Below are 144,125 nucleotides of genomic sequence, written 5' to 3'. Positions count from 1 at the left end.
CTTACAATGAGTGCAACCGCAGAATAACCTTAAATTCCACATTGACATTACAAGCAAAGCCAATAGTGCAAGGGTCAGAGGCACAGCGCCATGATGACAATAGGTGCAACAAACACTCCTGTCTCTAAAATGATGATGTATGATAGGGAGGTGTGAGGTTAAGAAGTAGAACCGGGGAGAAAAAGTACAAAAGGTTTTTTATATTTGCCATTACATCACATTGCAGGATTATCATTACCATTATCATTATCCCTTATTAAATCTCTACCAATCACAAAGGAGGAGATGTAGATAAGATTTTTAAGAGACAATTGAGATGTGGCTCCAACTCAATATCAGGAAGATGTCCCTAAAATTTTGTACATTCAGTTCAAATGTAAAAGACTGGCAGAAAATCCTTGCAATGTCATAAAACTACTACAAACAGGGAAGAAACAGGCAAATATATGATTTATAATACTACTAATGGCATTTCCTTTCCATAAATATTCTACCGGTTGTGAAGCACTTGTGACTGTGTGTAGGAGTGAGTGAAGTAGGATGAGTGTGTGTGTGTGTATGTGAGTGTGTTGTGGGGGGTCCAGGCAGGGAACAGTAAGAGTGAATGTGTCTTTTTCCTGCATGCTAATCCGTCCCTACAGGGGAGACATGCCTGTGGTGTGTGTGTGTGTGTGTGTGTGTGTGAAATGCCCTCTACATTTCTATGGCATTCAGGACTATCCTGCTGCATTCCCTTCCAACGTTCGACACACACCCCCACACTGACACACACACACACTGACACACACCCCCACAAACCGGCATTCCAGGGAAATTCCTCTGTCATGTTGTTTCACGAGGTGGACAAGCGTTTTTGTTGTAGAATTCCCACCCAGGCACAGCTGTCTGTCACACACAGTATTCTCTCTCTCTCTCTCTCTCTCTCTCTCTCTCTCACACACACACACACACCCATCCATCCATCCATCCACCTCTCCATCCATCCATCAGTCAGTCAGTGTCAGTGCAACACAAACAGAACAAAGAAAGGAGGAATTCCCTTTTTGTTGTGATGACTTTATTTACACGGTGCATGTCGGGATACAAGAATGAAAAATGTCATCCTATTAAGCTCGGCGCCTTGTCAACATGCTGTTCACATCAAACATTTATGATACAAGTACTTAAATATTATTTCTTTATGTCTCTACATTCCTCTTAATGTCAAATGGATTTGCCTGCAAAGACACAGACTGTGCAGCACCAGAACAGTGTCAAGACAGAGGCGAGTCTTTAACATTTAACGTGCATCAACAGAAACGATTCACAAGGCAGTGATATTACCCATAATTCAAATGGACTGCTATACATTTTTGCTTGTGTGATTTCTCCACTAACACATTTTTTTAACAAAATGAAATGAATAAGCAGGCTGTGTTAATGTGTATTTATAATTTATCAATGTGAGCTCTGCTGGTGAGGTTTTCTCCACAAGACAAACGTGCATTATGGGGAACACATTGATCTCTAATGGCCGTAACACACAGGCAACAATCTGAGGCAATGTAAGACAATATTTGGCCATTAAAGCTTTCTTTCCTCGACAGCAAATGGACAAATTCAAAGTGGGTAAGTGGCTATTATTTATCCACTCTGGCAAAAAATCTTCATCTCTGTATTGAATCACTTGGTGTTTCAGAGATAAAAGAAGTATTACTACTACTAGTTACAATCCTCTCATCAATATCCACATTAAATTTGCTCCATTGGCTATTCCGCATCTCTGCCAAATGTTAACGACTCTATTGCCTCAAGAAATTGCCATGCATCATCGCATCAACTTTGGCTTAACTAATGAATTTCCTATACGCAAACAAAGACACTGCTGAGTCTAAATATACATGTAACATCTTTTGTTATATACATGGTATCTCTCTCTAAATACATTGGCCCTGTTTTCACTGAGTGCAAATTAAATCTATTAGACCACCAGAAGAAACACATTAGATTACTTGACTTGCCTCAACAAAGGCAAAACTGTTACAAGCAATCCGTATAGATATTTTCTGGATCCTTAAATCAATAACAGTAACACTGAGACTGGACAGTGAGAACAAAGCAACTAAGTCGATCTACAAGCCTAGAAAGACTATCAATGCAGAAAAGCGCTCCTGCTTTTCATTTCAACTCACACCATGGCTTCTATCTACTGATGAAGATGATGATGAGATGAGAGGCTCCATGTTACAGTCTAAAGTCCTGAGTGATAAGCTACTATGAGAACCATACCTGCAAACACATTCACTTATATCTATTTAGACTAATGTGTGTGCATGAGATCAGTTTAAATTTATATCAAATATGACAACTAATTTTGACAGGACTTATGGTAGGTAGGGTTTTTTCTTTTTTTTTTACAGCATCATGTTGGCAGGTACGGTGTGCGTTTGCATACAGCATATCAGCATGTATGTACTGCATGTGTATACTGAAAGAGAGAGGCAGTGATGTGTTTATAAGAGAGGTACTTTTATTGGTGAGCTCCATCAACACAGCCTTTACACGCCTTCCTCTGGATATGGTATATGATGATGATGATGATGATGATGATGATGATGATGATGTGAGCGTGGCCAGTGTAGTGTGTATACTCTGTGTGCATGTATGTATGTATATCTGTTGGCACCTATGTGTGTGTATGTGCATCTGTGTTTATATGCATGTATTTTGTGGTCGTGTCCCTGTGTGTCCTTGTGTGTGTGTGTGTGTGTGTGTTAGTGCTCAGGGCTGAGCGGTGGACGGATGTCCAGTGTTCTCGATGAGCTGTCCTCTCCTACCACCTCTAGGCGCAGACTGGGCATGCTCCGCTCCTCCTGGCCCTCTGATTGGACGGACAGACGCAGGGTGCAGCCTTTCGGCAGAAGCTCCTGCTCGTACGCTGCAGCTAACTGGTTGACGACCCGCCGCTCAACCTGAGGGATCAGAGATAGGGGTACAGGGCACAGTCAAATGTTTTGTCTAATGTGTGTGTGTGTGTGTGTGTGTGTGTGTGTGTGTGTGTGTGTATGTGAAAACAACTCTAGACCTGTGGGACTGAGCTGATTTTTCACATCAAGAAAGCACAGAACACTTTGCCTTTACCTTTTAAGGCCTTGGGAATAGATAATATAATTTAAAACATTTTAAGACTTTTTCAGGAACCGCACACATCGACACCCTGGTCTGTCAGTCTGTGTATCTGTGTGTGTGTGTGTGTGTGCGTACCTCGTGTTTTATGGAGCGTGCTCCGTAATGCATGTTATACCCCCCGGCCAGCAGATCAAGAACTGGCCGATCCCATTGTAGAGTGATGTCATGGCGCTGCTTAGCCTAATGACAGAGAGAGAAAGAAAGAGAGAGAGAGAGGTTAGTTAGGTATGCGGAGGTTGAAATAAGGGGTGAGAGAGAAAGAGCAAGGGAGAGACCTGCAGTAGTGACACTGAGGAGACAGAGAAGTATGACAATGTCAAATATAAAACTGAGGATGGTGGAGGAAAAAGACAGGAGCAATGAGAAGAGGGAGTGAAAGAGAGAAATGCAGGAGCAGACAGAAGCTTGTCAAGCAGCATGTCTGCCAGTGCTAATCAACACGCCCTTAATGCGTTTTAATCAAACACCAGTCAATAGTAGTGATCAGAGCAGCTCATTTAGCTGCTGCTGTTAACACTGCATTCAATAAATAAGATGCCATGTTTTACTCATATAATCACTAATACTACAACGGTATAAATAACACAATAAGGCACGATGGTAGCACTAGACATTTAATTCATTTAATGTAAGTGAATGACATATAAATGGCTTGTGAACATTCTGTAATAATGAGATTTCAACAATAATATAAATAACGACGTAAGATCTGCTGTTATTGTGACTTATCGTTTAATCTAAGGAGATACAGACATAGAGACAAGTTATTACGAGGCATGCACAAATGCATGCGTGCACGCCAAACATGCACGTGCACTTAAATAGAAGAATGCATGGACACACTCAGAAACGTACACACAAGAATGCACAACCACACACACACATACACACACACACACAGAATCCTGCAAAAGACAGACAGATACAGACAGACACACACACACACACACACACACACACACAGAGCCATGAGTCAGGTCCCTATCAGTCGCCTGGGGGCCTGGTGTGTTGGCTGTCAGGACGCCAGCTGTAATATTAATAATTAAATATTGATGAAGGCTCCACATGTTAAACACTGTAATCACATTATAGTGAGTAGCAGTGGCACATAATATTGATCTGAGTGTGGTCCTGCATAGCTCAGCGGCTCAGAGTATTGTGCTAACAGGGTGAGGCCTTCCATTCCCTCTGGGGCCACCCATGCTACAAAGGTAGGGTGCTTTGGAGAAAGGTGTCAACTATGGCTCCAAATGCCGTAGTTCCCTCTTTTTTGTCAGAAACACAGAGAGGCTTGGCTAAGTAGAAAAAGCACTCTTCGTACAGTCTCATCTGATCATCTTTGTATTTTTGTATGTCTGCTTTGATGGTGCTTTGGCTGTGGATGGCCTGTGTGACTCTACACATTTACTGAAACAATAGGTAAGGCCTTGGCACTCCTATAGCCCGGGTCAGGGATTTGTTTCAGGATCAAATGGTACACACTTATGGTGGTACTGTGAAAAACTGCAGATTTTGTCTGGGACTTTTGGCAGTCCCGTGATGCACACACACACACACTCACACACACACACACACACACACAAACACATGCACACAGTGTTACCTTCTTGGCCCAGAAGTTGAGCTCTTTGCTGACCAGCTGTAGCAGCTCTGAATGACAGAAGGGGAGGAAGTACACAATCTCATTGATCCGACCCAGAAACTCATCCCTCCGGAAATGGGCCTAGGTGGGAACCAAAAAACAATTAGAGCCTTTCAGGCCAACAACAACAATCAGTTGCAGAAGACCAAAAAACAGTTAAACAGTTAAACAAAAACAAGAGCTACAACAATGACAACATCTGCCTGTAATGAATGTGTTTGTATGCGTTACCTTTAGGATTGGTCGAATCACAGAGTCCTTAAACTGTCGGGAGATTTTGATGTCATCACTCTTTTGTACGTCATCTGCAAACAGTGGCAACACTTAGATTCACCTGTGATTTTATTCACCTGTCCTTTGGTTACCAAGACGGCTGTATGATGAGTTAGTGTGTGTGTGTTTGCAATGGATAAAATGATAATTTTACTAGATACTGAGATCACAATTTTTTGTTACAACTACTAATTCTGGTGATTTCAGGAACATGATGTGTATCGTGTGTGTGTACGTATGTGTTTAGTATGTTTCACTCACTGAGGTTGTCGGCCAGCTTTCTGCGGCTGACTTCCTCAGCCTCCTGGCGGAGCTGCAGTGCATGCTGGGCAATGTCGTCACTTGCAACGTTAGACGTCATGATGAAGATGGCGTCCTTACACTCGATGGTCTTCCCCTTACCGTCTGTCAGGCGACCCTGAGAAGAGAGCAAGCGCGATAATAGAGAGAGAGAGAGAGATGTGTCCATCTTGTCATATAGAAACAGGATGACTGATACCTGCAAGGTGCAGTATCCATGCCTGTAGGTGTGTGTGTGTGTGTGTGTGTGAATCCAGTGTTCGTCATTACACAGCAGCTGCCACACGACAAAGGTCGACCTTGTCTACCTCTTCAAATAGAATGATGCCTGTATCTATCTGTGTGTGTGTGTGTGTGTGCGTATTCACACCTCATCAAAGAGCTGCAGCATGATAGTGAGGACATCGGGGTGGGCCTTATCCACTTCGTCAAATAGGACAACGGCGTTGGGATACGCCCTCAACTGCTTGGTCAGCTGACCCCCTTCCTCGTGTCCCACGTATCCCGGCGGGGAGCCAATGAACTTAGCCACCTGAGAGACAGAGAGAGAAAGAGGGAGAGTGAGGTCAAAATAGGTTCAACTACATCATGTACGGAGCTGAATGATACACCAGGATCACGCTTAATCTGTAATGCCTTTGTGTTGCTGCAAACTGTGAGCAGAGTTCTACACAAGGATCTCGTGGTTCAAACATACCGAGGTGAAACCGATTAGACGCGGTTCTCAATTGTCGTATTATAACATACATTTTCGTTGCGACTCTGATTCGCTAATGAAATGTTTTCATCACCAAAATGTCATGGAGAGCTAACAAAAAACACGGGGCAAAAGCAATATTCATTTTAGTTTATGCATGCATTATCAGTGCATGAGTAGAATAAATCCAATGCATCTGCAACAGAATGATACAGCGGTAACAGATTCTCTCATTTGAAAAGAATGAACTTCTATCAGAGAGTAACGCATTCAACGCATTAAGTGTGATCCTGGCATAAGAGACACAATCAAATACGTTGGCTACTGTCTACTTCCTGAATCCAGAAGAAGGTGAAGAGGGAAATAGTTTCTTACCTCGTGTTTCTCCTGGAACTCTGACATGTCCATACGGATGAAACCCTGCAATCACAGGATGGATTAACACCTCGAGATGCACAGCATGCTACACCACTGTGTGTGTGTGTGTGTGTGTGTGTGTCAATGTTGTTGACCATGTGACACCAATAGTCACCAAGGAAACCAATACAAATGGAATTCTTTAAAGGTAAAAGTTTAGCTCTTCAAGGTGGAAAGACCTATCCCACCTATTAACTGAAAGGTAAAAACTGGTGTGTGTGTGTGTGTGTGTGTGAGTGAGTGAGTGAGTGAGTGAGTGAGTGATGCTACGTCACATACCTTTTTGATGTCCTTGTGCATATAGCGAGCCACCTGTTTGGCCAGCTCTGTCTTCCCTGTGACAACGAGAATCAACCAATTAGAGTCCAGAATGGAGAAAGGAAGGACAGCATTCCCCCAATCAGACAACAGCAAGGCCAGTTAATTGATCGATATCCAAGAGGAACACCACCAACCACCGAATATTTTTATTTCCAGAAGCACAACCCACGTCTTTTTGGACTGTATCAATATGCGCAGATTTCAGAAGCTTAGGAAAACAAGCTTTTTCATTTGAACCAGACGGACAGACGATCCCTCTCCTCTCTCTAAGTGCCGGCCTTAATCCCACCGCTTCCCTCTGCAAAGCTTTCAATCATCCATGGCTCTCCAGCAGCACACATTATGTTTGTCAGTAAAATATTCTGCATATAAATGCTCATATATGATATTGATGTCTTGTGTTTGGTATGCATATGGGTATGGTGAGTGTGTTTGTGTGTGTGTGTGTGTGTGAGAAAGAGACTGTGTGTGTGTGTGTCTTGTTGCTGTGTTTAATATTGATGTCTCATGGCCACTGTTTGTCGCTGAAGGCAACAGAGAATATGAACACTGTCTCTCCTTCATCTATCTCTCTGGCCTGTCATTTCACTATCTTCCTCTTTCTTATCCATCTGTCTGGCCCATAATATCTCTCTCTCTCTCTCTCTCTCTCTCTCTCTCACACTCTCTCACACACACACACACACCTCATCTTTCAGCTGTCTGAGTGCATACAAGCCTTTCTCTAAACCATTCTCCATGAGGACGGTTTATAAAGCAATACAGAGACCTTTGATTTCTGGACATGTGGAATGGGTGAAGCCACATGGTGAAATCTTTGCTAATTTTTTTATTTCTTTTTTTACAATAAAGTCGCAATGAAATAGCATTTTGAGAGCATCTTGCTTCCTTCGTGTGATGTATTTCCTGTTGAAACAGGATGTTGGGGTGGACATAATGTGGGGAGGGATCATTCAAAAGTGTAAACCAATGGGAAAGAAAGGCAGTTTATTTAATGGAAAGGGCAGAGGGTCGGGACTGTTCAAAAATCTGTGTCACCACAGTCACCACTAAAGATTTTCAGGATTTTTCAGGAGGTAAAAGAAATGAGATTTTGACATAAAAATACAAGAAAATATATTTTTTTGGTCATTTTTTGGGCAGAAATTGTCAAATATGTGTATGGTATGATAGTTTAAATTAGCTAAAAAGGCCATTTTTCATTTCAGCAAATATTTTAATTCTGTATTCAGGCAGTGAGAAAGTCGAGAGGGAGACACAGGAGACAAAACTCTGGTAAGGATTCAGTTCTACACCAGTGGGGGCAAACGTGTGGCTCCAGAGGCTCCAGAGGCAGGTAACTGAACCACATGACTATCTCTGGGCACAACAAAGCTATTTTTTAACACTTCCTGAAACCATGTTTCTGGCGCAAAAAAGAGGGACCATATGAGTGATATGGTCCCTCTTTTTTGCGCCAGAAACATGGTCTTCTTGTCTCTCTTCACTGGCTCTCTGTCAGCTTTAGAATTGATTTTATAATCTTGCTGATTGTTCACAAAGCTCTGCATGTCGTTGCACCTCAGTATCTCCCAGGTCTTCTGTGCCCTTACAAAACCCCTAGTCCACTAAGTCTTCCACTATAGGGGCTCAGCCTCAAATCAAATGGTGATTTGATTTGATTTTCTACTGTGGCCCCTAGACTGTGGGACACGCTTCCCAAAACTGTTAGGTCAGCAGACTCCACAGCCATTTCTAAAGATCATTTAAAGCTCCACTTTTACTATATGTCCTTTCAGTTTGACTGATGTGACCTGCTTTTTGAAATGTGTTTGGTCTTTTTTTGACTTTTTACATTATTTACTGTTAAGTTGTCTTTGTCTTTTGACCATGTGAAGCACTTTGTAATGAAGTTCAAGGTGCTATATAATAAAGTTGAGTTGACTTGGCATGTTCAGTGTAACACCTCTGCTGCTCTGTGAAGACCCTTGTACAGATTGTTTTGGTGTTGTTCTATCCTTTTGATATTTAGTCAGGAATTAGATCCCTGCAAGTTTGTTTTTTCTTTTAAAGATTATTTTAATGGCATTTCTGCTTCATCAGATAGTAGAGATCAACTGGAAATATTAGAAAAAGGGAAGGGTGACGAGACAAAGGTTGTGAACTGGACCCAGTATTTTGTGGATGCATGTTATGTAACTTAGCCTACGAAGCTACCAGTATACTCCTACACAAGCTGCTCACATTGTGTCCATCTGGCCAGTCTAGTACCGCAGTGGTCCAGGGTCCATACCATGTACTTGAGATAGCGATGGTCTGGATCCAGCCAATGACCTCCTGTATGTCACGTCATACACTCCTTCTCGCCCAAAATACTATCTAATAACGCAGAAATGCCTTCAAATTATATTTAATAAATCAAGCTTCTTGGGAGTAAACAATTCAATAGGTTGACATGGGAGCAACACTCATGCAAGTTTAAATTACCTGTATTCTTTCAATTCAAGCCAAAACATTACATATGTATTAAAACATTGTGGAGACATCCCATCATCAGCAGAAACAAATATGGCATTCCATTATGCTAAATGTTAAATTGTTAAAATCCCATTTCCCACAGAAACATTATGTCTGTTGTGATCCCCTTGGAGAGGAAGCTGCTGACTGGATACTGAGGACATCTACAGCTGTGGAGAGTTTCTCCAATCTGTGTCTACATTTCACAAAGAGACGCTTGTGCTTTTGTTGCGTATTGTTTCTCTGCCATTTGAATTCAACAGCTCGGCTGGAGGAAAATACACTCCACATGCATTGAAAATACTTCAGAAACTTCACTTATTCAAGCGTTCTGTGTATTTTGGCAGCTACCTTTAGGGAGCTGAAGAGGCTACTGCGATCACTTCATGAGATCAAACCGGAGAGGGAAGTGCTGGGTGTGAAGGATGAAGTGAGAGACAAAGAGTGAGAGTTACCGATTCCCGATGAGCCGAGGAAGAGGAATACGAGGGGGTGCTCTTCATCGTACCAACCATTCTCCTTCCTCCTGATGGCTAGAGAGAGGGAGAGAGGGAGGGAGAGAGAGAGAAAGAGACTATTATCTCAATTATTTGCATTTGTTGACTTTGCTTTGGCAATAAGTATTAAAGTTTTACACACAAATAAAACCCAGCTGAACTGACTTGACCCTAGCGGGGGCGGGTATCCCAGAAACTATGATAAAAGAGGGAGAGGAGGGATGAGGAAAGGGTCAGAGACATTTGGTGGAAAAAGGAGAGAGAGAGAGAACAAGAGAGAGAGAGAGAGACCTCTAGAAAGCTGCCCACCGATGCCTCTCCTCCCTTCTCTCCTCCCCCCTCAGTCAGTGGGGCCATTAGCCAGCAGTAATTGTGTTAGCCTCCCTGGCGCGGCCATGGCTAAATCAGTTTAGCATGGATCGCAGCCTCACACACACACGCTTGCTTAAAGAGGAGTGCCTACCCAACCCTGCCATCACCCCAGCAACCACACACACACACACACACACACACACATACAAAGACAGGGAGATGAGGTGGATTGGAGGGAAGTAAAGAGAGTGTATTTGGCCGAGGTTTCAGCCGTTAGACGGAGAAGAAGCAGACACAACTCATCTGTACCTGAACCTGTTGAGACACCGGGGCCAAGACCAGAGCCACAGATGAACAGTTTGGCCCATAGAATTAAAGCAAAGGCTAGTCCTGGTGTATCATGATAGTCTCCATCAGTACATTTAAGGTGGCTTTTGAATCTTGATAATGTTGACATAGAAATGACAGCAGTTTCATGTGTGATGCCGGTAAAAATACCGTTGTAGTGCCAGGACAGGGTTAATCTACAGACGTTTTTTATCCACCTTTTACTTATGATCATCTTTACCATGTGGAGGGGAATCCACTGGAATCAACATATCTTGTATACAAATAAATGTTGCTTTTCTCGTAGATGACTGTTGTTAGATAATAAATGATAGATGTTCTCCATCACCTTGAGTAGATGTTTCCCACTGTCCAACTTCCATGTGTACCTTGTGCACAGGTGATGAAATGCTTTTAGGGGCATGAGATGGTTACCATGGTTACCATGGCATTTGCACAGGCATTTCTCTGGCTTTACTTTACACACATACCGGGTCAGGTCTGGCTGTTCTACTGCTTTTCTCCCAGGTCATGAGGCGGATCAGAGCCGGTATATTTAACCCTCCTTTTCCTCGACATCTTTACTCAGAAATCAAACCCACATCAGCTCCACCATTAACACAGTGTAAATGCTCTGCGTAACGAGTGAGTTGGTGAGTTGGTGCTTGATGCATGAGTCTCATGCATCAAGCCAATGCTCATTTTCATGACTGTTAGAAATTCAGTGGGGGCATCTATAATGTAGCCAAATGATCAGTAAAAATTGTTGAATATAATGAGAATGCTCACTTTATCAATTTAAGTTTTGTGGATTGGCTGGTGCGATTTTCAGTGGCGGCCATTTTAATGCCACCGATTCATGCCAACTTTTGTCAGTTCGACAGAAGGAGCTGCAATATGGCACCTATAGTGCAACCTGGCCAGCCTCTGGCTTAGGTTTCCCCAGCCTGAGTGGGAGAGGTTATGTGACAGCTTCACAGCCTCTGGGATGGAAATTTAAGCATTTGGAACATCGGTCCCACAAGTCTGGCTGACATCTTGATACCATTTCCATTAGCATCTGGCTAATGACAACAACTTTTCAATAGCCTGGACTGAAAAACACTTGCAATGGTTTAGCAGGCTAGAAAAATGTCAATTTCTGCCACATCCGGTCTCTATTTTCTGACTAAGAGTTTTCATTTCCCCACTGTGCATCCTTCTCAACTTGTCATTACATTTACACACCTCGGCAACATGTAAACATGTCGACAGAACATACTCAATCCTCTCTCTAGTCCCGCGTCTTAGACAGGATAAGACGCTGGTTAAAGAGACCATCCTGGAACCAAAACTCACAGGTTCAGTCACAGGAAAGAGAGGCAGTTATGAAGATAAGCGGAGAGAGAATGAGGAGAGATGGATGCAGAGAGAGAGAGATGGAGAGATGACATGGACAGAGAAAGAGAGGGGGGGGAACAGAGATAAGGAGAGGAATAACGAGCAAGGATGTAGAAAGAGATAAAGAGGGGAAAGAGAGATTAGGAGAGAGAGAATGAGTGAGGATGGAGAGATGGGAATAAAAGACGGAGGGACGGAGATAAGGAGAGGGAGAACGAGGTAGAGAGACAACGAGTGTGTCAGAGATGGCCATTGAGATGAATAGTGACAAGAGGGGCTCCAAAGCTCCGTCTGCTTTATCAATGGCTGTGTGAATGACAGCGTAACCTTCTGTGTGTTTGTGTGTGTTTTAGCTGATTGAGACCGACTTTGACAGAAGGGCACATTGACATTTCTCAGAGGACCCTGACAACAACAGGGAAAGGAGACACAAAAAACAAATGAAAGCTCTCTCTCTCTCTCTCTCTCGCATGCATGCACACACACACACACACACACACACACACACACACACGCACACACACGCAGAGCAGTGTGTATTGGGCAGGTCTGGTTGGCTCTAACATGATTACAGAGGGATGATTCTCTTCAATAACTCTTAGCCCTGAGAGCTAAACCTGGATCAATCTAGCCTCCTTCCTGTGTGTGTGTAGTTGGTGTGTGTATGACTGTACTTATGTGTGTGTGTGTGTGTGTGTGTGTGTGTGTGTATCTTGCTGCAGGCCAGTCGTTCGTCATGAGGAGTCCGGGTGGAAACAGCCCTTTTGGAGATGTGATGACACACTAAACGCAAAATATAAAACCACCCAACAAACTTTCTCTACTTTCTTTTCTCACATCCTCTCTAAATTTAGCCTTTTTTCCCACCTCTCTAATCATTTCTCTCTTTCTTTTTTTAGTAAAATAGTACAGTCTATTATACTATATACTTGTAGTCCATCGGCATGGACTGCTGCTATACACTGATATATAGTGATACATATAGTCAAATCTTGATTTTGAGCTAAATCTATAATTGTAAGAAATCAGATAAATTCACATTTTATGATAAAGCATATTGTATAAGTATTGCTTCTATGTATTTATGTAATATGGTCCTGTGTAGCTCTGTTTCCTCCCTTTATCTCTACATCCCTTGCTAAATTGTTCTCTCCTTATCTGTATCCCTCCCTCTCTTTCTTTGTCCATCTCTTTGTCTCTCCAATTCTCTACATCCTTCACTCTGACACTGCCAGGGTCTGGGTTTCAGCTCCCATGATTCACAAAATAAACACAAAATGTATAGTAGACAATGTGTGTTTGTTTAAATATCTTTGCATATGGATCCTTTGCCTGCCTCTTGGCCTCTTTTAGTCCTATCGTCCCATATCTTCTGTGTGTGTGTGTGTGTGTGTGTGTGTGTGTGTGTGTGTGATATATTCACTGTATTACTTCTCAGGGATCAATAAGCTGTTCTTTTATCACTGTGGTGATGTCTTCTATGGCTTTCAGGACAATTTGCCATGATTACAACAACCATTCATCACCTTGCCAAAGACTACAAGTCCCATGATCCTCCGCTCTTCCCTGGACTCCCAGCAAAGTCTGACCTGATGCTTGAAACTACAGCTCAAATTAGCATTATTGTCTTTTGGTTTATGGACTGTACCTTTATAGATTATATACTTGCAGTTTAATTGTTTTTTTGTATATTTTGGCATTGGACTTGTGAGGTTTCAAAGGCCCAGATCTTGAGGCAAAAACCCAAGTTACCCTCCTGTTGATTATAAAAACAGCTTTATTTGCTCTCACAATGACATTACAGATTAGAATATTGGTTCTCTTGTTTCGAGCCTTGGGAGTCAGCTGATTATTTTCACAAATCTAAACGAAAACTGTCCAAGATCATAAAAATAACAGACGCTCGCTCTCTGGTGCAGAAGCCTTGCAAAACACACACACACACACTCTCTCTCTCTCGTCCACGGATCGATACATGGCCTCCATGGATGCTTGGTGTAATATCAGCTCTTTACTGTCTGCTGTGTTATTGTGCTCTAACTCATCCTCCCTCCATTTCTCTATGCATTACACTTGCTCTCTTTGTCTCTCTGTCAATGCTACAAGCTTTCAGTTTCTCAGCTTCTCCTCTACTATCTTCTCCCATCAGCGTTTCTGTCTCTTTTTCTGTCTCCCGTTGCCTCCATCTCTCTTTTTCTCCCTGTCTCATCTCTCTTTCTGTCTCTCTCTTCATCTCACTTTCCCTTCCTTTCTCCATCTCTCTCTTCCCGTCTCCATCTCTTTGTCTTTCTCCTCTCCATCCCTCAGCCTCTTTCTTTCTTTCTTTTCCACAACAAACATCAGAGCAGGAAAAGAAGATGGCTGTATGGTGCATCACTTCCAGCAGTGGGAGGAAAGAGAAAAAAGAAAGACAGAGCAAGGAGAGGAGATGGAGCACACGAGATGGAGGAATGATGATGGAGAGATGCAGAAGATGTGCGGGGAGCGACGGGAAAATAGGAAAGGACAGAAGGGCGAAGGAGAGAGAGGATAGAGAGTGGGTGTGTGATGGAGATGCAAGGGGGGGGCAGATGGAGAGAGGAAGCCTGGGGAGGTAGAGAGATAGAGACGGGGGAGAAACAGAGGAGAGGAGAGAAAGAGAGAGAGAGAGAGAGAGAAAGCCAAAGGGGGAGAGAGACAGAGAGGGGAGGGGGGGGTCTGTAGTATGTCTCTTCTCTCTGTAATCGCGTTAACTGGCGGCTCCAAGCCTGGCCTCTTCAGCTGTCACACACACACACACACACACACACACACACACACACACGCTCACACAGCACCTGTGTATGCCTGACAGACAGCTCATTCATCACAATTAACCAATTACAGCCTCCGCCAGCCTGTCTGAACCCGCCTACTGCTGGAGGGAAGGGAGGGAGAGAGAAGGAGAGAGAGGAAGAGAGAGAGGAAGAGAGAGAGGCAGCATGGAAACAGAAAAAGTGGAGGAGGGAGAGGCTAAGGTTGATCCCAAGTGGAGGGTTGTATATTTACGTGCACGCTTTATAATATATTTTTAGTGTGCAGTGTTGTAAGTGTCAGTGACTGTATGTGTTTATGTGTGTGTGTGTCTGCAAAGACATTGTGAATGTGCGTGCACAAGCTTATGATTGTATCCGTTTACCTGCATATGTATATTGCATGTGGGTGAAAGTGTGTGTGAACCTGCTCTATGTGCATGGGTGTGTATGTACCCGTTTACCTGTGTGTGTGTGTGTGTGTGTGTGTGTGTGTGTGTGTGTGTGTGTGTGTGTACCTGAGGCCACAGTATTGATGGCCCCCTCCTGTCCGATGATGTGCTCCTTCAGCCTCCTCTCCAGGGGGAACCTCCTCCGCTCCTCCGCCTCCCTCCGAGCCTGCGCCTCCTGGAACTAGAGAAGGAGAGACAAAGAGAGAGAGAGAGAGAGAGAGAGAGAAAGAGAGAGAGAGAGGGTAAAAGAGAAGAAAATACAGAAATATGGATAAGCCAATGAAAAAGGAACAGGAGACTGAAGAGAGAAGGAAGAGGGAGAAAATTAAAATACAGTCAAGGGGGGAGATGGGAGAGAGAGAATAGAAAAATGTATGAAATCAACTCCTCCAAAAAACACTCTCAAGTAAAAAATTATCAGCCAACAGTGTGTTTGAGAGAGAGAAGAACAAGAAAGAGAGAGAGAGTCTCCAGGCCTGCTGTCCTTACTTCTCTATCTCTTTTTCATCACCTTTATTCCCAAATGTTGGATATCCATTTGGGGATGTAAAATACCTAATGTTCACTGCTCAATGTTTTTAAAAAATGATAACTGATTATATCATCTAATTTGTTACTAATTTGTACATAAAGGTCTTTAGCTATGTGATAAATTCAGCAGCAATCCATAGTGAGTTTTTCTTTCATGCCAGCAAGCATGTTGCTAGAGTAGGTGTCACATTTTTAAAATGGTGTGAAGAGTGAAACTTTTAATATACATATAACCTTCTCTCTCTCTCTTTCTCTCTCTACCACTCCCTTCACTTCCCATTTCTATCTTCATCTGCCACTTTTTCTTTAGGATGTTTCCTCTCCATCTCACAGCAGCCATCTGCTTTCCGTCTTCCTCCTCTGCATCTCTTCCTCTTTAACACACTCTACCTTTCTATCTGTCTGTCTTTGTCTCTCTCTATGTCTCTCTTTCTCTGATACCCTTCCCTTTCTCTCTACCGCTGATTTGATCTCTCTCCCTTCCTCCTCCTGTGTTTCTTTCCCTCTTCCTCCTGTCTCTTTCTCACCTCTCCTTCCTTGTCACCCTCACTTTCCCCCCCACCTTCTTTCCTCTCTCCCTTCCATCCTTCCTTCAGTCCGTCTCTTCTGCCCCCCAGCTCTCTCTAATCCATGACTCATTCATCCTGTCCTCTTTGTCTCCCAGTCTCCAGGTTTTCACCCTGCAGTGGAGGCAGGCTGTTTATTCTCTCTCTCCATCTTGCTTAGCTCTGGCCTGCTGTCAAGCAGGTGGATAACTATGGATAACTCAAGTTTTATTTAAGAAAACAGCAGCCTCCACTACCTACTGCTATAAAGCTCTGAAATACCAAGAGCTGAGCAGTGAGGCTCCCTTCAATTAGCTGGTACTCAGGCTTCGTTCAGTCGACCCCACCAAGCCTCAGGGCCGCCTCAATCAATCTCGGCCAATTAAATCACATCTTAACAATAACAAAAAATATGAAATATACTGGAGAGAATTCTTTTACAGTTCAGTTTCAGCTTTCTTGCCGAGTAAGGGCTGTATTTAGTGTTTATGGTGGCGTTGCGTGCGTACAACGTGCCGATTCTGATCTCCTAACCTGTGAACACCAGCATTTTGTGTGTGGAAATGGGGTAGAAACTTGGCAGGAGACGTCTAGCATGTTTGACCCATTTAATATGCATTTTGAGGAGTGTGCTCTGTTATTTGCTGAAAGATACATTTCCCACGTGAGCAAATAAAGTTGAACTAAACTAGTAACAGAGAGGTCTCACATGTCAGAATGGTCAGCCATATCTGTTTATACATTTTGTCACTATAGGAGCTGTAAAGGAGCTCAGACAATAATTCTTAAGCATGTGTTTTTAACCCCAGTTAACCTCGACCAGCCTGCACCAGCTTTCACATCTCCAATACTCAATAGCACCTGTCACTCAGTCACCCAACTAACACAGACCTCCTGAGGGGCATGTGTCTGTGTGTGTGTGTGTGTGTGTGTGTGTGTGTGCATGACAGAGGAAGTAAATGGGTTCAGCATACAGATGTCTGCTGAGTGAATTTTTTGCTGAGTTATACAGTTACCAGGCTACAACAGGAGGAAACAACTATCGAAAAATGTATGTTTATGGGAAACAATGTAAGTCTTTAAATTTCTTACATATTCTGCAAACCAAATAGTTTAAGACCTTGTATCTAAACAAAACAATGTGTTTGTATCTGTATGAGTGTGATGAGTGTGTCATACCTTGCCCTCCCACTCCTGCAGCAGTGTGTTCAGCTCTCCCTCCTTAGCATAGGCCCGTGGTGTGTGTCCCAAGCCGTTGGTCTGTAGGGGGTTGGCACCTGCACACACACACACACACACACACACACAGACACACACAGACACACACAGACAGATATTATATACTTGTGAGAACATTCCATTCACTTATAGACACTTAGAAAATGTCCCCTTTTGAAATTGAGGCCAGGATGACAAAATGTCCTCAGTTTTGAGGATTTTCCACATCTTTCCTCAATGTGAGCGGTGCAACAACATGCACACAGCACCTCAGTAGGAGGGGTCCAAAACGTCGATAGAGAACGTGAGGTTAGGGGTGAGAGGTCACAGGGGGCACTTGGGCTAACTGCAGCTAAGCAGGAGGGCCATGCAATGACCCAGCAGGGGGCTTCATATCTGCAACGCGTGCCAATAATACACACTCTGACCCCTACACCCGCACACCAACACCCGACTCTTAAATAATCTATACACACTGCAGGTTGGGGGGCATCAAGGCACACAAACACACACACTTCCACACAGTAGGAGGGGTCAAATCGAGAAAGCTTGTTAAATTGACTGTCTTTCAGGGGTTTGAGTATAAATGAGAATAAAAGCATAATAGCACAGCACGTGTGGAGTGTGTTGTGCGCCATGTGCCAGGACAGGATGCTGGTAGGCTTGTCAGTGAGGATGGTTAGCAATGCCTGCTGCCCTGACCTGGGCAGGCACTGTCAACCCAGAGTCTCCAAGACACACACGTGCCTCCACACACACACAAGTGAATGGAAACTTGTATCACCCAAGTACAGGGAAGAGATCAAGACAAAACAAAAAACTCAAGAAATAATGAGAGGAAAAGTAGGAAAAAGGAATCTTTGACAGAAATGAATGGGAATATGTCTCTAAACTGAAATCCTGAAATACAGTGAAAAACATTTGGACAAGATTAAATTCTCAATGACCAACCTGTGCGTTCCACCTGTCTTTGCCAATATATGAAAAACACTTAAGATTCATACTCTGCCTTCATAAAAGCTGTTTTTTGATCAGCAGGTAAACCAATACACTGCAACATGCCAATGATAAACACAATGCAACTTTCTTTTTTGCACATGGATAACTTGGTGGCACCATTGGGTGGGTGGACTGGGTTTTGCACAGGAATGGGTTTGAAGACTCTGAGATTACACAACAATCTTTGAGAACCCATTCTGAAGCCTGAATGCAATCTAAGCCACTGCTGAAACTCAGAGGCCATATGGGAAAAAGGCTGTGAACTCTTTTGCATGACATTAGATGGGCCACCTTAAAACTTAAAGGGCATGAAAACATTATAACTTCCCTGTTACAAGGACTCAGACTGGTCAAAATACCATTACTAAATTTTAGCATTTACTGAATACTTCTTACACATATATGCATATATAGATATATATCCATATAGTGTGTAATTTGCACAAAATGGCCTCCATCATACGTTTTCTGCTGATGAGGGCACATAAGGACCAATAATGTATGTTACAAGGTGCATTATAACCAGAATACACCTCAAAAAGTACAAGTTCTTCTGAGTGAGCTGGACAGTGTTTGTGTGTGTCTGTGTATGTAATCAATAGGAGTGCAGGCTCTTCCTATTGCTCTGAGCAGTGACCGCAGAGACTAATAATCACTGTGGTGATTATCGATAAACCCCTAAATTTTGTGACCTGCTCACAAAGCTATCGATCCCAACAACAATACCCCCCCTCCCCCAAAACATGAAGGAGAAAAGCAATAAACTACCCACACACACACACACACACACTCACACACACCTCGGACATAATAAATAGCATCATTTAGGGCTTTAATATCAGGCCAACCCTCTGGGCCATAGCACTTTATAACGGGATCAACACTAACGACACTGAGGCTCTCTCTCTCTCTCACACACACACACCAGCCGAACATTCACACACACACTCACACAAGCAGACTCACACATACAGAGGATCCCTTCATTAGGAGTGCTTTAGTTATGCCTATTAGGAGTCGCCTCCTCTTTCCTCTTTCCTCCTCCCTCTCTTTCACTGCAGCTGGTGGGAGAGAGCCCCTGCTGGTCTTTGTGTGTGTGGTGTGTGTGTGTGTGTGTGTGTGTGTGTGTCCTTGTATCTGTAGTGTGTGTGTGTGTCTGTGTGTGTGTGCGTGTCTTCCAGCCTCCTACCACATACGGCTGTGTCCATTACCAAGCGCCTCTGGCCAAGGGCCTGATGTGGAGCCTGGGGAGAGGGTAGAGAGCCTCCCCAGGCAGGGTGAGCGACTGTGGGGCACGGAGGGGCCCGAGGGTGGGCCTGGAGACGGTGATGGATGGAGATGTGAGTCCAGGGCCGGCTAAGGCCAAAAGAGCAAACCCACGGCTACTGGTGTTACACAGGCACACACAAACACAGGGGAAATAACCAGGTATAGGATACACACAACCATACACACACTGGCACACGCAGGCACAGATGTACACTTAGCATGAACGAAAGCTCACACACAATCTTGTGAATACACACACACACACACACACACAGGCAGACATGCAGACCAGACTAGATGTGCACACAAACACACACACACACACACACAGAGTCCTGAAGCTGTGGCAGTTTATTGTGCCTTTTGTGATGGAGGGATGTGAAGGAAAGATGGATAGGAGATGCAAGGAGAGAAGAGCAAATGATGGAGGGATGGAGGAAGCGGGTAAAAAATACATGAGCCTTTTCAAGAAAAATGGAACACGCAACAAAAACAAAAAAAAAAACTTAAAAATGTTTGCCATTATTTCTGAAATGAGTCCTTTCACACACACACATACACACACACACGGCATTGTGTTTGTGTTTGAGAGTGTGTGATGTCACGATTGTTATTGGTTGTGATAGTGGCGCCTACCCGGTAACAGTCCAGTCGGCCAAGCAACAACCCACCCCGTCTTTAATATGATTGCCTTAAAACAAATGTCTCTGCTTTGTGAAATTTCTTACCTTTTTAATTCAAAAATGCGTCTGCGGAACATTTGATTCGGTTAGGCGGGGTGATTTGTTTAAAGCGTGCAGAGTGCTGGGAGAGACGGAGGGGTGAGATGAGAGAGACAGACAGACAGCGGTATGGCAGATGGATGCACCATCCATCATAAACATAAACAAGACATTATTACCAGCTTGTGTGTGTGTGTGTGTGAGGGGAGGCGGGGATATGATCTAAGAAATGTGGAATGTTTTGGATAAAGAAAGTAATCATCAAACAGCAGCAACAATAACTGCAAGTATCGAGTCATGACTCAAAGGGGCACATGTACACTATTACACATGTCAAAAGGGTCCATATAAAAGCATATATGAATATTTAAATGAGTGGAAATGGAAGCTTGAGTTCACACACGCATGCACACATGCACATATGCACACACACACACACACACACCCACACACGCACCCACACACACACACACATACACACCCTGTGGTTGTGGTGTTACCCCAAGGGCATGTTCTGTGCAGGGGTCACAGTTCAACTAGGCCTAGCTTGTTTAAGAGCTGCTCGCCTGGAAACAGAGGGGGATATTCTGCCCCCAGGGTGTGTGTATGAGTGTGTGTGTGTGCTGGTGGAGCTGAGTCAACGACAGGTGCGAGTGTAATGGGGGCGAATGGAGAGGGGGTATGAACCAGTGATCAATTTCGAATGAAGCTTTGTAATACAGTTTAGATTACTAGGGGGTGGAAGCATTAAGGCGATGATACATGGAAAGCTTTTTAAAGGCAATGGAGACGGGCAGTACTGCCTTCAGCTGGATAGGCAAAATTAGACTAATGTAGTTTGGATAACAAAGTGAGCTATAAGGAATAAATGTATCATGAAAAAATTTATTCTGGTCGTATTTTTTCCTAAAAATGTTGCCTGTACATTGTCACCTTTAGACACATTATTCCATGTCATGATATTGTCTATACAATAAATGTATTGCTCTATTTTGTTGATAATTACATTGTACCCACATCAAATTAATAGAGTTTGAGTTTTTGAAATAGATTATTGTGTGTTAGCGTGTTATCCAATAAGCATGTTAATCAAGATTTAAAAGCATCTAAGTGGTGAGTTTACATTCCCACCAATACAATTATTCAGACGCTCAAATATTCTGTCTTTGTGTTGTTGCATCAAATATGTTGTTATATAATCCAAATTCTTGTTAATAACCACAATAATAATCAATAATACAATAATCCCAATATGACAAACTTAATAACCTTAGCTTAATAACCTGTTATACTTAGGACAGTGAGCCTTGTATCACATCTTGTCAGATTTAATGTAGTTTTGGGCAGTATGCCCAAAACCAATGACTCAACATTTACTTTGCTGAGATTTCTGGATTTCAAAATTCACTTTCCAGCCCGTACTCTTTTTCAGCCCGTACCCCCCCCCCCCCAGCGAACAACTGGCTTAGCAAGACATTTCGTTCTTAAGCCAAAAAAGGCAAATGAAAAAGCAGTATTATTACTACAGTATTTTGCATCATGGTATGCTACCTCCTCACTCAACGTTGAATGGCGTTAGCTGATTAGATAACTTACTTGTCTCTTGTGAAAATGTGACAGATAGAGGTCAATAAAAGTCATAGATTACTTAATGTCCCTTTAAATTTACTACTATCATGAAGGGGGCATGATGATGTAGGGGAGGAGGCAGGTACTTCAGATATTTCAAGACATGGATTGATCAATATTAGAAGGGAGTACCTGATGTTTTGTGAGGGACACACATCACATCAATCTTAAACCAAAATCATCATTCCAATTAGCCCCATGACAGTCTTTTCTGTAAATGGGAAAATGATGGAGAGCATAAAACTATCAAAATACACATTCTCATGCATTCCCTCATTGTGCCAACTTCTACCAAATGAAATCTGTATTCTACTCTCCATTCTGTTGCGAACCTCACCCACTAATTACAGTATAAGACCAGTGCACTATCGCCACAGCATTGTGTACGTCAAGAGGCAACTTCAGGTTAGCCAGTCAGTGGTGAGACACTTCACTTTAACTGTGCACAAACTTTTATTTCATACGTTAACTTAGTAGTGAATCCATAATTTAAACCTTCAATGTCTCTCTAACCTTGGCACAGCAGTTCAAACTCAGCACTGTCTACTGGAGGGAAACCAGCCAGCAACAGAGAGAGAGGAGGACTGAATGTGAGGAGGGAAGGGGGAGGGAGTTACTGAAGTCAGGAACACTGATTGGCTGAGAAATTGACACGATTTCATGGCTCAGCTAAAGTAGTTATGGGTTAAAAAAACAGGGCACTTTTGGAGTATTTTAGAGTGACAACACGAACCGGCGTGTTTTCATGTGAAAATGCAGAGCTGCTACGCAAAATCTGTACAGGTCTGCAAAGAGACAACTTTCCCTCTTTAAGCTCTATCCTTCAAGAGTCTATGTGTAGATATCTAGACCTCACAGACTCGGGGACGGGGTGGGATGGGACGGGGGTGGGGAGTGCAACGTACCGGCCTCCAGCAGCATGCGGACGGTGCGTGGGTCGTCAGCCAGTGTGGCGTAGTGAAGCGCCGTGCAACCACGGAAACCAGCCCTGCTGCTGAGCCTGGCACTGAACTCATCCTCTCTGGACACCAGGACTGCAGGGAGGGAGGGAAGGGAATAGGTAGAGCGGAGACAAGGAGAGACAGGCAGAGACAGAGAAAGACAGAAAGAAACGGGGAGGAAGAGAGAGATGGAGAGAGGTGGAAAAGAGAGGAAGATAACGTGTCAGAGACAGTAAGAGAGGACCAAGAGAAGGTGAGAAGACAAAGAGGGGGGAGGAGGAGAGAAATGGTGGGATGGGAAAAAAGAATGAGAAAGAGATGGGAGAGAGGGGGAGACAGAAGTGGAGAAAGACAGAGATATGAGCAAATGAACTAATTTTATTCCCATTCTCAGAAGATGCAGGGTTATAACAATAAAACACATGAGCAAGATAAACACACATCGTTAGAAGTACCACTATTTGTTACTTTCATTTGTTTTCACCTGGTAAACACAGAAATTGCAGACAAAATGGGAGCACAGTTCATATGTGATGATATCATATGCGATTGTAATGGTCTGAATTGCCCGTAAAGATGGCTGTCTGATAAAAAATGATCATCTGACAGCAAAAATAAAAAATTCCCCTGAAAACAAAATTGCACGCTCTTCCAATGAGTTTAGACAGTTCAAAACAGATTTGTGAACATACACAAATTTCTCAAGGCTGGAAACAAGATAGCCAAGACTCAAGCGACGCTCTCCGGAGCCGAGGAATGATCGTGACGAATTGAAGACTGCCTGAGCCTTTGCATCCAAAAGAGCTTTGTTTCATTAACAGTTCAGTTCAATAAATCTATTCACAGTCACTGGAAGACGCTCCAGAAAGTGTGACAATGACAACATCACAGACTACAAAATTGGCTTCCCTGTTTCCAGCTTTGAAAGAGTTGTTCATATTCACAGATCCAGACTCAACCGTCCAAGATCGTAGGAATAATGCGAGTTCTGTGTTAGCGTTTCCTTCCCTGTGTTCCTTACTAATAATAGAGCTAGTCTATCATTCTCTCTTTACTTCCCTTTTTCATAAGTGCACTCATCTCGTGCCACTCCTCCATCATCCATTTTTATTTTTTCCCCCTGCTTCCTCTCCTCCTCAATATCCATCAATTCCTTTCGTCACTTACCCCCCTCTCCCTCCCTCCCCGCTCCCTCCATCCCAATAACTTTGTCTCATCTATTTCCTGACTTCCTCTCCTCTCCTCCTTGCCTCATCATCCCGCCCTATTTCCTTCAATCCATCCCTGCCTCCCTCCCGCACCCCTCCATACATCCCCTACCTCCTTCCTTCTCCTCCATCTGTAACCTCTCCCTCACTCCATCCCTACCTTCTCCCTCTTTCTTTCTCTTTCTTTCTTTCTTTCTCTGCCTCCCTCCTTGCCTGATTCTCTCCCTCGCCCTTCCTCCATCAGTCTTTCCCTTCCTCCATCCATCCCGCTCTCTCTCTATCTCTCTCTGACAGTCTCTCTCTGCAGTGAGTGTGTTTGTGTGTATGTGTGTGTGTGTGTGTGAGTCGGGGCGGGATAATCATAGCTAACCCAATAAAGCGTCACACAGGCCCCCCTAGCCCATCCATCAGCGTGCGTCTGGGAAACGCTTCCCCACGCTACGCCGGCCCCACGCGGACCCAAACCTGACAGCCATATAAATGTCTGCAATATACATATCCCATATAAATATGTCTGCAGAAACCCAACACAGACTGGGGGGGTAAAGTGTGTGTGTGTGTGTCTGTGTGTGTATTTGTAAATGTGTCTCTGTGTGACTGTGTGTATTCGCTTCAGTGTGTGCGGCCACAAAGAAAAACAAATAAAACATACACTAAGCGTCAGAGAATAAATAAAACAAATAATATGGAAGAAATGAAACGTGTACATATATGCAAATCTTTATGCAAATGATAATGCCTCATAATATCTGTTTCTACAGTTAGGATTCATATGTGTAATATAACAACCACACACACACACACACACACACACACACACACACAAATGCAGGCATGTGATAAACGCGCACACAGACACACAGTGTTTCATTACCTTCCAGTGAGTGGATGCCTTTCTCCCGCGAAGTGTCGTAAACGTTGTTGAAGTAGTCTCCAGCGTTTGGGTCGGCACCGGCTTCGAGCAGAACCTTCACCACACTGGAAAACACAGACACACACACACACAAACATTTACCTTAGAATCCAACCTAGATCTCTCTGATATGTACACATACAGACAGATATGTACACCCACACACACAAACACGCACACCATAATTAAGCATTTGCAGTCCCCCACTGCTAGAAAAACGTGTCAATTATTCTTAAAGAAATAATCAAATCTTACTGCTTCCTAAAACACATGCAAACATGTAGACAATGATGAGAATTTGTCCCAGCATCTAAATATGAAGGCATTTGGAGCCACAATTAGGTCTGGAACTGGAAATGGGACACTGACTGGGTTTGGAACCGGGACGAGGCTCGCTCCCCTCAACATCAAGAAACCTAACCGAGACTCTTAACCGATATTTCCCCCACCCTCACGTCTAGAAGATAAACACACTGCACACATCAGTTTCCGAATACAGGCTGATGCAAATTTCTAATTTCTTAGTTGACCATGATGCTTAGACCTGACTCACTACCATGGTTAGTCTGCCCCGTTTCCGTGGATACACGCCAATGGGCACCTCCCTCCTTCTCTCCCTCTCTATACACTTCCTCATGCTCCACAGCTCGGTCATGGCCCTCCTTGTGTGTCTGTGTGTGTGTGTGTGTGTCTGCCTCATAACATGTACATATGTGTACATTGAAGGGGCAAGGGTCGGGTTTATTTCCGGCGCCGTTGGGGGGTCTGTGTGTAGCAGTGGGTGTTTGTGTGTGTAGTCCTTCATTGGAGCGCACCGCACCGCCTTATAGAACAAACACCAAGTACCTCGGCAACACCACTCACTGTGACCCAACGGACATTCCAGGTACCGTCTCTCCGTCTACAGAACACACACACACACACACACACACACACTTTCCCTTTGCCACTCTGAACATGAGCAATGGCTTTGACATTGAGACTTGGACACACACACACACACACACGCACACACACAAAAGCTAGTCAGCTAGTCTATGTCGGCTGGGAGAGAAGACGTGGGCGATGGCCGAAACATGAACCCTGCCAGTAAGCTGCTTGCTGTCATTAAACCTGCGACTACGTAATATAACCTCTGTGTGGTAGCAATGGATCATTTCCAGCTAAATGATTATGGCAGGAAAAAGAGGCCTGAAATTGCTTACATGGAGCAAAATGATTATTCATAGCAGGATATCTCCAGTTTGGGAATCACTACTCCCGACCTCCTAGCACGTTGTCATTCATGATGCAGCTTCCATTCAGTCTTCAAATTTGATTATTGATAACGGATATGGTCACATGAATGACCAAGCTATTTCAACAGTTAACTCTGATATTAGACTAAGGAGCCAATTTAAGGGTGAAGAGTGAATTTAAACATCCTCTTCAACTTTTAAAGCTACAGGAAATGAAGGTTTTTAAAAAAAACTGAAATGTCCAATTGACCGAAATACATTTAAACACCAGGACAAAAAATATTCAAAATACAAAGCATGGGTGTGTATTTTATAACACAGTGTATAGTCCACATTGCAGCAGAGATACATCTAATGCAGGTATCAATGAAGGGAATCTTGTTCCCTATGCCTTCTTGGTAGACCAGTGAGTCTGGAAGCTCAGGGATGGAGAAAAAATTAACATGGCATAATATCAAAACACAAATTTTCTCCATTATATGAGTAAAACAGTGGAAGAAAAACAGCTTGCTCTCCCCTCCATCCATGTGGTTAGATAAATGCCTATATGCTCTTAGGTATTTTGTGTGTTGGCCTCCAGAGAACCTGTGAGTTTCTGTGGGAGAGCGAAGGCTGAGAACAGCCTGGCCAGGTCTTTGTGTCTGACCTTGCTGAGGGGGGTATAAAGGACTATCGGGGGGTCCCCTTTTGTTACTGTATCACTATGGCTGGGGGCGAGGGGGGGGCAGTGACCCACAGAGGGTTCTTCTCTCACCCTTGCAAGCACTTCTACAAACACACGGTCTCCGCATCCTCTGAGACACACACACACACACACACACACACAAACGATGGTTGGTCACACGAGGCTGGGCAGGGGTGTGTGAAGAAACGAGATGGTCTGAAAAGGGTTAATGGCATCGGAAAGGTAAACACGCAGGGATAAAGAGAGGAAAACTGCGGAGGAGGAGGAGGAAAGGATGAAAGGAGGGAAGGGTAGATAAAAAGATGAAAGAGAAGGGGATTTAATTATAAAAGAGGGTCCTAAGACTAATGAGCTCTTATAAACAGTTTATAGTTTTACTAATCAACTGGTGATCAAGTGTCTAACTTTATTTAGGACGTGTAGGAAGAGAGCTGCAGCACTAATTTGAAGCCAAACTGAAGGCATGCAGGGGGTAACGAGGTTAAACTGACACTTCAAAGGATTGGGCCAAAAATTCAAATAGCAGACTTACAAGTGCTAAAACAATATTATCTGAAAACTACAAGCTTATTTTACTGTCATAAAAAGCTAAACTGAACTGGGAGTTAACTGGGAGTTAGTTCAACTGGGAGTGAGTTATCCAACTGCTGAGTGAACACCCTCGTCTCCAACTTCTTTCTCTGCCTTTATTCCATTGTCTCGATCTTCTCACCCTCTGCGCCTCAGTAATGCTCTCTCTTTGGCACAGCATGTGTGAAAAAGAAGAGGCACTTTTTTTTTGGACTGGGACTGGACATCTTCCTCGGTTAATCCTCTGCTTTGTTTGGTTTTTCACTGGTCCAGCGATGCAAACCATTAACCTTGGGGCTACAACTGCAGTCACAGTTCTGATATTATAATGTTAATGTAACGATGTGATACTTTATTGATCTCCATTGTGAAATTCTCTTTTCACTTGCCCTCCTCAGCAGGGAGGTCAGAGGTCAGGCTCAGCTAGAGAACAGCGCCATTGGAGCTGGTAGGGATTCAGTGTGTTGCTCAAAGACACTTCAGCAGAACAGATGCTTACCAACAAGGGGACTTGAACCCTGGTCCTGCAGTTGAAGGACTGTCTCCCTGCTCACTACACCACCCTGCTGCTCCTATACCACTCCAATACCACTAAAAGCTTAACGTAATGATTGCAGATCACTTGCCAAAGCAGATGCTGAGGCTGGTAGATTAAGCCAAATTTTGCCAACATGTGACTGGTGGCAACGCTGGGGTCTGGTGTTAGTTTCCCATCCTGCCCTGGGGCGAAGACAGGAAGCAGACACTTCCGTCTCCCCCGGGCCAGACAAGACACCTGAGCTGAGCTGACCATCCATGTGTCTGACCACCTGGCCCAGACGCTGGACCTCACTTGACCCCACCTCACCTGCCGCACACCTGGGGTCAGCTAGCTGCCAGGAAGGAGGGTTCACCGGACTCATTTACTTTCTTTTCTTTTCTTTCTGCCAAACAACCGGAGTGGTCAAAGACACATTCCAAGCAGCTGGGAAGTATTTTTTTTGTGCAAATTATGATGTATCCAATTAGAAAAGCTGAATGAAAATTGAATACAATTTTCTCAATATTGCAAAAAGTTTGCATTTATTTTGTTGATAAAGAAAGTATGTGATAAACAGCAAGGGAAACATAGTTGTCAAATCAATAATGACGTAGGCGTGGTTTGATCGACCAAACAAACGGTTCAGCGTCATTGCTAACAGTGTAAATGTGGCTCTGGATGTTCTGAAATGTTTTGTAAAGTATCTGTCCACCTCGGCCGCCCAGACATGTCAAACCTGCTGTCGCTCACATGTATAAAAGGTGCCCATCATGTAGGGCTGCAGCTATCGATTATTTTAGTAATCGAGTATTCTACCGATTATTCCATCGATTAATCGAGTAATCGGATAAGAAATACTTTTGCTTTATTAAAGAGCAATAGTAAATATACAAAAGAGAAAAGCTGTCCGCACGAAGCTGTCCATACGACACTGTGATTTACTGAAAACGAGGTGAAATAATTATTATTATTGATATTTATTACTAGGCCTAAATATCATACAAGTTCATAAGACTGGCTAATGTACATTTATTTACTATGTTGAAGGGTTGCCCTACACCTGCTGACCCTACTCACTGCAATCAAACTAAACTGAATATACCTGCTGTATTGGACTGGTGCATTTTAGGCTCCAATTGCTACTTACACCACCTGATATTTTGCTTTCTGGGGTATTTTATGCATCACTGTGAGGGGAGTAGGTGTGTGTGTGTGTGTGTGTGTGTGTGTGTGTGTGTGTGTGTGTATGTGTGTGTGACTATCATAATAATAACATGAATGAAGCTCAGGCTTTCACAAATTGACTGCAGCATTTTATTTTCTGTGGTTATTTTCTTGAGCAAAACTTAGCTAACTTAGGGACATCATAACTAGCCACCATATTGATTTACGTTCTTAACTAGCCATTACATATAGCCATAATTAACGTGCATTCTTTACTAGCCTTCATCTCATCCCGTTTTAATATTAAGTGCTGACTCCGCCCACCCGGGCCAGTTTCGGCGTACGCCGGTAGCAATTACAAGTGGACCCTATCCTACAGTCCCTGCTCTCAGCGGAGGGAAGGAGCTACACTGTGTGGGAAGCGCTGTGACCGTCAGACCTCTCTGGATTAGACAAGCAAGTAGAGAAAACCGGCATCAGCCGAAACAATTTATTGCCAAATGCTTTGGGATTCAACACATTAACATTGCTTCCCATGGTCAGAAAAAGTCAGCAGATTTGTCGCTAGTCGCTTTTGAGAAATAAAGTCGCCAGGGGGGTCTGAAAAGTCACTAAGTCTAGCGACAAAGTCGCCAAGTTGGCAACACTGGATCCGAAACTTTGGACACTTTCTGTCGTTTTCTCTGGCCTGTCTCTTCTCTTCGCCCCTCGCTATTTTCTCTTTCTCCAGCGCATTGTGCAACAGTAATAATCATCCGTGCGAAACACTGAGTGTGTATATAGTTATATGGATTAAACGAAGCTTCGATGCAAAGAATTTGCATCGAAGATTTTTAGTAATCGAGTTACTCGAGTTTCTCGAGGAATCGTTTCAGCCCTACCATCATGGTTGTGTGGCCATTCGTTGGTGCATTAGAATATCGTCAAGTGCATTTCTTTGTTTTAGTCTTTGGACAAAAGCGTAAAATATGGCCAACATTAGCTGACACAAAAGAACAATAACAACTTGCCCAAGACTACTACAATTCTTTAAAGACTTTCTGTTTTTCTAGTGGATGTTTTTTTGACATTCAGTAAGACTGTTTATTCACGTAAAATTCACTTGACAGTTAGATGGAATCATAGCTACTGTGCTGATAATAGCGTAGTTGCTATGCCAACTCTTGTGGTAACCATGGAGATAGATAGTGATCTCTTGTTTTCTCCTGTTTTGTATTCTTATGTATATATACTACTTTGAAAAACCTTCAGAGAGTAAACATGTGTTGGTAATCACTGTATATAAACTAAAATACTCTTTAGGACGTTCTGTATTGTGATCATGGCTGCCCCTCTCAGGTATTATTGCTATAGTTTACTATGGAGAAAACATGGTAAGGAATTTAGCCTGCAGAACCATCAGGACATCCCATAAATGTTAATATATTGTGTCATTAAACCAGAATACTTTACAAAATTGCATTACAAAACACTAACCATCACAATAGTATTGTATCGTGACCAAAATACTGTGTTAATATTCTACTGGGAGCTCTCTGGCGATTCTCACCCGTCCCCCAGCTATTCAACCTAGCTAATCCCAGTCCCAAACCCATAATCCCACTCCACAACTCTCTCTCTCCACAGCTAAACTATTCTCTCCCTCTCTCTTTCCCAACGAGCCACTCATCCTCTCGTTCCATCATCCCTACGCCTTCTCCCCCTTCTAGTTTTTTTTTTTTATCCCCCGCAAACGAGTCACTCGGCTGACAGGTCGGAACGGTCAACAGGCGTCACACTCGGCTGAGCGCTCTTTGTACACGTGAATGCAGGAAGGGAGGGACGGAGGGAGAGAAAGAGAGATGGAGATGGGCATTGTGTGTTAAAGAGTGCAAACAGTGGGCCAGGCCCTGCGCCTCCCTGATTTAGCTCCACATCAAAGTTAAGCAAACACACGCCCCCCTGGTGTCCCACCCTTAATTCTGACACACACCCCTCTACTCCACCCCTAATTCTCTCACACACAGCCGCACCCCGACCCCTGAACACAAGCTAGGCTGTCCGGTGGACTCTACACCTAGAAACGATCAGAAGACAACCGCCGTTTCCCCAGAAATGGTGCTGCGGTTAAACCCCCTTTCTCCTAAAACACATTTATCGCTCCTGGCCCAGGAAAGTATAAATATAATGCGAGACAAGAGGCAGAATCATTCAGCAATGAGATCCTTGTTGACATATTGGCTATGGGCTAGACCTTGTTTATGAGTAATGCTCCCTGTGTTTTCACTTAGCGGCTGCAAATAAAGTTGTGTGTGACTGAGTAATAGGCAGATGCCCTGGAAGATATTTGGTATAAACTCCCCGTGTCTGTGTGTGCGCGTGCATGTGTATGAGTGTGTGTGCAGTGCATATACAATATGTTTGTGAGTGGATGTACGTGCGCGTGTGTGTGTGTGAGAGAGAGAGGTGTGTGAGTGATGTGTGTGAACCGGTGTTCTGTCTTCCCTGCAGCAGTGACGGCTCACTGGGGGGTTGGAAGACGGGATTAAACACAGAGGAGTGTCACCGCCTCCTTGAGTTATAGCACTCATAACACACACACACACACACACACACACACACACACACACAAAAGACAGTGTAACGCCACACACATACAAACACACACAGTGCTACACACAGTGTGTGAACACAGACAAGCAAAATTTGTAACAAAAAAACACTTAACACAGAGAGAAGTGCATCACATCACTTTACATGACACACGGCACACATGAACTTATGTCACACAGCCACAATCAGTCACACACACGTTGTGTACATACATCAAACATCACCACACAGCACAACAATCAAACAATCACATTTGTCTCTGAGGCTGGGTTAGAGGCAGGACAGTGTGTAAAGGAAGATGCTTAACTGTAGAGATCCAGTATGTGGAATTACTTTGATCGTATGAGTGGCTGGGCAGTGAGAGGTGGGTCGGGTCAGGAGAGAGCATCGTGCTTTAATCAGCGATGGATTCAGAAGCACTCAGGGAAAAAGGCACAAAAACATCAAGCTACAGTTAGAAATTAATGGGAATTGTATGCCCAAAAACCTGAAATCCTAAAAAAACAAAAAAATAAGGAAAGAAAAATCACATCCCTGCATCCCCGTGTAGGCTATCTGTGTGACAGTGTGTGTCCTTCTGTGTGTTTGTTTGCTATCTTTATATTCAAGGCGGGCCCTGTGGTTCTGCTCACAGCACTTGACCTAAACGGTCAGGATGTGTCCATTTTAGTAGCATAAATTCATACCATCTACAAAACTGAAAAAGGAGCAAATGTTAAAGTTGAAATTGAAAGTAAGGAAGGTCATTTTTCAATTATTTTCACATAACGCTTCTCAGTTGCTCTCCTGTGCTCACAAATTTGGAAGCGCATGAGCTCCTTGAACAAAAATGTGACCGCAGAGTCCTGATGGAGTGTCCAAAAAAAAAAAAAAAAAATCCCTCCCTGTAAATTGGATTTGGCCCAGCCTTAACCTCGGCCCCTTTCTGTGTTGTGTGTGTTCTGGGGGCCAGGGGGCTAATTTAATTTGTTGGACAGAGGGATGGGGGAACGGGTAAAGACCGTCTGTCAGCCTGAAAGTCGCACTTTGCACTTCAGAAGACCTACTGTAACAACTAGAGGATGGGCAGGGTTCAGCACCCGACTCACACACACACACTCACACACACACTAACACACACGGACAGCTGCAGAATATTAAAATGCTACATTAGTATTACATTCACTCATCAGCGAGGACACCACCGTGCTCTCGCAAACACGATTTGTTCGGTGGGTCCAAATTTAACAAGGGGGGCATTACACACACACACACTCTCTCTCTCTCACAGACCTGTGTTGTCGGTTCATGGCAGCCACCATGACAGCGGTCCAGCCGAGACGGTGGCGGTGATTGGGGTCCACGCCCTCCTGCAACAGCCTGATGGGAAACAGAATCAGAGAGTGGTTACAATTTACTCTACTGCATCATCAAATCTACACAGATTCAACACAGAAAGGTACTGAAACAAGGACCGAATTCAGTACTGCTATCGAATTTTTAATATTTCAACAGGTACTGGTATGGAATCAGGATTCATTTATACTTGAAAAGGGAAACCATGCACACAAACAATGCATAAAACAAGTTGTTGGTCTGACTGGTCAGCTGGTCAGGCCTGCTTGCCTTGTTCTCACACACCCCAGACCTCGACAGGCACACCAGCATAAAACTAACCCGTGTCCCCTTTGTCATTCTCTGGAGCTCCATATTGGGTACCAGACCCTGTGCCTGTCTGTGTGTTTAAGCCAGGTGTGTGTTGAGTTCCGTGCCTGAGGGTATGACATCAGGTACTGGGGTGGCATGGTCCCTACAAGTGTGTGTGTGTGTGTGTGTAAGCGATCCGTCTGTCCCCTCTCGTGCTGAGCAGGCAGACAGTGTGCGTGTTTACAGTCAACATAGTGGCCTCTGTCTGGTCTGCTCTCGGCTCCGCTGCTCTCTGGCCCTGTTTTCACTGTTCTCACTGCCTTGTCTGCTTGTGACATTCGAGTTTTGGTAAATGCTTCACGGCTGAGTGCAGCGCTTGTTTTGATTCTTTCACCTCCCAGCTGCTTTTGCTGCTTTAAACTCATCAGTCTAACAGAGGGGTTGGGGTTTGGTATGAGCTTCAATGGAGAGTTTTAGGGTCGCATGATGGTCTAAATGCTGTTTCAGAGGCTTTTCAACCCTGGCAAGAATAAAATTATGGAGGAAACACTGAATCCTTGTCATTTTCTTGTCATGAAAATGTTCAAGTGTAAAGATTTTGAATATCAGCACAAAATACATGCTTCAATACAAAAACATCGGTATAGTTATTGGCCTTCAAAAACCCATATCAGTCAAACCCTACTTTTTTTTTTTGGGCCAAATAAAGGCAACCTGCATGAGAGTACATCAGTTTAATATGTGTGTTAAAATGCTATATGAAGATTACAAATTGATTCACCACAGTTATAATATAATGTGTTTTTAAACCCCGGTGAGAATGAGGCCTCTATCCTCTCCACCGCCTCTGAGCAGACACACCCCGACACTCTACCGCCGCTACGCACTAAACCAAAGCACTTAACACATCTGTGACCTGCCGACTGCTGTCTGTCTGTCTGTCTGTCTGTCTGTCCGTCTGTCTTACTGCACTCTCACCTACACCATCTGCCGCATGGGGACAGGTAACCCAAACCTGCAGATGGAGACACACATGGATAAACACATATAGGTACACATGCATGTACATGGAGACACGTACCCAGTAACACACAGATACAAAGACACATAACCCGCACACATAAGCATACATACAAAACACATGTTGAGGTGCACACGGATGCACACACACATTTTTCTACCCGGAATAAGTGTGCAGTGTGACTGAGCGGAACACCAGGCGACTATCAAACAAGAAGTGCGGTGATGTGCGCGTGTTTCAGTGTAACCGTATGTAAAAATAGAAGTAGCTTTTTGCAAATAGTGTTTTGCAGTCACAGGGTAAATTTACACACCAAGTTTCAGGTTGATACGAGTCTCTGCATGTGTGTGTGTGACTACACAGTGCTTCTTGTTCAAAATAATGCAACAGCCGCTCTGTCCAGTTATTAATGATGGTCCTTCCTACCAGGAAGACAGATGGTATCAAGAAGTACTAAAGGCCTGGAAGCACACACGCACGAACACACACACACACACACACACACACACACAGATACCCTCATGCCCCACCCGTTTTGGGTGACTGGGTCTGAGTGTGCTGGGAAATTGCAGAGGAGTATGTTTGAGTTTAAGATCAGCCTCAGAGTATGTGTGTGTGTGTGTGTGTGTGTGTGTATAAATGTGTACATTTGTGTGTTAGAGAGGCTAAATAGAGGGCAAAAATGCGTAGTGAGAGAAAAAGACTGAGAAAAGGCTAAAAGCAGATGAAGAGGGAAAAAAAATCAAGGCACTGTTGAAAAGCTAACTAAGTGTGGCTGAGCGTGACCTTCCTGCTGCAACTGTCTCTTCATTCTCTGTCTCACTCTCTCACTCACTGACACACACACACACACACACACACACACAGAGAGAGCGATACAGTCCTCTTCCTCCATCTAGTGGTTGTTTATGGGATTACAACCACAGTGATATAACCAAGTACTTTCATAACTGCTGATGATCTAGTCTGTTCTGGCACATGGCATCAGCAGGTGATCTGTGACGGTGGCAGCTATGAGATCAAAACAATGCTACAAAAAAGTAGGAAGGGATGGGGGAATAAACAGGAGCGGTGTGTCCAAAAAACCTGAAAACTGGGGGGAAAACCTCCGAGAAAAACTCATCCCTGCTCTATAAAGGTTAGACAGAGACGTCATTATACTGCAGAAAGTGCTTTATTCAAAACCAAGGAAAGAGAGACAGAAAGAAAGAGTTGAACTGCTCCTTGGGGTAAATTATGGTAACCGCTGCATTCTGGGGTGTGAGTCTAATGTCAGCTCATTGACTTGTTAGCAGGGTTACTTTGTTTACCTTTTTGAACACTGACTACACCTACCTACTGTAATCTCTATCACATGGCTCACATGTGGAGAGTGTTAAGGATGTAAATATCAGCATCAGGGCCTGGAGCTTGTGCTGCTTTGCCCTGGTGCTCGATGTGTGTGTGAGATGTGACCTACAATGTTTGTTTACTTGTTGGATTTTGCTGAAACTTGGGGGAATCATATATCTGACACTGCGCTCTCACATTTTAAACAATTATACTGATCAGCCAAAGGGGGAGGGTCACTACATCATTTGTTCGCTCATCCATGTGTCAGGTGCAATATCTCAGATACCGTTGATCTGATTTTGACAAAACTTGGGGAAATGATTCATCTCACTGCTGCATTCCAGAAAAATTACACTGATTGGCCCAAGGGGGAAAGTACATTAACAACTCAAAACAAGGTGAAATATTTGTTACTGAGTGGCCCAGACAGGGGCTTCATCATTCATGGGGGACAACATGTGTACTGTTGCCTTGTTTATTTTGGATCAATTAGGCTATATAGGGTGGTTCGGAGAGAGAGAGAGAGAGAGAGAGAGAGAGAGAGAGAGAGAGAGAGAGAGAGAGAGAGAGAGAGAGAGAGCATTAGTATTTGCTGTGAGTGTGTGAGTGGTACCTGGCTACATCTTGAGAGTTATTGGTCCTTGCTGCCTCCAGAAGAGAATCGCCTTAAGAAAAGAGAGAGACACACCATAACATTATCAAAAAGAAAAGAGAAAACACACATGCAGACATGAACACACATAAAGAAATCCACACATACACACACACACAAACACATGTTGTTCCCCATACACATTACACACAAAACAGCTGATATGGTCTACCTTTGTTGTCAGAGTCTTTCTTCAGGCAGAAGGCCACAGCTGCAGCAGACAGCACCCCGGCAGAAGCCACTCTATACGGGCTTGGACCTCCACTGGAGTCCTGGCCTTCCCCTCCGCTCCTCTGCCTGCTCTCCTCCCAGTACTGGTTGTTATTGCGCCCCCTGCTGGCCAAAGCAGCCCAGGAGCTACGACGATTCTCCAGGTTGGAGAGCCACCTAGGGGCGAGGTGGTGGTACTGCACCGCCGGCTTCACACTGGCACTCGCTGTCTCTTCAGCCAAAATACCCCTCCTGGAGACCCGGGACGTGGAGACGATGGGGTTACGGTTGGTCTCCGGTGTCTCGCGGATGCCCTGGCATGCGGCATCACCGGTACTGGTCTGAAGCACGCGGCTGCACGGTGACAGGCTGCGCGACCTTCGAGCAAACAGCCTAGTCGGAACGGATGATAACATGGCGATAAACTCACCGAAAACGAGGCGGGGGTGAAAAACCTCGGCTTGACAGTAATTCCGGATAGCAACGAATCACCTACAAGCCGGAATCACGGCGTTAATCCGCCTGTAATAACGGTTATACCTCCGTTACAGGTAGCTAATAACGACCAGAACTGAGACGAAAACAACCGCTGCGTCTCATCGCGGCGTGGATGTCACCAGAACGCGCGGTGCAGTGTGGGAAATGTAGTTTTTTAACAGGAAAAACCCAGGGTTACTGAGATTTTAGCTACTGCGTACTTCCGTCTTCGCTTTAATTAAGTCAGAGTAAAGCGGACCGGATCGCATAGGTAGGAGTCAGTTTTTGCGAGATGCTGATTTTATTTAGCCAAACTAATGTTAGTAAGCTACTGAAAACGTCGCGAGACCTAGACATGTCTTTAAAATAGAAATAGACAATTTAATGAACAATGTTTAGCAGGTGCTCCTGTTCTGCGCATGCGTAATGTAGTGATGTATAACGTCTAAAGGATATTTAGGAAGTTTCTTGCATACATTGGATATACAGCTGTCCTGCTCGCTGACTATTAATTAATAATCAAATTTTATACAGTTGTGTTGTATACTGCTTCAGTCTAGCGGACAGGAGTTTCTATGCGCTGCAATAGGATGTGAACTATCTTGAAGGTTGACTGCAGACTCTTTGGTTTCACTTCTCAACGAGCAATTTCCCCATTATGTCCGAACAACAGGACAGAGATGTGTCTTTTTGTGGGGGCTTGCATATAGGTCTCCATTGTTTACACATTGTTACAGGACTCTCAGTGACATGAATTTGATGACACAAGCTGTTGTTTTGTCAAAGTATTTCTCCTTCGATAGTGCATGACCACCAGGTGGCGCCAGAGTAGAGTACAATTAAGGGGCCATGGCTGTTACAGGGCCATTACAGGCATATGTCATCATCTGACAACTCTTTAATTACAGTCTGCATGGGACATAATATGTCCCAGAATGGCTTGATAAAGGTTTGTTGTTCTTGTTTTATCTGGAAAGAAAGGGACTATAGGTCAGCCTTTAGCAGCAAGACAAGACAGAAAGAAAGAGGGGGCTGAGAGAATGAACTTTAAATGCCAAGTGCAGGACAGGACTCAGGATAGGACTTAGGTAACCTGTAATTTCACCAAACCTCCAACTGTAATCAGATGCTGTGACAGAAAGGTGGAACAGAGGTACACTACAGCAAGGCTGAGGTCTTAAACTTTTCTCAACGGGACGCAGATTGAACAAATTCAGTGTTGCCCTTGGACCAAATCTCATCAAAAACATTACATGCTCATTAAAACATAAAACTATCCATCCACAATCTATCCATCCAAAACTTCTTCTGTCAACGCTGCATGGTTTCAATTGTCACCTGTTGTCCTCCTCAGCCACAGCCCTGCATCCTCTTTTTCTCCATCTTTATATCTTCATCTGCTTTTTTCCAATCAAACTCCAATTAGGCCGCCAAGAGCTAGAAGAAATAGGTAGAAAAACTTTTATTCCCAGAGCCATAAAACAGCTAAACTCAAACACACAGGCTCAACCCGTTACAGGTGTGCAATATAAATGGGGTTTGTGTATATTGCTGGCATCTGTATTTTTCATATTTTCTGCTATTGCTGTGTATTAGGATTCTACTATATGTTTGATAACTGTGTTGAATTGGGTATGATTGTGTTTTATTACTCCTGGCTGCAAAACGAATTTCCCTGTTGGGACCATAAAGGTACTGAACTGAACTGAACCGAGCTGTAATTACCTCTTTACTCTTCCCATCCGTAGTGTAACTCCTCATATTTCATTATAACTGCTTCAAATAGGCCTGCCTTCCTCCTCCTCCTCCTCCTCACACTCCTCCTTTACCACCTCTTCCATCTCCTCCTCCTCATTTTTATGTTGAGCAAAAGAAAGATGAGATACCTGTGTCAGTGAACAGAACGCACTAAATACTAAACAATATAGACTTTTTTTTGTGCTTTATTAATCTTCCCCAATTTGAACAAATTGTTTTTGTTTTTAATGTATCCACTTCACTGTGAATGCAAAAGAGAGGAGAGAAAGAGAGAAAAAAAGATAAAAGACAGATTATAGCCTGTGGTGGAAACCCCAATGGACTTCTTTCAAGCGATTTAAATCCTGATCTTTTATCTGAGTGGAAAACATGGTCAGGCATTTTCTCCACCTGAAGAAAAATCTATCCACTCTGGACTCCCTCCAAACCTAGAAGTACACCAAACACACACACACACACACACACAAAAACACTCAGATGCCTATGAAAGCAGGGCTGTAGCTCAAAGTTGAGGGGAAACGTCACATAAATTTACTGCCTCCTGCACTAGTAAATCAGCCTGATATAAATATGTCGGCGTGTCTTTAAATACACTCTGTGAGCAGAACTGTTCTGATGGAAAACACTGTCCGCCTCACACAGTGGTGTAGAGATAAATGATCGGGAGGTGTGTTTACCGCCTCCCTAAACACACACACCTGTGTTAATAGTAATTGATCAGTGAGCATTTACCAATACACACAGTTTGATGTTACAGTCCTTTGTGTCATAATCCAGGTTGAGCGTTCATGCAGAAACCCAATTCAGATGTCAAAAGAATGATGTACTAATCCGCAAATGGAGACTATATCTATCTATATATAGGACATACTCCATACATCCCCAGAAAAAGAGAGAGAAAGTTAAGGAAATGGGCATATTGTGATCATATTCATTGGCTGATACGAGAGTATACTTTATTACATATGGAAAAGTGGATGGGTATTATCCTGTAGACATGGAGTTGTCATTTAGGACTTTGGTATTCTGTGTCTTGGCTGTGATGATGTGAAACTGTATTCATCCCAGGAAGGAAATTCTCCTCTCACTTGCCTGTCTCGCAGGGTCAGTTATGGAAAGCCAGGCCTGCAGCTGGTAGGGATTCAGTGTTTTACTCATGGACACTTCAGCAGGACTTGAACCCGGGGTTGAAGGGCAGTTCCTCTGACCACTAGGCCAACCTGCCGCCCCGCAAAACCATAGAAAGTAGTAGGTGGGTAAACTCTATGCCCACAGGGAGAGATGGCTATATTACGCCCAAATGAATGATGTATAACTGTGTATACAGAGTGATGTAATGGGAGTTGTGAGTATACCGTTGAGAATTGCCTGCTGAGGATAGGTATAGTCTACTGTAATTATGCGGATAAGAGGATTTGGTAGATTCAATATACTGGCATACAGTGCTTTGACTGCACAAGGCTATCTAGCCCTGGCACCAACTACAAAAAAATATTATTTCACCACAGACAGAATATGATGCTGGATGGTCATTAATGACATGCAGCTAAATGCAGCCACATGCAGAAAAAGCTTGCATAGCCTTTTATACTTGTTTTATGTTTTTACACAAATGTATACGTGTCTATGTAGCATATGTAAGATCTGTGTGTGAAAAAAAGAAAGAAAGAAAGATTTCTCTATTTTGGATCTCGAGGTGTCGTGAGAACACCCACAGATCAAACTGAGAGGCCCTACAGTGAAGCCTATAATGGGCCCACACACTGAAAGATGAAAGGGGGGAGAGAGAGAGGGAGAGAAAGAGACCTGAGGAAGAGAAATAGACAGATAGAGAGATGGAAAGACAGACAGACAGAGACTGAGAAATAAACAGATGGAGACTGACAGACAGGCAGAGCGAGAGAATAAAAGACAGAGAAAAAATACTGTGATATCCCTATAGGGACTTATAATGTGCCTATGGTTCTCAATAGTCAGTTTATAGTGACCTTATCGTAACAGATGGTATTTTTCATTGCCTATGCTATCACTATAATATTCCTATAATACTTCCGAGGAACTTATAGTGTGTCCGTGACATTTGTATAGTGTCCGTCTAAAGTTTATTATAGGGTTTGCTATCGTAAGAGTAGAAAGAGGGAGAGAGAGAAAGAGGAGAGAGAGAGAGAGAGAGAGACAGATAGAGAAAGACCCGCAGCATTGTGCACGTCAGCTGAGAGGAGCCAGGCGCGCCCCCGCCGCTCCATGTACCAGTTCATAAAGGTGCGTGTGCGTGGCGTGTCAGTGCGGGATGCGTTCAAGTGCTGTCGGAAATATGGCAATTACGAGCTGAGCGCACATCAGCTACAACTGAACTGATGGAGAAGGTGATATATTTTATGAACATATGTTATGGTTTGGAATTCCATGTAAATAATTAGTATTATTGTTGCTTCTCTTTGTTCAAAGTGTAGTTGCCACACCTTTTTGTTTCTAGATAAATGAATTAAAACACCAATTAGATGCTTGCACCTTTTCTCCTCTTAATTCAGCCACTGCAGAACAAAGTAACTCTATGCAGCTTGATTTGTAAAATAAAACAGCAGCCACCACAAAGCTACATTTGTTGCAAAGGTCCATTTTATTATTCCCGACCAAAAGCGCTTGAATGAACGAAAAGTCCCATTTATGACTTCCTTGGAGGTGGGAGTTTATGAGCAGCACCGAAAGGCAGCATGTTGCCTGGCGGAGGCGGTCCCACCCAGATTGACAATGTAGCCCTCGATGCGTCGCTTGCCTATTCCGCTTTATTTCCCCTCCTCTCCTCCTCCTCCTCCTCCTCCTCCTCCTATTTCTCACTGCATCTGCTCTACCACCTGCAACAGCAGCGACGCAGCGATGGGGAGCTGCTGCAAATTATAAGCTTAGCCTATACGGAAGACCAGAATTGAGAGAGAGAGAGAGAGAGAGAGAGAGAGAGAGAGAGAGAGAGAGAGAGAGAGAGAGAGAGAGAGAGAGAGAGAGAGACACAGAGAGAGGGAGAGAGAGAGGGACAGAGAGACGCGGAAACACAGAAACATATGGTCTGTCTGAAGAGCGGCTATTGGACTCCTGAAACTTATTTTATCACCGCGATCAATGGAAACATCGTCCACTTGATTTTTTGACACGTCTTAACGCTATTTTGCATGTTTTCACCTGTGTGTGTCTGTGTTTCAGCCCCTGTTTGATTAGTTTGTGCCGGGTAGATTGCGGTTGCCTGCTGAACGCGTACACACTCACACACACACAGACAGAGACCATCACAAGACGCGGCGCAGCCTGCAAAAGCTTCTTGCTAGGAGGAAATTGAATTAGATAAGTTATTTCCCACAGAAGAGGAGGGTAGGACTGGCTGGCTCTCGTCTCCCCCTTCATCTCACCGGCTCACCGTCTCTCCCCCATCCCAGCCCCGCTCCTCCCATCTCATCCCGGTGATTTCCCCGGTAATAAGCCATGTCTGGAGAGTGTGTGACCGTCCCGGACGACCGGGCGTTCGCCAGCTTCAAGGCGGAGTGTCTGTGCGAGGAGGGCTGGAGTGTGACCTACAGCAAGTCGGGCATCACGGTGTGGACCCAGGCTCCGGGGGAGAAGTCCATCCACAAAATCAAGGTGAGACTGGTTAACCTGCTGATATCAAACACCACAGCAAGAATATACTGCAAGTCCCTATAGGGATATTGTACTGATACCAGAGGGGATTAAAAAACACCATAAAGTACCATAAGGTCAATACACTCACTGTTAAGCACACTGAATCCATATAGGAATGTTTTAGTAGTACCATAGAAGATCAATGGGGGTAGAGGTGTGTGTGTGTGTGTGTGTGTGTGTGTGTGTGTGTGTGTGTGTGTGTGCTAAACAGGGAAAGTAGTAACGCCATGGTAATATGCAGGACAGCCTATACACATAGGGAAAGGAAGAATAGAAAAATCCTGCTGTATATTCCAGTCAGTGTGCTTTTTAAATTCCCATGTGATGCAAACTGCTGACATTTGTTTTACCACTGCTAGCTCATCCATAATACAGTTTTTGCAGCATGGTCTGATTGTAGTTTCACAGGCCTTTCCAACCCAGTAACATATATTCTGGGTGAAGCAGTGCTGCACACTTCAAAAGGATGCCTTAAAATAACACAGCATTATGCTGTCCAGAAGTAAACACATACAGATGTGTTTAAAAATTATCACATGTGTTCATAGCAGCTGTAAAGCCTGCTGTAGGCGAGTTTTTAGTTCTTAACATATCTATGTGTTTTGATGGGGTCAACATCCTGTGTTATATTTGTACATCTATTTTTAAGAGTGTAGCAGAGTGCATGAAGTTAGGCCTGATGCACACTATATGACAAGATTCCTTGAACTGTAAACAGGTGAAAACAGCACAAGGCGGGTTCACTCCTGCAGAGGTACACATTGTCCTGACATCATCATCCTATGCCAGTGAATCTTAAAAAAAATTCCAGTCCTTTACCCAAATTGAGTATATTGATTCTCTGCCTGGGACTCCAGCCCATAAAAACGTACTGAAGTTACCAGATTATACTTTATTTCTCTGAAATGAGATTTGCCCACAACTTGTCATCCATTTAACATACAGGGAAGTAAGCAAAATTGCACAGTACAATAGCTACACAATAGAACTGACAGTTTCTGTACAATTTGACAAGAGGTGGGAAATAGACATTAGATAATAGGCAGCATAATAGGTGGGAAATGGACAATAAAACAAAGTTTCCCATCTGGGTTGTGTTAAATCCAACACACCAATCCAAACTCTGGTCTCACCTGCCAGAAACAGACCTGCCACCTATTTTGGGTCCCAAACTGCTGTTAAAGAAACAAGGTCCTGTGTTAATGGCAAAGGTGGGACTGCTTTAGGTGTTCCCAGGTCTCAGGACAAATTAGATGTCGGGTGCCCAGTTTATGACTGGTGAAAATAAAGGCCCTGTAATTGATCGTACTGTATAGCAGTGAGAGCCTGAGACTCCTCACCTGACTGCAGCCCTGAGTGGGTCTACTTCCACTGAGAGCTGTCCCACTCTCATATCTCTCTTAATGGTTACAAGGGGCTGATGTGGTCATACTCTGTATGCCTCATATAAAGTGAGTATAGCCTGTCCAGGACTTGCAGCGTTCAGTATTTTGTTGACGGTGCCATATTTACTCCCAAATTGACTCCCACAACAGTGTTCCATCATAACCACAGACTGTACAACAAGCAATGATGAACAAGTAAATGTTTCATCTGACTTCGGAAGAAAAGAAAAGACATTTTAAAAAAGACTGAAGTCCTTGGAGGATGTGACCCTTACTCTCTGCCACCTACATTGCCGACACCAATAAAGTCTGCAGATAAACTCCCCGATCTGTTTGTCTGTCTGTTTGTGAAAACTTATTCACAACCCGCCTATTCCGGTGAAACCTTTAAGGTGTACAAAAGTACCAATGGTACTTCACTTCCTCTTCAATAGAAAAAAGTTGTTCCTGATTAAGGTTTCAGGTAAGATAATGTTATATTTATAAATTGTTGCTGCTATGCCACCTCTCAAAAGATGAAATTTCACCCCCTCCATCCCAATACAATTATTACAACCTGTTAATAAAATAGCGATGTAGGCACATTCTCTCACTAAATGTCAATGTTTGTTTTGGGAGTCAATATAGCGGTGTCAACGGAACAGTGATGTCACTGTTAGGCCTGGATACATTTCCGCATACCATCTAAAATTGATACTTATGGTCAGAAGTAGTGTATTAGACCACATGTATCAATTTTTAGATTAATACACTATTTTTGACCACAAGTATCAATTTTAGATGCAGTCTGTGCAGTCCCATGGTGCATTCATGGCGATAACATGTAGAGGATTGTGGGAGTTGTGTGGAAATTTGCAGCTAAGGTGTTTTAAGACGCAGTGTGAAAGTTACACAATTATATAACTTTTATTTCCTTTTATTAATTAGATACTACTCAATAAAGAACAGCCAAAAATGAGGCTTGTTGGCGCACAGGTAGAGAGGAGTGACGTGTCTCACCCTTCACTGACTGACCTGAATTTGGCTCTTGATGTCCACAAAAATAAATAAATAAATAGAAATAAACTGATGAAGGATTTTCATCTTGTGTGGGAGGGTGTGACTTGTTCTAAATCTGGCCACAATTTTGACCAAATTTAACAGCAATTAGGCCATCCAACAAGACTTGGGAGGATCAGGAAGAAGTTATCAGTGTATCATACACTTGCAGCTCAGTTTCCCAGAGCAAACTTTACACTGAGCCTGAAATGTAGGCTGGGAAGCTGACTGGCAGCATTACTGTTTAACAGGCTGGGGAACCTGTGTGGTGTGTCAGTCTGTGTCTGTCCTTGTGACAGTTCTGGCTTCATAGCTGACAGGTTTGGAAGGTTTTCAGTGCGTCATCCATTACTTATGACCTGTTTACACTGCTGGTCTGACACAAACTGACATGATAATCTCAATACTGTCAGTCAGTTTTGGGGAATATGAAGTTGTCGCGTTTGTGTGTGTGTGTGTGTGTGTGTGTGTGTGTGTATGTATGTGTGTCTCTGTGTGCGTGTGCTACCTGCTGGTGTATCCGGGTCTGGGCAGAATGAGCAAGCTGCCAGGTGTTTACTTTGTTGAATGGGGAGGTGTGTGTGTGTGTGTGTGTGTGTTCGTGTGTCTACGTGTGTTGCCTTAATTTCCAGGGGCCATGACAGAGGGCTTTTCCCAGCTCGTTTATCGACTACCTGTGTGTGTGTTTGTGTGTGTGTGTGTGTGTGTATGAAGGGTCGAGCAGAATTGTTTAAGTTGGCCTCATTTGCCTGTGTAATTCCTCAGAGTATATCCTATGTGTGCTTAAGGAGAGGTTAACCTAGTGTGAATCAGCTGGGAATAAAGTGTGTGTGTGTGTGTGTGTTGGGGGGGGGGGGGGTTTGTGCTTATTCACACAGGACAGGTGTGTTTCCCCACGATAGCTCTGCAAACAGAGAGAAGTAGAAAGTGCACACACACACACACACACACACACACACACACACACACACACAGTTGGAGTTTGGGTGGGGCTTCTGGTACTTAACACTTATGTAAATATGACAGTTGCAGAGATGGATTTTGCATGGAATCTCTCTCTCCCTCTGTCTCTCTGTCTCTCTGTCTGTCTCTCTCTCTCTCTCTCTCACACACACACACACGCAGACACACACACATTTAATCTCACACACACGCTCAGTCAGCCACTCATTCACTCCATCCATCCAAACCATGTCACAGGTGTTTTTTCCTCTGCATTTTGAGTGTTTCTCTGCAAATGTACACAGACAAAAATAGATTGTGTGTGTGTGTGTGTGTGTGTGTGGTTGTGGGCGTGCATGTGTCGTGCCTATAGGTTAATATGTGTGTGTGTGTGTGTGTGTGTGTGTGTGGGGTGGGGGGGTAAGGGGGAACTCAGCGATGCCACAGATACAGCTCTTCTATTTATAGACAGAATAAAAGCATGGACGCTCTCTTTGCTGATGCATGTCGAATGATTAATGTGTGTGTGAAGACTCACGCTTTCACTCATCTCTTTTTTTTGTCCTCTCAGTTCTTTCTCTCTCTTTCTTTCTTCTCTCTTTTCTCTGTATCACTTATTTTCTCTCTTCTCTCTCCCTCTCCACTCTTTCTGTTTCTCTCTTGCCTATATCATTAATAGCCGTAAAGAAAAATGACATATGAAATTCTGAGGCCTTGAGAGAGAGAGAGAGAGAGAAAGAGAGAGAAAGAGAGAGAGAAAAAGATAGAAGACAGACTGGAAATCATCATTATCATTAGCGGTCTAATTATCATCCGCCTCATCATCATTCTAATCATTTCCATTGCCGTAATCATCAATAATGACTTTGATACCACGGTATAATCACGGCCGTAATCAGTCATGATCATCAGCATCATCATCGTCATCAACATGATATCATTTATTAGTGCATGACTCCATACACAATGCACTGTGCACTGTGTGTGTGTTTGTGTGTAGGCGGTTTTGTTTACTGAAGTGGTTTGACAAACTGTCAGAGGGCTGTCCACCTCTCCAGCCTTTCCCACACACACACACACACACACACACACACACACACACACACACTGGAGACTCCTCGGCTTGCCTTTTCCCCCGCGGACACAGAGGGAAGCCCGGCTCTGAATCACACACACATCCTTCTGCTTTTTTTCACAGTTGTTTTCCTTACTCCTTTATCAGCACCCAGAAGAGAAAATGATGAGATTTGACAGGTTTAGAGGGAGGAAGGCGGGAGGGAGGGTGGGAGGGAGAGAAAGGGAGTGAAGGGAAAGAAAGAGAGTGGGAGGGAGAGAACGAGAGATTGGGTGAGACGGGGACGAAGTGAGAGAAGGGGAAGGTGGGTGGACTTAGATGTGCGGGATCAGAGGTCGCGGGGTAATGTGAGTGGGCTCTGTCTGGGCTCTGACCAGGCACGACGAAAGATGAAAAACACACACCGACTGTACACACGCTATCAAACACACACACACACGCACACATACCCAATTTTGTCTACCTTGTCTCTCTCCCTCCATCGCTGTTTATCTTTCTGAACTCTCTCTCACCCGTCGCCTCCCTCTGCCTCCCTCTCTCCCTGTCCGTCTCCCAGGCTCATCAGCTGAGTTTACTGAGTTAGTTCGTAATAGAATTACACACACACACACACGCACACACACACACACACACACACGTGGACTTGTCTGCATGTCTCTTATCTCATACTGCATATCTTTCTCTCTCTCTCTAGTTCTCTTTCTCTTTCTTTCCCTCTCACTTTGGTTTTTCTTCTTCCTCCCACTCTTGTTTCAGTTTGCCTGCAGACACAAGAGATCCATTATTCTCCCTGCTCTATGTGACCTACAAGTTCTCAGCCGATCTGTCCCCACGCGCACACACATGCACACACAAGCACACACATGCACACACACACACACACACACAAATATCAACTTAACACCATACTGATATATTGTTGCACCGATATTACTAGCCTATCTTAGCCTTTCGCAGATATAGTGAAAACAGTGTTTACAGTGTCAATAGAAAAAAAAGATTCTGACACATTGATCTATTGTAATTGTGTAATTGTTAAGATGTTCACATTTACTGTACACTTGACCTTTGAGAAGAGAGGCCAGTTTTAAACAAAGTCCCATCATAAATGTCTGTTCAGAGTCCTGGTCCAGGAGAAAGGGATTATACTGATGAATTATATTTAGTAGTGGAAGAGTCAGAAATTCGCCTGTTGCTATAATTTCATAATGAACAAGCCTTATCTTCACTACTGTCAGCTGTAGTCATCATGCGTTCTCTCTTATATCCTTTATTATTTAATTTCCCAGCCACACCCACTCCCACCCACTCCTGCCCCGTCCTTCACAAACTTTACCTTAAGCACACATCCGTTGCTTGAATTAACACTCAGACAAACACCTCAAGGTCGTAACGGGTACTTGTAACGGCATTACGTGGTCTAAATACAAGAAATGTAACTGTATTCCGCTACATTAACTGAAAAAACAATGTAATTGTGATTACAGATACCTGTGAAAAAATAGGAGATTACTTCTGGGTGTTGCATGGTGGGTTTGCATTGTCAAGAAATCAATTTAACTTAAATTTTAAAGCAAATAAAAATATACATTACAAAAATTTTAAGAGATAGGAATGATGTATTTAGGTGTAACAGCAAGTTGGAAAATTGTTTGGTCCGAGTGCCTCCTTGCTCTTATCTGTTCCGGTACCTTTATACCTCAAATATATATGACAAAGTGATCTGAAAGTAACTGAAAGTAGTCGGAATGCATTACTGATTACAAATTTTGATGAGGTAACTGTAATGAAATACATTTTTAAAGTAACCTACTCAACTCTGCTCACACTCACACAACTGACTCTTGCAAACACACATGCACACACTAAGCACACAAAGCTCACACAGCGCTCCCCTGTCTCTGCTCATAAAGCCTGCACACGCAGTCATAATCTATATCTGCTCTTCTGCTAGAGCTAACCCGGACAGACATACAATACATACACCGGCTCACAGCCTTGTCAAACATGTCATTGCCTGTTAGCGATATAAACCCGACCTCTGTATTCATTCTTCATCCACTGATGTGAACACACACACACACATATACATTAAGTGTCCTCATTAAATTTGGTCTACTTGGCTTGCTGCCTGTCTCTCTTCAAGTTGTTTTTTTACTCCAGTTGCATTCTTGACTGCTGTCCAAGTGACCCTGCAAGGCGTCTTCCTTATCAGAACAGAGTGTGATAAACCAAAAATGAATAATTATAGTTACATCAGATATCATCAATTTTCTTTCCCAGTTATCTGTATCAGCATCAGATTAAGGGCTTTACAAATAAACTTGACTTGAGTTCTTAAAAGGCTGATTTAGCAAGAGGGTAACATAGCTCGCACATACGTACACACACATTATGTTCGGTTACAATTTGGTTTCACTGGTGATCAAGTAACATTTCTTGAACAAATGGGTCGGGACCCAAAATCGGAAACCATGCGACAAAAGTAGTAGAAAGTTATAATGATACATATAACCCAGGACAATACTAAATTGATGTAATTTGGGTCATTGGCTCATAAAGTTCAAGGGTTCCTGGCTTGGAGACTTAGTTGTGAGTTCCCTTTCCTCTCTTTTACTCTCCTTGCTTTTCTTCTTTTTCCTTGTTATACATCATGTGTCATTCCCTCTTTACTGGAACTCCACTGGGGCTTCATTTATGAAAAGTGTTTTGGGTTTTTTTGCACAAAATTTTGTTCTTACCAGAAAAGAAAAAAAGAATCTTAAATTTTGCTTGTTCATATCCAAAATTAGTACTTGACCGTGGTCTTTTGAACTGTTGAGTTGGTGTATCAGTGACAAAAACTTTGCACTTCTTCATGATGAATGTGTGCATTTAATAGATATCTATCCATTTGATTCTTTTATATGACGAAGGTTGTTTCCAGCGATGGAAATTCCTAATCAGCGATCAGTCCTAGAGTTTGTTGATCATTTGAAGTCCAACTAAATAAATGCAGTCCTTGAACCACTTCACGAGTTTTTCAAAGGATATTCTGTACTCTTATACCAGAGGTGAGCTTATAATATTTCAGGTGTTGACTTATTGACTGAGAGGAGAAATACAAATGGCTGTACAGCCAAATTTAGAATGAAGTTGAACATTTTCCTAAATGAGGCCCTCAGGGAACGTGGGAAAGAAGAGAGTGCAGATTAAATGATGAACCTTCTGGGCTGATTTATAATGAGAAGTAAAATCATCTGGGCCAGACAACCACTCTCTCTCACTTTTTCTCCCCTTCACTCCCTTTCTGTTTTTCTCTGTTTCTCTCAGCCTTTCTTGGCCTCCCCCTCTCACTCGCTCTTTGTGTTTCTCTCTCTGTCGAACTCCTTCACTCTGCCTCTCTCTTTTCTTTCTCTCTGTCCCTCCATCTCTCTGTGACTCTCACTTTCTCTCTCTCCCTGTTATCATTAAGACCATTTCCCCCTGGTAGAGGTAACTGTAGTAACAGCATTACTCTAGGGCTGCAGAAGAGTGTGTATGTGCTATGTGTATGTGTGTGTGTGTGAGTGTGTTTGTATGTACTATAATGCCGTCTAATGTAAACTTGACACAGGCAAAAGTCTGTCCCCACGGTTTTATAAACAAACTGGGACACACCTACACAGTTGCCATGCAAAACTTGTTCCAATTCAACAAGGAGGGATGGTAAACAGCTGATTCCTCTTACATTTTGCTATGAAATATATTGCTAGCTAAGGGGATCTATGATTTATTTTCTGGTTTCTTTAACTATGTTTCAGGATCCAATATGGGACCTGGGCCTACTTCTGTTGCATCATCACATTTTAAGTGTATTTTAATGAGCGTGGGTTGCAGGGTGAGACAATTGATCTCATATGGGCTCCTGGTTTAAAAGTGTAATTATCCTTCTTGCATTTTGTCCAAACAAAAGGGGAACCTATGGCCGTCTAAGCCTCTGCAAATCACCTCTTGCACTCCGACTCCTTCTACTCTCAGAGCATTTGACAGTCTGCGTGTGTGTGTGTGTGTGCGCGCGCGTGTGCGTGTGTGTCCTGTACTGAATGTGCTGTTTTCCATTCAAGAGCTCAGGTCTAGTAGTGACTCATCTGTGCCCAGTGGCCTGTCTCTTGATTTTCTCTCTTTCTCTCTCTCTCTCTCCCCCTCTCTCTCTCTCTGTCCATCTCTGTCTGCGACCATCTGATGCCTAATCATTTACACATCAGTTACTGTATCTGTGTGTGTGTGTGTGCGAGTGTGCGAGTGTGTGTGTGTTTATTCTTTCAAACTACAGTATCTCTCAACACCTATGTTTGCGTATGTCTTCTGGGTGTCTATTTGTGTGTGCATGTCAAATTCAGTATGTGGATGTTGAAATGTGTGTGTGTCTTTGATGTTGTCACTGGGAGCTTGAAAAGAGATTTTAAACAATTTTTGTGGAACCTATTTTGTTTTTTGGACCTATTTTAGCATGAGAGGTACTCTTCTCAACAATGATACAGCACTGTACGGTGAAACTATTGGATGCAAGTTCTGAAAACTAAAGCATTTTCCGATTACTTCTTCTTTGTATTGGCTGACTCAAAATGTCTCTCTCTCTCTCTCTCTCTCTCTGTCTGTCCCTCAGTGTCGGATGGTGAGTAAGGATGTGTCGTCAGAGACCATGTATGACGTTCTACATGACATAGAGTACAGACGAAAATGGGACACAAACGTCATTGAGACCTTCGATATTGGAAAACTCACTGTCAACGCAGACGTTGGGTACTACTCATGTATGTTACACACACACACACACACACACGTAAATGTATGCTTGCTCAAATACACACACAGACAGTAGCCTGCATTCTGTTGTCACTAATATGATTCACATGTGTGAAATGATGCACACACACACACACACACACACACATACAAACACTTACACATGCATACACAGTATTGTTGTGTTTACCAGATTTCTCTTCTTCTCTGTAACAGGGAAATGTCCAAATCCTCTTCGGAACCGTGATGTCATCACGCTTCGCTCCTGGCTGCCAATGGGAAAAGATTACATCATCATGAACTATTCTGTCAAACATGCCGTGAGTGTATACATACACACACACACACACACACACACACACACAAGTACACAAAACAAACACACACATGCTCAGTTGAGACCCTAATCATTCACCCTACAGTAACTCTGAATGTGTGTGTGTGTGTGTGTGTGTGTGTGTGTGCATGTGCGTGTGCGTGTTCAAAGTTGCATTGGAATGCTAATGCAGCGTTGTGAAACAAATGGCTCATTTTGAAATGAGTTTGAACTTAGGGTGAGCCGACTTGAATGTTGATCCAGTTTAGCAAGCTTATGGGTGTAGTGCAGTACGAAAAGTAATCCTCAAATGTTTGACGAAAGGCGGTATCACAAAGCTATGTGTGTGTGTGTGTGTGTGTGTGAGAGAGAGAGAGAGAGCGAGGGGGTGAGTGATAATACCTAGGTCATATTACTCAGTCATGTAAAAATCCTCTTCCCCCATAAAGAACCAAAGCATCCAGGAAGTGAATAGAGTTTGGCACCGTTCCAAATTGAAAGAGTACTCCTGCCCTTGATATCTTGACCTGAAAAGAACAGAGTTATTGATAGAGAAATTCAACTCAGCTTTTCTCAGGATTAGAGCCATCACCTACTTCAGGTTTAGTTCAGTTTACTTGATTCAGTTCAACATGCTTTTTTGGAACTTGAGGAAGTTACAGTGCGAAATGCCAATAAAACAAATTGTATAATTAGTGAAGACTGAGACAAGTTTCAGTTTGGAATCAGGCCCAAAATTTCAGCCTTTACTTTGGCACTCTTTCCATGTTTTTTTGCCAACTGGAGGAAGAGGGCAAGAATTATCCTGTGTAAAAGGATACACTCATCACCTCTTTGTGTTTTCCTGGCTGTCTCCCTTTCTCTTTGTCTCTCCCTCTTTTCACATCTCTCCTTTGCTCTCTTCCTTTCTTTCTGCCTGGCTCTCCTGTCTGTCTCTCACCCATTCTCTCTTTCTCTCTCTGTTCCTCCCTCTCCGTTTCTAGTGCAATGTTTACAGAAGGATAAGACTTCTCATGTGACTGCTAGCTGTTGACTTCCGCCTTTGCCTTCCGCATTCCTGCATCAATAAGTGGTTAGGAACAAGTTAGAGAGTGTGTTTCTGTGTGTACATGTGTGTGTGTGTGTGTGTGTGTGTGTGTGTGCATGTGATTAGACAAGGTCACTCTTGATAATCAGTAGAATTTGAGAGTCTGAGTCAAAGCTGTAGAGGATACCTAGTGAAGTCAGCGCACTTACTTTATACATTCATCTCCGCTCTTGTCCAGAATCAATGACAACTGTATTTTAAGTGATAAATTTGCCTCACCAAAATCTGAAAAACACCTGAAATCCAAATAACTACATAGTCAAACTTTGTCAAAGTTTTCAGCAAATGGCTTTTGAAATCCACCTGCCACAGTCCAGTACTAAGAGTCTAATTCACACTTGCGGGAGAGGCCTGTGCCATAATAAATTAAATTAAGTAAATATTTGCGTATCCAAGTTATAAAAGTTTCCTGGCTCCCAAATGGTGGATCGCATCAGTCAGGCCTGTAGAGCGACACCCATTGGTAACTGAAAAATGCATTTGATTATGCTCTAAATTTCCTTTACTTCACCCCAGAAAATACCCCCCTAGCTTATCCCCTAACGTTATAATGTTGTCCCTTGCAGAGTTGCACTTAATTCCCTGGCAGCTTCCGAATATGATGATTCATGAATGCTTTTATTTTACTGTTTATACTTAAGTTTCTCTCGATAAGACTGTCAGCAGAATCCCTGCAATGTAACCTGTAAACGGAGAAGTGCAAGCACCAAAAAGACGAGGCAAATAGCAGGGAAAAGCATAAAGTAGTTATCTGCAGGTCTCCTCTGATCAGGCTTCTTAAGTTGAGTGCTGCTCAGTGTGCTTCTTAAGTGCCCCGCAGTTTCCCTCTCCCAATTAGCACTGGCTAACCAATACTCTTCTTGAAATCATGAATAATTAAAATTACATATATAGTCAAAGCAGTAGGCATTGGGATAGTGAGCTAAATTTGGCCCTTTTTCTGCTGTTATCTGCAGTGTGTGGATTAGTGTAGATTTCACATCAGAGAGATGAGTACGAAGCAGAAAACCAGACCATACCCGCTCACTTTTGATTGTTAGCTGTGACACCAGCAAAAAACAACTTGATCTCAGAGTCCCAGCACTTGCCCTTCGGACCTTATATAGACAGTTTATTCAGGTGTCTCAAAGAGCTAAAACACTCAGTAAGACTCAAGCTCATGTACATACAACAGGTACTCTGAAACACTGCAACTGATACACAATAATGACTTCTGTGTGTCTCTGCATGTCTCTGTGTGTGGGCATGTATGTTTGCAGATGAGTGCATATAGTGATAAGGGTTTATTTTAGTAGGAATGAATGCAAGTCATTTACATTGACACATTAACCAGAGCAACTTACAATGAGTGAGCAGGTAGGGTTCAGTGTCTTGCTCCAGGAAACTGACACACAGTTGTTGGTGGACACACATAGAGTAATGATGATGATAACAAGAATATGTGTGTGTGTGTGTGTGTGTGTGTGTGTGTGTGTGTGTGTGTGTGTTCTCCTTGCAGAAATACCCTCCTAAGAAGGACATGGTGCGAGCTGTGTCCATTCAGACTGGCTACATGATCCAGAGCCAGGGACCCAACCACTGTACCCTCACCTACTTGGCCCAGGTAGACCCACGAGGTAACTAATACACACTCACACACACACACACACACACACACACACACACACACACACACACGTCACGCACATGCCCTCATGGTAGACCCATAATGCCGTACGCACTCGTAGGCACAGGCAGTAATGCAAACACTAACGCACAAGGACATACGCATGAAGTAACATATGAATAAAAGTACACACACGCACACACACACGCACACACACACACACACACAGGTGGTTAACATGTGCTGAAAATGAATGATTCATACTCCTGGCTTTATTTCAAAAGGAGTCGCCATAGTAACTATATGAAGGACAGAGTGTATTTCTCTCCCCCTGACTCTCTCTCTGTCCCTCGATCTCTGTTCCTCTTCTTTTGCTCCCCTCTCTTTCTTACTTTTTGCTTCCTTTCTTTTTCTGTCCATTAATCCCTTCCTCTCATTCTCTCTATATTCCCTCTCTCTCTCTCTCTCACCCCTCTTTACTGTCAATCTCTTGCATGGAAGTGCTGATTTGTGTTAATCTGTTACATCACCCCTTTTGATGTGTGTGTGTGTGTGCGTGCGTGCGTGTGTGCGTGCGTGTGTGCGTGTACGTATGAGACAGATGTTTGCAAAGAGTAGCAAGTTACAAAGCTTGACTTTGATCCTGGATGACATGACGTGCAATAAAGGCGATTCTAAATCCCTCTCTTTTGCATTCTCCTCCTCTTTCTCTTTCTCTCTCTCTCTCTCTCTCTCTCTCTCTCTCTCTCTCTCTCTCTCACTCTATCTCACTCTGTTTCTGTCGTGCTTGTTCCCTCTCTGTCTCGCTCTGCTCTCTCTATCTCTCTCTCTTTGCAGGTTCACTGCCCAAGTGGGTTGTCAACAAGTCTTCCCAATTTCTTGCTCCTAAAGTAAGTCAATTGCAGACTGTTAACACAGACAGTCTGACAGTCCCACTTTTGTGAAGAAGTGTTGTGTTAGAGTGTATGTGTCTGTGTGTGTGTGTGTGTGTGTGTGTGTGTGTTAGTTAGTGTTTCATGCATTAAGGTCACAGCCAGCACAGTGCCTGTCAAGATGGGGAGTATGCAGAGCTTATACCAATGTATAATGTATGATCTCTCCTACACATTCCAGAAACGTAGATTTGTATGTGTGTGTGTGTGAGTGTGTGTGAGTGTGTGTGTGTGTGTGTGTGTGTGTGTGTGTGTGTGTCTGTCTATCTGTCTGTCTGTCTGTCTGTCTGTCTGTGTGTTGAAATAGGGCAAAAAATCTCTGAGGAGCACCCTGCGATGGAGGAATCCCTTGATGATAGTGTCTAAAAATAACAGCTTAGAGACACACTCACACACACATTTACACACAGACACATGCAATAACATTTTGTCTAACACACAGATGATTTAATTGCACTTGTTGTGTCTATACCTTAATGCCAAGTCTTTCATGCACTTAAACCCTCTCCAGATGGCATTAGTAATACCATGAGACATACCACTGACAGTAGTATTTATTATCTGGTTGAAAACGACCGTGCCAATGATTTCCCCCAGCTAATAAATCCAGGAAATACTACATCCAAGTTTTTCTGAGATGTTTTATTTCCAGTCGTTCATAATTCAAGCTACACTATACCTTGAGGTATAACCGTTTGATGTAACTTTGTGAATCAGTAATCATATTTTTTGAATAAGGGGTTTGCGTAATTATACACACAAATGATTGATGAGTTAATTTAATTGCCCTGGCACCCCTGGTACAGTGAAAACAGTTTGAAGGACCTCTACAATGACAGGCATTGGGAAATTGCTGGCATTTCACTGACAACCCAAGTAAAACTTCTGACATCTGGAGAGGGCTTTAATTTCTCTGTTCACTAGTTTTCACACAGAATTAGTTCACAGTATCTCCCTCTCTACCTCCATCTCTCTCTCTCTCTCTCTTTGCCCGTCTCCTGTGTGCCTATCTGTCTCTCTATCTCCGTCTCTCACTCTTTTTCTTTCCCTCTCTCCCTCTTGCTCTTTCCCTCCCGTCTGCTCTTCCATCCTCATCTCTCCTTATCTTGTCTGTGTTGCTATTTCCCTCTGACTCCCACCTCGCTCTGCATCTATATGCTGTTGTTTCTCTCATTCTGTCTTTTTCCTCTCCTCTCTCTCTCTGTCATTCTTAATTCAGATCAACTCTGTGTGCTTTATTTGCATGAATGTTTACAAAGAATGAATATTGGCAAAGTACAAATAATATCTTTGTGAAAAATGAATGGATATGTTGTCTTTCTCATTTGTTCTCTCTCTCTCCCTCTCTTTCTGTCTCTCTAGGCGATGAAGAAGATCAACAAAGCGTGTGTGAAGTATTCAGAGTGGAAGCAGAGACACAACCCCGGCTTCAAGCCCTGGCTCTACCCTGAACAGACTACATTACCCAGCATCCCACTCTCTGAGCTCAGCATCCAGCATGCTGAGAGCCTGGAGAATATTGATGAGAGCTGCCTGGCCGAGGCCCAGGAGAGAGAGAGAGACAGTGACTAGCGTTCACACACACACACACACACATGCAAACAGACACGTGTCCATACACACACACACACACACATACAGTAATGCAGGGATACACGCATGCCTGATACACATCCATATTCACACATAGGCGTGTACACATACACACATACATACACACACAGAGAGATGCACATACACATGCAGGCACACTAACAGGCACATGTTTCCGTACACATTCATGCACACAGACAAACTCATACTAGACACATCCACACAGATGTATTCAGAGATGCACACGCACCCACTCACAAGGGGCTGCATGACTACTGAATTTTACAACACAATAAAATATTCAGAGTAGTCGATGAAATGTTGACTAGTCACAGGAGCTGTAATGTTTTGTAAATACAGTTTTTCATGTCGATAGATGGAATACAATGTAGCGAAGTTTCATAATGTGGGCCTATGCGGGATTGAATGGCGCCACTGTTTTCATTGTTTCTGTCTTCAAAGAATATCTCAAAATTCAGTTTATTGACTTGATAGGTACAGCATTTTACAGGAGAGAGTTGAATAAACGAATTCCCTGCAAAATATCTTTTCAGTAACTACAGATTTGTTTAAATGTTTACCGGCTAAGGTGATGCTGAAATCTTAAAGTAAAACCTCGGACAGCGCCCATCATGTCATTCAAACTTATGCCAAAATGTGAACGCTGGATCTCAAAATTATACAATAGTCATGTAGCTGAAAGTTATTCAAATTCTGAACAGTGTCGCCTAGTGGTTTAACTAGTGGGAGCATTGACTAGTCAACTTCTCATTGTAACCCCACATACAGTATATGCACAGATACAGATACGTACCTGTGTACACATACAGACACACACAATGCATACAGACATGCATACAAACACACACACACACACAGTCTCATTGTGTCTTTCTGCCCCTGTTGTTTCTCTGTCGTTCATTATGTGTCTGGATCACGTTTCCCTTTGTTAGCACATAATAAATATGCAGGTGTGCAGAAGGCAGCTGGAACACACACACACACACACACACACACACACACACACATACACTCACATTTACATTCACACGTACTGTCTGCTCCTCTACTCTAGAGATGTATGAATGTATGTAGAGTTTGAAAATTAAATACAGATTCCTACAAAGGTTTTCAAATTTCACCAGTGATCCGAGTCATTTTTTATTTCTGTGTGTGTTGGTGCCTTTGTGTGTGTGTGTGTGTGTGTCTGTGACGCTGCCTGCAGATCCGTGTGGTTGTGCTGCTGCTAAAAAAGGTTTAACAAATCATTGACCTGATTAACTGGTTGATCTGGTCTCATTCACACATTCTTTCAGTCACAAACACACACACACGCACACAACCATAAAATCTAAACCTGCACTACCATGATCAGAACCAGGACACACCCTTGGGATATAAACTATTGATAAACTATTTTTCAGACACAGGCAAGCGTGTGTGCATGCATATATGCACCCTTGCGCTTGTGTATATATGCATGCGCTGTGGCCTAGATCAGAACTAGGATTCCCCCCAATCTGTTGGCATGGCAACTCTAGGATCGACTCAGCACCAAAGAGAGACACAGAGAGATGAGAGCCTGCATGTCACAGAGGAAGTGACTTATTGCAGGGTGTCCGCCCCCATCTTCCCCATGTAGGATTAGATTGTGTGTGCACTGTACACGTGTACATGCACCATATGTACAAGGGCTACAATTTCTGTTGACATGACACCGTCTTGCATGACACACACACACACACACACACACACACACACACAACAGAAACAGTAATCTGGCATGCTGTGTCTACAGCATGTCTACATCTTGTAGTATGTGTGTGTAGTTGCATGTGTGTGTGTATGTGTGTGTGTGTGTGTGCGGCTAGACACATCTATGCCTGAGTAAATACAAGCAGTACAGGCAACCTCATGGCTTGTGATCTTTCTTGCATGTCATCCCCTCTCTCTGTCCCATCTTTTTACATCATCTGCCTCTGCATATGTGCTCTCTAATAAAGTATAAATGATATGAATACAATATTAAAGGAAAGAACATGTGTGTGTGAGAGAGATAGAAGAAGACATGAGGTATCCAGCTCCGGTGTCCTCTCCCTTTCTTCCTCCTTCCCTCCAGCCTCATTGACTGTTTATCCCTCTGCCCTTGTATGTAGCCATCCATCCATCCTCAGCTTCTTAATGAGGCTTCTCGCTCACACACTCGGCCATCATCCTGATGTGTTTGTGTGTGTGTGTGTGTGTGTGTGTAAGAGGGAGGGTTGAATGTGCGTAAGTGTGTGTGCTGTGAACTGTGTGTCCCGGTGGCATCCCTGCATTGTCTTCCACCCGCCTCCACAGTAGGAGGAGACATAGAAGCAGCGTGACGGCGAGCTTCCCTGTTTGTGCGTGTGTGTGTGTGTGTGTGTGTGTGTGTGTGTGTGTGTGTAAGAGGGAGGGTTGAATGTGCGTAAGTGTGTGTGCTGTGAACTGTGTGTCCCGGTGGCATCCCTGCATTGTCTTCCACCCGCCTCCACAGTAGGAGGAGACATAGAAGCAGCGTGACGGCGAGCTTCCCTGTTTGTGCGTGTGTGTGTGTGTGTGTGTGTGTGTGTGTGTGTGTGCACATGTGTCACACTGCCGCCCCCACAGCAACCCGGCCCACCAGGGCTGATAGACTGGTGATGACTCATCACCACCCCTCCTCCTCTCTTCTCCCTCTCCCTCCATCTCTTGTGTTTCCCCCCCTCCTCTGTTTCTATCCCATTATCATCTGCTGTCTCCCTCTTCTCTGTTCCCATCCCTTCATCTCCCACTCTCTCGCTCCTCTCCTCTTTCTCTTCCCCTTTCTCATGTCCTATCCTCCACTCTTCTCGTCTCAATCCTCTCCTCTCCTCCCATTCCCCTCTTCTCCGTCTCTCCTCTCCCTCCGCCACTCTTCTCTGTTCCTCTCCTCCTTGTTTCTGTAATCTCCATCCATTTGTTCTCCTTCGTGGTTTTCCCATCTCATCGCTTCTCCCCCTCCTTTCCCCCCTGTAGTCTGTAGCTTCTCTGTCTAATGCTCTCCTTTTCTACTCAATTTCCTCTCTCTTTCAGTCCTCTCCTCCTCCTCCCCCTCTCCTGCATCTTTCTCCATCTTTTCCTCTCCTCTCCCCACCGCTCCCTGCTCCTTTCACCACCTTTCTTCTCCACATTCCTCTCTCTACCACCTCTCATCTCCTCCCCTTTTTCACTGTCTTCATCCCTCTTCCTTTCCTCCTGCTAATCTTCTTGGCCTGTTCATTCCCCCTATTCTTGCCCCAGGTTAGTCGGACACTGAGTAACACGCTGTAGAGTCACTGAGTTGTCAGTGTGTCAATGTATTGTTCATTCAGGCTCCTGCAGGCTGAAATATTGTGCGTTTGGTCCTTTGGGTCCCTGTGTACATCATGAGGGAACATTATGCACACATACACACACGCACACACCGTGAAAACACACAAACACACAGGCGAAACATAATGACAGTATTTCCCCTTTGGCCTTCTGAGCACATAGTGAATGAACACCAAAGGGCTGAAAGAGAGCACAGTAATAAAGATGACCTTCTTATCCATGCAAAACAGATGTGTCACATGAGCTGGATATCTTTAGCTCGCAAACGTTTTTGTTATGTTTGGGATCTCCTGGCAGACCGTGGCATGTGCCGTGTGCTTGTGAAGATGTGGGTTTGAATTTGGTGTTGCTCACAACTTTTCATACACGCCAACTTCCTTCGCTCTCACTTGCTCTCATCGTTCCTGCCTCTCTCCACAGCAGCTGAAATGCAATAAAACTGATCTTTTTTTTTTTTAATTTAAGGTATTTTTGGATGCAGCACTCCCATGCTACTCTAATGAAGACTTGTGTTTTGCTGTTTTCCCTCCATAATTTCATGCTTTTTTTTTGCATTGTTGCTCTCTCTCTCTCTCTCTCTCTCTCTCTCTCTCTCTCTTTCTCTCTTGCTTGCTCGCTCCCTCTCTCCCTTTCTCTCTTTCATACTCCCCCCATAAGGCTCAATATCTTCATGGACATTGGTTGCCCTCTTGTGGTTCCCATGGGACCTTACAGCTGGGTTTTATGCCTATTTGCATGCACATCAATACACCTTCCATAAACATATATATATATATATATGTACATATATCTGTATTTGAAATTATTTCTATTCATGGTCACACAGTGCTCGCTATAGATTGTTTCCAAGATTATTATTTATAATTCCAGGTATTAATGGTATAGAGCAGGTTTCCACACTTTTTCATTCTATGGCCGCCCAGATGGGTTCACATTAGGCCACAGACCTCTGTTTGATATGTTCGGATATGAATTAGTACAGACAACTGTACTGTAGGTGGAGAGTTGGGGAGAATGGGGAGAATGAAACCTCCGATCAGAATAGACATGCTTATATCACTGACCTAACTTCAAATGAATTAAGTACTAGTAAAATTAACCTTTTCCTCCCTGGAAGCCCCGCAAGGACCCCTGATGGTCCCTGGAAACCCACTTTGGGAAGTACTGCCATGTCTGAATTGCTAGATGGTTTCCCAATAGGCTTATTTTGGGAGCCGGAGAGACCTTGGTCTCTTGGCTTCCCAAAATAAGCCTATAAGCCAAGAGACCTTGGTCTCTTGGCTGTTCCAACATGCAGACTGAAGTCAAAAGGTGATAAAGCTTTTGCAGCAATGGCACCTAGACTGTGGAACAGTCTGCCTCCCATTGTAAGATTGTCTGAATCCGTTACTACTTTTAAATCACGTCTCAAGACACATTTTTATGGTTTGGCTTTTAACTGATTCTACTTCTGTGTTTCTGTCTGTTTCTATTTTCTCTGTAAAGCACTTTGTAAACTCTGTTTTTTGAAAAGTGCTATATAAATAAAGTTTATTATTATTATTATTATTATTTGCTTACTAGTTCAGTGTAGTAAGATAACGTTTGTGAGTGATGTGTAGTGATTTGACTCTAACGAAAAACTACTTTAGTAGGCATATTCTTATAATATTCATATAGTGACTTATAGTGTGTTTGTGGTACTGAGTTTCTAATTACGTTTTCTGATATATATTTTTTTTAATCTCCTTTTGTAGTACTATAATATTCCTATAATCTTCCTTTAAAGACTTGTAATTGTGATAGTTGTGTAGCATCCTTTACTAAATTTACTGTAGGATTACTAGGCTATAGCCAAGTTTCCTTTTGGGAAGAAGTAAGAAATGAGTGAATAGTTAAGTGACTGGTGAGTGAGCATGAAACCAGACTGGACTGCCCTCTATTGCAGTGGTCACATGACGGCCGTACGGAAGTTTTTTAGAGGATTTGTCTATTTAGCTGCGTCAAGTCAGCCCAGACAGCCAGAGCAAGGCCGGGAATAAGGTGGTCCCAGCCTTCAAAATAAAACGCTGCAACAGATGAACGTCGATTTATTTTGAAAGTTGTGACAGGAAGTAATATGTTTACTCTGTTTGGCATGACACTGGTTGTGTATATTATGTACCGACTTCTTGCTACTGCTGCTGCTTTTCAGGCGTGAGAAAAATGTTATTCGCCAGCTCGCGTCGGAGTTGTCAGCAGTAATTCCAATTGAAACACAAAACTGCACTAGCCGGTGACTCGGACAGTTGCAAAGAATCGAAAAGGTAAGGAAACTGAAAGATTTTGAAGCTCTTTTCGAGAGAAACTTCATTAAACCTGAGCAACTAATAAGAATGAGCAAAACTAATACCATAACAAACACAGTTTAGTTAGAGAAAGTTGTTGCCTAGGTTACATAACGTTAACTTTAATGCAACGACCGTTACTTTGACCTGTTGCGTTGAGAATAAATAAACTCACCATCGTTGTTCACAAAATAGGAAACATTTTTCTGAATCAACTTTTGAGTCCGGTTCTGCTTTTAGTAAACGAATGTAGCATAAATGAGGAGGAGGAAATCATTATCGGCTTTCAATCGGTTAAATGTTGTGTTTCGTTGTTTTTCTCAGCTGCTACAGGCTGCTCTTTCTTTCTCCGCTGACTAGCTAAAGGAGAATGGAAATGGACTGCCGACGGGGTTGTTTATCCCCACAGGAATTCAGTGTTTTTAATCGGGTGTCACGGATGATTTGACCATTAAATTGTGATTTTTCTGAACTGAATTGATTACTTTACTCGTCCCCGCCTGTCTGAAGAAACCTAAGAGATTATTCTCACATCATGATTTGTGAACTGTCTCTTAGCAGGTGGACTTTTGACAGGTGGTCATTTTTAGAGAGATCATTTTTCCAGATTGCCTACTTCTAACAAAGACCATGTCGATCACACAGACCCACTCATTTATAATGAAGGTTGTTGTTTTCACCCACATTACTCTCTCCTTTTGCCCTGACCGTTTAAACCAATCCATGGCTATACTTACTGGTGGGTTCATAGAAGGTGATAGGGGCAGTGATGGGTAGTGATCAATAATGAAACTCTACGAATCCCCTGAATGATGCTGTGTGTGTGTGTGTGTGTGTGTGCGTGTGTGTGTGTGTGTGTGTGTGAGAGAGAGAGATAGACTATCAGCATCAAGGGAAACTGTGATAGTGTGAATGTTTTTTTCTTTTCTGCAGTTGTTTCCTCTTTTAGTAGGCTACTAATGTAGTAACATTTTGGGCTTGTAGGTTAGACCCCTAAAAATAGGGTACATTTTGCTTGATTAGTTTGCTCAGCAGACCCTAAATGTTATTCTGGTGGATGCAAGATTTAGTCAAGAGTTGTGTCAGTAAACGAGTCAATGGGCTGGCATAGTAGTAGCGCTCCAGAACAATAAAAATAATGTGGCTGGTCTGAGCAAACAGAAATTCTTCAGCTGCACAGCACAGGTCCCACGGTCACAAAAACTCTGTAGCGTTGTCAAGGAAACTTGATGGTTTTATCATTATTGTCTTTACCAGAGATCTTGAGCAGGGTGTAGGACTTGGCAGGGCCAAGTGAATGCTTTTAGAGCATGGATCAAAAACCCTGTTTGTTTATTTGAAGAGCTACCAACTCATCACTGCTGGCAGCAAGACAAAAAAGTACCACAGAAATGTTCTGGGCGAAAGGGAGTTACATAAATAGGACTATTAAGGAGTACGCACCTACTGGCCCTGTTTTGTGCTGTAGTGGAAACAACTAATGAGTAAGGCCCCGACTGAACCCTTTTGGCCCTTAAGTGGACACTGGGCTGCTACATACTCTAGTGTTACAGGATGCCAATCATCCTGGCAAGTACTATAGCCTCCTCTCTCTAGTCTTGAACCCACAGTTCTTGTGTCTACCAGTATAATAGACAACCACGCTACCTGTTGAGCCAATTCAAATTCACACTGCTGAGTAAGATTAAGGATGGTATTTCCACCAGGGATGTAGGGATGTGAGCTTATCTGACTTCTTCATCCCTGTTACACTAGAATGACTCCTTGGATGGACTGATGCAGGAGATTTTTGTCAAGTTATAACCAAAGTCCTTTGTCCTTGCTTCAGGCCTTAAACATTATACTGCCTATTGACCTCTCTTTTCTACCCCCCCCCCCCCTCTCTCTCCCTCTCTCTCTCTGTCTCCCTCTCTTTTTCTCATACACTCATATGATTACTCGCCACTGAGTCACTCCATAATGAGCTGAGAGGAGGAACTCACTGATTCAGAGGACACATGGAGCAGTCTGGGACTGCAGTCATGATAAAGGGTTATAAATCACGGAGCCCAATGACGAGCGCAGTTGTGAGAGAAGTCCTAACCAGAGGCTGTGATTATATTGACTTATATTGTAGTCATAAATTCTGCATCAAGATCCTCTAAATTTTCATGAGAGTATGAGAGAGAATGTAGTTTGGTGATGAGTTTGTGCTTCTTGTCAAAATGAGATTGGATTGATGACGAGGACTCAAAGGAAAAAAAAAAAATCTTTCAGTGGAGTGGGCAGCCCACCCTCTTCTAGTTTATAGATTAGTCTTTGGCACATTATATTTTTCAACCTTTTCAGCCCAAACAAGTGCTTGTAGCATTACCCTGATTCCATGCGTGCACAGATTCACAGGAAAAATGTCAGTAACCCATTTTGGGTCCCGACCCATAGCTTAAGACACATTGGTGCAGCGAGGCAGCAAATGAGGAGAGACAGAAAACACAGCATGGGCAGGGCCAAACCTATTCTCTTGTATGTGGTGTGAACAGTTTGGACTTACAGTAATGACAGCTGACGTTGTCCACCGCCATGTGAAGAAAATATCGTGACCCTGGGAGACCTAAAGAAGTTCCATACCCATCAGTGTCAAAACATTGTTTTTTGATGTAGGCCTACGAGTTCACCCATAGGTTCAGCTCTATTTGTAGACTTATTATGGGATGTGTCCTAGGTTAAATGTGGTAGTTTGTAGTGGGTTGCCATGGTAAACGTAAAAACATCCTCCTGTGAAATGTTGCACCCTGAATGGGGGGATTCGAGTGCACACACACGCGCACACACACTAGAGGAGATTGTCAGTACACATTTCTTTACTGGCAGGTCTGAGTCACTATTCACTTCTAATTGAAAGTGGGCTGAAAGCAGCAGTGTGTATGGTGGTGGGTGTATGAGTCATGTCCCTCGTGAGTGTGCTGGTGTGTGTGTTTTTTTTGTACAGCTATTCTTATGAGGACAACACCTTGATAGAAATCTGAGGAAAATCCCTCAAAAGCAGGGTGTTTTATAGGTGACTTTGAAAAGGTTAAGGGATTAGGTTGATGATAAGGTAAGGGTATTCTGTAGTTAGGGGTAGCGGGTCGAGAATGAATCGAAGTCAGTGGAACGTCCTTTGATGGAGAATTTCACTTCTTGCTTATCGTACTGACATTTTGACACGATATGAGAGTTAGGCTATTCTTCCTGCGCGGGCTCTCTCTCTCTCTGCCTCTTAATGTAAATGCTAACTATAGAAGAATATACTATAGATAGTATAGTAGAATAGAAAATGCAGTAAAAGATAAACACAAGAAAATGTAGTAGTGGAGTATGCTGATGCTAAATTATTATTTATTTTTTTAACTCATCATCTCAGGCGGTGGCACATAAAGATGTACTGGGTGGCATTAACTGCTTCACACACCGTCAAGATTCTCAATTTATTCTGTTCATCTAGAAATGAGAAAATCTCTATTGGAAAACTTGTAGAAATCGAGTCCTCTGATCTTTTCACAGTTAAGGAGGGAGTCTCTCTCTCTCTGCCTCTTTCTTTTCTATTTCCTTTACAATGGGTTTTTTAAGTCCAGATCACTTAGACTTTGTGTATTCTGTTCATTCTTAGTCTATTAGTGTGTGTGTGTGTGTGTGTGTGTGTTAAGTAATGAAGGCAGTCAGAAAACATTTCCTTTCAGTTTAACCTCTGTGTGAGACGTGTAAAAGGAAAATTGTAACTTGTTGTAGATGTCTGAGCTTTGCCCAAGACTGCGGAGTATGGAGCAATGCAGAATATAGATCTGTAATATTGTTGAGCATTAATTTGTCACATAGACAGACAAAAAAAACATGTAAGAGAGAGGTTAGTACATACCATTAGGTGCAATAAATAAGGGTAAACTTAGCTTGGATGCTAAGGGTCCTTAAATTACAGTAGCTTGTACCATAGCGGCCTCGTAGTGTTACATACACATCATCAATATAATCTCCGTCATCAAAATCACCATCCTAACAATCATCACAACATCCGCAGGCCAGTAAACACAGCTAAAGGTCATCATCGTCATTCTCATCACCACCCTGTATTTGACAAATATAAAAACTAGTTTAATATAAATGAAATCATCCAGGATCTCAAGATAAAGTCAGAGGCTTATTTCCCCTTTCTTCCTCGTGATGTAAAGATGGCAAGCCTGATTGGCATAGTATGTTCGACATTAGTGGTAATGTGAGAAACACTTCACAGTCATGATCGTACAATTCAGACAATTCATGTCTCAATTGTCTTAAGGCTTAAGAACCCAACTTGTCCTCATCTACACCTCCTGATATTTCGTACAGTCAGTGTAGGTTATTATATTATCACGTACACACTCCTGGTCATCCAGCAATATCTGCATTTAGGTGATATATCCTCCACAAGAAAGTAGCTGAAGACTCCTGCAGACAGTAGAATTGGAGTAAAGTTCACAATCATGAATCCCCATGGTAACAAATAACCTAGTAATGAGTAAGGGACAAAAAAACAAGGCTAATAACTACAAGGATCAGGTGCAAATGTGGTAACAAACACAGTGGCATAACATGGCTGAATAAAGCCACATTAGCACATTAGCATGAACTATACTGTTGTCACTAATATTATGAACTTTATTTAGCATAAAATATATTTTTACGCTTAAAAGGATGAATTTCCTTTTTCAGACCACAACCTGACAATATAGCTTCATTGTAACTTTTTAGCCTTGTTACTTTTCTTACGTGTTGATCCATATGTATTCACTAACGGAAGTCTCTCTCTCACACACACATGTAGACATAATCTTTTTGTCATAATGTGTGGGTGTATGCAAGAGGGGGAGCAGGAGGGGAGGCCGGTCATGCTTCTCTGGTGTGAATAATGTGCTGAACTGTTGCTTTGGTGTCACAACAATGTGTTACATGTGGCGAGAGAGAGAAAGAGAGACTATGCAGTGGTCTTTAGGCATGTGCTGTAAACAAACACATAGTGTTGGGTAGTAGCCTAAATATTTCCTGTTGCATTTTGGTATTGTGGCAGTGTTCATCTTAGCCTTCACTGACCTGAATTGGAGAGGTAGGGAGACAGAAAGAGAGAGATGGAGACAGACAGAGAGACAGATGCAGAGAGACAAAGAGAAGAAAGTGAGGAAAAGACAGGGTGAGAGAGAAGGGTAATGGTGGACTTTGAGAGTGAGGGCATTGACATTAGGTAGAGTTGAGTCTGACTGCAGCCAGCACTGATCAGTGTAAACAAAATGCAACATCCTGGCTGTGTGTGTGTGTGTGTGTGTGTGTGTGTGTGTGTGTGTGTGTGTGTGTGTGTGTGTGTGTGTGTGTGTAATTGAAAGGGGATATGAGGCCTGAAACACCTACATCTCTGAGAACAATATCCTTAGGTGAATACTTGTATTAGAGTGTGTGACCAGACTCGAAGAGCTGGCCCCCACCATGCGTTTCCTTCCCTCTTCTCAGTGTGTGTGTGTGTGTGTGTGTGTGTGTGTGTGTGTGTGTGTGTGTGTGTGTGTGTGTGTGTGCTCGCCTAGGCAACAGAATGCTCCATTGTTAAGGCAACACAGAGACCCTGTTATTGGCAGCCTTCTGAGAGGGAGGGGGGATGGAGGAGGGAGGGAGAGCGAGAGTTAGAGATGGAGAGAGTGGGGAGATAAATGAATTGAAACGACAAGAGAGCAAAATGCTGGTCTGACACTGCAGAAAATGAAAAAAAAAGGGCTGGAAAAAAGGGAGTCAGCAGTTGCGGAACGATTACACCGTGCGTATAAAACTTGTGGAACACCAGCTCTTTCCATGAAATAGACTTACCAGGTGAATATCCAAGTGAAAACTACGATCCCTTTGTTGATTTCACCTGTTAAATCCAACTTCAGTCACTGGGGAGAGATATAGATGAAAAGGGAGGAAACGAAGATTGTGCAAAAGGGGGTATTAGTGGGGTGTGACATCAGTGCGTTTAATGTTTTGTACACTGAGTGTATTTCAAACGGAACTGTTTTTCTCCATTTGTCACACACTCTTACCCTGTGTCTTTTATGTTCTCCATTACCTTGCCACAATCTTTTAGTTCTCAATGTTTCTCTCTCTTTCCTCCTCTGTCTTATTATCTTTCTGTAGCGCACTTGCACACATATTAAAAGACACTCACAGCAACACACACACACGAGCACACACACATACAGACCACACAAGGCTGATTAAGGGTTTTTCTGGACCAAAGTGCTGAAGTAAAAATTTGTTCTTGGTCAAAGATGCTGAGGCCTGTCAGTTGACTGTGTGTGTGTGTGTGTGTGTGTGTGTGTGTGTGTATCCATTTATCAATTCAGATGTCATTTTTTCCACTCAGTGCAGTCTGTGAGTAACTGTCCGATGATGACTGAACAGCAATCAGACTATATTTCATCTAGTAAAGTTTTTGCTGTTTTGTCTTCTGAGTTCCTCAATTCAAAAATAGGAACTGCATTTGATCATAGAGAGAGAGAGAGAGAGAGAGAGAGAGAGAGAGAGAGAGAAGAAAGAGAGAGAGATTCAGACTGTCCTTGTGCCCTGTGGTCTCTGACCTGTTAGAGGAAACATTTGACAGGAAATGAATTGCACTTATTTCAACACATACACACACACACACACACACACACACACACACGTGCATACCTTCTTGGGGTATTGTTTCGTGGAATAGAGTGTGGGTGCTCGACCTCCACAACTTCCAACTTCCAGTCCCCTAATGAAACCAGATTAAAGTAAGGTTTTTAAAAATACTTTTCTGTTCCTAAGCAGACAACTAATGTGGCAGTGTAGCCTACTATAGATTTAATTGAAAGAAGATGAATATGAAGTGAAATAATAGACAGTCCGCTTTTGTTTTTATATTGTAATGAAGTCTTTATTCGCCTGCATGCTAACCATGTTAACACAATGACAATAGTTTCATGAAAACTTTAACTCATTGTAACAGTGCACTTTAAACTGTTTTGTATGACATTTAAAGCAAAATCTAAATAACAGTAAACTAGATACGATGTTTATTGGCCTGTTTCCAGATGGAAAGTCCAGTTCAGACAGTGTAGTGGGTTCTTGATAATGAGCAGATGCTCAAAGTAAGCCAACTAACTATTAATATCATTGCCAATGCCATTAAGACTAGGATTAGGCTAGTTAGACTATTTTAACCAGCCTTAAACAGACCAATTATCCAACTTGAATATTGGCTGTCAATCTGTCTTTATGAAGAAAAATAACTTCAAGCAAATGACTTAATTTTGTGTCTTGATGTGCCTCTGTTAAATTACAGTTTCCCATTAGCTGAAATTTGGACCCAATGAAGCAGATCTGTAGAGGGCAATGAGTATGACATTTAGTGGTTGTGATCATAGTGTAAACTGTGTCAGCAGTTTTCAGGAACTAAAAGTATCTAGCTGTAGCAGTAGTTCTCAAACAGTTTGGTGAGGAATATTAGTGTAATATGTTTGGCAAAATTGTTGCTAAATTGTTGCCAAACAAATAGGCTATATAGTTTTTCATTTAGTAATTTTCCTAGCATCCATAGTTAATAAAATAACCAAGTTGAAGAAATGTGAAGTTTCTTCATGAGTAGATAACTGGTAAAGTGTGTGTGTGTGTGTGTGTGTGTGTGTGTGTGTGTGTGTGTGTGTGTGTTGGGGAAAGACCAAGTATGTGATCAGTGTTGGTGGCACTGTGTTGGAAACCAGCAGCTTTTCCTGTGGCCAAAGGTATGAGGCAAAGAGATTGAGCAAAGTTAAGAGGGCTCTATAATAGGAATTCAAATTTTCCTTTTTGTATATAGCCTATATGCAGTGAGTATATGACTAATAATTTTTACAGTAATTAGCTCACTTTCAACACTTTCAGATACAAAGTTAATGCAAAATTATTGCATTTTCAAATATAATTTTTACAGACATTTTCGTTACAACTGGACATTTTCGTTACAACTGGACAATTGTCCTTGTTCGGCACACTTTCCTAAGCTATTGCCTACAATCAGGCAGGTTTGCATCATGTGAATCAGGGGAGCTGGTACTGTCTTCTGACTGCTAATCAGAGCCCAATAGTGTGACTGTTCAGCATGTGAGAACTTCATTTTATAACACATACTGCATTAGAAAACCAATAGCCTAGACTTAAAGTGTATAATATGGGACCCTTTTAAATGCTAAGAGATGGCTAAAAGTAGGAGATGGGGAAATGCGAGGGAAGCTGATTTTGAATCCACCCTTACCACATTCAAGTGTGTGTGATAATTGAGTCAGTGTGAACAAGCATGTGTGTGCTAATGCTTGTTGTGTCAGTTACACTTCCTTACATAGTGGCCTGTTTCGTAACAGTGTTACAGTAGTGAGTGTGTGCTCAATACTCCTAAAGTTATATGTACTACATATGTATAAATAACACTGTGTATATCTGACAGTTTTCATGTTTATTAAGCACTGAGATGCTAGTCATATAGAGCTGAAAATCAAAAGGCCCCATATGTATAACATATCTTAGAATAGGAGTGCAGATCTGACTTAAATTATACTGAAATTTAACCTGGTCATGACCTGAGCAGTGATCTTAGCTCAGTATTCTCTATAAGGACCAGTCTTAGGTTTGTGAACACAGGTCCAGATTGTTTTTTTGTTCTTGTTGTGTGTGTTCAAGCTGTGTATAAAGCCAAAATGGAGCACAAGCTCTATTGAAAAGGGCTGTGCTGATCAAAATGACCAAACTGTCAATGTCAAGTAATTTACAGAACTTCCTCTTTTACAGAGGGGAGAGTCCTCCCTAACAGTGCATCTTATCACACATAATTTACTGTAGGCAGGGAGAAGCAAAGAGATAGACACATAAAGCCAGATAAAGCACATGCACCCTGCTGGTGAGAGTCAGTGGGTCAAGTGCATAAAGATGGCCACCGCCAGCAATTGGCTAATGTCACCATCCAACACACAAACAGTAGCCTATTTATTATGGTTTCTAAACCATAAAGTAGGTCATTTGCATGGCAAAATCCCAATTATTTAACTAGCCTAAATATTTGATCCCAATTATTAATCCCAATTATTTGTCTTGGTTTCAGGAAAATACCAATACCACTTTTAGGAACTAAAACAATGTTTTCACGTTCAGAGAGGGATTTCCCTCTCCAACTTTGGGCTGATCCATACTTTTCCACTTCGCTCATCGCTCCGTTTTTCCAAAGATTGTCAATGTAAGGTTTCTCTCTTTGTCTCCCACCGGAGCTACCATGCTTCTTCATCTAAACTTTCATTTTGGTCACATGGGTGCATGATGGACATTCAAAGGTTGTGATTGGTTACGCATTATGGAAGTGCTGGATATACCACACTGAAACTTTCAGGGGAATTGAAAACATAACAGACAGTATGGCTGAATTACATGATTATTAATCGTGGAAACATAAAATCGCACTATACGAATATCTATTATTAATTTAGGTGCCATCTTTTTGCATTTGGTCCAGTTACAGTAACAGAAAGACATGGGGTAGACTAGTATGATTGCCAGGGAAAGTAGTCATGTAATGTGACTGCATGGCTTTAAATCCCAGTTTAGGGGCTGAAGGGTGGCATAGTGAGTAGGGAGATCGTCCTTCAACTGGAGGACCTGGATTCACTCCCCACTGTTGGCAAGCATCTGCCCTGCTGAAGTGTCCTTGAGCACGACACTCAGTCCCTACCAGCTCCAGGGGCGCTGCACTGTAGCCGAACCTGCACTCTGTACTCCCATGGAGGAGGGCAATCGAAAAGAGAATTTTCACTTGGGGATCAATAGAGTCGCACACAATTAGGGATACAGTGATTTATAGCTGTAAGCATTTTAGAAGCTTTGACATTGACATTGTGCCTGTCAAACTTCTCATGAGAATGAATCATTGTTTGTGTGGGGGCTACATTAGCTCACGGAGATGAGACAACATCCCAGCCTTATATCCACCAAAAAGCGCCTTAATTGAGCAATATGTTTTCAATATAGTAGTACATGTTTTCTTTGCAGGACCAAACAATATTTTATGATAATAAAATACAGTAAAAATGTATAGAATTCTCTTTTGATTTTCCCCATCCTTAGTTTTGTAAAAATGAAATCACCACATAATAGTCATTTTTTTTTTTTTTATCAAAATCTCACACTGTTGCATCCCTACACACAGTCACTGACGTTGTTAGTCTGTCACACAATTTTCTCCTATTTAGCCTACTATATAGCATCACTGAACTGCCTATAGGAAAACTATTAAGGTAGTAAATAGCCCATATGTAAAAAAAAATAATTTGTAAAATCCAGGTCACAAATGCAGAAAGTATCCTAGAATAGGAATTCTAATCTGAGAGAATGAAGTTTAATATGGTAATGATATCTGATCAATAGCATCCTTCTCCTTCATTGGTTCCCAGCATTACTTATGTACGTATTCATGTTCTCTCTTCCACAGGTTGTGTGAGCCATGATCTGAAGTGTGAAGTCTGAATTCTCTCTGCGCACGTGGACATACACTCACACGCTGCACTCACACACACACAAATCATGTCGCAGTCCGACTTGTGTGTATCTGTGTGGGACTGGCTGTGTGTACTTCGTCTAGAACAGTATTCCGAGGCGTTCCGAGATGCCGGGCTGGCGACGTTACGAGAATGTCGGAATCTGACGTCGGATCAGCTGGAGAGGATGGGAATCACCCTGCCAGGACACCGGAGACGCATCCTGGCCAGCCTGCACAAAACGCACCTCGGACACCCCGACACACATGCCCCGACACAATCCGACGCACACTCTGAGAGAGCAGAGGGAGAGCAAGGAGAGGGAGAGGTGGTCTATTCAAAACCGTTGAAGAGAGAGAGACCTGTGCCTGTCCCAGTGGGAGAGCGACCCGTCCCGAAGGAAAGGGAGAAAAGAGAAGGAGACGGAGAGGCAGCGAGGCCTACACCCAGAGAGAGGGAGAAACCGGTCCCCAGGGAGAGGATAGTGTCCAGGATGAAGGAGGAAAGCGGAGAAGGAGGAGAGAGGATGCCAGTCCTTAAAGAAAGACCAGCAGCACCCGGAGGGGGAAAAGAGGGAGAGCGGGATGGAGGGATAGATGGAGAGAGGGAGAGGCCGGTGCCTAAAGAGAGGACTAAGTATCGCTCTACTCCCCCTGCAGATTCTCACCCCAACCCCCTCTTCCTTCCCACCTCCGACCCCCCCTTACCCCCGATCCCCCCGCGCAGCACCCCGAACTGCCCGCCGCAGCGCTTCACGTCCGCCCTCAGCCCCTCGTCCCCCGTTCGCACTCCTACCTCACCCAAACTGGGCAGCCGTGCGGCTCAGACCCCAGTCATACCGAGTAGATCCCCGCCCCAGAGCTCCACCCCTACCCACACCCCCACACACACACCTCTCCACCCTCCCAGTTTCCCCTCCTCCCAAACTCGGCCCGAGACACTAGCTTTTCAACAGGGGGGTAGTGATGGAGGGAGAAAAACTTCACCCATCTCCCCTACCGCCTCCCTCTCTTCCTCTTCCTCTTCCTCCTTCTCTTCCTCCTCTTCCTCCTCCTCAGCTGAGACCAACGAAGACAGAAGTGCCCCACCTCTGCCCCCAAAAGTAGGGGCGGGACCTAAAGGCCCTCCACCAGTCCCACGACGGCTTCCCATACAGCCTGCCAGGACTACAACCTCTCACAGGTAAGATTGGTTATTAAATGGACATTGACACCGCCCCAGTTATTATCTGTAGTTTCTAATTAGAGTGTTGTTTGTTTGTAGCTTGCTATCGGGTTCTCTTTCAGAATCCACTGTGTGTAAAGTGTGTTTGTCTGTGTGTGTGTGTGTGTGTGTGTGTGTGTGTGTGTGTGTGTGTCTGTGTATGAGTGTGAACTTGTAGAGAGAGAGAGAGAGAGAGAAGAGTGTGTGAAGGGTGTTTGTCATTGCGAGTTTTATCTCAGAGTAATATGCTCTTTCTCTGAGTGTGATGATATTTCATTGATGGCAAAATGACTCACTGTCAATGATGTTTGTGTGAGAGAGAAAGAGAGAGAGAGAGACAATTTATTTAATGGAAAGTAGTCAAGAATCTCAACCCTCTGGAATTGTATTATTAGTTTTTAGTGGATAATGCTGCCATCTATTGGGCAAAATTGTAAAATGCATCCCCAATCAATTTGACTAGTAGCTGAGATATAAAAAAAAGTGTGATTGGTGACTCTTTAAGACTTCCTGGAATTAAAAAGCAGTCCCACAGCTCATTGGCCTGCTGAATACTGCAACACTTGTACAAAACCTGTTGAGCCTACATAGACACATCTATGACCTAAAATATACAAGGATTATAATGGCATGCTCCACCCTTTTTCATCTCTCTGCAAAGCTGCAATCTCTTTTGTGGTTGTTCATACCTGGCCACTGGGTGGTGTAGTATGCTGCTGTTTGCAGTTTTTAAATGTTTTGCATCTTCAGGAGAGTATTGTTTATGCATGCATTTTTTGCATAACCACTTGCACACATTGATGTATTGACAAAAATATGGATGTGTAAAAAATATCTTCCGAGAGGCTACATATTTTCTCGATAACAGCTGACTGTCCTCCTTGAACTAGTTTCACTGATGAGTATATTCAAACTGTGGCAATCCTTTATCATATGTGTGTGTGTTTGTGTGTGTAGTTCCTGGTGATAGCACACAGCTCTAAAGCACACAGGGTTTCTGTGCTACCCTGTGAAAGCACATAGGGTTTCTGTTTCCTCTGAGTATGCATGCTTGCTTGTGTCGTCACTGACGAAGGAAGGGAAATAAAAGCCCCGCATCAGACTTTGGGTCCATTATGGTTAAAACATTTACATTCGCTGTCTCTCTGTGGTTTATATGGAGACTAACTGTAGAGAGAGGGAGGAAGTCACAATGGAAAACAATAAAGAGCTGTAAATTTATCACTCCTCATTAGCCTGTGACAGTGTCACAGAGAGAGAGAGAGAGAGAGAGAGAGAGAGAGAGAGAAAAGGAAAGACGAAAGTGATTTGTTACCAGGAACTACCTGTAGATATTTTGTGGTATCTGTCAACAAACACACGCACACGCACACACACACACACACACACACACACACACACACACACACAAACACACACACACATACACGTGTCTCTTACCGCTCTCAGTTTCCTCGTCTATGCTCTTTGTTGCCTCCTCCCCTCTTCTACTTAGCCGGCGTTTCCTCTTCATTATTTCCCCTCCTCTGCTGTGTGTGTGTGTGTGTACTGTAACATTGTTGTTCCACCGTGCAAGAGGAGTCCTTTGGAACATGTCAGGACAGGTAAGAGATCGTATCCTTACATATCTCACCCACCACTCTTTCTCTCTATCTCTCTTTCTCATGCGCTCTCTCCCTCCTCCCTCATCTTTCTCTGTTGTGAGTTGATGTTTATCTTTATAGTTGTGTTCATGTTTTCTTCTGTGTTGTAGCTATGATACACCCATTGTCAATGAATAGAAAAGTAGGTACTGTTTATGTGACTTTTAATTTGTTTACTTAACTTGTTTGACTTTAATGTTTGACTAGTAAAGTGCATTTTTATGAGCCTGGCTCTGAGACTAGATATCCTATCTGGGTCCTGAGGCTGTGAAAGTTTAGGGAACTGCTTTGGTGTTGTGTTACCTGTGTGTCTCTAGAGCATTGTTAATCAGTCGGATGGGATTTTGTTAAGGGGTCCCTTGTGTCGGTAGCTGTCATTGAAATAAGATATTCTCTACATTAGTGATAAACTCCTCTCCTAGTTTTAATCTCAGCAGTCACTGTCAGCCATGACAGACTGGCAATTTTTGAGGTAGCAATGATGGGTAATGTGTAATGATCAAGGGTAATGAAAAGAAGTACTGGAAAAACTGCTTTTCTACATTGCCTTGAAATGATGTGTGTATGTACGTATCATGTACATTGCTGTGTTTCACTGCAAGGACCTAGATTGCTGCTGGTCCTACGGACAAAAGCACTGCAGTTTGCGTGTTTGAGACCAAAAAAGACCAAGAGGCCCTGCAGTAAAGAAATGTGCTCACTTACAATGCCTCTCATCAGTGAACACCATATGACTAATAGGTCCATTAGCTATTGTCAGCTGCTCTTACTGTGTGTCTTAGGTTAAAACACAGAAATATGCACACACACACACACACACACACACACACACACACACAGTGTGGCAGGAGAAAGGAAGGGTGATTGTTTCTTCAACCTAATGACGTCTGTGAGCTAGCAGAGAGCAGGTTAAATATAGTGTCTAGCTAGCAGTCCTCTCTCAGCACTCTTCCTCTGAGAAAAAGGAGGAACTGTCAACAGGTCAGTTTCCCTTCATTGTGGGACTTTTTTTGGTTTATTGTCAAAGAACTAATGAATAGCTTATATCATATTATCCAAGGACTCATGTTTAATTTAAAGCATGGGTGCTTCAACTTTTTTCAGAAAAAGATTAGTTTCTCATGATGGAACCTAGGCTCGTGAAAAATATCAGAACTTCAGAATCCTGAAGAACCACTTAAATTAAAACTAATACTAGAGTCTATACTACAGTCTGTTTCTGTCCCCTTTCACACATGCAGCCTGTTCCGTAAATGTAACGGCACGCCGTCATGTGTGAGAAGGAACCGGTGTCAAAATGCCAGTAAATCAGTTCTGACAATTTCACTGCTCAAGATGTTGTAACGTTACTAGTAAAGTTATTCTAAACCTAATTTCCGGGAAATGACAACAGTGGAATTTAACAGTATTGCCAGTATTGTGTGAATGGTAGCATTACGTTAAAAAAGTGGAAAGGCATGTCTTGTGTGAACAACAGAAACTGCTACCTTTGCCGGAAAAATTTAAATGGAGAATCATTTGCTTATAGCATACTGTTCAAATCGTCAGGTATAGCTCATAGCCTACATGACAAAGTTAGGTCGTAGTTTTAAGTGAGGTGCACAGCTTAGCATCCCTAACAATGTTCAATATTCTGAATGGTGTAGACCAGGCCTGGGTCAAATAGTATTTGCAAGTAATTCTGAGGGTTTGTTCTTGGATTACCATCTTGGAAAACCAACTGGGTAGAGGTTTACTGCAACAGGACAATCCAGATAGGATCAAGCAAGTTGTCAGTCACAGAAAAGTACATTTAAATTGACTTTCAGATACTTTTCTGTGATTGCTTAAACTTTCTGAAACTTGTCTTATTGCCCTATGTGGCAAGCCCCTTCCATCTGGCACCTAAGTAGGCTAAAACAATCCATTAAAAAGTGTTTGCAAATACTATTTGACCCATTATTTATACATTTTTAGAGATATATTGAAGATTTGTTGGTAAGCAAAGTGACATATTCCATGGCATATTGTGTACAGTGTGTTAGTCTGTTTTGGATTTCATCTCAAGCTAAGAGAGCCATGTGGTGCGTATAACATCCCTTAATTCCCGTTGTCCTTGCAAGTATAAATAGCAATCATTGTGGCTGAAAAGAGAAGGAAATTGACAGAAGAGGAGGGAAAAAAAGAGGAACTTTCACAATACTGGGTGAATAGAAAGCAGGCTTGTGTTCACTTTAGACTTCCCCACAAACATAATATATATGTATAAATGTAAATTGTATGTATGTGTAGGTTGCACATACATATGCGTGTATATATGTGTGTATGTCAGATGAGAGATGAAACTTTATTGATCCCTATGGGGAAATTTATGTACGTGTGTGTCTGAGAGCAAAATGGATAGTTGAGTCGATGGACAAACGGTGTGCTTGATGTGTGTTTGTTGGGTGGGATAGATGGACAGATGAGGAAGTAAGTAAGTACTGAGTAATTGAGACTTGGATGTGGTAATGGTTTGTGTACCAGTGTGTGATTCCCGTCTAATGTCTAGCCCACTGACTGTGTGCGTGCGTGCACGTGTGTGTTTGTTAGGGTTGTACAATATGGGGAAAAAAATCATATTGCAATATTTCAGTCGTGTGTGTGGGCTCACTGTGTGTATGTGTGGGTAATGCACTGTGCGTGTGTATGGCTGTGTTTAGAAGGGATCCAGAGGTATGCCGTGTTTACATGGTAATGGTATCTTCCAGTACGAGGCAGGTTTAGACATGCTGCTGATAACCGAAGTTAGAGGTAGAAAGAGAGAGGCAGAGGCAGCAGCAGGAGAATAGACGCACTTCAGCTTTGACGGTTCTAGAATGAATTCTGGAACTGTTCTGGAAGGACTAGGGCTCTAGAACAGAACGGTTGAGCTGTTGGCACACGGGCAGCGATGTGGACCAAGTCAGGTGTAGCCAGCACAGTTAGCCACTGCCGTCTCAAGGGTTGCCGTCTCTTGAGGGTACAGACTCCTGATTCTATGTACAAAGAATATAATCTGTTTTTATTGAGCGAATCCAGATTTTTCTTTTTCTTCATGCAGTTCTTAGGGAGTTCTGCACAGCTTTGACGACTGCAACTTGACTTTGTCCGTCGTAGTAGCTGCCTGGAGTAAAAACCTAAGTTTCGTTTTTTAGTATTTACTATGGAGTGAGAGGAGAAGAGAAGACAGGAGTGAGAAAAGGAGGAGAGGAGAAAGGCATTCGTCCCAAGCAAAGAATGTATAGAATCAGCCGTCTGTTTGGGATTTTCACTCGACCTCTCGTTACCATGGTGACCGAGGACTCCTCTCCTGCTCTCCATCCTTCCTCTGTTCAGCTGTCCTCTACCCCTCCTTCCCTCAGCCCTCCTTGCAGCAAGACCGTTGATGCAGCAAGACCGGCCGTTGATGAGACGCAGATGGAGCCAACTCCGCACGTCCCGCCCCGCATCAGGACGTCCCAGACACTGGAGAACACGCAAGAAAACGCGCAACAGCCAGCACACTCCGACACGCAGCCGGCTCTGCCTGCTAGGAGGGTCCCCCAGCCTCCTGTTGAGATCAGTGAGTACACACTGAGGAATTTACCACTAAATCATCATAACCTTCCTCTGCCTTCCTTTCTGTGGTTCAAAGAACTGTGGGTATTTTTCTTTTTTTGGAGGGGGGAGTGGATGCATTAAAGCTTTGTCAAAATATAAAGAGGATAGAGACAGGGGATGACATGTAACATACAGTATGTTATGATGAGTTAGACTTGAACCCATGACATTGTGATCATCAGAATCAGAATTGCTCTTATTTGCCAAGTACAACTGGTGCACAGGGAATGGGACCTGATTAATTAGTGCTGACACAAGAAAGTTACACAGTACAGGACTGACACGCTCTGTGCAGGATCAAAACTTAATGGGACCTCACGTATTGTTCTAACAAGCCTGCTGTATGGGCATATGGTGCATGCCCCATTGTGCTGATCAACTTGTGTATCTGCTCTGTTTAGGAAGGCTAAAAGGGGTACATGGAGGGGGAAACACATTGGGAAGGTTAATGGTGGGACTTCCTATTTGTGCGGTGCTATTTTCCACAGATACTAGAGGGCAAAGCGTTAATATCTACACCAGGGCAATTCAACTGTGTGCCTTGGAGGCCCGAGTGGATGCAGGTTTTCATTCCAACAAAAGGCTACACCAGGTGATTTCACTGATTGCTGTCGTCTTTGGTTGGAATGAAAACCTGCATACACTCAGCCCTCCATGGCACGCGGTTGAATACTCCTGATCTGCACCATCTCTGGGAAGTAGAAAACTCGACTTTCTTCTCTGTGCTAATAAGGAAGTCTTTCCTCCAGTCCCATCCTTAGATCAGTGAGTCCACACTAAAACACTAAATCTAGTCTATCCTGTCTGTTTTATTAATACCTAAAGTAGCACACGGACAAATATATTACAACGTGATTTCATAATCTGTGTCCTGTAAGGTAAATCGAGGTGCCGGGGTGGTTTGACCAGTTGTTGCACATGCCATGGACTTGAGACTGAATTAACTAAAATCCATGCTGATGCTTGACCTAAATTTGTCTGCACATTCAGTCCCTGCTCCCAATAGAGTCTCAATAGCTTAGCCGCGATAGTTTCACCAGGAGAATTTGTTATATAATGCTTTTCAGAAGGAAGCCAAACCAACTGTTTTCCATGCTATCAAGGATGACTGCAGTCACTCAACAGTAGCCTTTGCCCGAATGTGCTTAATAGCATAAAAACAGCCTCTCTACATGTCATGTAAAAGCTGACTATTAAATTAGATGAAACAGAGTCCATCCTCAGCTCTGTTACAATAGGAATGCATTTGATTGTATCATTCTGTTTTTGTCTTTTTGCTCTACTGAACATACAGTAGGGTATCTGTCAGTGTCTGTGGGTGTGCACACGTACACAGTATCTTTCTCTCCCAAACCAAACAGTTTCCACGTAATATTGTTCAACCTGTCCTACATTGCCTGAGGGAATATGGCTCTGACTCTACCTTAGACTTAATACTTGTTATTTAGAGGCACAACCTGAAGGACTAGTTGCTGTGGGAGTCCTACACACTGACACACTAAGGTGTTTTCCCCAGACCATTCTGTTACTATGTGCACAGAGTAACCTGGCTATTGACCATACTCTGGTTAAGATTTGGCTTAAGCTGTTTACTTGCACCATTGATAACCTGCGATTGAGTATCCATGTAGCCATGAATAAACCAAACCCACAGACAGAACAAACCGCCAGCAGAAAAGTATTAAAAGCTCTGGCAACTTCTCCCTCCCTCTTTGACTGAGCAATAGGTTTCTTCTAATACAACAGAAAGAGTTTGCACAGATGGCGAAAAGCAAAAATGAAAGAAATAAGATGACATAAATATGATGTTTACATACGCTGACTTAAAACCAGATTACTTGACTAACCAAGGTTAAGAGTGGAATTCTCCACGCATGTAAAAATGGCCAATGATTCAAAATCTTTTGTTGTTATAGGAAAGGAATTTCCTACTTGGAGATTGAGAATGTACTGCTGCTACTGTTGTTCTACTTAAAGGAAAATTCCACCCTTGGATACTCTTACACTGTTATATATCATCAATCTGTGATGTTCAATACGTTCCAGGAGTTATTTTGTCATGACGTGTTGTAATTTACCTTTGTGTTGTACCCACTTTCCCTCAACCTGCCTTGTCTACTTCAATTAGTGGTTTTCTAAATTTCCCAGAATGCCTTCCAACAACCCCAGGGAACAGGTGTGAACTTGTTCCATTAGCTGTGGGTTGTATCAGAGACGGTTTAGAAACGAGACGGCGCAACTGCGAGTCATTTCCTGTATCTGTGTCATGTGGGTTTCGCCACTGCCCCGCCCCTTTAGGAGACTAGCGGCAGGTCCTGAGTCTATTCACTCCAATGGGAGAAGTCAATGTGAGCACAGATTATGACCGATTATTTCGCCCCATAGTCACCGAAGTAAATATTGGACCCATTTTTCACAAGCCACATATCTTCCGAACATTCTGACACTAAAATGGCATTTTTCAGACAGACAAATCAGGAGAAAATTTACTTTGTTCGAGACCTGTCTCTGTCTCAGCAACACACTCTTGCGAGATCTGGCAACATCATCATATATCCAGTCGGTCTGGTTTCACTGCAGTGCTGCCGACGTCGCTTTCCAACTGGATAAACAGAAATTTAAAGGGACTTATACGTGAAACCATGAATTAAAAGTTAAAACTGAAATAAAACTTGTGTTTCTTTCTCCACAAGACGTTCACAACACTTTCAAACGAGGTGGGGGGATGGGGGGGAGAGGTGACCATGCCCACTTAGGAGACAGGAAGTGTATACCATTTCATACCATTGGCGCAGCTTGTAATGCGTCATCTTGTGTGTATAGAGCATCTTTGGTTGTATGTGACTGGAGTAAAGTTAGCTTGATATTGAATTTTGGCTATTCTGTGGATATATTTTCTCAAATATTGAAACCAGTGTTTGTAAATTGTTATTCCTCTTCCAGTAATTACAAATATATTCATCAATATGGTTTTATTTGTTTACTTTATTTATTGAAGGTGGAATATCCACTGAATATCCAATATTAAGTTAACTCCAGTTTTTGCGTGTAGGTGGAGAGAGGAATAATATAGTGCTAGCTGTTGAAGAAAAAGTGAGAGCAAACCACAACATGTCCTGTGGCTGTGTTGCATTCTGGTCTATTGAGGCTACTGTGGGTGGAGAAATTGGTCTCTCTGTGTCTTCTATGATGGATTTTTCCTGTATGGTTGTTGAACGTCGGTACAAATGAAAGAAGAAAGAAAGAAGCCCTTGCTCTTAGATTCTGAGGGACTTACACCAAAACCTAACGTTAACCATTGAAGGTTTCGAAAATTTTCTCCTAAAATTTCTCCTATTGAATTCCATTGTAGCTGTGCTGGAAATATCTTGATGTGACATCATGGCGTCTACATTTGGCCAGTTATCAACAGAATAAGAAAAATGCATCACCAAACAACAAAATGGACCTAGGATTGCATGGTTCATTGCCAGTGTCTGTTTTTTACAGTGTTAAAGTGTTTTAGGGTGGATTCTTCCTTTAAACCTGCCTTTCTTCTTTCTTTCTCTGTTCTCACCTGCTAACCCTAACCCCTCGCTCTCGCTCTCGCTCTCTCTCTCTCGCTCTTTCAGGGTCAGGCTCAGTCGATGATAATTCTGATGACTATGAGGATCCAGACTTGTTTTACCCTACTGTCCATCCAGTGAACGCACCAGACAGGGTAAGAGTGTGTAGAGTGAATGAGTGAATCTTTGTTTAAATGTCTGCTACTTCTTTATTCCTGCCTCCTGCATACAGTGAGTGACAGCTGTCTCATCCAACAGGATATGTTCCTGCCTGTGCCCGGGCAGCCAAAGAGGCGGTACAACTCTTTATGCAGCGATGATGAGCTGCTGGATGATGACGAGCCAAACGCCAACTAGTGAGTCACGCATGACCACACATACCCAGAAACACACTCTTAAGACAAGCTGTAGAATAATGATGAACCAATTAGCAACCATTGAGTCACACTTGACTCTGGTGACCTTCATTATTATTCATTACATTGCTCCAGGGTGAAGCTGTGTTTTTGAGTGCTCACTAGTGATCAGACATCTTTCTTGACCTTAAACCAGAAGAATTGTTTTCAAGTTTTTTTTCACATGGAACTAAACATTTTCACACAAAACCCAAGCCCAAGCCTCCTTTTTTTCCAGGGCCTTGTGCAAGCTAATATAATGTATAATTACTCTGCGTTTAGTATTTTGTTCATGTTAACATACATTACTTATGCTTTAGTAGTCTTTGGCATTTATCTGTAAATAAATCTGTAAATATCTATCTCGCTAGTGTAGTTTTTTCATTGCACTTGTGTATACAGTTGTTTGTATCTCCAGACAAACGTGTTTAGCATACAATTTCCAGATCTACTTTCATCCAGTCGATGAAACTAGATGGTCAAGTACATCTGGGCTTTCCACATGACACAGTAGCGGCCCAGCGTCCGGACTCTGGACTTGCAGACTGAGCTCTCATGGACTTTGGCAGACGTCACCGACATGTTCAGCATAGTGCGTGATAACGAGAGTGTGAGAGGGTTTGAAATAGTATCAAAAGGAGAAACGAGACAGGCCTGATGACATCATATGTTGCCTTGGATACAGTGACGCTGCTGTCTCATATGGAAAGCCCAGATGTACTTGACCATCTATTTTCATCGATCAAATGATAACAAATCTGGAAATCTGTATACACACATGCAATAAAACACTACACTAGCAAGATAGATATTTACATTTACAGATAAACATTTTCTTGATAAAGTAAAATTATTAACATGGTTAGAATCTGTTTTTGACCAATCGGCTTGTTGTTGTTGTACAAGGTAAATACTGTAGATATGCAGTGCAAACTGGAGTGCACTCCTATAGTGTCTCATGTTACAATTAACATTGTAAGAAATCAGCTTTTATCAACAGTCTTTTGCAACCATTGTAAGTGCACGATGTGAAATTTGATCCCAGAGGAATCTTGATTTGAATGGGTATGCCCCGTTCTGTATCTGCTCCAGTTCTGTGCTGCTAGTCCATGTTGATTTGAATAGGAATGCCTGTTCTACTGTATTGTGTGCTGACTTGAATTCCAGAAATTGGCAGAGTGACGCACCTTGCTTCTGGCTCTGTCTTAATCATTTGTGGGTAAATTGTGAAACTAATCCCATATTATTATCTAGAGGCAACTTCCCCTTACTTTTATAAAGATGCAACATGTGACCAGCTGATGATGAAGCATTGACTGGAACCTCTACGCTCAGAGTTAGAATGGCTTATAACAAGACTTTTTATTACGGCCAGTGACTGTCTGCATCGATCTGAATAATTGACTGAAAAATGACTAATCTGACTGAAACTTCAAAGTGACGGCTGTGTTCGTACCCATGTAGACGGTGAATCCAACACAAAAGTTCAACTATTTTTGTTACAGCCTTATAGTAAATCTAGTCAGCAACTGGCCTCTTGTTTCATATTACTGTCAGTATATCCACTACCTAAAATTAGATGAAAACTACCACTGAAACAGAAACTCATCGTTGGTGTTGTGCTGAAACCTCGAGTTAATAAATCTGGGATCCATGGAGACACTAAATTTATGCAGCTTGGTTCCCTGGCTGTAGTTTGAAATCAATAACCACAATCTGAAATATATGGTATATTGCAATAGTAGATGGGCATCTAGTTTGTTTTAGAAAGACATTATTGTCTTTGTGTGGCATACTATAGCAAACATTGCTTACCGTGTGTGTGCTTGTGTGCCTTTGTATTTATTTCTGTGTATCCCAGTGAGTCATGGCAGGACTACGGGCTCAGCACGCTGCAGGGCAGTGTCTACCTGCCAGCCACGGGCAGACTGGCTTCACCCACCAAAGATGAAGACCCCCATCACTCCACTGTCATCAAGATGGGCTGGCTGGACAAGAACCCACCACAGGGGTATGGATGGAAACACACACAAACACACACACACACACACACACACACACACACAGGCTGGGGATAACCATCACTACACATTAAAAAACATTGCACACGTTGTTGTCTCCAATTCTGCACCTGATTTACTGATATCTGTCATGTATATGACTTCAGCACTATCTCAAGTTTTGACAACACATGAAACATGGCACCAGGTCAAAAAAAAAATATGAAAGTAGACCATTTAATAGCATTCCTAGGGTGACAGTACACCAAGAGCTGTCTCCCCATTTCCCTGTTCATACATTGGTTTATTTGGTTTCAAATAATTTTGTCCAGTAGGCCAAGGTATTGTTTGATTGTGTTTGGGGTTTTTTTACCTGAGAAACAACAAACTATTTCATAAGTTTCATGATTTGGCTGACTTGACTATTTCATGTAATGATATTTTGTTAAAAAAAAAAAAAAAGATGGAACGTTCAGTTTCACTGGCTGAAGTGGTAAATATGTGCCCGACTCGCCTGACTTATTTATGCTTTGGAAATAAAGGAAACATTTTTTTTCTATCATTGTAAACTATTTTCTCACTTTAATTTAGTTTTTTTCCACTAGATAAATTGTGATCCCTATTTGATCAAAATATATATTTGTTTCTATTTCAATGCACATCACAATTGATACTTTTGTATTTGTAAGCAGATACTGTCTGGCTCTTATACACTCTTTGACACTACCTCTGTGTGTGTGTGTGTGTGTGTGTGTGTGTGTGTGTGTGTGTGTGTGTGTGTGTGTGTGTGTGTGTGTGTGTGCACAGGGCTCTCTATTACCAGAGACGATGGGTAAAGCTAGATGTTGACTACCTGAGATACTTTGACAATGACAAGGTAACAACGCACACATAACTAACTAACTAATAACTCACTTCTACAAACACACACTCATTCATCCACATACATTACATATGTATCTGTTTAACTAAGTTGTGTGTGTGTGTGTGTGTTCCAGGAGTTGTACTCTAAGCGATTCATCTCAACAGCCTTCATCACTAATGTGACCAGTGTGGGAGAGCTGAAGTTTGAGGTCGTCACACACAACCGCACCTTTCTCTTCAGGGCTGAGAGTGAAGGTCTATTTTGTGTGTGTGTGTTTGTGTGTGTGTGTGAATGTGAAGCTCATCTGTGTGTGCATAAAAATATTTGAGTGTAATAATATCTGTTAGTGCATACATACATTTGTGTATATAATCATATATGTTGGTACATGCATATATTTTGGATGTGCATGCACGCGCTCATGGCCTGTGTATGCATACATGTATGTCTCACTACATATACATCCAGCTGAGAGAAACGACTGGGTGGCGGTTCTGCTGGACTGCACCAGGGGGCGCCAGCGGAGCAGCACACTGACCCCTGGTTCACCTTTGACCCGGGACTATCAGGGCTATCTGGAGCTCAGAGGGTTGCGCTCCAAGCTCTATACTGTTGTCGCAGCAGATAAGGTCCTCCTCTACAAAAACATGGAGGTAGGGGCTGTGTGTGTGTGTGTGTGTGTGTATTTCCACTAAACATATTTAAAAAAAAAAAAAATCAATTTGATTGTGCATTTTGTAATTTGTATTTGGCAAAACACTATGTTGAAGAGATTTTGAAGAGACTTTTTAATAAGGAAGGGCATTTCCCTTTTTAAAACTGTACGAAAAGCTATATTCAGTGATGAAAAAGCATTTGCTGATCTTGTGGATACTTTACACTTTTCCAAGCTAAAAGACATTGTGGTGTCTCTCAGTTTTGTCAACCTCATTTTTTAAAACTTTGCATAAAGCAATAGATACAATTTTGTTTGCCTGTAAGTATTCAGCTATCATTGCACCTTGCTGCATACATTTACATGTTAATGAGGAAAACCAGATTTTCTTGAAACTACTATATAGTCCTTAATTCTTTAAGATATGGAGTTCATATTAATAACATCCATGTTATGTGAGAAGCCACATAACCAGAATAATTTTAATAATCATTTGACCAAAGTTCGGACACTTTGAATCACTGAGTTAATGGCTGCTGTTTCTCCAGGACTTCCGTATAGGAGTGGGCATCACGTCCATCGAGATGAACGTAGGAAACGTTAAAGACACCGACAGACGCAGCTTCGACCTCACCACACCCTACCGCATATTCAGGTATGCACACACATGTATACATACACACACTCTCTGTCTCTCTTTCATGCACACACACCCACATACACACACTTAAACTCACACTTGTGTCGGTTGTGGAGCCATGTACTGTAAGTGTCCTGCACATACACATGCATTCATATACACACAGTCTGGCACATATTCAAGCTTGATTATGACTTTTCTCTCCTCAGCAATGGGTTCTGTTTTACAAAATAATTTAAGTGCTTGGATAATCATTGTTCCATTGTAATTCAATGGAGGAGTTGACCTTAGTGCTAAGATGCTCATGGGAAACTGGGTCCTGCCGTTTTACTGAGAACTCCATCATCCATCTGACTGAGAGACCTCAGCTGGATACCAATGGAGAATGTGAAAAGGCCATTGTGTGTGTGTGTGTGTGTGTGTGCGCGCACGCGGCTGAAGAAGAGTGAGAGAGATGTGTGTGCGGGAGTGCGTGTGTTTGTGTGGTGTGTGTGTGGTCTTTTGGCTCACACTCCACAGCCTGCAGTGAGAGAGCTCAGCTTGACAGGATGGGAAAGTCTGAAAAGACTTGTGTATTTGTATAAGAGTTGGACTGTGTGTGTGTGTGTGTGTGTGTTTCTATGCCTGTATCTGTATTTTGGTTTGTGTCTATGGTGTATTTGCGTCTAGAATTTGAGAAAGGAGGTAAAGAGTTTGTGTGTGTGTGTGTGTGTGTGTGTGTGCGCATGCGTATGTATAGAAGAGTTTGAGACTGTTATGTGTGTAGAGTCATCTGAGAAGTGTGTGTGTGTGTGTATTTGAAAGAGAGAAAGAGCCCACATGTCGTGTGACGGATTAGAAGAGGAAAGATCTAGACACGAGGGTCTGCGTCAAGCCACAAGTCTGTCTGTGTGTGTGTGTTCTGTATTTGTGGTTTCCAGTGTGTGACTGCTCCGTTTTTAGCAAAAAGAGAGCAGAGTAAGAGTCATTTCTCAGTGTGTTTATGAGAGCGCACACACACACACACACACACACACTAGCTCCATCTTTCTCAGTTCTGTCACTCTGTAGTTGGCAATGACACCGTCATGTCGGCGTTAACTCTGGGCCGTGTGTGTGTCTCTGTCCGCAGTTTCATAGCAGAGTCAGAGCAGCTCAAGGAGCAGTGGGTGGAGGTGATGCGCGATGCTATAGGTGAGGCCCTGTCCAATAGTGAGGTGGCAGAGCGGATCTGGGCGGAGCCGAGCAACGGTTGCTGTGCCGACTGCGGGGCTGCCAAGCCGGAATGGGCTGCCATCAATTTGTGTGTGGTGGTCTGCAAACGATGTGCAGGTTTGTATCTGTGTGTGTGTACAGTATGTTTGTGGGTGTTTGTGGTGTGTGTATCTTTGTGAATGTTTTCTGCTTGAATTTTGACATTCACTGTATTGTCATTAGCACTTTTATGAGTATCAACAATGTCATATGTGATTCTCTGTCGTGTCATGAACGTTCACCGGCCATGTAAATTTTACTGCTTGCTATGGCTTGGCTGTTAATTAAAAGTCTGGGCTACTTCAAAGTTGCATAGTGAAAGTGAATGAATGGATTTAAATACAAATTGGAAACATCTAGCTGCTAGACCTGCAGGGGCACATTTGTGGGCCACTTAACTATCTCTGGGTGTAGGGATATGTGATTTTAATGATTTGTTACTTGTGTGTGTGTGTGTGTGTGTGTGTGTGTGTGTGGGTGGGTATGTGTGTGTGTATGTGTGTTTCAGGAGAACACAGAGGTCTGGGGCCCAGCATCTCTAAGGTTCGCAGTCTGAAGATGGACAGGAAAGTCTGGACAGAGGAACTCATACAGGTAAACACACATGCACACACAGTTTCCCCTGAATTTTGAAGAGACCTAGGTGGTTATTGCATTGGTGGGGTGTTTTTTATGTAGTGACAGGAATAAACATAAGGCTATTGAAACCCATTCTGCAGCCCAAAGAGAAGATGAGCTACTTTTGGAAATTATTCAGCTGCCTAAAGACAGGGAAAGATGCACATTTATGTTGACAGAAAAAAACACATAGGTGGACCACCTTAGAGTTTTATAATACGTACTATGCACACACAATCCTACCCTCCTTAATATTGAAACATTTCCCTTCACCTGTGATGCAGGTGTTCCTGTTGCTAGGCAACGAACGGGTCAACAGTTTCTGGGCGGCTAACGTTCCGCCCAGCGAGGCTCTGACGCCTTCTAGCTGCAGCGAGGAGAGACGGCGCTTCATCTCCAACAAATACCGTCAGGGCAAATACAGGAAGTACCACCCACTCTACGGTAACCAGAGAGAACTCAACAACGTAAGGAGAAACTGCTCTTCTGTTTTCTCTGTTTTATTTATGCTATCCTCAGTTTTGGCTTGGAGCCTTCACATCGTGTGTATTTTCTTTAGTTCATTAAAGAAAGGCCTGCCATACACAGGCAGCATGTAGAGGCAATGGAGATGGGCAGTTTTGCCAACCATTATGAACAAATCATTTTTAATACGTTTTTCCTTTTAGTCGATTGTGTTAACTTAATTCATTTATTTCCCATTTTCTAACACCTATAGCTGCTGAATGTAACATTGCCCATCACCACTGCCACACAGTGCAGTTCCCCAAGGATTTTTTCTAGCTGTGGTGCGCATGTGTTTCACAGGGGTTCTCAGGTTTACCTATGACTTCTGCACACACAAACACACACACACACACACTTGTATACTAAGACCATGAGTAAGATCCAAAACTTGAAAAACTGGCTACAAATATGTATTTTAGTGTTATCAGTGTTGATTCTTGTACTGACATCCCAAATAAATACATGAATAAATAAATAAGTTGTACTTAGGAAGTGAGCATTTAATCTTTTGGGGATTTTAAGCAAGCACTTGTACAAGCTCATCTGAAAATGATGAATACATTGTTTCACATCACCCCTATCAATGAAAATGACCTAGCCAGTTACTTCTGCCGTTCTGTAGCAGGCTGTTTCAGGCGAGCTACCTTGTAACTTAACCTCATAGCGGGGCATCCAAGACATTGATTTGTACGTATGATCCCACCGAAGTTGCAATGTAAGGTACAAGCTAGTGTATGAACAGCTCAGTACGCTAATCACAATAATAACAACAATTCCATTGTTTGATGTCTTTTTTAAAAATATTTATTTTAAAGCTTTTCTTTATACAATGGGAAGAACAAACAGAAACAACCAACGAGCAAAACCGATACACAATGTTTTTGTCAGCAGGAGTTGATGATTCAAAGCGAAAGTAAATGAATCCCGGGCAGCGTGAACCCAGCTGTCATTCAGTTTCATGTCCTGATATGAACAACGGCTTTCAAAAGAACAATGTTCTGCTGATTCTAGGGTAGAGGAATTGATCAATTCAGCCTAGCAATTACTGTGGGTTTTTAGTAATGTAGATTTCAAACTTCTGTGAGCTAATGGTCCGTTTGCCTCTGAGTAGCTTATGTTTGCAAAACTCATGTCACAGCAGCGGAGCAAGGTATTCGGCTGCGGCCTCTATGTAGGGGAAACGCTGCGTCCAGGCATTACATTTAAACAGAGGCACTCTCAGGGTGGACAACCAGGCCGGCTGTCCTTGGTTCTGGTCCTAGGAGGAGCCCAAAGTTATAGGTCACAAGTAGGACCCATGTGGACATTTTTTGGAAATAGCTAGGATTGAAGGTCACACATTGCGTCCTTGCTGTGCTCCAGTGCGCGAGAGGTGAATGTCTCAGTGTTTCAGGGTCTGGTTGGGTCACTAATTAGCTACTTAACCCACTTACTGCAAACAATGCAGGCTGCTCACACACTCTCTGTGTGTGTGACTGACTCACAGCTAGCACCTGACTGTGAGTGCTATTTTTCCTCCCTCAAGTAGTTAAGATTGCCAGATGCGTATGTGTATATGGTGAGTGTTAGTCACTGTTTTTGGGATGTGCAGCAAGAAATACAGGAAGTTTTCTTATTGTACACACACACACACACACACACACACACACACACACACACACAGCATGTTTCGGCCTATAAACAGTCTTTGTTCTGCTACTGGCCTCTCTTCTTTATTCAGTCCTCCTCCACACTGTTCATCTCTTTCCCCCGGTGCACTCTCTCTCCTCTCTCTCTCCTCTATCTCTCCTCACTCTCTCAAACTCTCTCTCAGGAATGTGATCTTTCAGGTTTTTTTTCATGATTTTGGGTCTATTTGAGCATACAGCTCCACTTCATTTCAAACAGGAGATTACTGTTGTGCTGCTTTTCCCGCTTTTCTGTGTTCCTGATCAAATCCTCTTAAGCTCTGACTCACTCTCTCTCCACTTGGGTATATCATAAGACATATAGGCTCTGCTGTGTGTTTACGTTAACTATGCAGTTATGTAAAGAGGCAAGAAAAATGGCCTAGGAGACTGACAGTGTGGCAGTGTAAGTGTGAGAGGGAGAGAGAAACGGTGAGACAATATGTGCTTATGAGACAAAAGTTTGTCTATAAGCAAAAGAGAGAGAAAAAAAGTGTCTTCGGGGCACATGTAGGTTTGTTTATCTAGTCCTGCCTTTTCTCCCTCTCCTTCTCTGTCTCCCTCTCTCTGCATGTGACATCATTACTCGCTGCTTTAGCTGGAATGTGCTGTAACCCCGCCCCTCCTCCTCTCCCCTCCTCCTCTCCTCCTCCTCCTCTTCTCCTCCTCCTCCTTCTCATTGTTTGGCTGGGACTACCGGAGAAAGTTGCTCTCTCTTTACTTCTGTCTCTTTTCTTTATGTGTGCTGGCATTGCCTTAACTTTCTGTCAGGATCAAAGACTCTCTTCTCTGTACTCGGAACTGTTACTCAGTGTGTGTGTGCATTTGAGTGTGTGTGACACAAATTCAAACACAGGAGCGATTGAAGAGAACTGAAAGAGCACAGGTAAGTGTGTATGTGTGAATAGGACTGTGTGTTGGTGCGGGAGCTGTGGGATAGGGTAGTGAAAGTGTGTTGTGTCTCTGTATGCGCGTGTATGTGGATAAGCCCTATAAAGAAACAATATGAGTGTATATGTGTGTTTTAATGAGTTTGGGTTAGTGCTTATAAGAATGTGTGCCAATGAACTTTGGATCTCTGACAGTATTCCATCACAGCTCAGTTGAACAGAGACATATTTGAATGTGTTTGTGTCTCTGTGTGTGTCTCTGTGTGGGTGTGTGTGTGTGTGTGTGTACGTGTGTGTCTGTCAGTGGGGCGATTCTTTTGTAGGCAGGGTTGTGGTGTATGTGTACAGTATGTTGTTCACTGGAGTGGAATGGGATATGTGTTAACATGCATATCAATGTGTGTGTGGGCATGTTTGTGTGCCTCTTTTGCATTTTTGCTCTGTATTGCTCTGTGTGTGCGTGTGCATGGCCATGTGTTCTCTGTGTGTTCAGAGTAGATGATAGGCTCACCTCTGTCAATGGACAGCATTGTTTGTCCTTCTCTCTCCCTCTCTCTCCCTCTGTCTCTCTCTCTCTCTCTCTCTCTCTCTCTCTATCTGCCTTGCTGCCTCTCTCTCTCTATCTCTTTCAGTTTGCCTCTCTCGATATTGTGTATCTCTTTTCTCTTTACCCCCCTCCTAGTTTTAAATGAACTATGCAAGCCTCCCATGATATTTCTCCTATTAGCATTTCATCACTATGCTTGCATTCCATAGTCTTTCACTCGTTTAATGCAGCATCACATTCTCTTGCAACACATCAACATTATTTTAGGAATTAAGAACACCAAATCCCCACATAGGCTACACATACATCATCCTATTATTTTATCACATATTCCCCTGTGGGACAACTAGTTTTGGTGCCTTGCAGAACTTTTGTCATGTTGAATTGAAAATGCATCAAAAATGTCCAAGGGAAAATCAACCTGGTTTTCTCAATTCCTTAAATATTAATGTTTGGAGAATATAAGGTTTCAGCAGGACACATACCATAAGTTTCAGAATCAAATGACAGCCAGAAGCCATATTCACTGTCTTCCTTGAGCGTACCTTATGTTACACTAATATTTGAAACTATGTTCAGAGGCTTTTGATTGACAAGTCAGAATGTCTTGTTATGTGTTTGTTTGCATAATGTGTGTGTGTGTGTGTGTGTGTGTGTGTGTGTGTGTGTGTGTGTGTGTGTGTGTGTGTGTGTGTGAGAGAGAGAGAGAAGAGAGTGAGACATAGAAGGTTGGGTTGAGCAAAAAAGAGGTGGGACGGAGAGATAGATGGCAATGAGTGATAGTGTTGAGTGAAGTAGTGGCATTTGGCATGCTGCTGGTTCTGTGTGTGTGTGTGTATGTGTGTTTCGAGTGTGACTTAGGGACAATTATCATGGCCAAAACTGTCCCGGTATATGCTATTATCATGTAAATTTTGTTGAATTTGTCGAAAATATGCCATCCTTGGTAAAAGATTGTAAAATTAATTCACTGTTATGAATGCATTATTATTTTATTGTTTTCTTGTCACATGCAGCATGAAATTACATGTCACATTATATTATAAGTATAAAAGTATCAACCCACCTGGTCAACCATGTTGCCCGCCACTATCAAGCACAAATCCAACTTTGGCCTGTTTGGTGCTCTATCTTTTTGGGCCTGTGTTTGTTTGTGTGCATGTTGAATGTGCTGGTGACCGTCGGCATGTTATTGGTGGTTATTACAGCATGCTGGCGTAGCTGAGAGGCAGCAGTAAAAAAGCTTTATGGGCCTGTTTTTGTACATTTATAGTTTTGGAAAATGGCTTCCATAGAGGAAAGCTCAGTTCCACTGTTTTATACCATCTGTTTTTCTCCTCCCTCGCTCTCGATCTGTCTCTCTCCATTTCTCTCCCGTCTCTTCTGTCCCTCCTCTCGTCTTGTCCATTCGTTTGTCTCACCTTTTCTTCCCTGCTCCGTCTGAGTCTTCTCATTCCCTCATTTCCATTGTAGGATTCAGGATTTTGGGACATATAACTCCCATTTATTTCTGAGGGGAGAGGGGAACTGCTTTCTTGCTTTTTGTTGCCCCTTCTTTTCTGTTTTTTTCTGGTCACATTCCACCCTTCCTTTCTCTCTCTCTATGTGTCTGGCTTTCTTTTTTTTTTTCCTCCCTGTCATATTCATTCATCTGTCTCCTCTTTTTCTCCCCCTCCTTCATCTGTCTGGATTTTCATCTCCCTCTTTCTCTCTCTCTCTCTCTCTCTCTCTCTCTCTCTCACTCTCTCTCTCTCTTTCTCTCTCTCTCTCTATCTCAACTCTTTCTGGTGAGGTAATGGTGGAGCATATGTGGATAACTGGTCTTTTTCATCTGGATCTGATATAGATGTGTATATACGTGTGGGTGTGTCTGTACATTCAATATACAAAAGAATGGACAGAGCAGAGGTGTGTGTGTGTGAGAGAGAGTGAGAGAGAGAGAGAGAGAGGGTCTGTATGTTGAGAGTGTAGCCCACTGTAATCAGTCTCTAATTGCTGTGGCTTACTGGAAGACTTTCATCTCCCCTCTCCCCTATTTTTCTTTCCTCTCTTTCTCTCATTTCTCTCCCCCCCCCCCCCACCCCATTCTGTCCCATATGCAGAGGCCAGACTGAGGCCTGTGATTCAAGACACACCCAGATTAGATCTCTCTCTCTCTCTCTCTCTCTCTCTCTCTCTCTCTCTCTCTCTCTCTCTCTCTCTCTCTCTCTCTCTCTCTCTCTCTCTCTCTCTCTGGGGATATTGTGTAAGAATCTTGAATTCCCTTCCCTCCTGTGTGTGTGTGTGTGTGTGTGCATGTGTGTGTTATTACATTACTCCCTGTTTCATAGGCAGCAGATGTTGGAGGGCGGGAGGTCTCGAAACACTCAAACAACCCATTTCCTCATCATACTTTGTTCTGATTGGTTCTCCTTTCTTGGTCGAATGGCACATGGTCGGCCATCAGTACATTACAGTACATGACCTACATGCATCACCTTTATATGTATGTCCATATGGGACAGAGGGCTGGTTTCATACAGCTCTACTGGAACACACACGCCCTCACACACACCTTCTTATATACCAGCCCTATCATGGCGATCTTATGACCCATATGATGAGACTGTAGTGTGTGTGTGTGTGTGTGTGTGTATGAAAGAAAGAAAGAGAGAGAGAGAGAGCTGCAATTTGTCTCGGTGTGTTTTGGGTGTATGTTGGGGTGTCTTGTGCAATTTTAATCTTTGTTAATTGTTTTGTTTGTGTGTGTGTATGTGTATATGTATGTGTGTGTGGTCTCAGTAGTGATGAAATAGAGGAGGGGTTCTATATGTGTGTGTGTGTGTGTGTGTGTGTGACAGAGTACTGTGGAATTTCCCAATCAGATCCAAATGAGCTTGTTGGTTTAGAGAAACCAGACCGTGTCTATATGTGTGTGTGTGTGTGTGTGTGTGTGTGTGTGTGTGTGTGTGTGTGTGTATTTGCGTGAGTCTGAGTTGAGTTCCTCAGCTGTAAAAACACTGCGTCCTCCTCTCCATCATACCATCTTTCCTATTTTGTCCCTCCTCCTTTCCCCTCCCGCCTCTTTCTTTTTAGCCTTGTTTAACAGTATTTGGAGTCCCTCAGTCCACTCACCATGTCTCATCTAGCAGCTTGCTCTGTTAAACCTGCAGTCTACATGCTCTCATATCTGCTGCTCCCTTCCTCAGATGGGATTTAGCCCCAAAAGGCTGATGTTCAGCTGTGCACTGCAAAATATGCCCATTTTAACAAGCAATTTACTTGTAAAAACAAGTGAAAAATTCTTCCTATGGTGTGAGATAATTTCACTAGTTTTGTAGAAACAAATGTCAAGAAAAATATTTTAAGGCTCAATACTACATTAAATGAAATAGATTAAAATTGATATTTTTTGCAGTATATTATCAGACACTTTCCAAAGTGAAAGTTTAATTTTTTCAGCGCAGTATTGCTAGAAGTAGCAGCAGCTACAAAGTCTTGTTTTCCCTCTTCCTGTCTTACTCTTATTGTGATCCTTTATCAAATAATAAATAATTACTACTTCACTACTTTAGGGTGCAGCTATAACCCTAAGGCAAACTTTGCACAGAAATCTGTATTTGTTTGTTGTCATCTGGTTTAAACGCAAAGTATCTCCAGATGACAGAGGGTAATCCACTTTAAGGAACTAAAACAATGTTTTCACATTCAGACTCGGGAGAAGGATTTTCCTCTCTAATGTTTGGCCGATCATTTCCACTTTGCTTGTCTCTGCAAAGATTAGTATGTAAGGATTCTCTCTTTCTTTCCCACCAGAGCTGCCTGATTCTCTATCTTAGTTTGGTTTTTGGTCACATGGGTGCACATTGGACATTCAAAGGTTGTGATTGGTCATGCATAATGGAAGCGCTTGATTTACCACACTGGGACTCAATATCACCAAATTACATGATTATTAATCATGGAAAAATAAAATCGCAATCATATGTGCATATCTTATCTGCAGTTAATTGTGCAGCCCTACATGAATAGGAGCAAATGGGCTGCCTAAAGTAAAGATGAATGCCCCAAAAGGTTTCACCAATGCCCCAGTAAAATGAAGCAAGTTCACCATGAAAGACAAACTTATCACTGTAAAATGGCTGCAGATGGTAGCTGTGTTAAGTATACATGCTCTGGACTTACAGACAGCAGTACAGTTTACAGTTAACAGTCTTATCATAATAATCCACAGCCCCCTAAAACCCCAAAGAATTACTTTTCATTGTTTATTGACCATAAGAAAATGTTTCAACTAATTTTCAACAATAATAGATAGGACTATGTGTTAGGGTTAGACATACTCTCCACATAGAGAAGGCATGACAATGTTGACAGATAGTGGCCCTAGTAAAGCAATTAAAATGCTGATTATGCTTTTTGTGGTGCTGAAATTCCAGTGGTAAGAGTAGGGGTCAGGAGAAGGCCACAGCAGCCTGCCCCCACGCTCACACAGTCATCACTGTTTTGGTTATTTCATAGATGTGAGTTTGTCCTCAGCTGTTTCCTTCAGTGTGAAAAGCTCTGACAAAGCATCACATGATGTGATTAAAGCCAGCTCAGCAGCAACTGGACAATAGCGCAGAAGTCAACAGTTTATTATTGTTTTAAAAGTATCATCCTTTGACTTTATTATCTCTCTCCCTCCCTCCCTCTCTGTCTTTTTTTCTCTCCATGCCTCCCTCCCTTGTGCCATCCCTCCTTCCTGTGTTCCCTTGTTTCTCTCTCCCTTGCTCCCTTCCCTTTGTGTCCTTTCAGTGTCTCACTTGAATGCGCTACTCTCCCTCTTTTTCTTCTCTTTCTCCCCCTATCTCTCTCTCGCCATATCTCTCTCCCTCATTTGGTGTTGTGTATCAACCAGACTTGGATTTTTTTAACTTAGAATAGCAGATGGGTGGGGTGTACTGTATTAGGACAATTCAGATACTTTCAGGTTTGACCATTTGATTTGCAAATGCTTTCCTGTGATTATCTGGTACTCATTATATTGTCCTACTGTATGTGGCACAGTGTGTGTGTGTAGACCCCACCCACCTGGTATGTTTGTTATAAGCAGGTTGAAACAAAGAATCTTTTGCAAATACTCTTTGATGTCAATGTGCAATACACTGAGAGGCCTTGAACCTGACTGTTTGTTGTGCCAAAGGGAAAAATCTCCCTCCTTCTCTTATCACTGTGCACAAACATGTACTGAAGTGATGTGCGTGAGAGCTTGAATCTGCTTTTTGCTGGTGTTAATTGTCCCTTCTCTCTGTCTCTCCCTAGGCGTTGTGTATAAATGTGCAGTGCAGTGATGTGCTGGAGACGCTGAGCCTGGTTTTCTGTGGTGCCGATGTGAATTGTTCTACTGGTATGGCCGATTGCCCCTCCCCTCTCTCCCTGGCCAACGCCCACTCTCAACCCCTGCAGGCTGGGTTCATCAGCCACAATCTCAACACAGGTACCACTGGACACACACAGGGACACACACACATCTCTGTTTTTAATGATGTCTGCATGTTATACAGTAGTTTGCACCTGGTCTTTTTTAAGTGCTTTGCAAACTTTTTTTTGTGATTTTCTGTGTGTCTATAATGTACCTGTTTCTCTGGTCTTCCTATTACTGCAGTGATCACACACTTGTATGCATGCGACCACACACTACACACACACACACACACACACACAAAGCACACACGCAGACACAACACAACACACACACACAGACACACACATACGTACATGCTGATATTTTCCAGTCTGTTGTGTGTGGAATTCCGTGTATATTACGTATGTGTGTATATCAGATGTGCCATTATCATACCAGTGTCTATTTCCCAGCATGGTAACACACACACACACACACACACACACACACACACACACACACACACACACACATCTCAAACACACATGCCTAGTAAGTATGCTCAACTGCCACACAGGAATGTTTTGAGCCTTGACTATTTCCCGCCACTGTTTGCCATGCACTTCTTCTTTTATTTTAGACTTCCAGTAGATAGTAATGTAGCCAGTGTGATGGGTTTTGCACAATAAGTATTTATTTGACTGTGTGTTTTTCCTGCAGAGCTGCCACGGTCAGAGGTGGGCGGGGCGATGGAGGCGGTGCACTACTCCGCTCCGCCCTCTGTCTCCTACAATGGCTTCCTGTTCAAGACTGCATCCATGGCTCGGGCTATCACAGAGCGCAAGGCCCGAGAGGGTAGGCTGATTACACACATCCATACAATGCACCTTCCAATAATGAACAGCAGTAATAATAACTATATTTGTATAGCCATTTCTAAACAAAGTTACATAGTACTTTTCAAAAAAACATAATCAAGACCCATCAGCTACAGTATAAGTAAGAGACAAATTTCACTGCTGGCTTCATTATGTGCAACATACAGTATGCATACAAAAAACAATCCCTATAGTTCCCAATCCATTTGTATTATCATTATTTTTAAGTTGAGTAAATCTTTATCTGTTCTTCTATTTAGAATTCAGCCGTCGCTGGTGTACGCTGAACGACGGCTGCTTCAGCTACTATGAGAGTGACAAGAACTCGAACCCTAACGGAGTGCTGAAGGCTGCTGAGATAGTCTGTTTGGCTGTCAACACACCTGAGAAACATGGGTACACACTAGATAATTAATCCTGGCTCAGTGAAGTGAATTAGTGAATGAATTTACATCTGAATGACAAAGGCATCACATGTTATTGACATCAATGACATGGCTATGCTTTTGTGCAGGGTCAGCAACACTACTACAATACAATGAAGAAATGAGTTAATGAATATACAGTTATATTTATAGTTTTCCTCTCACCCTCTTTTTTACTGATTGTATATCCTAGTTAAATAAAGTGAACAAAGAAATAAATGAATTAATTAACATGTAGATACAAAATGCGAATACTCGTTATGTCATTATTCAAAGTGGGCTGTCCAAGTGAAGCAAACCAAATGAGTGTTTGAATGAATATACACATGAACATCATGGTTACACTGTGTATGTATTTGAACTAAGTGGATTATCTTGGATTGAATGAATGAATTAATGCACAGCTGCATCACTCAGGTCTATTGCTCATAGCTGTATCTCACAAAACTGCTTTCTTTCTCTCTTTGCCTCCTGTCCTCTTTGTCTGTCTCTCTTCCTCCCTACCTCCACCCTCCCGTCTCTTTCTCACCCCCAGGTATGACCATACCTTTGAACTGTACTCAGACTCAGAGCGTCTCTATTTGTTTGGCACTGATGACCCAGACAGCCACAAGGAATGGGTCAAGTCCATCGCCAAGGTAAGCACCAACATGTGTAATGTGGTTGATGCAGCAGCAGGCAGCCCCTCGGTCTAGAAACTCTCCTGAACAGAAATTCTCCCACTTCACCACTCGAGATGGACACTTCCTGAGGGCAGATTTGATAAGTTAATTCAATTTCTGTAGTCAACTTTTGGAGTGCTGATGAGTGGAAAGTTTGTGATTCGAGCTACACTGAGGGCAGAGTGCTTCGTTTTTATGTCACTCAGTTTCCCTCAGAACAATATTCTTGTTCATCCTTACAACTGAGATATCAGATATCAGCTGGCTAATAGTTTCAAATTAACTAATAGTGGCCTTGTGCTAGCAACTGCTGAATGCTAGTTCATGCTTTATGTGGATGTGACGGAGTGTGTGTTGTCAAAATGACGCAATTGGGACCAAAACGACTTTGTGCATTGGAGTCGCTCTTAAGGTCGTGCACCACTGCAAATTTGAAACAATGTGGAAGATGCCACAGCCAACAAAGAGAGACTGGGACTACTGGCTAGGGTTTTTTTTTTGGTTGTTGAATGGGCAGAGCTGCATTTTCCTGCAGTACTGGAGTTTAGAGGCGTGCTGTCATCATGAAAAGTGTGAGAAGCATGAAGGCCAAAGTATGCGGATGACAGGTTTGTGGCTCCCACACGTCTAACCACACAGGAAGCATGAACTGAGCATGAGGTGAATTGGTTCCACACTCACTGATTCCGCCTCTCAGTTAGTCCATTTTCAGCTGCCTGTGTTCCTGCTACGTGTCAAGTGTTTCCCCTACCGCTGAACTACTAAATGCGGTTTCAGAGGCTTCATCAAACTATTGATTAACACTGAATGTATCACAGAGCCTCAATGTACCCCATTTCTTTGCAGACCTTCATCCCGGCCAATGTCGAGCCTTTACTGAGGTTGGGTTTTGAGCGGATTGGGCGACTGAAGTATAAAGATGGCTTGAACCTACAAACGCCCAAGGTTGGTTGGTTTGCTCTGGTGGGCTCCACACTTCACGCCTACCTGGAGGACAGCCAAGGAGAGGAGATTCACCTCCGCAAACTGCTGGAGCTCTGTGAGTTAGAGACATGTAGATAAACATACATACATGCGTACACAAACATGAAAGACACACACACAACCGATACACGTGTGCTGCAAACATGCTGTACACATGCAGTGACAGCGTACTCACAGTAATGATTCAGAGAATAATCATTTGGAAATCACAGTTCCAAAAAACAAACTGTTTCGAAGCAGTTTGAAACCGAATCATACTGTGAACCTTTTTTGAAGTGTGCTTCTCTGGAATAATATGATTACCATGTATTTTTGTGCCACAGCGATCCAACAAGACAACGAGGTTCTGGTTCTGGTGGAGAGAGGCAGGTAAGACGAGGGAAGATTTCTTGGTACATTTGTGACATTAAAGGAAAGATGGGATGTCTGCCTCTTGGTTTGACTTCATAACCTTTCCCGCAGTTCAAAGCTAGTTCAAACATCCTCTCTTGACATTTTATGCCTGTTTGGAAATGCTGGTTGTATCTGAAAGTTCATACTGCATGCTACCTGCCTAATAGTTTCTATTTATTTGTATTGTGTATGTACTATCAACTTATTTAATTTAATCATTTTTCTGGTATTTCACTGGTATTAAATAACAAGAAAACATGATGTGCTTTTAGGGCCGCACAATTATGGCTATAATGATAATCCTGATTATTTGTCTACATAATGTAATCCCAATTATGAGTCTCAAGGAACAAAATTATTTTCCAGCATTTGTGCATTGTCAGTATGCTAAAATTACTAATAATAATAACAAAAATTGTGATTCATGATTTTACACCATTAATTGTGCAGTCCTACCTAATATACTCAAAATGCCTGACACACACAGGACAGGACATAGGACACTCACAGTTTAAGTCAAACTGAGTAAATAACATTCTGTAAAACTTTTCTTTTCTTCCCTCCCTTCTTTCCTCCCTTGCTCCCCCGCTCTCTGCCCTTCTCTTCTTCAATTTATCATCTCTCTCTCTCTCTCTCTCTCTCTCTCGCTCTCTCAGGACTCTGTACATGGAAGGAGAGAGGAAGTTGGATTTTACAGGCTGGTGTGGGGCCATCCAGAGGGCAGCAGGGAGCGGAGGGGACACACTGAGCCAGCAGCAGCTCACAGACACAGACATACCGGTCATAGTGCATAGCTGCATCGACTACATCACGCAGTGCGGTGAGAGACACACAGAAACTGACAGAGATGGATAAAGACAGTGAAAAAGGTCACAGAAACGGCATTCACTGCTGACCGCTGGATTGCCTACACTGGGTTGACACACACACACACACATATATAAATACAAATAGGCATGCTCCTCTCTCTCGCATACACATACATAAACATTACTGGTGCACTTAAATACTGTCTGCGTTTCTTTATGTGATTTCTGTCTCTGGGTGTTGCTCTGCATACTTAGTAGGCATGTGTGTTATAGTGTGAGATAGAGTGTGTGTGTGTGTGTGTGTGAGACCTCATGTGACTGTAATAGCAGGAGTTCTGGCTGTGGGAGAGACCAACGGACCGCAAGACAACAAAACAACTCTGTTCCACCTCCATTCCTCTCCTCCCTCTCTCTTTGTCTCTTTTCTTTCCCTCTCCTTTGCCTTCTCACCTCTCCTCCATCTCATACTGCTCTCATTCCTTATCTCCCTCTTTTAACTTTACTTCTTTCTCTCCAACCCACCATCTCCCTTTCCTTTCCTTTGATCTTTCTCTCCCTTGTCCTCCTCTCACCCCTAAATCTCCATCCATTTATGCACTTGTGTTTGCATATGTGTGTAAATGTGTGTATATTTGTGTGTGGGCTGCTTTATGCTGATATCCTACAGTTCCGGATCTGGAATGTTAATCCCTCTGGTCAGTTTTCCTGGAAACCAGGGCAGAACTTTCCTTGTTCTCACCTCCATGTACTGGCAATGGGAATTTACCATTACACAAGATCTGATGTAATTATCCGTTACACTGTGATCTAGGGCAGGGGATTTTAAACCTTTTGACCCTGGGTCCGAATGACAAGAACTGTCACTTGCTCTGGCCTCTTAAAACACTGCTACAGTTGTTGGGACATGCAAGGAGTACGCCCTTGACCTGGGATTTTTGGCCCCTGCCCATTGTCAGAATCATAGTTTAAAGTCACAAGCAAACAGCATTTCGATGGTGTCTTGCTTCTGTAATTCAATGTATTTCTGGTCGAAACAGATTGAAATAATCCAGAGGTTTTTTTTTTGATCAGGGTCTTTTTATTGTAATTTTTCACATTATATCACAGGTCCAAACAGGTCCAACAGAAAAAGAAAAGGAAACTTAATCAAATAAATAATCCAGAGTTTAATACCAAAATACCAACTGCCGAAAACTCCACTTCTTTTTTACTTCTCTCCCATCACTCGCAAACTTCCCGGTCATCACCCACTCCCTCTTTTTTCACTCCCACCAATCTCACTATCATTCAAAATATCTCGGGCACAGTTTGGCTAGCACACGGAGCAGTAGCAGAAAACTAGACAGGCCTATTTTAGGACTACAGTTGTCATGCTTGTTTGGCTAGGTGCTTCTTTACTTGCACAAATATCTGGATGCTTTAGAGATGATTCACCCTTGTTACCGTGAAGCCATTGAATGACAAGTCTGTTCCACATACCTTACACTGAAGACCGTACTTCCTTGATGCTTACTCACACTGGGCTTTTGTGTGGTTTTTATTCTTGACTCAATGCTACCAAAAGCAGCTAACGGAGGAAGAGCACAAGTCAGCCTGTGTTTGCTACACTATCTGCTCATGTGTGTGCTTGTTAAAGTGTGTGTGTGTGCTTGTGTTTGTCTAGGTCTGACGTCAGAGGGGATCTATCGTAAGAGCGGGGTGAACTCGCGCGTGGCGGCGCAGTGCGAGGCGTTCCGTCGTGATGCTCGGAGCGTTCGTCTGAGGGAGGGAGAGCACCAGGTGGACGACGTCTCCAACACACTCAAGCGCTTCTTCAGGGAGTCAGGAGAGGGTCTGTTCACGTCAGAGGCCTCCAGCACCTGGCTCAGTACTGCTGGTAACATTCACAGGACTATTATTGCACTACACAATACAGTCAGTGGTTAGCTATTTCTTCATATGTTCTTGACTGACGTGAACACCAAAGATGGTCCATCATGCTTAGTTAAAGTTACAGGGACTGGAATCATATTTGTTTTGACTGCCCCTACTCCCAAATTCTCTAATCTTGCAGCATGACAGGTTGTCCAATAAACAAGCTACTTGTGAGTCCATGTTACTTTTGTTTGCAGGCCCTGGTTCGCTTGGGCAGTGTGAACCTAAACGAACCAAATACACAAATGCAACAAAGTAAACTTTTCAACTTCCAGACTAAAGAAAAGAAACTAGCAGATATTGGCCTTTTATTAAACATATGGGCCATAAAGATATGGGTCAGTCCTTGTTGTCCATCTCTGACATGATGGATATGATGCAGTTTGTTTGATTACATATTTATTGTATAATTGATCAATACTACACTGGTTGTGTATGGGATGCTCTCAATTTTGATCAGATTCCACACAAGTATGTATGAATATGATTCTAAGGGAAACACCTAACACTTGAAAGATGGTGAATATCAGCAGGCTCAATCCAAAGATGTTGATATTGGTATCAACCTTCAAAAACCCATATTGGTTGAACCCTAGAGACAACCAGCAGCTCATTGTCCACATTGTTAAGTTTCAATTTCTACTGTATACCTGAAATAACACCCTGCACTCACAAATGACTGGGAGTCAGGAGAGGACTTTTTCACATCACAGCCTACAAGTAAATCTGGCCTTTGTTGCAGAGCACTACAGTAAATCCCTCTGATCTCTCTAACTAGGCTTTAAATCTCACTTTCATCCTCTTATCTATTCCCAATTGCTCACTCTGTTTTTTTTCCCTGTCTCTCTCGCTCTTTCTTCCTCTCTGCCTCTCTATCCCCCCTTTCTTTCACTGTCCCTTTCTTCTCCATCCATCTCCCTCTGCCCCTCGCTTTCTCTTTTCCCTCATTCTCTCTTCCTTTCCTGTTCTTTCCTTCTTTCTGTCTCTCATGCTCTCTGTCACTCACTGGGTTTTCTCTTTTTTTCGCACTCTTCATCCTTCTCTCCTCTATCTCTCTCTCCCTCCAGCCCTCCAGGAGGAAAGTATGAAAATCTCCCAGTACCAGTTGCTGTTGAGCAGACTGCCCCGTGTCAACAAGGCTACACTACGAGCCCTGGTCAACCATCTCTACTGGTGAGACACACACACACACACACACACACACTGCTTCTTGTTTTTATCTTTGTGTCTGCATGCTTATGCCCATGTGTGTGTCCCTGTGTTTCCATTGTGTGTGTCAGTGTGCAGCGTTTCTCTGAGCTGAACCAGATGAATCTCCATAACCTGGCCATAGTGTTCGGTCCCACACTGTTCCAGACCGACGGGAAGGACTACACAGCCGGCCGCGTCATCGAGGACCTCATACAGCACTACACACACATCTTTGAGGTTAGACTCACTGCTTGACAAGGGGGATGATGGGAAGGCAAAGCATTGTGTTGCCTCAATTGATTCAGTTATCTCAAAGGATAGTTCTAGTAAGAGTCATTGGCAGCATCAGTTCGTAATCCTAGAAAAAAACTCTGCTGAGTTTCAGAAATACTTGAGTTTGTTGCCCTTGCATGGCTTGAGCCTGAATGGTCATAAGGGATGGGAGGGGCTCCAGCATAAGGGGAGGAACTTTTTTACCAGGCAGAAAGAAATACATTGAGCTGAATACAGGGTCAACAATAAACTAAATGGGGCATGGATACATTAGAAGTTCATGTTCATGTTCAGTTCAAGTGAAAATCTTACATAAATTGCTTTTAATGCTTCTTTTTGCTTACTTTTAGTGTATGTGAAAGGCACCAGTACCGTTTTGTTTTGTTTTGTTTTGTTTTGTTTTGTTTTGTTCTCAGAAAATTGACAGTAGAGGGACAGGAAAGGACGAGGGAAGAGAGGGGGGCAATGTTAGAGTGAGGATTGGGACAGTTTATCATGAGCTTACAATTGAATCCCTTCAGTCATACCCACAATTTTGTTCTCATGCAAGATAACCAGCCCACTATAGAAAGCGTTATTTTAATTGCATGATTTCATTTTTAGAAGAGATTAAAATGCAGTGACATGCTATGTCATGTGCTCAAACATCGTCAATAGGAAGTCCTAGTTTCCTGTGGCTTAAAAAAATAACAGCGAGTTAACAGGGAATAATGATTTGGTGGTTAGAAAAAGCAGGTGGGGATTTCAGCTGAAGATCTAAACATTGATATAATGCAGCAATTAAGGTATTATGGCAATTGACGATGGATTAATTTTTTGTGTGTGCATGCGTGCGTGCATGCTTATTTCCAGGTGGATGAGCAGCAGCTGAAGAGGCAGCTGGATGAGATCACCGTTATCATCCAAGTGCGAGAGAAACTCAACACGAAAGTTCCTGTGAGTCACACACTACTCTCACTATACAATCTTAATAGTTTTATGTAACCCAAAAGGAAGTTGTAATGAACTTAGCTACTGTTCTGTCAACACTTTGCATGAATGTGGCCACTTTCAAAATGATGCTTTGTATACTATGGCATATATGTTCCTTATGCCTTCGTGACGTGTTTCATTTATGTTCCCTATTTATGTCAGAGTACATGACTTTCAAGTATTCATTATTATTTAAATCCACATACATACCTATATGAGTCATATATATATATATATATATATATATATATATATATATATATGATTTATATACTGAACAAAAATATAAATGCAACACTTTTGTTTTTGCTCCCATTTTGTTTTGTGACTTTTTTTATGCACACAAAAGGCTTATTTCTCTCAAATTTTGTTCACACATTTGTTTAAATCCGTGTTAGTGAGCACTTCTCCTTTGCCAAGATAATCCATCCACCTGACAAGTGTGGCATATCAAGATGCTGATTAAACAGCATGATTATTGCACAGGTGTGCCTTGGGCTGGTCACAATAAAAGGCCACTCTAAAATGTGCAGGGTTTATCACACAACACAATGCCACAGATGTCGCAAGTTTTGAGGAAGCGTGCAATTGGCATGCTGACTGCAGGAATGTCCACCAGAGCTCATGTTGCAGCATGATAATGCACGGCCCCGTGTTGCAAGGATCTGTACACAATTCCTGGAAGCTGAAAACATCCCAGTTCTTGCACGGCCTGCATACTCACCAGACGTGTCACCCATTGAGCATGTTTGGGACGCTCTGGATCGGCGTGTACGACAGCATGTTCCAATTCCTGCCAATATCCAGCAACTTCGCACAGCCATTGAAGAGGAGTGGACCAACACTCCACAGGCCACAGTCAACAACCTGATCAACTCTATGTGAAGGAGATGTGTCGCACTGCATGAGGCAAATGGTGGTCACACCAGATACTGACTGGTTCTCAAAAAATGCATATCTGTAGCCCTAGTCATGTGAGATCCATAGTTCAGTGCCTAATAAATGTATTTTTTCAAGATAAAACTGCACATTTTAGAGTGGCCTTTTATTGTGACCAGCCCAAGGCACACCTGTGCAATAATCATGCTGTTTAATCAGCATCTTGATATGCCACACCTGTCAGGTGGATGGATTATCTTGGCAAAGGAGAAGTGCTCACTAACACGGATTTAAACAAATGTGTGAACAAAATTTGAGAGAAATAAGCCTTTTGTGTGCATAGAAAAAGTCTTACATCTTTTATGTCAACTCATAAAAAATGGGAGCAAAACCAAAAGTGTTGCGTTCATATTTTTGTTCAGTGTAATTTACATATTAAGTATTGTACTGTATTTGTAAAACCGGTGTTGCGGTACTTATTGTTTGCTGTTGTGTGGCTCTCTCTACTTTATGTGTGTGTGTAGGCCACTGGTTCAGGGCATTTCATCTGCACAGTGTACCTGGAGGAGAAGAAGGACACAGCAGAGCAACATGTCAAGGTGACCTCTGACCCCTGGACTTACAACCTTGTGGCCTCACCTTGAGCCCACCTAATGTCAACTAACAGCCTTTACATTTTACAGTTTTGACATTTAGCTGATGCCCTCTTGTGTAGATTAGTGCTACAGCAGAAATATCAGTATATAAATATCATAATAGTTAGGTTAGTAGTTGGATTAGGTTAGATTAACTTGGTCACCCCTGAGCTTCACAAAATCATTCTATAACCAAGTAATTGGCTAACTAAGGCAGGGTAAAAACAGGCTAAATTAGCATGCAGCCAAGTCTTAGCCTGTCACTGAGGAAAGGATAATAACCCTGTAGCATTAAAGTGTGACTCCTATCCTCAGATCCCTGGATCTATGACAGCAGCAGAGCTGACCTGTGAGATTCTGGACCGCCGCAACATACCGGTTAAAGACAAAGACTACTGGAGCTGCTGGGAGATCAGCGAGAAGGAGGAAATAGGTGAGAGAGGGGGAGAGTGTATGGAGTGTTCAGTTTTAATAAAATGATAAAAACATTTACATAGTGTCTACATAATGAATGCTAATTAGCAGAATTTAATCTTTAAAACAGATTTTTTGAGATTACTTTGAATTCTGCCCTTGGTGGTTCTCAGCTCTGCTGGTTTTCATTTTAGCTGTCTAATCAGGACCTGATTTACACCTGGGAGAACCACTGCAAAGTCACAATTGTGCCCCTAGTGGCTGCATTTGTAAACTTTTGACAACATTCACTTTTGGTCATAGTGTCAAACAGCCAGTAGTCCAGCCACTCCTTAGCTGGCTCAATGAATTCATGACTTGCCACTGGCACCAAAGCTTGTGAGATTGAATCAATGTGACTTGTCCAAAAGGACTTCAATGCCTGGACCTCCACAGTGGCTGCTGGTAACTATAATACATGAGACCAAATACGAAGTGTCAAATGAGCATGCAAAATGAAAAGGCCCACGGCAAAACAAAAACAATGAAACAAAGCTTGTAAAATGCTCTGCTCTCAACCTGCAGCCTGAGGATAGTGCACCTACCCAAAGTGGCACACAAACTCCACAGAGGCAAAAAGGTTATTCTGAGCACTGCACATATCTGTCATTGTTTGTTTTGATCCTGGTATGTGGGCCATCTGGCTCCCCACCAGGAAGCCTGAAGGTTGTTTTACCAATGCCAGTCACACTGAACTGACTCTGGCAGGTTTCCTGTCATTGGTCAGAGACCCTACCCGCTGTTTCCAGGCCAGAGGGAGGATGACAGATAGTGAGGAAGGAAGGTAGACAGAGAGACTGATGGGAATACTTGGAGAAAATTCTGTCAGTCACTTGTTTACTGCAGACTGTACTTTTGTACTACAACAACAGCAAAAGTTGCAGACCTAAACAATATTTTTGAGTATGGAATATACATGTAAAAGCACAAATTGTTGAAGGATATAAAGTGATGCTATTGTAATTCAAACCACAGGAAGACTATATTTCATTGTTTGCAAAAATAAGAACATGAAAACACTTTTAGAACTTCAAATCTTTTCAAGACTGATGTTTTCCTATTTTAAACTATCAGTTCTGGTATCAGGAGCTCAGTCTATGAATTTGAGAATGACAAATCCCATATCTCAGATCCCATGTTTGGTCTTTCTTCACTGATGCTAAAATACATGATTGTCATGTAAACAATTGATTTGCCTGCAAGGCTTATTTTAAAATATTCAAATTGTGTGTGAGGTTACTGAAGGTTTGTTTTTTACCAACCTGTCTTGCCATAAGATAAGATAAGATAAGATAGCACTTTATTGATCCCCTTGTCCTTCCCTCCTCCAGAACGTCCGCTGCACCATCAGGAGCGCGTCTTGCCCATCCTTCACTCCCTCGGGACCGACTCTCATCTGCTCATCAAGAAACACCTCGCCATGGAGGCAATGATCGTCTACCTGGGTACACACACACACACACACACACACACAAATGCAAACAAAACTAATATTCTCTCTCTAAATCAGTGTGTTACATCATTGTATTGTTGCTGATTCCACCCTCCAGCCAGTAAAGTGGATGTGTCCAAACACGGGATGATGAAATTCCGAGAGGAGCGAAGCATCCTGGGATTGGGACTGTCCTCTGGAAGCTTCCATGATCGATACTTCATCCTCAATGCCACCTCTCTCAGAATGTACAAGGAAGTCAGGGTAAGACGGGGCAGAGACAGACAGACACACACCCACACTCATTCATACAATACACTCTGTCTCTCTCTTTCTCCCTTACACACACATACACGCACAAACTTAATCACATGCTAATTCAGTCGCTCATTCAATCACATGCCACACACAAACCCACACACACAACAGTCTTTCTCTCTCTTTCTCTTTCGCTCTCTCTCTTTCTCTCTGTCACAGAGCCATTTATTCTCTTTCTGTCTCTCTCTGTCTGTCAGAGTAACCGTCCAGAACGTGACTGGCCAGTGAAGAACCTAAAGGTCTACCTGGGTATCAAGAAGAAACTCCGTCCTCCCACCTGGTGAGCACCTGTAGTCTAGTCAAGAGTATAGAAAAGATATATGGGATATATCCACATCTTTTCCAAGGTTATAGTGTCTATACACGCCTCAATCTCTGGGCAAAAAGAATAATACCAAGCTTTTCCCCTGGAGCATACAGAGTATTCCCATCTGTGAATACAGAGAATACTCACCTTTTTCCCTGGAAGAGGATACGCACCTATCAGTCTTATTTAACATTCATGGAAAGGTCATGCCACACTGTGCCACACTGTTTTTAATCTCACCATAAAAAATGGTTTTGTTATGAGGGGATTTGCACTACTTTAGCAAGATAGGCCTCCTTTATGGTGAGGTCTCGCAGGAAAGGATTTAATCCATCATTTCACTCAGTCACATACCTCTGAAGCGTTGAGCTGTGTGATGAATTTTGTTGCTAAATATATTGAATAAAAACACTGGCAAATGGTGACTAGCTCAGGCATTCCTCAGCCTACTCTACTGCACACCAGTTATAAGATGAAATGAATCAAGCATTGGTTAAATAATGCAAATAAATGCTGGACAAAATCCAAAATGCATTTAGCCGGAGAATACATGAATTTTAATGAATTTAACCAAAAAAAAAATTTCTAGTCTCATGTTCTTTACATTTGAACCAAATCCCTAGGTGCACCTGAGCTTTACTTCACACACTGCACACAGGTTGAGAACCACTCCTTTAAACTAGTGGAACCCACCAATATTAAATTCACTTTCTATTAAAAATAATTTCAAACAGTAATTTAGGGCTGGAAAAAAAAAATCATCATGATCACTGTGGCCACTAGGGGGCAGACTAAGCCAAATAATGAGCACTGTCACATCTACTGCTGCTGTTGAAACCATTTTGTCTTTCTGTCTCTTTCTCTCTCTCTCTGTCTCTAGTTGGGGACTGACAGTGGTGTATGAGAATAAGAAACAAGACAAGCCAGAGAGGCAGCAGTGGTGAGTATCTGTGCAGTGCTGTATGTACAGTGTATGGTCCATTTAAATACAACACACAGCGGTCTAATGCCAGCCCAGAGCAATCCTGTCCATGGTGTCTCCTCAACACATCTTTCACACAAGCACACAAGCATTCATGGTTTGGTGGACATTTTGATCCATTGGTGGATCAAATCCGTTGGGAATCAAACCAGAGAAGAGGCTGTCTGGAAGAGTGAAATGTTTGGAGAAATAAAATGCAGGCTCTGTCCAGGTCGGGCTGAATTTCTCACTGAGCTGCAGTGGTTTTGTTTAAACTTGGGTTAAAGAACGTTGTTGAAAAAATAAGTTTATTAAGCAAGGTATCATTAGAAATCATATCAACTTAATTAATTTTGGACATAAGTCAGTTTTGGGCTCACAAAAAGCTGTAGTCCTTGTGCATAGTGTGTGTGTGTGTGTGTATATGAGTGAGACTGAGCATCCCTCTGTGAGTGTGTGTTAACTGTAGCATGCAAGATGTACTGAGGCCACACTGGCTACGTTTACATCCGCACAATAATGCGACCATTGTCAAAACTGTGCGTAAGGTAATAGTTAGACTAATCCATTTTATCATTAAGATTTCATGATTTGACAACTCCCCATAGTAATCTCACTTACAGGAGTTAAATTATTCAGAGAGAATTGTGAATCAGAGTTTTTGATTTGACTTGATTCCTGTCCCATCACTATCAGATTTTACCCAAAACAATTACAGCCATGATTCTGCACTATCACAGCATTTTAGCTCTGTAGCATGCAGCCTTTAGTGCTTTCCAATGGATGTGAACGTGTTCAGATGTTCTGGAAAATCCACCAAAAAACCATAAGTTTTTCTGACACTGACAAAGCAACAAAAAGTGTTGACTCCTTCCGTCCGCCATCTTGGTCCAGCCCAGTACAGACCGCGCAGCTTGACCACAGTTCAAGAAATGCGACTAAGTCCTAACTGGTGTCAATTAATGTGAATAAAATCAGAGTACTCCACACATATGTTACTGTGATTATCTTCTTAGTTGAAGTAAGCATAAATGGAATCAGAGTATGCTGTGTCCTGACTTTCTCGCATCACTGCCTTAATCACATTATCATCACATTTTTGATGTGCATGTAAACACTGTTGGAGAAAGCTAGCGAGTTCTCCGGAAAACGGGTCAGATCCCTGCATGAGTGTGTAGAGACGGAGGCATATGAAAGGTCAACTCCACCCAGGAGGGAAACGCACATGAAGTACACCTGTAACAATGCCTTTATTCTAAACTGGGTCTGTTCACCTATACATCCTTCTGGGTGCGTGTGCATCAGTCTATACATGTACTTGCATATGTGTGCATCCATGTGTGTATGTGTGTGTGTGTGTGTGTGTGTGAGTGTGTTCACGTTACAGTAGGCTCTTCACTGTCAACAGCAGCAGGCTCCGGAGCTGTTGTAATGGGAGTGCTGTTCTCGTCACGCTGTAGGCAGTAACATCTCTCCGTCACGCTCCATCATCACATGTCCCTCACAGCACAAAACACACCTGAGAGGAAGAGATGGAGAGAGGGGGGAGGGAGGGAAGAAGTAGAGAGAGTGGAGGAAAGATAAAGCAGAATGAAGGGGAGATGGAGGAAGGGAGACAGGGAGAGGGAAGGTGTCATGCAGAGAGGGAGATATAAGTGAGGAATTTTGTGTTTACGCAAAAGAAAACTTGGAGAGGGCAAGAGTGGATGGAGATGAGGTGAGAAAGAAAGTGGAAAAAGTGTGTGTGTGTGTGTGTGTGTGTGTGTGTGTGTGTGTGTGTGTGTGTGTGTGTATGCAGTAGATGGGCCAGTGCCTGTGGGTCATCATTTGCTGATCTTCTCCTAATCTTCCTTCCCCACCCGCACTTGATTATGTTAATTAGTTTTACCCTATTGCTGCTACTGTCAGACCTACTACAAAACTCTCTACTGCTACTTTTAGCATATTGGCAGTCTCTGCAGTGTAGCTTAAGGGGACACTGATAAACCTTCTGAAATTATCCAAGTTTTGTTCTGTGGCTTCCTAATGCCCTGGCAACCCATAATGATAATGATAAATTAACATTTGCTTATACTTCTGCACATTTTGGATATTGCTCTGGATGAGAGGCCCAGCTAATTGCCTAAAAAAATTAAATGGAATGTAAAAGATTACAGATGTGTGTGTGTGTGTGTGTGTGTGCGTGCTAGAATAGGGTGGCTGTCCTCTTGACATAATGATTCCTAACAAGCACTAATGAGCTCTGTTAACCCTGCTAATGACGCAACCCCTACAGTGAGCGGGAGGAACTCTCCTTACACAATGTGTGTTAGCATGTGTGTTAACTCCCCTGATCGTAGCTACATTTACGCCTGTGTGTGTGCACCTATGTATGCACAGCATGCATTTGCCCATTTGTGTGGGTGTGTGGGTGTGTGCGTGGGTGGATTGGTGTTTGAGTTTGTATACTGTTCTGTTCTAAAGGCTGTATGGGTGTGATTCATGTATCAATGTTTTGTTTTTGTTGTGTCTCAGTGGAGAGCAGCACTTGAATAATTGTTTGGTCCAAGCCTGCGCTCATAATGACTGCATAAATAAAGGCTCCCTATTCACCAACACGGCGCGGCTGATGACTCAGAGGGCTATCTGACGGCAAGCTGAGTGGCATAAAAATACACAGACGCACGCGCACAGACAGACATAACACAGACGCACGCACACCCCACAGACACACAGCGTAGCACACACACACGCAGACACACGCTGAGGGTCCTAATCAGTGTTTCTCTTTGTTGGGAGTTTAAATTAGGAATCACACTTGGTGTTTACGCTCTCAGCGCTACCACCAGGCGCTGTGAGAGAGAATATGTCAATTTCAGTTAATCTCTGCTGCTGCTGCGCTCTCTCTCTCTCTCGCTCTCTTTTCTGGTTTGTTTCGCAGTTTTTGTTGTTTCTCCCAATGCCTCCCCGCCTCTCTGTCCCTTGCTGCTGCCCTCCCCACACCCTGATTGTCTCACACTCTCCGTCACTTCATCCGTCTCTCTCTCATCCTCTTTCTTTGCAGGTGTCTCTGCTGTGACACTCTGTCAGAGATGAGGGAGTGGTTAGCTACTTTTCTCAGTATCCAGGTGAGATCACACACACACACTCCACTTTTCTGACTCTCCTTAACAGACATAATTGATCATTTACAACTCCACTATTTGCAAGCATGAAAATTAATGAATACTGAATTTGTTTTTTCCACTGCCCAATAATCCTTTAGGCCAGACTTTGATCAAGTAGTATTGGGATTGTTTTAACTAGCAGGGAGTGCCAGATGGGTGGTGTTTAAAGCAGCAGGGCAATTAAGATGGTGTCACGTAAGTTGTCAATCACAGAAAAGTATACAAAATTTGGTTTCCAATAGTTGTTCCTGTGATTGTCTAAACTTGCTGGTACTCATTGTATTTTCATATTTGACAGGCTCCACCCATCTGGTCCTCTAAACGCGTTAAATCAAACACTGTTTAACCCAGCTCTGATACATGCTGTGTATAACAAGATGTGCCCATCAAACACTTTTGGGTGTTGGATTTGGTTGAAAATCCATGTCACAGGCTTTTTAGTGCAACATACTGATATAGTATAAACCCACACTTTTATAAACTTTTGTTCTCTATCTACTCTTCATTACAGTATGATGGTGATGTGTGGCCTGTGGATGGGGTGCAGCAGTCACGCGTAAGCCGTGTGTTGCCGTTGGATACTCGTCACGGTAACGTGTCATTGATACCGCTGCGCGGCAGTGAGAATGAGATGCGGAACAGCGTAGCAGCTTTCAGCCAAGACGCACTTTCTGTGAGTCAATCTACCAATCAGAGGGACTGATCTAGGGTAACTGTGCAGCTCGATCTAAAGCTGCCGGCTAATCAGAGACATTCATGCTGAACAGGCGGTCCAACCCACAGCCTCGCTCCCCCAGTAAAGAGCAGAACAAATTTCCACTCATCTTGTGGCAGTTGTGCAGTTTCTTTTAATAGTTTAGGTCAGGATTTGGGAATGGGGAAACCGATCTCTAATCAGAATTAAGAGTTTTTTTTGTGACGCAAGATCAATAAAGGAGAACATGGGCGATCAGGAATGTTTTACAATGCAAAACTTCACTGCTGCCGACAGAACAGCGGGAGCGGGGGTTGCACCTGGGCAGGATGAATGATCTCTGTCTCATGATTCACCTTTGATTTACTCATCACGACAGGATCTGGATTCTTAAACTATGGGTTGGGACCCAAAATGAGCTGTGGGCCTCCTTCCTCCTTGTTGGTCCCTTTATTTCCCAAGACTAAAACACTGTGTGTTTTTTGTGAGCCTTGGTTCCAGGCCAAGAGACTTAGCTTACTCATTTGGGTCCTGCTCTGAAAATGTTTAAAAACCCAGACCATAAGAGCATGTGAGAAGGAGTAGACAACAGCATCTTCATATCGCAGAAGGTTTGGACTAGGAACCAGCATTGGAACAAGAGTTATTCTGCCAAAGCATGCTTCGGCAGAAGAGAGAATAACGCGTTTGAATTGAAGAGCTGTATACTAAAATTTGACAAACGTCCACCTTGAAAGCCCTCCTCCAATTCACTTGTCCCCCTAGGCTTGCTGGGGCGTATTTTGATAAACTAAATCAGTGGGCTGACATTGGATCAGACCCATCCAACAACACCAATATCATCCTCTCCATCTGTTCTGTTCTGTAGTGTTTGTATAGAAAATAGATCGTCTGGACCCAGCCAAAATCATTCTGACCTCAGTGTCGATGCTGCGGGACCAAATGTCCACGATGATGATGATGATGCAGTTGTCTTATCCTAGTGGTTCTAGCCATCCCATACCTCTCCTCGCTTTACTGCACATTATAGGAACATTGCAGTCCCCATTATTACTTTCCCAGGCAGTAACATGATTGCACATTTGCCATGTTGTTGCCTTCCAGATACTTTCTATTGATTCTTTTCTTTCAGTCTATTGACTCTATGAAATGTTTGACAGCAGGAGAGGAAGTGTGGTGGCTCTGAGATTGCCTTGGTGTTGGGATAGCAGCAGAAACTGGGTTGATGCACGATGTGAGTGTGTGTGTGTGTGGGGGGGGGGCTTCTGCTGGGTGTATATGCTGTGTGTGAGCGTGTGTGAGTGAGAGAGAGAGAGACAGAGAGAGAGAGAGAGAGAGAGAGAATGACTGCTGCTGTTTATGACCAGCTCTTAATGCAAATGCAGTGACAACGTTTGACATGACTGTTGACTGTTAATATCACACTCGACAGGTTCACAGGCTCACTCCAGTACACCTCTCTTTCTCTTTCACTCTCACACTCAAACACACTTCTTCTGTTACTTCCCTCGCAGTTTGCATGTCATTATCAGTCTGGCTGTTTATCTCTTTTCCCTCTATTTTTCTCTCTCTTGTCCACCGTTCATCACTCTGTGTATTCATCTCTCTCTCTATTTCTCTCTTTCTGCACTTCCCAGTTTCTCCATCTGTCCATCTTTCTGCCTGTGATAACCCCTCTGTTTATCTTTCAGCTCTTTAGAGATGTCCGATAATGAACTCTGAGCGGAAGGTAAGACACACAGATTAGTGGATGACACACACTAGATATACCATTTTATATCTAGTGTGCTTGATGTAAACATGTCTCTCATTGCTTGATGTAAACATGTCAACCTTTTAACAATAACACGAATGCTTACGGATATGCGTAGTTTTGATGGGAATTAATTTCCTCTTCAAGCAAAGGTATTCAAACTGACAATGATGTGTGTCTCATCTCGTCATTGAGGACTCTGTGAACTTTAATATACTATTATTCCATTTAAATTGATGTTTGAGTGAAAGGTAATAGATCCTTGCTCAGTTTAAGTTGGCCCATTGTTTTGTCTTTCAGTGTGCTGAGTGTGTATTTATCTGTTCTCTCCACCGCTCCTTATTGAGTCCACATCTTGTCAGCAGTCTCTTATCTGGCTGCTGTGACTCAGAGATCCTCAGACAGGATGAAAACCTTAAAGCTTGACCTCTCAGGGGACTTTGAACTGCTGTGAGACTGACTTAAGGGTTAGGGATAAAAGGCCATACATTAAAGTTTCATAGTTTCAGCATGATCATTAGAGTCAAGTGATTTATGCTACTTCTGATGTTAAAATGGGTTAAAAATACAAACTGTTCTACAAAAGGTGCTGAAAATGGGCTGAAGATCAGGATGTGAACTTGAATTTTGATGTTGCATCCCTAAGCCTCTGTATGTCTTTCCTTCACCAGGGGGGATGGCCAACCTCATCAGACACCCTCTGAACATTCCAGTGACATCATCATTCTGCGACTGTAGGACCAGGACGACAGGCAGACACTCAGAAAGCACAGACACTGACATGTGGAGTGTGACCTACACTGCCGTCTGCTCTTATGAATATTAACTGGATCGATCAGTAAATACACAGACAACAGGATCGTATTTAAAATGGACTTACACTGGGTTGCTTTGACCTGCATCACTTTTAAGCACAAACAAATTCAGTCCGATCCTTACTTGATGTGATGCACAATGGCTGCCCAATGAGAGCAGCTGGGAGCTGTGGCATTAAAGGACAGAATGGTAGAGACCAGTTTCACGGACCACAATCGCCCTTCAAGATGTCCTAAATCGTCCCCGGCTCAATGTCCCCACCCTTAAACAATCCACTGTTCCCTTTGGTCAATGGCATATGACATCACCACTGTATTGCATGATGGGACAGAAGCATGAAAGACATGCTGAGAGAAACCTCTACTGTATTTTTCCAGAGAAGATGTAGTCAGGTTATCAGGGCACTAGCTTAGTGTGCATAGCAACTGCCCTTTCTAAGTTTCAAGGCTACACATTTTTTATTCTTTTTATAGAAAATAGAAACATTTATTTACATACAGTTGTAGCTGATTCAGATTAACAATTTTTTGACATGCCTGTAGCGCTCTTTCTGCACTGTTGCTCCAAGAAGATTTGTTGGGATAATCCTGCAGCTCAGAATTTTGAGAGCTGCCATGCAAAGCTCAAGTCATAGAAGGTTGTAACCTGATTTTGTCCAGAAACCGTTCTACTGGGACCAAGACGGGGACCGAGAGAAAGACTGAGAAAGTGACAGATGTTAGATTGGTGTCTATTGCTCTGCAGGCCCTTTAATTTGCCTTCATGCTCGGTACACTGCGTAGACCATAGTCAGGTGGTCAGAATTGCATGTGTGCATGTTTGCATACGTGTCTGTGTGTGTGTGTGTGTGTTTGTGTGTGTGGGCGGACAAGTGTATGTGTGTGTCTTTTGCGGAGTGGAGGAGAAAGGGGGTGTCCTGAAAAGTGGATATTTGGTTTGAGAAAAGAAGAGTTAGTCACCGACCAGGGCAAAATGGATGTTGAAAATATTTTTGGAATATTTGACAAAACAAGAGAAGCACTTGATTTATCATTGTCTCTTACGATGTGTCCACTTTTCAGGATGTTTCTGTGTCAAAGTAAATCAAGTGCACCTCAAGTAGTTCACATTTGAAACCATATTCAGTTATTCAAAACCATATTCTGCCATTTTTGCCCTGGCCTGATCAATAACCGTCCAAGGCTATAGACTGACAATCTGTCCCACTGTTCCCTGTTACAGCTCAGTCTCCCCTGTCATTACACATTCCTCAATGTTGTCTCCTGTCTGTAGGTCATTTGCTAAAGCCTGTGATACACAATAATATTTTGAGGCAATATACATGGGCGGTTTTGCTAATCATTATAACTAGCGGTATTTAAAGGGTTTCAAATTGTGGATGACTCACTTTGGAGTAACCCAATGTCTCTTTTGTTCCTCATGTATAACCCACGTTTATTTTGTCCCAACAAAATGGTATAATCCCAACAATGACAAAACAATGTATTTTCCTTATAATCCATTTTGTTTGTTAATTAGAACTCAAAGCGGGGCTCAACAGTCGCATTAAAAAAAATTGTGAGCACAGGAAACCAATTTAGCAGCATAATCTGTGAATATAATTAAGAATTCTTGTTTTTATTTTAAATCTGAATTTAAACATGTTTTGTCAAAAGCAGAACCCCGATCCAAAGTGTTTTCCACATTAACTCTGTACCTGTCAACAACTGCCATGCCATCTGCACTGAATATTGGCCGTCTTCACTAACTTGTAGTGTTGCCTGTGTGCCACCCAGGTTTTCCCCTGTTGTAAAGTATACTTATTTATTTGGACAGCAGAGGGCGTTAGGTGCTGGGATCGGGATGTGGAACGCGTCTGCTCCACCTCCACTGGGGTGACGACATTATGTTCAGCTCAATGTTAGCCATAGTGTTTAAACACCTTTACACGTGTTTGAAAGTGTGTGTGTGTATGTGTGTATATGTGTGTGTGTGTGTGTCTAGCTGCCCTCCAGCCGAGACCTCAGCAGGAGTCGAGAGAAGACTCCGCTCTGTGTAGTGATGTAATTATATTTTCTCTCTCTCTCGCTTATGTTTCTCTTCGTTTTACTGATCTGTGCCTCTCTGAAACTCTAATAAACACATTCAGCCAGTTCTGCGAGTGCATTTGTATGTGTGTTGTGCTGTGTGTCACTGACCATGCATATAATTATGGAGCATAGTTCCTTTAACTCTCACAAAACTTAATGTATGTGTGTTTTCCAAAAGGTTGATGTCCTGCAGTGCTGCATTGCCCTCATGGTAACCCACTTATTTTTCAGACTTCATTCCTTCTTTACTTCTAAGAAACGAATGTACAAACGCACACAAGCAAACTGTCCAGCCACCCTGCAGGGTAGCTGTGAAAAGATTAGTTGTGCTACATACACACACAAACACACGTCACATATACATAATGTATGTATATAACACACACACATACATACATAAATGTGGGCAGAAACTTTTTCTTGGCCTGCGGATTTCATGACAATGTCATGCAACAGCCATAAAATGGAAGCCTACAGATGTGCTTCGAGGAAAAATGTCAGGTCTGTGTGTGTGTGGGTGTATGTGTGTGAGTGGGTGGGGTACAGTGATCATATGGAGAGCCCCAAGGAGGCTTCCTGTGTGTGTGTGTGTGTGTGAGTGTGAGTGAGTCACAGTAGTCCACCAGCTCTCAGTTCATTCTTCTAAGCAGAGCTGACACATCAGGGTCACTCTGTACCTCGAGATACACACCGGAGAGACCCGCAAGGGACGCACACATAGGAGACCTTCACTCTCTCACACACACACACACACACACACACAGGGACAGGAGACCCACCGGGGAACACACATCCGCACAAGGGCATGCTTAAATACACACGAGGCACAGTGGCCTTTACCATATAGGTCATAGCAGCGGTTGTGTAAGGCAGAGGGACGGAGGCAGATGAAACAGAGCAAGAATGGAGGAGAGAGATAAGAGGTGTAGTGAAGTTTTTCAGATGTAACTTCATGCTTTGACAGGTCGGACCAGTTCGTTCAGTTCATATGCATCACACTTCTTGTTTGTCTTGTTCCCAGCCAAAACAATCACGGCCCCAGCGCTCGGCTCAGACTCCCAAATCTGCTTTGTTGTCAAGGAAACTAATCAAACGAGCACTGATTACATCAAAGGTTATTGATCTTCATCTTGCAGCATTTTCACAATAACACGCATTACTGTCTGAGGCCTTCTGCTTCTGTATCCTCTGAAATGTTATACTTCAGACCAGTACAGCGGTATAGTGACAAGCAGAGTCAGCAGGTTTACACATTTTCCTCAGAGAACGTGCCTTTTCTTTTTTTGGTCTTTGTTATCTCAGTGCTACAGTAGCACACACTGATAGAAGTACAGCAGCTGTCATAGAAATGGGAGGAGACGCTCTTAAGATGTGTGCAGGGACAAGGGGAAGCACATGAACCTTCTGCCAAGCTTATTTTTTTGGTCTCTACTTGATCATCACATAACCTGTCATTTAGATTAAGATGATGAGATATGGCAGATTATATAAAAAGTTAGAGCTTCTTCACCATCTACTCAACAGTTCAGATTTTGGTGCCCCACGCAGAAAAACTAAGTGACCCCCTAGTTCACTAAAAGGTATAATCTTCTCTAAGAGCAGTAATTTAGCAAAATATTTATAGTTATGATTGGCATGTTTTTTCCTGATTATATGTTGCTCACTAACTGCAGTGTACAGCATGTTATTAAACCCTGCTGTTATCAACCTGCTGTTATTTTTCTGCCTGAATGGTGACTAATGTCTTGTAATGACATGTCAGAAAGCCGCCTATCAGGGGGATTGAGGTGAATAATCTCTCCAGGTGAATTATAGGGTTCCGAGATGAAAAAGGAAAGAAAGAAAGAAAGAAAAAAGTTCTGGAACCACTTTCATATATCTCCATCGCTGTCAGTACCTAGATTGCTTCTTTCATGGAGGTGAACCACATGTCATATCTTAAGAGGATGATCCTTGTGTCAAGTGGAGGGAGCAGGGAGCAAATGAGCTGGGATAAAAGAAGAGAGGAGGAAGGAAGAGATGAGAGAGATGAAAGGGTTTGAGCCCAAGAGGGACTTTGTAGCCGACCAGCAATATGCAGATGCAGAAATTAGCTAAATAATGTTTACATAAGGCTTACTTTTAATTCATTAAGTAGATTATATTTTAAATTCCTTCAGCTCAGCAGCCAAATGAAAACATATTGATTTTAACATGCTATGTTTACCCACCAGACGCCGGCCTGCAGCCATGAACCGCATTTGATCAGAAAAACATTTGAAACCAGCAAAATGGAGAATATTTTAGGGTTGACTATGTCATCCTAGAGTCAGATCATTTTCCTCCAGTTGTATTCTATTCTGCTCACAGTTTGACCTTTATGACTAAATATCTTGCAAATGCAAACAGCAGCATTTGGTTTCCAGTCCAAACCAACCTCCTCATTACTGACTGACTACATAAAATGGCTTCCCGGGTTTTATTAGGACTACGGATAGGAGATGGAAGGAAGATGTGGGGGAAAGTGATGTCAGTAAGAGAGAGACTGCATTCAGATTGTGTATAAATTAGTTTGTTTTACTATTAATTCATATGCAACGTCCAATAGTGTCAGTGTCCAAATCTCCAGCCAACTGTTCAGGAATTAAGAAAAACACTCTGGTTTTCCTCACTGACACACTTGACATTCCTAATATATTTTCCATAGTTCGGCTTGCATGGTCCCAGGTTCATGAAAAGCTTTCTACTCATGGAAGACTACTTCCTTCTCTTCGAACCCCTGCATACTCCGCACACACCCATCCTGCACTCTGACCCCTCTGGTGAAATGCGTACATGTATGTGTGTCTCAGAGGGCTACGAAAAGAAACAAATGTCTTATCACATAATTGCTTAATTACCTAATGCTCCAAGTTTCTTTAAAAATGTACATCACCATCGAAAGACTTTTGCTAGAGGTTGAGGGATGTAGAAGGAACAAGGTCTTGAAGGAGTTTAGACTTAAATGTGCACTGAATGTACAAAATATTAGGCACAAGCTTTTCATGAAGTACACTGATGAGGTGAATCCAGGTAAAAGCCATTATCCCTTATTGATTTCCCTTCAATCTCAATCACAAAGGAGGAGATGGAGATAAAGAGAAGCAGACGAGCTGGAGAAGGATTTTGAAGCTTTGAGACAGCTGAGATGTGGATCGCCGAAAAGGGACTACTGAAAAACAAAACTACAAAAAGGGATATTTTGTACATTCAGTGTGTGTAGCTCAGTTAATTCCTGGCTTGGACACCAAAAAAAGTGGATTGGAGAAGTGAATCCCGCCCTATACCCTTGACTGTTCTTTGCAGCTCCCAGGTGTGAGTGTCTGTAACCCTCCACATCCCGACATCCTGCAGGCTGCAGCTGCAAATGAACACGGGTTTTGGTTGAACCTGGTTCTGCGAGGGTTAAGAGGTTCGGAGTCTGTAGTGTTGTATGGAGCATCACTCAGCTGGACACAATTCAGAACAGTTTCCTTTTATACATTTCATTAACACCTTGTCTTCAGCCACCTCCAGCTGATTGGAACACACACACACACACACACACACACACACACACACACACACAAGCAAACTCTGGCACACAATCTCACACATATACACAAAATGTCTCTCTCTCCCACTCTCTTTCTCTCTCTCACACTCACACACACACACACACACACACAAACGGACTTCACACACACACACACACACACACACACTGCCAGAGTCCTGCAGCACTTCTTCGGTTCTGCAAAACTCGTCGTGCTTCGCTGCGTCTGATTGCCGCCCTCCAGCCCCTCCCTCCGAGTTTATCACCAATTACTGGTCCTTGGAAAAAAAAACGACCCTTCTCCCCGTCCCCATGGCAACCGTTCTCCTCTCCTCTTTTCTGCACAATCAATCAGACAACGACTGTCTGGCTGTCCTGCCCCAGCCTGGCTAAAGGGGAGAGGTGCAGGAACCAAATATCACTTTCAGGGGTTTTGGGAAGAGGCTATTTTTGGACGTTTTCACCCGCGCTGTCTTGGTCTGTCGTCTCTCTTTTCTTTCTCTCCGCTTGTCCCTTAGTCACTTCTAAGTGAGAAAACACATTTCTGAGTGCATGCAACAAAAACAAACCCAACAAATAAAATAAAAAAGTACTTCGACTTAGAAAATCTATCCCTCTCTATTCTAATGATACATAAATATTCAGCAGTGCTTTACTTCTACTGTCTGGGCTCTTAAGCAATAATAAGCAATTTCAGCTTATTCTACTGTTGTACTTAACAAGCAGTTCTGGATAACAGTGATAGCTAAAAGCCCAAAATATAAATGTCTTTCTGTCTCTCTCTCTCTCTGTATGTTTCCCTCTGCCTCTGTCTGCCTCTCCTCTCTTCTCTCCCTCTCCCTCTGTCTATTTGTATGTCTCTTTTCCTTCTTTCTCTCTCTTTCTCCCTATCATTCAATCTGCCCGTTTCTCACCAGTGCCAGACAGAGAGAAATTGGAGAACATTTCATGTCTGACACCCGGCTTATCTCTCGGACACAATCACCGCTGAAGGGACCGGGGAGGTGGTGGTGGGGACGGAGGAGAGCCGGAGGAGGAGAGAGGTGGAGAGGTAGAAGAGGAGAGGAAGGAGGAGAAGAAACTACAGGGAGGGAAGAGAGGGAGAGGATGACCAGGAGTGTAGAGGGAGAAAATGAATGCGAGAGGGTAGAGGAGGACGAAGAGGAGGATGCCGAGGAAGACGCGGAGGAAGGAAAGGAGAAGGATGAGGGAAGACGGAGGAGGAGCTATGTGAGGAAGGGAGAGAGAGGAGTAGAAGGAGAAAGGGTAGAAGAAGGCATGAAGAAGGAGGGGAAGAGGAAGAGAAGTAGAACAGTAAGAAGGGAGAGGAAGCGGAACTGGTGAAGGTACAAGGGGAGGGAAAAGCAGAGATTGAGATGGAGGAGTAAGAGGTCATGAAGGGGGGGAGTGGAAGGTGGAGGGAAGAGGGATAAAGGAGGATGAGGAGAAGAGAAGGTAGCAATGGAAAAAGAAGATGAGGAGTGTGAAGAAGAAGAGGGGGGAGAGAAAGTGAAACTACCAAACAATGTATTAATATTCTACTTACTGTTATTTTTTTACTGTTTCGTTTCATAATCATCTTTGTTAGTTTTTTTAAATGTTGCAATGGCAATGCATGTCAAATGCCATAACTCCCTTAAAGCCCTTTGAGCTGAAATTGATAAAGGAGGAAAAGGAGCAGAGGAAGAAGAAGGAGGAGGGAGTCGAGGATGGAGGGAGAAGGAAGAAGAGGGCTGGGAGACAAGTACTAATAGTAGATTAGTCATTCTAAAGATGCTGTGGGCTAGTCTGTCACTAGTCGCTGTCTGGTGTGTGTGTGCGTGTGTGTGTGTGTGCGTGAGAATTTATGAGTGAGGGTGAAACGGGATGTGCACAAGCTGACGGAGTGAGGAATATTCCCCTTAATCACTGTACAGTTTAATTAAACCTGATTGACGTGATGAGCGCACACACACACACACACACAGAGCGCGCTGCAGGGCAGATGATGTCATCGCGCTATGTTGTATATGTGAGGCAGTCTTAGCAGTAGGGGCGTAATCTGTCTACTGGCGCACATGCTCTTCTCTCCTGGCATAGTGGCATACATAAAATGAATCTCTTCCAACATTTTGACAGCGTTTTCATCTCTTTTCCTCTCTCTTTCTCCTCTCTCTCTCTCTCTCTCTCTCTCTCTCTGTCTCTAAGGCACACAGAGAATGTATTGCTGTGTTGTATAGGTGCTTGCATGTGTTTTTTACAGTCCTTGACCCTGCCACTACAGGCTTGCGACCCGATGCGTGCATAATGCCTGGGATAATAATTAGCTTTTTTGCGTGCTGTATAACTAGAGCCTTAGATAACAATGATAAATGGTTGTTTGTGTGCCTTCTAATGGGCTTGTGTGTGCGTTCAAGTGTGTTCTTTGGGAGAGTTTTGCTATCCATGTACGTGTATTGTCTGAGATTAAAAATTTACAATGTGTGTGTCCATTTCTTTTTATAGCAAAGAATAGTAATGGCTTATACCTGTATGTCTGCACATCGACACAGGTCTGCCTAGGGCTGCACACAGGGGTTTTTCGGTATCTGTAGGTCACAAATTCAATTTGTATTCAAACCCTGCAGCTTCCACAAAAACCATATCTAACAGGCAACACATAGACATGAGTGGTTGTCAGTGGCTGTCTGTCAAACAGGGGGAATATGCGTTCTGCACAAGTGAATACAGAAGTTACGAAGCACATTCCTGCATAGTCTGGTTTCGAAATCAACAAAAGGGCTCACACAGTGTAAATCAAGCCTTCGCCTTATCTGTGTGTACAGTATCTCTCTTTATGTGCACGTTCGTGCACGCCTGTGTGTGCACACTGGCTGTGTGGACTGTATTATTATGGCCAGTGATAATATTGTAACGATGGTTGAGCCACAGTGTTGGAACCTAAGAAATGAAGATAGACACAGCACAGACAACAGAGGCCCTCGTGCATCATGTGTCTGCCGTTAGGATCGAGCCCTCTGAGCACAAAGCAGCATGGGTGCTGTTCAGGGAGAGGGAGAGAAAATAGAGAGACTGTGCAGATGATGTAGCCACGGGGCCTTCTCCTGTAGTGCAGGCTGTGTGTGTGTGTGTGTGTGTGTGTGTGCCTGGGTTACGCTCTCTGACAGTTATATAAGCTGTGTGGGGAAATGGCTAAACTCAGCACACAGTAAAAGGGGGAAAAAAACGCTATCATAGATACAATCTGCTTTTAGCAGGGGTTGGGAATAACACAGAGTTTGTAGCCTAAATAACACAGAAACACACATACACACACACACTTTGCAGTAATCCTACAGTCTATTCCCCTTATGATTTTCCAAACTTCACTGACAGGTTTTTTCTAATGTGCACAGAACTTTCGACATTGTAGTGTAATCCTCTTTTCTCTCCTCGTTTCTCTCTCTTCTGCAGACTCTCTCTCCCAAATTCATTATTCACTCCACTGTGTGTGTCATTGAGCGGGTGTGTGCGCGCGCTTGTGCTAAGCTGTGGAAAAATATCAGCTATTTCTAACAAATGCCACCATCTGTGTGTGAGTCTGATGCCTGAGTGTCTGTGTTGTGTGCTTACGCATGTCGCTTTGTGCCTGAAGGATAATCCCCACTTTTATTATTTGATACTGATCATGAGAGAAGTTGAAGAACCAAGAGGAGCTAGAATGCTGGAATGGTTTGGTTCTCTGCTAATTGGCATGTAAACAAAACAAATAATCAAAAGTTAGCCACCGCTGATGCTAAATGATAGGGGCAACGACAACATGTTATTATTTTTGTGTTTTAAACTTAAATCATCTAAGTTAACACTAGAAACATGTAAAAATGTGCCATCAACTGATGGCTGCTCTGGAAAAAAGAGGTAAATATAGTTAGAACTAGGGCTGCGCCACATAATTGAAATCAATTTCACAATAATCATAAGGATTTTTTTCACTATCGATATATATCACTTGTTAAATAATCAAATTAATGCTCATCCCATTGAACCGAATGGTAATGTTAGGGTGTGATGTCAAACAAAACTGACAATAATATTCCTATCATATCTCATTTTGTCAAAGACAATTACCTTGTTATCATCAATTCAGACGGCAGAATTGTGTATCAAGATATCCCAAAAATCACCATTTCATCATGATATGATTCCATTGAAAGACGCTAAAAGATAATATTGAATTATCGCCCAGCTCTAGTTAGAGCTGCTATTTGTTTACGTGATTTTGACAATCCAACAACACTGGTTTATACAGAAAGTGTGTCCACAAAAAGTCATGGCAGGACAGCGCTGCACATTTTTTAAAAGCTGAGATATTTAAATTCTAACATTCAAAGCAGCTTGGGCTTTCTTGTGTGAATGTAAGTACTTTTGTTCTACACTAAACAAACATGGGGGCACTATAGCCCCCATGTTTGCATGTTTTAGTTGACCCCGTGACATTCATCTGCATTAGCAGAGAACCAAACCAGGCTTTCCACTGTCACCAGGTTGTTAGAATATCGTTGTGCCAAACAACCATCAAAAACATTACATGGGAAAAAAAAATTAACCTTTAAACACAGCTGTCAGTATACGCAATGACAAAAGCAACATTCAGGCACTTTGTGTGTGTGTGTGTGTGTGTGTGTGTGATAGAGAGAGAGAGAGAGTGAGAGTGCATGTCAGGCGCTCTTTTTGAAGTGTATTAATGGAAAGATAAGCACAACTGTCTCATATGATTCCCTTTAATTCCTGCTCCGCAGTCAGCCAGCAGCCATCTGGCTCCCCCTGACACACACACACACACACACACACATACACAGTCCCTCTCTTTTTCTCGCTTACAAATATAAACACACACACACACACACACACACACACACACACACACACGCCCCACTCATTGGGAATGACAATCCGAGGGCATGCAGTCAGAAAGAGGATATTATGACAGGCCAAAGCAACTAAACAACTCCCAACTGAGGGAGCAGTCAGACAAAATCATTGAGTTCATACACACTTCCTCCTTTCTCTCTCTCTTTCTCTCTCTCTCTCTCTCTCTCTCTCACATACACACACATCACAGACAAAGGGAAGCACCCAGTCATTTTTCTGCCTCCTATGCATTTGTGAAATCATCCAGTGGCATTTGAATGGGTCTCACAGGCTGTAGGCCCACTAAACTTACTCAGCCCATAAAGAATGTAAAGTTACAATTAAAGAAAGAAAAAAACAAGACTAGGTGTCTCTAGTGATGGGCCGTTGTGACCACGCTTCCAGGAATGCACACTTCAATATGTTAAACTGGCAATACGTTAAACCCCAGAGCGATGTATGGTGCTGTGTGCCCACGGCTCAGCCCAAGCTGTTGAGAGACAGAAGTAATATACAAGAGAATAAAAGGGACGAACCCTTGTGCTGTGAAAATTAATGTTAACGCCTACGACAAGAAATTGTGGCAACAATAGGCTCAATGCATGACTTTACTGTGCTCAGCTGTCTCAGTGCTAACACAGGACTCAAACAGTGCAGGTTTTGTTGAATAATGTTGGCAGTTTACCGTGACATAACATCAAAAAAAAAAAAAAGCTTCTGGCTGAATTTCAACAAAGTGTGGCTCATGGATAAAATCTTCTTGCATCAGCTTACATGGCCCAGGGTTTCCCCCTAACACCAGTCAGCCAGTCAGTCCACAGTTTACATTTTAGGGACACAGCCGACTCTTTAATCCAGAGTGACTAATCGCCCTAAGCAGGTAGGAGCTTCAGTGTCTTGCTCAGACGCGTCTCGATGGCTGGATTGAACCTGTGACCTTTCTGTTATAATCACAGTGACTCTAACTGCAAGGCCAGCCTCCCATCCTGCTGAGCAGTTTGCATATGATCATGATTTCAACTATATTAATGTCTGAAAACATTGTGTAGCATATAGAATGCAGGATTAACTTTAGATGCAATGTGTGGATCTATCTCATTAATGCATTACTGTGAAAACTAATATACATTTCAGTGCTACAAAAAAATAAAAAAAATAAACTGTAGTCCCAGTGACCTGCTTTGTGCTTTCATTTAGCGCAATCTGGAAGTTCTGAGGCTTCATTTGCGTTTTAAGTCCTTTTAAGTCCTTCCTGGTAGCCTGGTACGCTCCGCATCAAAAGCAGCTGGGCTGCATGGGAAATAATGAAATACACACACGGAAAGCACCTCACAGGAGCTGTATAATGTGGCACCGATGTATGATCGTCGGACAGTTATATAAGTTAGCATGCTGCCTAGCCTCACTTCTCCCAGTGTGTTAGTATTCTGGTATAATGTCATTAACTAGATGTTTTCCAGCGTAGGTTCTGGGAGTGCAGAATTAGGAGCACATGGATGGTAATGTCAGAACAGCTAAAGATCTAAATATGCAGAAACATGTGCACACACAGAACATACAGTTAACATACATACGAATAAGTGTAAAAAAACCACTAGACATACTTAAATACAGAATGCTTAGGTTCCTGGAGTTCAATAACTTAACGTCATTATGGATGGTGATGAAATAGCCTTTAACCCAAGACATAATGGAGCCAATTTACCCCTCGACTATCTGGGCTGTTTTACACAGGCACAGTCTGAAGAAGACTGTCTGTGCTTTTAGCCCTGGGCTAGCTAGATCTGCACTGGAGCAAGGTAACCCGACTTTGGAGGTTGAATAGTTTGAGAAGGGGCTTAATTAGTTTTGAGAAAACTCAGCCCAGGGCCGAGGATAACCCTGGACTACGATTTGCTGCGTTAAAACCACTAATGATCAAATGAGGATGGCAGTGCCCATAGGGTTTCAAGATGCTGCAGTGGTTTGATAGCAGTAAGAAGAGGCTTATGTGTGGTAGGGAAGGCAGGGTGGAGGAATAGAGAGAGGGAGGGAGGGAGGGAGGGAGGGAGGAGAGAGGAGGAAACACGGATGGTGGGTTGGAGGGAGGGAAGGAAAGAGATAGAGGGGAAGGAAGGACAGAGGGAAACGGGAAGAAAGAGAGAGGAAGGGATTAAGATAAGGAGGGATAGATAGGAGGAGTGAGAAATGTCTGAAAAGCATGTAAGCTCACCAGGAACTGATTTTCTTTGGTAGCAGCTGATTTACTCTCACAACTTCTCCTCCTCACTCCACATGTCCTCTCAATCTGTTTCTTTCCTGGACTGCAGGAACCGCTGCTTGTTGCTTGTTACCAACCTGACACCTTGAGAGAGAGAGAGAGAGATAGATAGATAGAGAGAGAGAGGGAGAGAGAGAGAGAGAGAGAGAGAGAGAAACAGAGAGAGAGAGAAGAGGCTTGTGCTGTTTGGACAGGGCGAGCTAGCTTGCTGGTTAGGTTTATTTTTGTGCCTAATCAAGCACAAACACTGTCAAGGAGAAAGGGAGGGACCTGGGGATCATGGTGTGTGCGGTGATGGCGGTGTGTGAGGGTGATGCAAGAGACAAATACACACAGAAAAACATACACACATTTGCCAAAGCATGCCACAGTCAGACCCAAGGGCCGTGATTTGAACCAGCTCCCACTGACTCAGTTAGAGAGCAGCCAAAAATCTTCCAACGTGAAGGACAGGTAAGAGCAGGCTGCATTTTGTGGCTTTTTTTGACAACAATTTTGGTGAAAAAACTTTTTAATTACCCATATTCCTTTGGTCCTTATACCCCAATATGTTATTTATATTCATTTTGTCGCTTGCCTCCTGAAGGCACTGCAGCCCGTTTGTGCTGTCTCAAAATGTTGGCTGTGTATCACAATCTTTTGGATGATAGTCCTACTGATTACTGACATTATGGGTCAACAGAGAGCTATTTACCAATCAGACCACGGGCACAGAGAGGCTCATGAATAATTAAGCGCCTGTTCAGCCGGCACTCTCAGATTCCAGGAAGTAATAACGATTTGGTAGATCTGACTGCGACTGTGAGTGTCAGAAAACACGCCAGGTTGAGGATACAAGGTCTCCTCAAGTTGTGATGTAATCAACTCAAGGGCCTGATATGGGAGCAGCACCCGAGGGAGCTGGTTTGACTGATGTGCGTCACGGTTTCTTTTTACGGCACCCCTCTGATGTTTCAGTCAAAACAAGAGAATTCTTGCTTCACGGTCACTGAACTTTTGCACTGATGAAGGTGGATTGTTTTTTTGTGTTTTTCCCTCTTGTTGTCTTAACCTCATTTGATGCACAGACCTTGATTAGACCTTGCAGTTGGCCACTGAACAGCACTGAGTCTGCTGGTGATATTGATCCTGCTGAGCCATAAAATCAAGCACGTGACACTCTCCACTTGAAACTCATTTATTCGCTCTTTTATTGCAAGATTAAAAACATAATGTTTCGGTCCCTCGCACATTCACCACCATATTTAACGAGGGCTCAGCGGATTGAAATGTCACATATTTTAGTCTTATGTAAAAGATGAGTTTTTTAATGAGGAGAGTTCTGTGCCAGATCAAATCTAATGGGTCACTTCAATTTCAATCACATATTAAAAGATGAGTTTTTTAATGAAGGGAGTGTTGTGCCTGGCTGGGTCACATCTTATTTAAGGCAGCAGCCGCTCTGCTCAGGTTGTTTGAGTATAAACTCTGGAACAAAAGGAATTTCCCTACTCATAAAAATAAGCTTCACTGCTCTTTATTGCAGAGCAGCGGTCAGACGCTGCTGTCTGACTACAACTGCTGCCTCTTGCTATTGCTCCGCATTGGAAAGCCTTTCATCTTTTCTTATTTTTGTGAATAGTGACATTAATTTTGTTCCTGAGTCTGATGTCCACCAGTCTGCAATAGGTGTACTGAGTTTTGGATGTAAGCTTGCCATTCTTTTATTCTTAAAGATTTTACACTTATTCTGAGATTATTGCAACCATATATGCTTGATTGAGAGTGTTTTTGTGAAACTACAAGAAAATTGAATTTTTGGCCGTGTTTATTGACTGGAAAAGTTCCACTACTGATGAAAATTGTTAGTGAAGGATAAATGTGAAACAATTTGCTTGAGATAGGATTAATGCTACAAGAGAACTATAAGAGAAATGAAAGAAGACAACTAAATAAATCAACAGTGATCGCAAAATTACAAATCCCTTTAGGGAAATGACAAGGAAAACTAAATTTTCATATATGCAGTGCAAAATCTAATCTTTAACTCTCCATGGTTTAGTATTTTCATTTCTGTCTAATCAAGGAGGAACCAACTAGAATTTGATTTCTGCTGTTAAAATGGCAATGAACAGATTGGATTTGGGCCACAGAGGATAAAAAAAAATCTGCTTTTCTGTTCCTCTGTAGAATATGACTGGGGTCATTTTCCTTTCAGTTCAGTCGATTCTAAATTTCGAACAGCAGCTGTGATTCATTTGCTGCTGATAGAGGAGTCATTCAGAGTTATTTGTTAAAACACTGGTATGACTGTGGTCTGCAGCTGGTGATCAGAGTCCAGTGCAGATGTTTCTGTGACCCAAGTCCCAGCGGACGATCTGTCAACGTCCGTGTTGTCTGATCTGAATCTGGGGCCTTGGGCACAGGCATCCTGGACACACACACACACACACACACACACACACACACACAGTCACAGCTGAGTACCATAGATCTGTATGCCAACACACCACATGTGACACGTGCGCACACACCCATACACACACACACACAGGAACACTTCCCATAGCAATAATAAGGCTAACAGCTACTTGTCTCCCTCATTCTGCTTCACCTCCTCTCCTCTCTCCTGGCTCTTTTCCTCTATCCCTTCTCCCTTCTTTCTTTTTTCTGCACCCTCCTCTCTTCATCTGTTCTCATCTCTCTCTCTCTTCACCTTATTCTTTATCCTTCTTCCCTATTCTCTGTCTCTTTCTTTTCTCGGCTCCTGCTGTCTCTCACCGCCTCCTCCTGTCCTCCGTCACGCTCTCTTGTTCTCTATCTTCTCCCCTTCCACGCTTCTCAGCTTCTCCTTTTCTCTGCCTCTCTTTTTTCTCCAGTGATTGGCAGCTCCTGCTGGGTGACCTGCGATGCTTCTATTAAAATTGCAGAGCTTCTACTAAATCAGAGTCTCTACAGGCTCGATGTTTCTCAAAGTTGAGGCCGTGTGCCTCCGTCTGGTGGCTCCCTACATGACAAAATGATGAGTACATTTTCAGATCAGCCTGGGTCAATCTAAACTTCTAAACCTTCTTTCAATTACCTATTCTCAACAGGCATATGTTACTTTTATGTTGAAATAAGTTTGAATACAAAAAATGGGGAAAATAAGGCCATCTGAATCAGCATCTATGAACATCTATGTATCCAGACAGATAAAGGACTGTGGGAAAGGACAGAGATTATGCAGGATTATTCACACAGACACAGTACATCTGATTTTTTTAAACTTTTGAATAGGATTTTCCCTGTTCAGACAGTCATGTTGAGATCAACCACATGCCACCAATTGCAAATAACCAGACTTTCAGTTAGGGCGTAAATGCAGCCCAGGCGACCTCTGAACTTACTGTGATAGCCTATCAGTAGCTGCAGATAAGCGACCTGTGTGCTGTTGTACTGCAGTATGTGGAGTGCAACATGTTGTTTCAGACAATCCATCATTTACATTTTACACACAAAACATTAGTCCAGTGTGTTGTAGCTTGTTTCTGACAAGGGGAAGGGAAGGGGAGACTTTCAAGACCATTTTAATGGCAATTTTTGTCGTTTTCAAACCAATTTCACCCCCCAAATTAAGACAGAAGCAGTATAAATACAGAGTATAGATATAGATATAGAGTATACATCTGCTCATTATGCAACCAGAAAAAGAAACATTTTTAAGACACCTGACACCACATTTCACCATATTTAACACCATTTAAGGCCTTGAATTTGGATAATTAAACTGAAAACATTTTAAGACTTTTAAAGGGACTTGGCGTCACCTTGCTTTGCCCCTGCATTGCTCTAGTAGTGAGTCACTGCTGCCTCCTAGCCTTTATTGGAGAGGCCTTATAAGGCAGAAGATCTGTGGTGGACCTTGAGACCTGTGTCCCGTGATATACACACTGGAGTAGAGTGCAACATGTAGTTTATAGGAAACCTTGCCAGGACGACCCGATAAGATCTCTCTTAGGAACAGAGAGGAAACAAGGAGCCTACAGGCTCTGTCCCGTCCCACAGGGTCACTGGTGGCTCTGAAGCAGGCTACAGCCCTCTCTGAAGACAAGAAGAGGATTGTGGGAGTTATGTGAAAATTCACAGCTAATGTAAGGTGTGAAGATACAAAGTGAAAGTAAAATTTTCACAACAACACAACTTTTACTTCCTTTGATAAATTAGATCCAGCAACACTTTATTTTGATAGTCCACAATTGACTCTACAACATGTCAGCTGACTGTCGACAAGACTTAGCTCAACAGACAGGTAGGCGTTTGTATTTATTCCACATTGTTGACTTCAAGTATCAACAGACTTCATCAAACTAGTTTTTTTTGTGTTACTAAACTTAAAACTAACCCTAACCGAAGTTGTTGACAGTCTACCAACAGTCTACTGATAGTAATTTGAGCAGGTGTAACCTCCTTGACAATCAACTTATAGTTGACATAAATTGGATAAAAATAAAGAAAAGATTCACTGCAGCACACGGACAATTTCGCCTTTTACTGAAGGTGCAAAGACTAACATTTCGATGCTACTGCATCTTCATCAGAGTCAAGGAGTGTGCTCCAGTGAATCTTTTCTTTATTTTTGCTGCTATGTCCTGTTCCTGAGAAGCACCAGATTGCCTGTTTTTCTTCCAAAGGAGCTGGTGCGCGGTGGAATCCGCTTGCAGTTATGAATTACAGAGAGTTTGTTGAACATTTGTTGAGAGTCAACTGAAAACACCTGGCTGACAGTCTGTTGAAACAATTCCTGTTGACAGTCAGCTAGTAGCCTACACACTGTTGAGTCTACTACTGCATGGTTGAGAGTCAACAGTGGACTTTCAAAACAAAGCGATACTGAGAACAGGCGTGATTTGTAGAAGATGGTTTTTCGGCTCACAGGTGGGAGGAGTGCAGCGCTGATTGACGCCACTGATGCCGCGGCCGGCTGAACTCTCTCTCTCTCTCTTCACTCTGCCTGCCAACGTCTCCGTTCAGCCGTTATATCCTCGCTCACCGCAGCTCGAGTATCAGTTACCGGATCCAGACCAATCCCCGCGCGCTGGCAGAGCTCGAGAGGAGACAGCGGAGAGCAGAGAGCGAGAGAGAGAGAGAGCGAGAGAGAGAGGTGGCGAGGGAGAGCGGAGAGGAGAGGAGAAAAAGCAAGAGGAGCACACACCCATCCATCCGTCTATCCTCCCTTCCCCATCCCAGCCCGACAAACACACACATACACACACGCGCGCACACACACACACACACACTCGAACACGCGCGCGCGCGCGCACACACACACACACACACACACACACACACATACACACATACACACACACGCGGCTTCCTCTCTCCTCACCCGCCACTAGGTTCCCCTGACTGCAGCTGTTTGGGTTTACCGGCGAGGCGCGAGGCAGGATGCGCGATGGGACAAGCGTGCGGACACGCGCTCCTCTGTCGTAGCCAACCGCCGTCCTCCGAGATGTAAGTGCGCCGCGTGTGTGTGTATATATGTGTGTATGTGTGTGTGTTTGTTGGCTACAATCTGTCTGTGTGTGCGCGTGTGTGTGTTTTTGTGTTAGCTACAGTGCGTGTTTGTGCGCGCACGTTTGTTGTGTTGGTCTGCGTGTGTGTCATGAAGCTTCTTGCGACTTCTTGACACAGCGCACAAACTGAATGGCTGTAAGATGCACATGGCTCCTAATGTTGAGCCAAATATAGTCGGTCTAGTAGCCTAAGACTGAACTGCTGGGTGGCATTATTCCCCCTGACAGCACAGCTAAAGACCCGCTTTGAACTGGGCACGAGGGTGTCATTACACAGTGGTGGAAAACAACATCTCTCCACCATCCCCATGTACCGAAAATCACTATAATATCCCTATAGGAACGTACAGTGTGTCTATACTATAGTGAGTTTGTAGTGATTATATCATGCTGTTTTTTCTCCCATTGTATCACAATAATATTCCTACACTCTTCCTATAATGTTGCTGTGGGGACATGTAGGCCTAGTTTTGCTGTGATATTTGCATGATTAGGCTACTATTTTTTAAAGGTTGAATTTGAACAGATGACACATCAGCTTAAAATACTGGTGAAGTGGCTCATGTACAAGGTTGTATGTTGTTTGTGTGCAACATTGATGCTTGCTTCTCTCAGCCACAGCTCACTGGAAAAAGACATTTTAAATGTCAGTGGCACTCCCTGCTTCGATAAACATTAAATAATAAAGTAAATCCCTACTGATCTTGAACCAGGTTTGTGTTTTTTGAACTGAACACTTTGCTATGGAAACACACCATGCTGGCTCTCTAATGAAGTGAGATTTGTTTTGTTTGTAGCTGAAGTCGACTGAGTTAAATCATTGTGATCAAAAAGTGTGGACGATCAAACAGCATGCACATACAGTATACAGTAGATATAAGAACTCCTTCCCATGAGATGTGTTGATCTGTATCTCTACCACTGATCCAATACTATGACTTCACTCCCCCTCTCTCGCATACAGTAGCTGCCGAGCGTAATGTGTGGATAATAACATCAAGATGCTAGCTTGTGAGCCTCACAGTGTATGTGGGCATTTGTTGGCCACTGTAGGGGCAATGGACTTATGCTTTGAAGAAATAGACTAATGGAAAAGGAAAAGAATAATGAGTCGAGGTTGACGTCAGTGATCTCTGACGTCCAGTTACTGTAAAGCTGGACTCACCAGTTGACACATGGTCCTGGGACTCTACTCCCATCCCTCAACTCCCTCTCTGAGGCTGGGGACCCTCCTACTTACAAATTTAGCACAGGGTGAAGATCATAAACTGCGATGCCATCTTGGCTTTCCACTGACACGACACTTGAGATTGACTTTGTGGTCATGACCGACTGTCAGCATTATGATAAAAATAAAGCTATTTTGGCTGAAAAGCACCAACAGGGGCATCCACAGCCTTTCATACAATGTATTTCATAATTTAATACAGCATTGTGTGAAGGAAAGTTCTTATTCTCATTCTTATTCTTTTTCATTGCTATATTTGTAGTGGTGTTGTGCTGGTTGTTGCTGCTGTTTTTGTCATCGTCAGTGATGCATTTCCAGAAAGCGTTGCTTGTCAACATCACAGACTGACTAGACTGACTAGAGCACTGGATCCCTGGATTTTATTTTTGAGAGAGAGTTGTTCATGGTCACAAATACTGAGCAAACTGCCCAGTATGAGGAATAACATACATGAGTTCTGTCTAAGCTTGGATTTTCCCCTTTACGCACAGTATTAACCAGTCAGGAGTTGAGTGCATCAGAGCACATGCTGTTGATGTTGGTAACGTTTGATGCAGTGTGCCAATATGTTTCTTCCTCTGTCTATCTCTCTGTCTCTCTCTCCCTGTGTGATAAACATGCTTTGAAGAGGATATCTTCATATTCGATGCATTATCATCTCACAGCAATTTAGCAGCCAGCAGGCATTGCCGTTTGACAGTGTGTTTGTGTATTCATGTGCATGCGTGTGTGTCTGTAAAGTGACTTCAATCTGAAAAATATTGCACTTTACTGGACTGACGCCAGGAAGTCAGATCCCCCATCCTCCTGACACACACACACACACTCACTCATCGGGAGTCGGGTTACAACTCTGCTGCTGCCGTGTACTTCTGGGCATTTCTGTGTGTGTGTGTGTATGTGTGTGTGTGTTGGTGAGGATGCTGACGTTGCACTGTGTTATCATCCATAATGGGCTCATCAATACTAAAATATTCAGAGAGAGAGAGAGACAGAGAGAAGAAAGAGACCGAGAGGAAAGAGGGAGGCAGAGAGAAAGCAGAGACAAACAATTGTGTGTGTTTGCATGTGTTTGCATGTGTGTCTGTGTGTGTGTGTGTGTGTGTGTGTCTACACTACAGTATGTGTGTGCTGGAGCAAAACATTTGGCTTATGCTGACAAAATGGCTCAAAGCTATCTCCTGTTCACACACACACACATCCGCACATTACCCAGTCTGGCTAAAGTGTCATCCTGAGTGGCACACACACACACCTCTTGCCCAAATGCATACACATTATTTTCACGCACAATTGAGCTTACACAGAAGTACACACATCCACACACACATTTAAAGATGTTCCAACTACCAGGCTGTCAGAGGAAACATACAGTGCAATACATGAATATTTTATAATCATTTTGCTATTTCCCCAAATTCATACACTGTATGTTAAGGATCTATACAAAGGTATGCAATTTTCTATTTTCCTTATATTTTCATGCATGGAATGAAGATTAAACAACCTGTGTGAAGCGGTTGAGAACATGCACTCTCCATAAAATGTAATTGGTATTGTATTGAAGTCAAATGTTAGTTTGACTTCAATACGAGAGTTTCAACAAGAAAAATACCATGGTGATATGTTGGCTGTATTACCAAGCCCCACACACCTCAGTATGAAGAGACACAGACACTTGCAGCCTGTTGCACCAGCTGGACGTGTATTTGATTGTGAGTAAAGCTGAAAAGTCGAAACTAAACGTTACACTGAAACTAGGTAGCTTGATGCCAAAGCTGTGTCTTTGTGTAGCTGCACCAAGGAGACTCAAGGTACATTTTAATTAGCAGAGCATAAAGGGACCATTAATCAAAACATTGTTGCAGACAGTGAGGTTTTCACCTTCAGTGGCCAATAACGTGCATGACAAAATTCATTTCTCCTGCCCCAATTAATGTCAGCCTCAGTTAACATTTGCTAACTTACACAATAGAGAGAGAAAAAGAGGGTAAATCTAACTTATTTCAGCTCACCAAACATAAACAAATAGACCTGTTAATATAAAGGAGGAGGATTAATGTGTAGTTTGTCTCCCATACCCACTACAGACATAAATCTCTATATACAACTAGAACTAATACAGGCAACATTAGTGACATCAAGTGGTTTAACCGTTAACTTAAACAGGGTTAAAGCATGTAGTTAGGCCTAATGTAATTCTCCCCATCACTAGGGTGGAGAACCATTATCTATTTTATTGTTGGCTATAGCTAAAATTGTAGTTTGGTTCTTCATCAGTTCAGTGATCTAACAATGATCTAATGTCATGTTGCTGATGTAAACCACACTGTATTTGTTCCTCTGAGTCATCCACCAACTTTTCCCATCTATCAAATCGATGCGCCAAACCAACAGCTATTTTACAGAAGACTTTACACTGAGTAGGGGGTAGGAGTAAGTTTTAAGTTGTTATGTACAATATATTTATGTTGGAAATGTTTCGGTTGGTGCGTAAACTTGGACTTAGTGAGAATTTATGATCAAACCAGTATATGTTTGAATTTAAGTTCAACTGGTGCAACAGACTACTGAACAGTAAAAACACAGACAAAGACTTGCCAGTTGCTCAATTGGAGTTAAAACGTCCATGTAATATATAAGGAGAAGGTGCCGACTAGTTGCCCACACAACCATGGGAAAACACACACAAGTGGCACTGTGGTGTGTCCAGCTCTCTACAGGAATATGTTGCATGTCCTTTGTCCTTTCTGGGTACTTCCAGTGTCTCTGGCCCTGGCACACCAAACCGACTTCAAAGAACCAGCGGCGACGAAGGCCGACTGTTGCGTCGCCTCACGTCGCCTGCGTCTGGTCCAAAAAGTTGCACATGAACACACCGCAAAGACTACAGCCAACGGCCAACTAGCACGTACGTTCTGCGCCTGCGTGAGGGGAAATAACTCTCCATACCTTAGGTCTGATAAGAAGTTGCAAATGGCACTGGCGTTGTCAGCCCTTGGTCTTTTGGTTGTGGAAGAAGAAAGGAAGAGGCGGAGGCGAAAAATAAGGAGAAACCGCACTAAATGGGTGAAATCATGAATAACGTTACTCCAACGACAGGCTCAAGGGGCTTTCCCGAACCTGTCTCGAGAGCTGGAGATAAATGAAACCTCCGATTTTAAAAATTTCGCTCGGCTCTTTCCTGTTCAGTTCCACATGTTGAAGGAATTTATCAGTCCAATCATCCAGAGGCAAAACACGAACTACCAATCAGAGTGATCTCTCTCACCGACGGCTCCGACGCCGATTCAACATGCTCAATCGGCCGAAAAGACGCCGACAGGGTCCGACTAGTGCCGACGGTGCGGGACACACCGCAAAAACTAGGGACACACAGGCTTACCGACGGCCCGAGATCGGCCGACGGCCGACCGTCGGCCTGGTGTGTCAGGGCCTAATATTATACAGCCAAGTTATTAATTCTTACTAATTTACAGTTTGTTGACAGCAGAGAATAGCCAGGTACGGTATGTAAAAGTTGACATGGCTAACACCACATCAGGCTGATAAAAATAGAAAATAAATGGTGAGTTTTGGCTCACTGGCAAATTAAAAATACAGGCTTGGATGGAAATCTATGTGTGTGAGTGATGAGTGTGTGCCTATACCATGTGTATACAGTGGTCAAATGTGTGAGTATGTGATCTATGTTGTTGCTATTGTGGATCCACACAAGAATAGAAAACCTTGCAAACTGGTCACTTGTAATGACTGTTTCTCACACCTTATTAGGAAGAGTTATTTTCAGGATGAGGGCTAGAATTACAGTTAGGTTGAGCTTCAGGTTAGGTATGCAGTGGTGAGGTTGTAGTTTAGGCTCAGGGATTAGCAAATGAATGTATGGCAATAGACCGTCTTCACAAGTGTAGCAGCACAGGGATGTGGTTTGGTGTGTGGGTGTGCACGTATTTGTGTGTTTGTGTGTGTGTGCCTGGAGGTGTCACAGGGAAATGAGCCTGACAGCTCCCATGGTTCCCGGCTTTGGCTCCAGCAGCTCGTGTCAGCCTTCTTATCTCTATGGAGCGCTGTCACAGACAGGTGTGTGTGTGTGTGTGTGTGTGTGTGTGTGTGTGTGTGTGTGTGTGTGCGTGCGTGCGTGTGCACGGACACATGCGTGTGTGTGTGTGTGTATGTGTACAGTTGAGTGTCTGTGTCAGTGATGTGATGGGTGCCCGCAACTGTGTGTGTGAATAGTTGCGTGTGTCTGTGTGTCTGTGTGTGTGTGTGTCTGTGTGTCTGTGTGCTCCTTTGGGAGATAGAGGTGGGAGGTGAGGCAGCTGTGTTTGGGACACAGAGCCTTGGCTTAATGAGGAAACAGTATCAAGTGCCTCTCTCTGTGTATGGTGAACCCTGATTGGAAGGCAGTGGAGGTGTGTGTGTGTTTGTGTGTGGTGTGTGTATGTGTGTGTGTGTGTGTGTGTGTGGATGGGTGGGTGTGGGTGTGGGTGTGTGCACTCTTTACTTATATCCTGAACAATAAATGGCCTCAAATACGTTAATCTATGAGGGAAATCTTCCAAAGTGAGGACATTGGGAAAATTAGGTTTAACGTTTAGGCTTTAGCATTTACAGTCATGGTGAAGTTTAAGTTTATGGCTCTGTGTTTAGCGTACATGTGTGCCTGAATGGAGAGAACGCATTGTACGCTTCTGGTCTTTCTACCTTTAAGGTGTGAGGGTGAACAGCTGTGTCTGTTGTCTTATTTAGCTGAAGCATTTACAAGGTTTACTCACTTGCTTTTTGCAGGCAGCCCATGTGTAATTTTGTCTTTAGACAGGTGGAAAGCTACAAGGGTCACAGACGAAGACAGACGATCACAGCATGGAAAGTAGAGAGTTACAGACATAGAGGGATCACAGAATAGAGAGTAGAGAAAGGATCACACACCAGAAATTGCCACAGCCAGGAATCTCAATCCATATTTATAGGAGGGTTTATACATGTGTATGAGTTAGCCACTCTCTGGACTCTTACACTTTTGACAAACCCAGTGGTGCGACTGAATCCTCCACTGGTATATGTTGAACAGTAGTGATTATTTTATTTTTAGTCACTGAAAAGAACTGGGAGATCAAAATGATAGAAAATGGCTGGAGTAAATTGTTTGAAATGATTTGACTCGATTTGACTTGAGAGATTATTTCTCTTTTATGTCTTTTTTATTTGTAAAAAAAAAACAACACATGGTAGTTGTGTTCATTTTGTGCTGCTAAGGTGGCAAATGGCGCTGTAGTCAATCTTGCACCCATGACTCTGTTTAGCTGAACTGATCTATTTAGTTTTGTTAGTTTCGCCCAGCGGATGTTTTCAGTGATTGTTGTTGTTATTCTCGTTGCTGCGGTAGGTGTTGTTGTTGTCTTTTCCATTGTTCTTAATGCTGATATTGGTCTTATTGTAGTTGCTATTAATGCTCTTGCTGTTGTTGTAGTAGTTGATGCTGTTATTAATATTGTTGTTGTTATTGTGTTGTTTTTGTAGGTTTAGCTGTTTCTGTTGTTGCTGTTGATTTTGCAGTTGCTATTTTTTGTTTTTCTTGTAGCAGTATAGTAGCTGCAGGAGATGTTTTTGTCATTGCTGTTCATTTTGCTGTTTCTGTTTCTTAGTATTGTTCCTGTTATTATTGTCATTATTTTGCTGTTGTAGCTTTATTTTTTGTTTGTCATTGTTACACAGATATCATTATAGCACTTCTTATTGTTGCTGTTATTGTCGCCATTGTGCTCGGTCTCTACAGTAGAGTAGCAGAATGTGCTCCAGTACTTCAGTTCCTCTCGTCCTATCTGCAGGGCTTTTTCTTATTGATCAGCTCTATTGATTG

The 144,125-nt window shown here is 42.9% G+C and overlaps 4 protein-coding genes across 7 annotated transcripts; 3 read left to right on the top strand and 1 right to left on the bottom strand.

Annotated features, from left to right (window-relative positions):
• Window positions 1-2,489: 2,489 nt before the first annotated feature.
• clpb (ClpB family mitochondrial disaggregase) lies at window positions 2,490-37,233 on the bottom strand. The gene is made up of 16 exons (XM_071925641.2): window positions 36,601-37,233; window positions 36,390-36,441; window positions 33,070-33,156; window positions 24,990-25,093; window positions 22,872-23,000; window positions 17,309-17,406; window positions 15,120-15,234; window positions 9,770-9,847; window positions 6,777-6,832; window positions 6,456-6,500; window positions 5,754-5,915; window positions 5,345-5,501; window positions 5,042-5,115; window positions 4,772-4,891; window positions 3,244-3,348; window positions 2,490-2,951 (listed from the first exon to the last, which is right to left on the bottom strand). Exons 1-16 carry the CDS (start codon window positions 37,052-37,054, stop codon window positions 2,754-2,756), a joined length of 2,034 nt encoding a protein of 677 aa, XP_071781742.1. The 5' UTR covers window positions 37,055-37,233; the 3' UTR covers window positions 2,490-2,753.
• Window positions 37,234-41,640: 4,407 nt separating this feature from the next.
• Window positions 41,641-58,427, top strand: stard10 (StAR related lipid transfer domain containing 10). Of its 2 annotated transcripts, XM_071925696.2 has the most exons (7): window positions 41,641-42,032; window positions 42,303-42,503; window positions 51,613-51,760; window positions 51,969-52,072; window positions 54,654-54,771; window positions 55,599-55,651; window positions 57,056-58,427. In XM_071925696.2, exons 2-7 carry the CDS (start codon window positions 42,348-42,350, stop codon window positions 57,263-57,265), a joined length of 789 nt encoding a protein of 262 aa, XP_071781797.1. In that variant the 5' UTR covers window positions 41,641-42,032; window positions 42,303-42,347; the 3' UTR covers window positions 57,266-58,427. The 2 variants fall into 2 exon arrangements, with proteins under 2 accessions (XP_071781797.1, XP_071781788.1); XM_071925687.2 differs by having other exon boundaries at window positions 41,641-42,503.
• Window positions 58,428-62,847: 4,420 nt separating this feature from the next.
• On the top strand, window positions 62,848-74,667 carry LOC139931613 (uncharacterized). Its single transcript, XM_078284262.1, has 2 exons — window positions 62,848-62,925; window positions 73,436-74,667. The coding sequence occupies exon 2, from the start codon at window positions 73,528-73,530 to the stop codon at window positions 74,665-74,667; it is 1,140 nt and encodes a 379-aa protein (XP_078140388.1). The 5' UTR covers window positions 62,848-62,925; window positions 73,436-73,527.
• Window positions 74,668-76,224: 1,557 nt separating this feature from the next.
• On the top strand, window positions 76,225-120,883 carry arap1 (ArfGAP with RhoGAP domain, ankyrin repeat and PH domain 1). Of its 3 annotated transcripts, XM_078284016.1 has the most exons (33): window positions 76,225-76,288; window positions 79,690-79,889; window positions 83,539-83,627; window positions 83,731-83,828; window positions 85,729-85,878; window positions 86,675-86,744; window positions 86,866-86,986; window positions 87,201-87,385; window positions 87,936-88,042; window positions 89,139-89,338; window positions 89,769-89,854; window positions 90,163-90,345; window positions 98,773-98,947; window positions 99,575-99,709; window positions 99,993-100,128; window positions 100,693-100,795; window positions 101,666-101,858; window positions 102,127-102,172; window positions 102,853-103,016; window positions 104,669-104,881; window positions 105,987-106,092; window positions 106,200-106,347; window positions 107,236-107,319; window positions 108,759-108,833; window positions 109,185-109,302; window positions 110,654-110,767; window positions 110,873-111,018; window positions 111,270-111,352; window positions 112,260-112,319; window positions 115,384-115,447; window positions 115,998-116,159; window positions 117,872-117,909; window positions 118,605-120,883. In XM_078284016.1, the coding sequence occupies exons 2-32, from the start codon at window positions 79,745-79,747 to the stop codon at window positions 117,890-117,892; spliced, it is 3,780 nt and encodes a 1,259-aa protein (XP_078140142.1). In that variant the 5' UTR covers window positions 76,225-76,288; window positions 79,690-79,744; the 3' UTR covers window positions 117,893-117,909; window positions 118,605-120,883. The 3 variants fall into 3 exon arrangements, with proteins under 3 accessions (XP_078140142.1, XP_078140141.1, XP_078140140.1); XM_078284015.1 differs by lacking the exon at window positions 76,225-76,288 and having other exon boundaries at window positions 79,113-79,889; window positions 115,998-116,076; XM_078284014.1 differs by lacking the exon at window positions 76,225-76,288 and having other exon boundaries at window positions 79,113-79,889.
• The last annotated feature ends 23,242 nt before the right edge of the window (window positions 120,884-144,125 follow it).

The sequence above is a fragment of the Centroberyx gerrardi genome, chromosome 6 (genome assembly GCF_048128805.1).
Source record: "Centroberyx gerrardi isolate f3 chromosome 6, fCenGer3.hap1.cur.20231027, whole genome shotgun sequence".
Taxonomy (NCBI): Eukaryota; Metazoa; Chordata; class Actinopteri; order Beryciformes; family Berycidae; genus Centroberyx; species Centroberyx gerrardi.
Note: the sequence above shows the minus strand (reverse complement) of the source record. Positions and strands in the feature narration are given on the sequence as shown.

Bases quoted from the DNA above. Each gene is read 5' to 3' on its own strand.
- clpb (XM_071925641.2), bottom strand. From the start codon at position 37,054: ATGTTATCATCCGTTCCGACTAGGCTGTTTGCTCGAAGGTCGCGCAGC. The intron at 33,157-36,389 runs GTACCACTCACA...GTTTCCCATCAG, and splicing joins AACTCTCAAGATGTAGCCAG to GCTGTTGCAGGAGGGCGTGG. The intron at 5,916-6,455 runs GTAAGAAACTAT...TCTGTCTCTCAG, and splicing joins AGTTCCAGGAGAAACACGAG to GTGGCTAAGTTCATTGGCTC.
- LOC139931613 (XM_078284262.1), top strand. From the start codon at position 73,528: ATGTCGCAGTCCGACTTGTGTGTATCTGTGTGGGACTGGCTGTGTGTA.
- stard10 (XM_071925696.2), top strand. From the start codon at position 42,348: ATGTCTGGAGAGTGTGTGACCGTCCCGGACGACCGGGCGTTCGCCAGC. The intron at 52,073-54,653 runs GTGAGTGTATAC...TTCTCCTTGCAG, and splicing joins ACTATTCTGTCAAACATGCC to AAATACCCTCCTAAGAAGGA. The intron at 54,772-55,598 runs GTAACTAATACA...CTCTCTTTGCAG, and splicing joins GGCCCAGGTAGACCCACGAG to GTTCACTGCCCAAGTGGGTT.
- arap1 (XM_078284014.1), top strand. From the start codon at position 79,565: ATGTATAGAATCAGCCGTCTGTTTGGGATTTTCACTCGACCTCTCGTT. The intron at 98,948-99,574 runs GTACCACTGGAC...TTTTTCCTGCAG, and splicing joins CAGCCACAATCTCAACACAG to AGCTGCCACGGTCAGAGGTG. The intron at 104,882-105,986 runs GTAACATTCACA...CTCTCCCTCCAG, and splicing joins CACCTGGCTCAGTACTGCTG to CCCTCCAGGAGGAAAGTATG.